At 36.1% G+C, this 144,179-nt stretch overlaps 1 protein-coding gene across 3 annotated transcripts; it reads right to left on the reverse strand.

The window, feature by feature from the left end:
* Nucleotides 1-18,184: 18,184 nt before the first annotated feature.
* LOC131068321 (kinesin-like protein KIN-UB) lies at nt 18,185-111,560 on the reverse strand. Of its 3 annotated transcripts, none has more exons than XM_058003492.2 (19): nt 110,529-111,521; nt 105,768-105,868; nt 105,528-105,650; nt 104,986-105,171; nt 87,832-88,053; nt 87,465-87,630; nt 86,484-86,633; nt 86,196-86,284; nt 83,364-83,576; nt 81,816-81,947; nt 54,705-54,839; nt 54,397-54,537; nt 54,131-54,269; nt 53,914-54,006; nt 38,405-38,530; nt 37,959-38,084; nt 19,056-19,199; nt 18,731-18,859; nt 18,185-18,604 (listed from the first exon to the last, which is right to left on the reverse strand). In XM_058003492.2, the coding sequence occupies exons 1-19, from the start codon at nt 110,758-110,760 to the stop codon at nt 18,444-18,446; spliced, it is 2,808 nt and encodes a 935-aa protein (XP_057859475.1). In that variant the 5' UTR covers nt 110,761-111,521; the 3' UTR covers nt 18,185-18,443. The 3 variants fall into 3 exon arrangements, with proteins under 3 accessions (XP_057859475.1, XP_057859476.1, XP_057859477.1); XM_058003493.2 differs by having other exon boundaries at nt 54,406-54,537; nt 110,529-111,517; XM_058003494.2 differs by lacking the exons at nt 18,185-18,604; nt 18,731-18,859; nt 19,056-19,199; nt 37,959-38,084; nt 38,405-38,530 and adding an exon at nt 40,207-40,364 and having other exon boundaries at nt 110,529-111,560.
* Between the last annotated feature and the right edge of the window lie 32,619 nt (nt 111,561-144,179).

Here is a 144,179-nt window from a genome sequence, read left to right on the forward strand (position 1 = left end):
ACTTTCCACAATCTTACCAGTCCTTTTGTTTAAACACAGGTATGCCTCTCTCTTTGTTGAGTAACCTAAGAATGTTCCCTCATCACTCTTGGGATCAAATTTTCCATTGTACTCATCCCTTTTGATATAGCACCTGCTTGCAAATACTTTGAAATAGAAAACATTAGGTGAGTATCCACTCCATAATTCATAGGGGGTCTTGTTTGTTCCTTTCTTTACCTGTATCTGGTTCAAAGTGTATACAGCAGTGCTTATTGTTTCTCTCCTGAAGATATGTGGGATGCCCTTCTATATCATTAGAGTCCTTGCACAATCAATAAGAGTTATGTTTCTTCTTTCAGCAACTCCATTCTGCTGAGGTGTTCTGGGTGCAGACATTTGTCTCATGATTCCATGTTCCTCGTAGTAGTTCATGAACTCTTGAGAGGTGAACTCTCCTCCTCTGTCTGATCTTAGGAACTTAAGATTCTTACCAGTTCCTCTTTCAACTCGAGCCTTAAACACCTTAAACATGTGAAAGGCTTCATATTTTTCCTCCAAGAATACAGCCCACATTATTCTTGAGAAGTCATCCACAAATAACATAAAATACCGGTCTCCATAGAAACTCTTGGTTCTCACGGGACCACACAGGTCTATGTGAACTAAGTCTAGCACACTTTCAGATGAGAAAGTTTTACTATTGAAACTGGACCTGATCAACTTTCCTAGTTGACACTCTTTGCACATAGCATTTTCAAGTTTTACTATGTCAGGCATACCTCTAACAGATTTTGCCTTACTGACTTTAGCTATGCTATCAAAGTTAACATGACACAATCTTTTGTGCCACAACCAGTTGTCTTCAACCTTAGTCACTAGAAAATTACCTATGGTGGTGTCTAGATGAAACAAATTGCCTTTTGATTGTTTACCGGTGGCAATCAGACTTCCAGTTTTGTCATTAATTTTACATACCCCTTCATTGAACTCTAACTGGTAACCCTTATTGTTAAGTTCTGCAACACTTAACAAACTATATTTTAATCCTCCTACCCAATAGACATCATCACAATTTGTCTTTTCATTCAAGGCTATAGACCCCTTACCTTTTACTGCACATGGGGCATCATATCCAAATCTCATTGTTCCTCCATTGCAATCCTCCATGCTGAGGAATTTGTTTCTGTCACCGGTCATGTGGTGAGTGCAGCCACTATCGATCACCCATTCTCCACATTGGTTTGTGCTAGAGATCAATGTCATTTCTCCTTCCTTTGTGTTTTCCTCCTTGACTACCACAAATGCAATACCATCTTCTTCAGATCTCTATGATTCCTCATCAGTGACTCCTTCTTCTGCAAGATAACATTCCTTCTTGCTCTTGTCCCTGTAACTTCTAAAATTATCTTTTTTGTCTCTATCATTGTCAAGGCATCTTGAAGCAATATGACCTATCTTATTACAGGAGAAGCACTTTAAGGGTAATTTACCTTTGTATTTACCTTTACCTCTTGGCAATCTTCTTGCCAATAGAGCTTCAATTTCATCTTTCTCTTGTTCCTCAGAGAGCAGATTGTCACTCTCATGGGAATGACCAGTTCTGGTAGTAGAACTACTACCGGTTTCTTTCCTTCTCCTTGTTGGTGCATGCATCATGGATGCTTTGAAAGCAGCATCAATTTTTGGTACACTATTGTCATAATTGCTCAACTCAAAAGCAGTCAACTTACTAATCATTGAGTCAAGAGTGACATTGACTGTCCCCAATAATCTGAGTTCTTGGATAGCAGAGACCCTTATGGCATATTGTGGTAGAAGAGTTCTTAGGATTTTTGCTAACCACATTATCCTCCTCGATCTTTCCTCCTACACTTTTAATGGAGTTTACTACATCCTTTATCCTCTTGCTATACAACTCTATATTTTCACTTTCCTGCATCCTCATCTCATCATATTTTCCTCTCAGGCTATCTACTTTGGCCTTTTGAACATGGGGATCTCCCTCATAGACTGTCTTCAGCTTGTTCCATATCTGAAAAGTTGTTTTCAAATCTTGTACCTTAGCAAATTCATTATCTGAAAGAGTGCTAACAATTAGATCCATAGCAGCAATATTATCTTGCCTTTCCTTTATATGGTTCGAAGTAAGAGTCCTTGAAGGTTCATTGTATTCTGTGATCACATGGTTCCAGTAGTGTGTACCTAGGGATCTTAGATAAAGTTTCATTCTTCCACACCATAAGGTGTAGTTCTCCTTAGAGAACTTAGGACCCTCCTTACGCATCATCTTGGATCTCTCCCTAAGCCAGTTAAGCTTCTTCTGATTCTAGGGACCTGATGCTCTGATACCAATTGTTAGTCCCAACCGGTGCTGAGAGGGGAGGGGTGAATCAACACTTAATCAAATTTTCACAATTTAACTTTTATCTTAAGTTTGCATTCATCTAAGATCCAACAATATACTTAATCACTGAAGAAGAAATATGCAAGCATGAAAAGTTGACAGTGACACCAAAGAGTTATCTCGTGGAAACTCAATAGGGTGAAAACCACGGTGTGAGTAGGAACTCACAAAATTTGTACTCTTCTGGAGTACGCCCAGTTAAGAGCCATCCCTGTTAGGAGATACAAAGACACTTCTTAGGTGCCACCTGGTTAAGGGATTTTGTTCAAGGGCGGTTAGTGCCTTTACCCTGTTAAAGGTAGCATGATTAGAGGACTTAGAACATCAGTTAAATGCCACCCGGTTAAGGGATTTTACTATAGGGACCTATTAAAGTCCACCCAGTTAAGGGATTTATGTTGCAGTTGTTAGATAGCAATAGATGGATGATCTGTTGAATTAGCTACTTGATAGCTTGATCAGATCTCAATGTGTATCACACTCAATACACACTGGTTGTGTCTTCTTTGCACAGCATCGGTTTCCTTCTTACACCTTCTGCTCTTTACTCTGTCGGTCACCTATCCTTTGGCACTGCATCAGTTCTCTGATCTTCGTCTCTACACTCTGTCGATTCTCTGATCTTCAACTCTGCACTCTGTTGGTTCTCTGATCTTCGGCTCTGCACTTTGCCAATTTGTTGTGTCTTGACTCAGCACTTAGTCGATCTGCCACATATACACTCTACTATGCTAACACCTCTTAGCACTTCCTTTTCCTCTTCTCTTCACCTTCGGATCACCTTCAACAAGTTCTCCTTGTTGCAAAATTCATGATCAAAAACTTCAGAATGAACTCAAGAACACTATATACATTTCCTGTCAACACTTGCAAGCATTCCCTCAATCAAAGCAATTATGGATTTCAGAAGATTTAAAATTCAAAAATCTCCTAGTCTTTCTTTGCGGGCCTTACAACAAATCTACCAAGTGTCCAACCAATTCTGTCTGCATATCTCCCAAAGATAGAAACTTCTAAGTCGTGTTCAGTCAAATAAGCGCAAACCAAAAAAATTGCATGTTAATGTGCATTACTACATGGTAATTGAAAGTTGACCTTATCCACATATGATTTGGCATAGACACATGCCTACCAACTCATCCTTTACCACCGCAACTCAGTAACCGATCACCATTCTGAGATTTATGGTGATCACATGTCTTCCTTTTGTCATACTGGTGTACCAGTATGCAATTACACTTCTACATTACCGGTTCATCCTTTGATTGTCGGTTTGTTGTGCTAGCACCAAATCTCTTCCCCTGTTTACCAGTGAGTTACCGGTTTGTTAGAGAAAACAAGTTTTCTTTCCTGAGTCACCTTTTGTGACTTCACCATTACCAAAGTGACTGATCTTCCTAAATGATAGACCGATTGACTTAATTTATCTTTCCTTGAGTTGAAGTAACCTTTGATCTTTCAATACCAATGTTGTTTACATTCACTTTTTCTTACTGAAAAGCAACACCACTCTACCTATACCACTTCACCGGTAAGTGTTGGACATCAATGACAAACCTTAGCACATATACCGGTTCTCTAGATTAACCAGTTTTGTCAATGCCAACAATCCAACAATAGGTGCTCATTTGATGACTTATACGTACCCATTCTATGTGTTGTTTATACTTTCTTATGATGACTTGAAGTTATTTTATGATGTACTAACCCTAATTCATGATGTGAGATCGATTATGATATGGCTTGATTGGTTGTGAGTGTCTTCTACTATCTTCGTGATAAGGGACGATGTCACATCACTCATTGCGAGCAGGATGTGCCATTGTGATTCTCTATTACTTGCCTGTATTATATATTGTATATGTTGTATCGTGGCTTTGTGGATGCAGGATTTGCAAGTACCAGACATCGACTCCACTTGTCTTCACAAGTCTGAGCATGTCTTATCCCAATGGCAAGTTGATCGGAGATGACATGAAAACCCATTCTACACTCTAGGTTTAAGTTGATCACCGTTGTCAGTCTTGTGTGAGTTGTCATTCAGTGTTGAGTCATCTCTTGGGTGTCTTTTGATGGTATGCTTGGAGTGTTATGTTATTGAGTGATTTAGTTATTAATTAATTAAATTATGTATATAATTTAATAATGTTAAATTAAATTTATATATATATATATATTTGGTAATAATAAAATAAATAAATGGTTCGTAACAATATTTAAAGTAATATTGGTAAATGATTTTATATCATTGGATATTTTATTATTTATTATTTATTGGCTTTTGGAATTATTATTATTGTAATTATTAATATAGCCTTTGGTTATTTATTTGTGGCTTAAATTTATTTATTGTAGCCCTTGGTTTATTATATTTATTTATTTGGCTTTACAGTTAATTGAGCCATGAGTATTATTTTATTGGTTGATTTACTATTTGCATTCTTGGGTTGATTAGATAAATATTATCCTACCTACCTTGTTATATGGTTGGTTGAGTTATTGGGTAAGTAAATTAAATAATTTTTTATTAATACTTACCTTGGATTTTGGAAAGGGTTGGTAAGAAATATTATTCAGCCTATTATTCTTATTGGCCAACATTATTGCATAGTTTGGGGTTGATTTCTATTTATTTGATTTCCTATGATTTTTCGGGGGTTGGCTTCTCGGATGCATTTTCTGGAGTTGGATTTTTGTTTCTTGTTGAAGTTGGATTGCTTGGGCTTGTTTGGATTTCAATCTTCTTCATCAATTTTTCATTCAACATTTACCAGGTTGGAGGATTCTTTCTCTTGCATTTTTAATTTGAAAAGATTGTTTGCATCGTCTCTGTTTTCAGGAGTTTTGGGGAAAATATTTTTTTTATATAGTTTTGTATAGTTGCATAATTTGATATATGAAATTATTATAAAGTTTAACTATAGTCTGGGGGAAAAATATAATGTATGTAATTATTTTCCTTGTCGTATTCGGCCGGCTGTGTTCTCTGTGATCTAGGATTTCCCTGGTTCCTGTGTGTTCTTTTTTGTATGGGAGTTGAGGATTTGGTGTTGTGGTAAATTTCCCTCATTGAGATTTGAGAGGTATGTGCCTTGTTTAGTTGTCTGGACATACTCGTGTCGAGCTTTGCCGGGACTATTTCTCAGAAACTTATATGTTTTCCTGTGTTTTATATATTTATATATTTCTACTTTTGAGCTTTAAAACCTTGCTATTTTACTTAATTTTGTATTTGTGTTCCTTGTCTTACGGTTTTCAAAGCCTTAAGTTGATTCTATGATATTATTTTGTTGTTGTAAGTTTATTATTTCAATCTGTGTTTCTGAGTAAATGAGCTAAATCTACATATACACTAATTTATTTGTTATATGTGATGTTTTAGTTATTAAATGTGCTATTGTGTCTCATTTGCACTGCAGAATAATGCATATGCACTAATACTTAGTATATGTGTTAAAAATTTGAGTGAATGCATTATTAGTCTGTGTATATGTGTTGCAAGATATAGTATATGTGCTGCAGAAACTTGTAAATGTGTTGCACAGTTATGTAAATGCGCAATTCTGGCTATTTTATGTGTTTTGGGTCATTTTTCTAGATTTTTGAGTTTTTGTCTGGGTTTTCTGATTTCTCAATTGTTTCGGGAGTCTATCCAGAGGTTGTGTTGTGCTCTTGAGTACTCTTGGATGTCCGAAGTAATGTTTGATGCGATATTTGATCTTTTGTGTTGAGTAACACCTTGCTATGTTAATGGTTCTTTTCTCTATGATGTTGTGTGATCTATGAGATCTATGTGGATTATTCTTGTGGCTCAATGTGTATTTATGATGTTTGATCTTGGATAGATGGATTGTATTTTGTGGGCCTTCTTGCTTGGTTGTTTATGTAGTTAAGACCTAGGTGCATGATTAGGGGGAGTGGGCTTCCATGAGTCTGTCGAGGTCGAGAGGAATGGACTACTAGGATTCTTGAGTAATAGATTTGAGGTCTAGACTGTTTGGATAGCTCATTGGAGTTTTTTCATTGTAATTGATAGGTGATAACATAATAATTAATATTAGATCAATTTGGTAGAGTAACTCATCTAAGCAAGATAAGAAATATGTTTTGTAATACCCATCTCATGGATCAGAGACCGAAGTGAGGTGGTAGATCTGGTAACCAAGTAAACCATACTACCTTGATTTCCTTAAAGGTTGAGATGGTTCTGCATGTATATCCTATGTGGTATCATGTGATGACACTATTTCCCTACATGTTAGTCCTAGTTCCGTATGTCTTGTTGTTGAGTTGCCTCTGGAGGTTTCTTGGTCGTTTGATATGTTTTCCTTGGTTGTGTTATAGTTGTTTCCTCTTTCGTTGATAGGTGTCAACTTAGATATAGAGTGTGTGTTGGATCTTGTGTAATCTCCTAGCACGGGGTGTGGTTCCTTTGGTTCCACATGGTCGGGTGGTTGGTGCCTTTCTTCCATTAGGATTTTCTTCAGTGGATGTTTTTCTTGGATGCCTTGCGTGGATGTGCATCTTTTATCTCTTCAGTTCGTGGATGGATATTTGAGAACTATGCTCATTGTTGTAAAAGACATTGTATTTATGTATCTAGTAGAAGTTATTAGGAGAAACAATGAAGTATCATGTGTATCTTCAAAATGATTAATAATGAGGACAATGGATATTGAACCTATGAATGTGTACCGGGTGCCATGCTTGTGATGATGTAATTAGTACATATTGTTATGATTTAATAATGTAGTAATTGGTAATAAAATGGTTATTTGATATTGAAAGAAATGAATGGTTGGGATTAGGAACATTTGGTATTGGTGCTTTAAAATGAACCTTACAAGATGGTAGAGTATTCATAAATGGATGTAATCATTCAAGGATTGTGTGAAGGAATTAATAAGAGTAAGTTAGATTGCATTCGGATTATGGAAGAAATATGTTATCATGTTTAGTAATAGATAAGTGTTTAGTTTAACTGATGACGTTGATATACTGTAGGCAAGATAGATGATTATTGATGTATTGTATTTTATTTCCGCTTGTGTATCATGATTTGTGTTTATGTCTATGATGGTTAATTGGTTGTCATGTTAATGGATGTTAAATGCAAATGCATATATATATATATATATATATATATATATATATATATATATATATATATATATATGTTGCATTAGTTTATGTTTTAAAAAAAAATTGTTATCTATTTTGCATGTTAATTAGAGTATTTCTCTACGGTATTTTGGTGGGCATTACATCTAGTATGAGAGCTCATGTTCATACATTGGGTACTCTGGTTTCACATGATCTCATTGTGCGTGTTAGAATTTTAGCATGGGGTAGCCCAGTGGTTTATCCCTGCTTATTGTTTCTTGCATTTGTTGCTCTAGATTTCTTAGCTTTTAGTTTCTTTGCGTCTTGATTAAACAAGATGCATGCTAGAGGTAGAGGTAGCAGTCGTGGTGGTCGCATGGTTACTCGAAGGAATCCTCGGCCCAAGGTTTCTAAAGAGCTACACCATAAGGAGAAGAAAAAACAACATGATCAGCAGGTGGAAGGAGTGCAAGTTGGTGATGCGATTCTGCAACTGATTAATGTGCTTCAGGGACTTATCGATCATTTGGGGAAGAGGCAGGAGGTGAATCAGCAAGAGAGATCTCCTCATTCCAGTCGTCAAGATAGAGATGTAGAGCAGGTTTGAGTGAGGGAATGTTCGCGTTCACCTCGGAGGAGAGTTGATGCAATACCTGATCAGGACGTAGTTGCAGCAGGTCATATGAGGGATCTTATAAGGAGGACTCGTCCTCCTACTTTTGATGGATTAGGTAGTGGTATGGAGGTAGAGACTTGGTTGTTGGACTTGGGTAGGTGTTTTTCTATGCACCTGTGTAGCAGTAACACCAAGGCAAGGTATGCGATTATGCATCTTCGTTATTTCGCGACAACATGGTGGCATACGAAGGAGCAAAAGTTGCATATGGACATTGCAACAGTTTCATGGGAGTTGTTTTTGGAGTGGTTTCGTGCTTGATTCCTTTCGGAGCATTGGAGACAGAGGAAGGTTGATGAGTTTCACGATTTGAGATAGCAGGATATGATAGTTGAGAATTTTGAGTGTAGGTTCTTTGAGCTCATGCAATATGTTGGGATAGTGGATGATGAGCCAATGCTAATTCGGCATTTTGTGAGAGGCCTCAGTGATTGTATCAATGGTAAGGTTCGAATGCACGAACCTAAGACTTTGGAGGTAGCTATAGAGAAGGCACATATAGAAAAGGAAAATCTTGCTTTATTTTCAGGTGGTGCGACATGTGGATAGACAGTTAGTGCTCCAATTTCGGGATCGGTTGTGAGAGGTGTGCAGACACGGGTATAAGGATTTGCTAGGAGTGATCCTCCATCGTCCAAGGGTGAACGTCATCAATAGAAGGAGATATCTCAGGGTCAGAATGCTTCCCATAGGCATAGATCACAGGCATATAAAGAGCGCAGCAGGAAGAGTGATATTGATTTTCATGCCAATCGGTCGATGCAGAGTTCTTAGCAGAACTCTAGTGGAGGTAGTTTTCAGCAGCCTAGTGCACCTTTAGTCATTTGTGGTTTTACCAGAGGGAGTTGTTTCACTTGTGGTCAGCAGGGACATTACACAAGATATTGTTCTCAGCAACCTACTCAGATGTCAGTTCAGAGGCCAGCAGCGTCAGAACCCACTGTTGGTGATGCAAGTAGATCTCATCTCATATTTGCCACAGCAGATGACCATCAAGATGTCCGTCAACGTTTGGCAGTTGAGGGTTCACGCCATGGCAGAACATCTTTCGATGGTGATCAAGCGCATCCTACATCAGAAGTTGATCCTCAGGGTTCATGTCATGGAGCAGGGAAGGGTCCAATGGCACTCGAATGAGGATTTTTCAGCATTACGGTAAATTGCAGTGCAGTTGAGAGATAGTTATTTCCCTACTTGTTGCAGGCTTCCAGGAGTAAGCCTGCGACAAGGGGGTGAGGATGTAGTGTCCCTCCCTGGTTTATCTTTTCATTTTGTGCTTTGATAGACTATCTTGTGATGCTTGGACTAGACTATTGTGGATTTACATGTGATTTAGATGCCTTATCATGGATTTTGGACATATTATATTATATTTAACATTACTATTTCATGTGGATGATGACGTTATGGATTGTTATATGGGTTATTATGATGGTAGGTGCTCATTTGATGACTTTTATGTACCCATTCTATGTGTTGTTTATACTTTCTTATGATGATTTAAGGATATTTTATGATGTACTAACTCTAATTCATGATGTGAGATCGATTATGATATTGCGTGATTGGTTGTGAGTGCCTTCTACTGTCTTGGTGATAAGGGATGATGTCGCATCACTCATTGCGAGTGGGATGTGCCATTGTAATTCTCTATCACTTGCCTATATTATATATTGTATATGTTGTATCGTGGCTATGTGGATGCAGGATTTGCAGATACCAGACATCGACTCCACCTAGGTTCATAGGTTTGAGCGTGTCTTATCCCAATGGCAAGTTGATCGAAGATGACATGAAAACCCATTCTACACTCTAGGTTTAAGTTGATTACCGTTGTCAGTCTTGTGTGAGTTGTCATTAAGTGTTGAGTGATCTCTTGGGTGCCTTTTGATGGTATACTTGGATTGTTATGTTATTGATTGATTTAGTTATTAGTTAATTAAATGATCTATATAGTTTAATAATGTTAAATTAAATTAATAGACTTATATAGTTTATAATATATATATAGTTGGTAATAATAAAATAAATAAATGGTTGGTAATAATATTTAGAGTAATATTGGTAAATGATTTTATATCATTGGATATTTATTATTTATTGGCTTTTGGAATTATTATTATTTTTATTATTAATATAGCCTTTGGTTATTTTTTTGTGGCTTAAATTTATTTATTGTAGCCCTTGGTTTATTATATTTATTTATTGGGCTTTATAGTTAATTGAGTCATGAGTATTAATTTATTGGTTGAATTAGTATTTACATTCTTGGGTTGATTAGATAAATATTATCCTACCTACCCTGTTATATGGTTGGTTGAGTTATTGGGTAAGTAAATTAAATATTATTTTATTAATACTTACCTTGGATTTTGGAAAGGGTTGGTAAGAAATATTATTCAATCTATTATTCTTATTGGCCGATATTATTGCATAGTTTGGGGTTGATTTCTATTTATTTGATTTCCTGTGATTTTTTGGGGGTTGGCTTCTCGAATGCATTTTCTGGAGTTGGTTTTTTGTTTCTTGTTGGAGTTGGATTGCTTGGGCTTGTTTGGATTTCAATCTTCTTCATCAATCTTCCATTCAGCATTTACCAGGTTGGAGGATTCTTTCTCTTGCATTTTTAATTTGAAAAGATTGTCTACGCCGTGTCTGTTTTCGAGAGTTTTGGCAAAAATATTTCTTCTATAAGTTTTGTATAGTTGCATCATTTGATTTATGAAATTATTATAAAGTTTTACTATAGTCTAGGGGGAAAATATAGTGTCCGCAATTGTTTTCCTTGCCGTATTCGGTCGGTTGTGTTCTCTATGATCTGGGTTTTCACTGGTTCCTCTGTGTTCTTTTTTGTATGGGAGTTGAGGATTTGGTGTTGTAGTAAATTTCCCTCATTGAGATTTGAGAGGTATGTGCCTTGTTTAGTTGTCTGGAAATACTCTTGTCGAGCATTGTCGAGAGTATTTCTCATAATCTTGTCTGTTTTCCTGTGTTTTATATAATTATATATGTCTACTTTTGAGCTTTAAAACCTGTTATTTTGCTTAGTTATGTATTTGTGTTCCTTGTCTTATGGTTTTCAAAGCCTGACGTTGATTCTATGATTTTATTTTGGCGTCATAAGTTTATTATTTCCATCTGTGTTTCTGAGTAAATGCGCTAAATCTACATATGTGCTAATTTATTTGTTATATGTGTTGTTTTAGTTATTAAATGCACTATTTTGTGTCTCATTTGCGTTGCAGAATAATGCATATGCGCTAGAACTTTAAGTGAATGCATTATTAGTCTATGTATATGTGTTGCAGGATATAGTATATACGCTGCAGAAACTTGTAAATGCGTTGCACAGTTATGTAAATGTGCAATTCTGGCTATTTTATGTGTTTTGGGTCATTTTTCTAGATTTTTAAGTTTTTGTCTGGGTATTCCGATTTCTTAGTTGTTTTAGGAGTTTGTCCAGAGGCTGTGTTGTGCTCTTGAGTACTCTTGGATGTCCGAAGTAATGTTTGATGCGATATTTGATCTTTTGTGTTGAGGAATACCTTTCTATGTTAATGGTTCTTTTCTATATGATGTTGTGTGATCTATGAGATCTATGTAGATTATTCTTTTGGCTCAATGTGCATTTATGATGTTTGATCTTGGATAGTCGGGTTGTATTTTGTGGGCCTTCTTGCTTGGTTGTTTATGTAGTTAAGGCCTAAGCGCATGATTAGGGGGAGTGGGCTTCCATGAGTCTGTTGAGGTCATGAGGAATGAACTGCTAGGATTCTTGAGTAATAGAGTCGGGGTCTAGACCGTTTGGATAGCGCATTGGATGTTTTCCATTGTAATTGATAAGTGATAACATAATAATTAATATTAATTAGATCGGTTGGGTAGATTAACTCATCTAAGCAATATAAGAAATATGTTTTGTAATACCCATCTCATGGATTTGAGACCAGAGTGAGGTGGTAGATCTGGTAACTGGGTAAATCATACTACCTTGATTTCCTCAAGAGTTGAGACGGTTCTGCGTGTATATCCAATGTGGTAGCATGTGATGACACTCTTTCCCTACATGTTTGTCACAGTTCCTTATGTCTTGTTGTTGAGTTGCCTCTGGAGGTTTCTTGGTCGTTTGATATGTTTTCCTTGGTTGTGTTAGAGTTGTTTCCTCTTTGGTTGATAGGTGTCATCTTAGATCTAGAGTGTGTGTGGGATCTTATGTCATCTCCTAGCACGGGGGGTGGTTCCTTTGGTTCCACATGGTCGGATGGTTGGTGCCTTTCTTACATTGGGATGTTCTTCAGTGGATGTTTTTCTTGGATGTCTTGCGTGCATGTGGATCTTTTATCTCTTCAGTTCATGGATGGATATTCATAGCAAATTATTGATCATGATTCATTAGACATGTATATGTAATTGTATTTGAGAACTATGCTCATTGTTTTAAAAGACATTGTAATTATGTATCTAGTAGAAGTTATTAGGAGAAACAATGAAGTATCATGTGTATCTTGAAAATGATTCATAATGAGGACAATGGATATTGAACCTATGGATGTAAATTGGGTGTCATGCTTGTGACGATGTAATTAGTACATATTGTTATGATTTACTAATGTAGTAATTGGTAATGAAATGGTTATAATGTGTTGAAAGAAATGAATGGTTGGGATTAGGAACATTTTGTATAGGTACTTTAAAACGAGCCTTACAGGATGGTTGAGTATTCATAAATGTATGTAATCATTCTAGGATTGTGTGAAGGAATTAATAAGAGTAAGTTAGATTGCATTTGGATTATGCAAGTAATATGTTATCATGTTTAGTTATAGATAAGTGTTTAGTTTAAGTGATGGCGTTGAAATACCCTAGGGAAGATAGATGATTATTGATGTATTGTATTTTATTTCTGCTTGTGTATCATGATTTGTGTTTATGTCTATGATGGTTAGTTTTTTTTCATGTTAATGGATGTTAAATGCATATGAGCAATTGAATATATATATTGCATTAGTTTATGTTTTAAAAAAAAATTGTTCTCTATTTTGCATGTTAGAGTATTTCTCTGGGGTATTTTGGTGGGCATTACAAATCAAGATAAAAGCCCCCACAAAATATGAGTGGTTTATACCCAATATGTTAGATAGTATGCACTATGCCTTCATGGGGAAACCTAAAACATTTATGGATTACCAAACCAGGGTCTTCTGCAAAATTTAGCCATGAAATGCCTTACTTCATATGAAATATGTTAGATTTTGAAATGAGAATGATGATTGATTTGACACACTTGGTTCCAACCTAGATCAATAAAGTAATAGAACTCATAGTCAAATTGAAAAAGTCATCATGTGTATTAATATTTATATGTGAATCATCACTTGTATCTCTATGAAGTTTGTTGATAAAGATTCTCTTTTGTTATGTCATCAACCCTACTGGCAAGGTCAATGAGAACTCTCTTAATGCTTTTCTCATTGAAACAAGTAGCTATGTGCAAATGGCCATCCTCTATACCAATCAGCAAATCATTACAAGAAAAATATATGGTAAGACTAGCAATGTCACACATCTAAGATAATTGGGGGCAAGAATCTACCATTTTTACCATATCACTTAATGAAGGAAGAGTTTCAAAATTAAAAGGAGGAGGATTGACCCCAATAAAGTTAGCAGAATGTGATGGAAAGTGGTTAGTGTAAATATGTAAGCTTTGATTCATCTTCACTACAACCTTATTCAAATTTTTAACTAGACCACAAGTCTAGATATAGCCCAAGTCAATATGGTCTTCTACCAAGTGGTGAAGATGCATGCATTGCTCAATGTTATGTCCAAGTACACGATGGAATTGGCAAAAAGATTTTGGGTCAAAGAAAGCTAAAAGAGGTTGGTTTATTGGAAGAGGTCAAATAATAGGTAGTGTTACTAAATTATTCTAAAGTGTTTTTTACATTACATTGCGTAAGGATTTAGATAATTTAGTGAACTACATGTAACACACACACTGAAGAGAATTTTGATGAAATTAAGCATGTGTACCATTAGTATCTAGCGATTTTCAAATGCAAAGTGTATTATTTTCATCTTTTTATGGTTTCTCCAAGGTTAATTTATTGGTGCAATTGGGTGTGTGTATTTCTTTGGAAGTTCCAGATTACATTTCCTTTGTGTTTTTAACAACTGCAACTATATTTGGCACTAATTAGAGGTGTTAATGTTTTTAAGGTTTTTAGTAAAGTTGACATATATAACCATGAATGAGATAGTGAATTGGAATGTGTTTACTATCTTTGAATTTTCACCCTTTTGAAATTTCCCAAAAAAAATCATTGTTGCAATAATATGTGTATGTGCTTCTTAACTATTTCTCTCTATTTTCACAATTTCTTTATGTTTGTGTTATCTTTAAACAACTAAGACTATTTGACAACTATCAAAGGTGTTGGATAGTATATTGAACATTTTTTTAGTAAATCTATAATAATTAGTGAGAGTAGAATGAGGAGTGTCTACTCTCTAGGTTTTCACTCGTTTAGGGTTTCTCCAAAGTAAATTATTTTTTTGTGATATGTGCATTTCTTTGCAAGCTATCTCTATTTTAAAACTTCATTTATGTTTTTGAACAATTAAAGCTATATTTGGCATCTATTAGAGCTGTTAATGTTTCGAAGGTTTTTAGTAAAGTTGGCATCTACAACAATGAATGAGATAGCGGAATGATTGGTCTTTACTCTTTAATAACACTCTTTAAATTATCATGAAAGTAGACAAATGAGAGCCAATGAACAATGTGGAAATGAATTAGGGTAGCCATTTAATACAACTCCAATGATGGCTAGTGAAACATTTTGTACTTCAAGTTGACACACAATTGCTAGTATGAAAGATTAAATTGGCCCCAAATTTGAATTTCCAAATTATAAGTTTAGTATTCATTTCCACAAATTGGGAAATTGACCTAGGTTCAATCCTACAAATTGTCGATCTAAACTTGGGCGAGGGAGTGGAAAATTACAGTTCAATACCAAATCCTAGGAATGAGTGCAAATGGAATAAAGCTCAAGTTATGACCTGGCTCTAAGCAAAAACCATGTTATGTGTACACCTATCATTGCAGAAGGAATAACCAAATCAAAGTGTCCAAAAATATGGGGAAAATGCAAAATATCTAATTAAATTAGACAAACTATTGAGATCATGACAACATTTTTCAACTCCATTGGGCAGTTGATACGATCTTATAAACATGTCTCAAATGATCAAAATAATTTCATTTTACTTTTCTTGATAATATAAATGAAAAATGTACTAGAATTACAAATTTTGAGAATCATCACATAAGGATTTCCATGGTGAAAGTGAGGTAGTTCTTCATTCTCTTTGGCAGTGCAAACTAAAGGCCATATATAAACTTAAAAATTATACCCATCATAAAAAGCTTTTATATTAAAAAAATATTGTATACAAAGAACTTGTCTACCTAATGACAATATACTACTTTCTTTTGGTGCATTATTTTTAGCCTGTCCCATAGGTTATTTTTAGCCTCATAGACATTAAAAAATTTCTTCTTTGTAATGTTCCCACCTTGAAATAAAATTTAATGCTAAATAATAATAATAAAAATGAAATTCAAATGAATAAAAATTAAAAATAAAATTAAAATTAAAATATAAAAGAATATAATTTAATTTAATTAAGTTAATGAATGGTCAAAAGACATGAAATGAAAAGTTGTGACTCCCTCAAACATAAGATATAAAAGGGAGAAGAGAACCTCATTTGAGAGGAGGGTAATTTTTGGAAATTAGAAATGCAGATCTGATTTAATAAGTAGTACATATCTTAATTGTGAAAGGTTGTGTCCCTTTCAAAGGATAGAAACAAAGAAGAATTGCACTCTTTTAAAAGGTGTTTCAAAAGGTGCTAATGGTGAAAGGGTGTGTCTCCTGTCAAAGGGCATACATGAAGAGGTGTTACCTCTCCCTCACATTAAGGAGTTTTAAGTTAAGGAATCAAAGCATCTAGGTGACAACACCGTCGACCAAATCATATCAAAATTGTTATCACACGCAATAACATCCTTGTTCTTGGTGGTATGCATGGTGATGTGCTTAATATGTATGCTTAATATATGAAGTCTGATAATGTTCTTATGCAGAATTTAGTCGTAGTATTAATATAGACTCCACGACATCTATATTCACACCCTTGGGAAAAAATTGTCTTGGACACAAGGCGTCACAATTTTCTCAAAAAAAACCCAATTTGGACCAACAGCAAGAAGAAATAAATGAACTGGTTGATGCCAATTATGAGGAATAGATTTACTAAGAAACATACTCCATGAGACCCCCGTGAGATGACAAGGGCAGCGATCTTGCATAAAAGATATTAATATCCTATTAATATGTTAACCAATTATAGATATGTTAACTAATGTATAATTGGTTTATCCATCGATTAGTGTGCCCAAATTGATGTATTAACCAATCACCAATTAAGTGCGATTTCACGAAGTGGCCAAGTGGTTATGAAAGGATGGGATGCAAAAGATATAGAGATGTCTTTTGAAAGGAGGCTTATCACTTTATGATCAAGTAGACATGACTCTTCACCAATGAAGGAGAAGATACTTATACAACAATCTTATCACTCCACGGTGGCATCGCATCAAACTTGATATTTCATAAGATATTAAACACTCAACAATTCGACTGAATATTGCAGTTTGGTATGAGTCTCCTCCGCATAACATTGTATCAATTTGCATATATGTCTACATACTAACGATTACAATGCACTGCTCTCATAATTGATTATATATTGCATCTGACTAATGATTTTTCTACAGTTTATTTATTATATGTAGAATGTCTAAATAATATTGGATCTTTCATATGTTCTGAATGTTCTGAGTCATAGTAAGAGAAGAGAGGGATCTCAAATGGGGGTAATGGTGTTAGTGTCACCCCTAAGCACCCCACCTCATATGTATGGTGGGGTCCACATGAGGCCAAAGGGGGGCAAAGGTGCTCTGCCTTTGGGCTTAAGAGGGTTAGACTTTGGGACCCCTATTGAATTAAATCCTTATCCTCTCTACCATGGTGATGGATGGAACCATGTGAGTGGGAGAAGGTAGCTTGATTGAGGGGGAATGGTTGTAAAGACACCCTATCAAGTTACCCATCCTAGCTTGCTATGATTGGGGTTCATTAGTTAGTTAAGTAACCTTGTAATCAATTAGTTATGATCTATATGATCTTGATCTCTACATATACAGTTGTTTGTCATTATAAATTGCCTAATGTTTCATCAGAATCAGTCACTCTTTACTTTATGAATCATCATAGTTAGTTGTTTGTAATTATTACACTTATATAATATGATTTGTAGGTTATTTTCTAACTTATTTGCAGGTTATACCCTTTAAGGAGATAAAGGTACTCCCCTTCTAACCCTCCCTTGTTGACTATGAATAGTAATCTGGGGAAAAAACTAGGGTAATTAACAAAAGGAGACTTTACATTCTTCTTATGCATGTTAATCAAAAATCACTGCATAGAGATTTCTTGCTTCGACCCTAATATGCAACGTGGCATAATTTCAGTTTACTTCAACAATTTAAATCTAGAGTCCTCCAAATCATTTTATGATGAATGACATACGAAAGACACTGGCAGACAACTAACAAATTCGGTCAATCATGTTGCGCATAACGAGGATTTTAGTCCGTATGATTATATTCATAGGATTTTAGTCCGTATGATTATATTCATCACTTTTAACAATAGATTCTATCGGTTATGACTGGTTAATGCAAACCATGCATGCTAATGATGTCAGTCATGTAAACAAATAATTGACTTAGGTCAATTCATGAGAGATTTAAAAGATCGAGCATGTGACGTTTTGTGGATTGCCTTGTGATCTAATAATCAAATCCAATACCTACACCATGTAACAAAGCATTTGATGTGTTTTTTTCTGTCTTGTTGGTATACTGAGCTGCTAAAAACAAGTTTGATAAAAACCAAAATACTTCCGAGCATTTTATTGATTTAGCAATAAACTTCCTTTCAGCATTACACCATTCTATCCTCAACCTGATCGAGAAATTATAGGCAAGGGCTCAACTGCTATTAAAAATGCACACCACTAACTCATGAACAAGCCCAACCCAATCAGAGAAATAATACAAAACGTCATATAAGGGTTTCCTCCACAAACCGAATATACACAGCCAATGACAAATGAAGGGCATGCTACGAAACAAATTCTTCAGCATGCCATATGCAATCGACGCAATTCGGTTTGGAAAATAGGGCTAGAAACAAGCGTTCTTTGGGCAAGATTACGAATGTCCTCTCTTGAGCAATCTCTCGAAATGCGAACAAGCTCTAATAATGCTCCTCCCGCAATTAGATCCTTAGCATTAACTTCTGCCACATTATTAGAGACTGACGTTTTAGGAAATGTAAAATGGTGCAAAATATGAAATCATGTATGTCATTAATCAGAATGAACACAAAAAACAATTCCAAAACATCTACATATCAGGTACTTGCCATGTTGTGCCAGGTGGCAGAGTGCAAGCTCAATATGACGTCTAATAGGTGAGGCTTCATTGTTTGCATTTTGTACAATCCAAGGTAGGGTCCCATCATCAATTAAAAGAGACCTTCCAGCTTTCATTCCTGTGCAGTCAAGTAGCACAATATTTTTCATGAATCTATTTATTTGATCTCGCACTTAAGGAACTGCTTATTTATAATTGAAAGGATTTACTTACTTACTTTATGGATCTCTAGTCCAATCTAGAAATGCAATTAAATATTCATCCATTTGATTTTGAGAATATTGTTCTGCTGAATTGTCAATGATATTACTCACCTTGTGTACATGCTCGAGACTCGCACTTTGCAAAGTTTGCAATGCCACGAGCAACTTGTGCAAGAACATCTGGATGACCACATCTGACCATCCCTAGTAATGCCCTTATTCCACCTTCATCTCTTAACTTTATTTGCAACTTATCTATGCAAGCAAATAATAAATAGTGGTCAGTACCATCGAAACCATGGATAAAACAATAAATAGACAAATTTCAGATAGCATTGTATCTTGATGTGACATTGAAGCAAGACCCGATATTGCAAGCAAATCAGGATGATGCACTACATCTGCACAACAGAGTCTAGAACACCTCAGTCCAGTATCATCATCTCAAACATTGGAATCATGATTTAATATGTAGCCTCATGGTGATATGTCAACTTACCAAACATTAAGTAAATGGAATGCAAACAATTGGACTCTGTAGAGAATGTTTGGGTAACAATCACTTTTAGAGGTTATTTTGAACAACCAGATAGGAATAAAAAATTTGAAGAGGAACCATAATTCAGGAAGACAACTTTACTGTTCATGAAATATCATAGATTCTACCAATTTGGACCTGTCAAAAGAAACTCCCTCCACAACAACTGTCCAAACTGGAATTCTAGATCTATCCTTCAAATTCTGGTATGAACCTATATTTAAACAGATCAGAAAGCTTAGATAGCTTTTGTTAATCTTGAAAACTATGCAGACAACCAGTAACAAAAAGTAAGAATATGTATAGATCTTCAACACCAGAAAAAACTGCCCCCATCAATTAGCCGTAACTTCCAGATCATACATGGTAGCAGGATATTGATTCTGTTTCAGTATATAAAAAATTTAGATTGATGGTTCCCGACAAACTGAAAAGCAGATCTATAGTCTAAGAATGGTGAGAAGAAGTGGTTAAAAATCATTCGCATAAAGAAATGATAAAGAACAAGGACAAGGTATTCAAAAAGAAACTCGACTCAGATCCTTGGCTAAGCTTTCAAATACATTTAGCCCATTTTGTCCCATCTTGGCAAATATAGGTCTGATTTCCATTTGCACTTCATTGGCACAAATAAGTCCACATAGTACAGAATCGCCATTTTCTGAACAAACATGTACCATGATGCTTTGAACAACTAAAGACATTCTGAAGGTCATTAAAAAACATCCAACAAATGTCTCCTAGTGTCACAAAATAGTGTAAAGATGTGAGGGGTGAAGTACTAAGCCATGTACTTAATCAAATTAAGTATTAATCAAAGTTTGCAGATACCATGTCACTTGAAAAAAGGTTACGTAAACTTAAATTGAGGTGATAAGGTGTCATGGTTTTAAATCGTGCCAAAATGATAACAAAGGTGATGACCATGTCTAAGGTTTTAAATTATATGATAAATTATTGTCACATAGGAAAGGACCTATGTAACTAGATTCAATAAGAACCCTAGATGAGCTAGTCTGGGTCAAATAGACAGGCTTGGGAACCTGGCCTGCACCCTAGGCAAATCCAGGGCAAACATACCAAGAACCCACAAGGTTCCAAATAATTTGCATCTGAAAAAAAAGTAACCCATCCTAAAAGTGCAGTTTTTTTGAAGAATTTGGAGCTTGGTTATAACTTGGTAAATATAAAAATTGGCATGCATCGTTAAGGTCATGCAGCCTTGAAAGCCTTAATTTGGACTTGGTGGCAGGGGAATAACCCAGCTCTAATCTTAAAAAGTTAAAAAAGTAAAAATTGCTTTAGGTTGTGCCAAATGAAAAAGATTTTGTTTCCAGAGTTTTTTTCTGATTAAATACCAAATGTTATCAGATTCGTGCAAAATGGTCTGGAAACGGGTTCGGGTGCAATCAAGGTCCAGGTACGGCCCAGGTTCGCCCAGGGTTTGCTTCGGGCGCTTGGCTGAACCCACAGCAAATCCAAGTGTCTGGACCAATCCCGAGGTGAACTCAGGCAGAACCCGGCGCCATGGGCACCCAAAAAAGGGTCTCACATTCCAAAAAAAATATTCAAAAACTAGACCACCCACCACCTCCCCCCAACCCTAATTTCACCCTACCTTTCCTTCATTTGCCATTTCACCTCATTTCTACATCACAAAACTTGCATTCTCACCATTTTTTTTCTCTAAGCTGGTTTTAAAGGTTGCTGCATTTTCTTTTTTGAAGGTTATGGAGGAGTAAGACGCACGCCAAAGGCTTAGGAATCATCAGAAAAGGAAGATTTAACATCAAAGGTGAGAAACTTTTTTTTTCAAGTTTTCAATAATTTTTTCAAAAAATTTCAAGTTTTTTTAATTTTTTAAGAAGTTTTGAATATTTTTACATACTTTTTAACAATAATAAGGGTTTATAATGCCAAATTTTTTCAATAATGTTTTCCATTTTAGGTTCATTATTCATACATAATAGCTGGAACTGGAAATTCTAATTCAGGTGCCTGGGGCCAAAGTGAAGAAAGTCCTTTTAAAATTGATGCAGCTTCACCACTTTGACATTATACAACAATGACTAAGCAAATGTCTGGTGGTGGGAGTTTTCTTTGGGAGTTTTATTGCAATATAGAGTATACAAGCTCATACTATCCAGTGAAATGCACCATCCCAGATAGAAATAAAAGCTTGTTAAGGGCCAAATGGCAAAGGGCTTTCACAAGATCTAATAATGGCTTATATTAATGAACAAGAGGAAGCTAACATGAAAAGCAACAAATCAAAGACTAATCATCCTCTTGCCAAGAAAGGATCAAAGAAGCCTCCTAGTGCCTTGACACGACGAGCTGGCCCACATTCTTTCATGCCAATGCCACCACCTCTTGAACCAAAAGAATGTTTTGGTTACACGAAAAGGAGGCCCATTGGACAGTGCCTTCAAAAATGAAATCAGAGAGGTTGCAAATCAGAGCATTGTTCATTGCATTTATTGCAATAAAACTCTTTGGGAGTTTCATTGCAATATAGAGTATACAAGCTCATCATACTATCCAGTGAAATGCACCATCCCAGATAGAAATAAAAGCTTGCTAAGGGCCAAATGGCAAAGGGCTTCCACAAGATCTAATAATGGCTTATATTAATGAACAAGAGGAAGCTAACATGAAAAGCAACAAATCAAAGACTAATCATCCTCTTGCCAAGAAAGGATCGAAGAAGCCTCCTAGTGCCTTGACACAACGAGCTGACCCACATTCTTTCATGCCAATGCCACCACCTCTTGAACCAAAAGAATGTTTTGGTTGCACGAAAAGGAGGCCCATTGGACAGTGCCTTCAAAAATGAAATCAGAGAGGTTGCAAATCAGAGCATTGTTCATTGCATTTACGGCAATGGGCTTCCTTTCAACATTGTTAGATCACCTTATTGGCTAGAGATGGTGAAAACTCTTTGCAGTACACCTCCTCATTATGTTAGTCCCGAGTATGAAAAGGTGTGAACCACCTTATTGGCAAAGGAGAAAGCTTCAGTAGAGACACCATTAAGAGTCATCACAGACACATGGCCAAAAACAAGTGTGTCCATTTCTAATGGATGGAAAGATTGCAAAAATAGACCATTGATCAATGTTATTGCAGTGTCCCCTAAAGGGGCAATGTTTTTCAAGGCGGTGGATTGTGAGGGGCAAGTAAAAGATGCGAGTTTCATTGCCAATATCCTCATAGAATCCATTGACATGTTGGGGCCTAAAAATGTTGTCCAAGTCATAATAGACAATGCTAAAAATTGTAGGTCAGTTGGGTCTATAGTGGAGGCTACATACAATCACATTTTTTGGACACCATGTGCAGTGCACTCAGTCAATTTAATCTTCCAAAAGATTGGGACACAAATTGACTAGGTCAAACAAGTTTACATGGGGGCCGAGGAGATTCAAATGTTTGTGACTAACAAATTGGAGTTGAAGGTAATTTAAATTTTATTTTTTAATTTTATAGTTTTTATTTTTTAATAGTTAATACATGACGTGTATTTTTTTATGCCATGTTAGGTTCCCGAAACACAATTTGCATCTCACACAATCATCTTAAGACGACTTGTGAAGGAGCAAGAGGCCTTGAGTGCTATGATCATAAACACCTTGTGAAGTGTATGGAGGTAGTCAAACACAAAAGGAGTCCAAAAAGTAAGAGCATGGATCCATGATGATGAGTGGTGGGATCGTTTGAATATGTTTTGAGTTTCACCAAGCCCATCATGAGCATGATTAGGTGTGTTGATACTGACTGCCCATGTTTGGGTGAAATTTTTAAAGGCATTGACTTGAACGTTTAAAAAATAAGAACAATAATAGAGGCCAAGGAACATGACTCAACCGAAACATTTTTCAAAATTGTGCAACAAATTGTTGTTGACCATTGGAACAAGATGACCACCCCCTTAGATCTCTTAGCATTTGTTTTATCGCAAAAGTATTATAGCAAAGAGGTACTTGCATTGCCAAGGAGGGTGGCACCATACAGAGATGCAAAGGTTGCTATTGGCTATAAGGTTGCATTTAGAAAGATATTTTCAGATGAAGTTCGGAATATTGTCTTGAGTGAGTTTGGCCAATTCATATCTTCAAAAATTCATGATCCTACCGCTCTTCATGCCAAATATAGGATGAGTGCTGATGAGTGGTAGGATGGTTTATTTTTTATTTTTATCCTTTTTCATTTGATGCTATCTTATCAAAATATTTTTATTTTATAAATTATGTTTTAAGATTTGATTCCTGAATTATAAAATTAAATACTAAATGTCCTATGCAAACTCAACAAGTTGTAAGTTCTTCTTCAGCTGAGCGGAATTGGAGTACATACTCCTTCATCCACTCAGTCAAGCACAATCGTTTGGGTTCAAACTAAAGCAGAGGATTTGGTCTACATACACTCCAACCTTCATTTATTGTCACATAAGAAACCTAAATACAATGAGGGTGTTACAAGGAATTGGGATCTAGCCCCTGAGTGTGCTGATTTAGATGCTACAGTTGCACAACTTACCCAAGTCTATATAGATGATCATGCGGCAGCTCTTGCACATGACACAAACGTAGCTAGTGGGAGTGGTAATGGATTGTGGTTCAAATGAAGTTGAACCAAATGTTAACCTTGGTGCTTCTGATGAAGATGAATATGGATATTAAATATGGATTTTAATTTTTAATTTTCATTGTGTAATGACATTTTGAGACTTGAATATTATCATTTTTGCAAATTATGAATATGATATTATGAGGTATTTAAAAAATTTATTTGTTGGCAATTATGGATTTATGTGTATCACTCTTCTTATAGTTATACAGTTATAGTTATATTTTATTCTTTTGATGTTTGACAATATATATATATATATATATATATATATATATATATATATATATATATATATATATATCAGAGATCGGAAAATCACCCAAGACTCGCCAAACTCGACGAGTTTGAGTACGATTTATGCCCCTCGAGTCTAGCGAGCTCGGACTCGGACTCGTTGGATTTGATGATGTTATTGTGTCTTTAGGGTGTATTCAATAAAGGGTGCATGAAACAAGTTTTAAATCTTTAAAAATCTCTAAATTTCTTGAATTTTTCACTTTCACGAGTCCAGCCGAATCTGACTCCGAGTCTCGAGTCCGAGCCGAGTCCAAGTCCTGATATATATATATATACCCGTACCCAAGGAAAAAAAATTGTAGTAGCACGTACACAAATCCGTATCTCGTAGTCCATGATCAGTTTGAGGCAATCACACACTCCCAATTTGCCGATGACACTATCATATTCGGTGAGGCTACCATCCGGGAAGCTTCGGGCATCAAGAACACCCTAGAAGAGTATACTTTGGCTTCGGGTCAAGTTATGAACAAAGGGAAATCCCAACTGTTCTTCTTCAACACCAACAGACAAACACAGGGTAGAATTGCACAACTCTTGGACGTAAGCATTGTGGAGCTTCCGATCAGGTACTTGGGGGTGCAGGCAATCACATATTTGGGAAGATGTTACCAAGTCTTGTCAAACTAAATCTGAGAATTGGAAAAACATATGACTGACTCAAGCTGGCAGAATTACCATGATTAAGTCAGTCCTATCAGCAATACCGATATATAGCATGTCATGTTTCAAAATGCCGTTTGCGGCTGGAAAAAGTCTGAACAACCTACTAGAGAAATTTGTGTGGGCTGGAGCCAAAGACATCAGGAAAATACCACTGATCAATTGGGACACTTTATGCCTTGTTACGGAAGATGGTGGTGCTGGTCTTAGAAAAATGGAAGTACAAAATTCTGCTCTTGGTGCGAAGCTAGCTTGGAAAATGTGTAAGGAACCTCAGAAATTGTGGTGCAGATTGTTCCAAAAGAAGTATCTGGATTCAGACGACGCGAACAGAATTCTCACGATGGCTAACTCGGAGAGGGGGTCGGCAACCTGGAACTTCTTCTGGGGTAGTAGACACATTATCACAGACCATATTTCATGGCAGATTGGTAATGGCAGCACTGCGCTGTTTTGGAGAGACTCCTAGGATGGGTTCCCTGCATTAGAGGATTCATTTGAAGATAAGGGATGGGTGGACATGGTGGAAAATTGTATAGGACAGCATGTGTGCAATTACATGGAAGGACAGGTAGATCAAAATGGCCTGAGGAAATGGAGGAAAATCGACACAAGGGATCCTTCATTGTGCGAAAAACTATGGAAAGCAATTAAAGATAGGTGCTGCGAAATCCGGAAGGTACAGCGCCAAACTCGGTTATGAAGTTCAGAGGCAAAGAGGATCCATCAACAGTTGGCCACATAAACTGTGTTGGAACTGCAAAGTGCTCCCAAAAGCGGGGGCTTTCCTGTGGATCGCACTGCATAACAGAATCCTAACTGGAGATAGACTCAAAAAATATAGGTATCTTAGGCCCTAACCGTTGTGTTATGTGTTGTGCAGAGGAAGAATCAGCAAATCGTCTACTTTGTTGGTGTCCAGTTGCAAAATATTGTTGGCATTGGTTCCTTGAAAGTATTAATTGGGTAACTGTTAAAAACAAAAGACTCTTCGAATTCATTCTTGCATGACCAAACAATCAGAAGACAAAATGGTGTGATATATGGTTAATTGGACCTTCCTTACTAGTATGGCATATATGGAAAGAAAGGAATAGGAGGATTTTCAAGGAGACATCATTATCACAGGGCATGTTGGTGGAAAAGATCAAAACTGCAATAGAAGAAGTAATGAATGCAAAGAAAATAATAGGCAGGACTAAGATATACACTAGTTGGGATGCACAAATGGAGAAGAGATGGGTCCTTAAAGAGCCACAAATATATGTGCCCCCATCAAAATGCCTTGATAGAAATACCATCAGATGGAAAACCCCTCCATGGAGTTGGACAAAATTGAACTTCGATGGTGCCAATAAGGGGAATCCGGGGGCATCAGGTATTGGAGCCATAATCCGGGATGATCAGGGCAATATCCTCCATGGGTTGTTTAGTGGCATTGGAGTTGCCACAAACAACGAAGTAGAGATTCGTGCACTGGAGGCAAGACTACGTCTCTATGTTAGGCAAGGAATTTCTAGAATCATAATTGAGGGTGACTCTCAGATTATAATAGACGGGATCACTCGGTCAAGTTTTCATAACTGGCAGCTCAACAAATGGGTTCCATTGATAAACAAGCATCTTAAGAAAATTGAGAGCTACGAGATTGGGCATGTCTACAGAGAGGGGAATCAGGTGGCTAATTACCTTGCGAACCTTGGTGTGGGAGAATATGATGACCCTATTTACTTTTGCCAAACATCTGCAACAGATGACATCAAAGAACACTGTCTGAAGGATTGCCAAAGATATCCTCGATAGGGGATCGGGTAGCATGTCTACGACCTTTTTGACCCTATCGGCTACCGGGGCATTGTGGTGGCACCAGGATAAACACGGGGGAAGTATGAGTCTGAGACTGCGAACTGGAAAATGTCCCTTTGATGGCAAGATCACATGGCCCCTGAACAATCCATCATGACGCCTAGAAGTTGCTACTACATCGATAATGGCACTTTGCAGAATGGATGATCCTAACAAGATTTGGGCAGGGTTCATTTGATTGACATCACAAAGCACAACCATATATGGCGAAGTCGCCTGACAAAAGCAAAATAGGAAAGTTCGAGTGTCGTTTCGGGAGCTTTGCAAAGACAAATTTGGGCAATGGCACACTTTGGAAGGGTCAGTTGTGTGAATTGTGATAACACACTGAATATGCAATTGAGAAACTGTTTTGCACTGAAGATTATGTGTATGACTCTGTTCGGGGGCTTGTGGGCATCACTCTAAATTTTGATAGACATTGGTGTGATGCTATGGTGTTGGAAGTCGTTCTCCTGCCTCTAGTGGATATCATCGACTCGGGGGAGCACGTGGTTGAGCTGCTTGCAAGGTTCATAAAACCATTTATTGCGGATAGTGTTGCAAACGACATTCTAAGCATGGAGGAAGGAGTCAAGGTGAGCATACTGAAAATTCATTTCCAGTTTGAAAACTACCTACCCTCTGAGTCGGGGGATGATGGTGATGAAGAAGGCAATGTGGATGGGGAAGATTGTGAGGACTCTGCAGAGGATGATGGATCTGTAGATAGTGAGACCATTCATGAGATGGCCCGTAGGGAAGTTTGGAAGGAAGAGCGCGAGAGATTGAAGACATTTTGAGAGGATGTGTGGGAGATATTTAGGTGTGTTGTATTCAATGGAAATATGGAACCTTTTCGAAGGGTAACTGAGTCTGATGACTGGTGGCTTCCGGAGAACTCCACCAGCAATGCAATCAGCATTGGTGAATTCGCTGCTGTGATCTATCAAGCCATTGGGGGGCATTTGTAATTTCAAGATAGGGTTGGATTAAGAATATTGGGTTTATTTGGATAGTGTGGGATGATAATTTTGGATATATATGTAGTTTTGGGTCTATGTGTATAGAAAATGCTGGTAATACATAGTTGAGTGGGTTTCTCTTGTATAAAACTATATGTAATTTTCATACTCATGCAATATAGGGAGCTACCCCCATTAATGGTAGTACTTATTTTAAAAAAATAAAAAAATAAAAAAATAAAACCGTATCTCGTACCTAAATCAGCAACTTAGATACCAAGTAATGAATTTGTGATGTCCCAACCTAAATGTTGTGGTAGTGCAGATTCTCGTTGGGCATGTACCCAAAGCTGGGACCCACCCATAATCAGGCAGCTACGTGTCCGTGAGAGGGTTGGCCTACACTGGCACTCTGGTGGGACAAAAACCCCACTCTTAATGACGTTGTGCACCATTCACCATCAATCTGAGCTTTTGGTGTAGCAGTTGTCTTGCTTGGTTCAAGAGCCAAGGTCTCAAGGTGGAGCCCTACAAAGCGTGGTGGGTTGTGATGTCCTGTTGTGACGTATTCACACATCGCCCCATTGCAAATGGGGACCCCTTCTTTTTGCTTTCTAGGTTAGTTTTCTTAGCTTAGTCTTTTAGGTTTGTGCTATTAATCTTTGCATTAAGGGGTTGCCAAAGAGCTTATTTGAATAGGATGCTCTCGTTAGGTTGAGATGAACCAATGGGTGGCCCAGGTCAGGGTCTCTTTGAAAGCCCTCTTTAGGTCTGGCCTTGGTCTAGTTTTGGGGTTAAGTCTTGATTAGGATGATGAAGTAAAGATCAAGTGCAATCATGAAGGAGAGAATGGAGGGAGTTAAGGATTTCTTCACTTAGTTTGATGAAGTCCTTTTACTTCTAGGCTTTGATTGGCATGGAACTGACCTATTTGCCCTTAGAAAATGCCTAATGATCAAGTCTAGACTTGAAAGTTTGACAAGATGAAGAGAAATTTGAGCTAGAAGACCAAATTCGCTCCTGACCCTTCCAAAGGTACAGGAGTGAATTCCTCCTAAACTCCCTTTGCCCTCCTAATTTGGATGAAATCCCACTCTAGAATAATTAATTGACAGAGATTGACAAAGATTGACATGAATTCACCCTTGGGGATGCCCTTGGACAAACTTTGACTTGGTAATTTGGATAGAAAGTCAAGAATTTGAACATTATTGCAAAATTTGCTCTTGACCCTTCCAAAGGGACAAGAGCGAATTTCCTTAGACTCTTCTCTTGCCCCTAGTTTGGATCATGAACCTTCTTCCCATGGTTTGAGTGTGAGAGAAAATGACCTATCCATGCCTTTGAAAGGTGAATTGATAGGAAGTTGAGCAAGGAAATGTGAAGAATTTGAGCTCTAAAGCCAAATTCGCTCAAGACCCTTCCAAAGGGTCAGGAGCGAATTTTCTTAGAACACCTATTTGCTCCTTGTTTGGGTCAAAATCTTTGTTACTATGGAATGATCAAGGGAGGATTGATGTGTACATGCCTTGAGAATGAATTGGAAACAAGATTGAATAATAAAGGTTAAGAATTTGAGCTAAAATGCTGAATTCGCTCCTGACCCTTCCAAAGGGACAGGAGGGTATTTCCTTAGATCTCCTCTCTTGGACCTAACTTAGATCAAAAATCTTGCTCATATGCCTTGATTGAAGGAAGATTGACCCATTTATACCTTGTGAGCGAATTCAGACAAGATTGGATGATGAAAATTGAGCCATGAAGCCAAATTCGCTCCTAACCCTTCCAAAGGTACAGGAGCGAATTTCCTTAGATTTCCCTCCTTGCACCTAGTTTGGACCATAAATCTTGCCCCCATGACATAAATGAAAGAATGTTAATGCTTTGAAAGTGAATTGAAGAAGTTAAATGCACTTGGAACATGAAGAAATTGAGAATTGCTTAAAGGTCAAATTCTCTCCTGACCCTTCCAAAGGGTCCAGAGCAAATTTTCTCAAAGGGTCATGTACCTTCCAAAGGTACTAAAGCGAAATCCTTGAGGAGACCTAATTATTCACCAAAGTCATTGAATGGTTGTCATTTTGAGCAATAGTGAGAGCAAATTGGCTTGAGTATGGAAAGAAAAGGATCAAAGTTCAAGTCTAAGACAAAGTTATGAGAAAAGAAGTGTGAATTGAGCCTAAAGGAGCAAATTCGCCCCTAGCCCTTCCAAAGGGTCTAGAGCGAACTTCTTCAAGAGACCTTGTACCTTGCTCAAACCTTTGAACCAACCCATTCCTAAGTATTTTGAAGGCAAATGACTTAATTTTGATGGGGAGAATGTTGAGAGATGAAATTCTATGAAGGAAGAATTAAGCAAAATGCCAAATTCGCTCCTGACCCTTCCAAAGGGTCCAGAGCGAATTTTCTTAGAGGGTCATGTACCTTCCAAAGGTACCCAAGCGAAATCTCTTCTAGGCCTTCCTGAGGGGCAAAATGATGATATCTTCATATGAAAGAATTGGAATCTAAGACAAATGATAAAAAGAAGGCAATAAGTGAATTTAGCTAGTAAAGAAGCTAATTCGCTCATGTACCTCTCAAACGGTCCAGACCGAAAACTTCATTATAGGTCATGTCCTTCCAAAGGGTCCAGAGCAAATTTTCATTATAGGTCTTGTCCTTCCAAAGCGTCCAGAGCGAATTTTCATTATAGGTCATGTCCTTCCAAAGGGTCCAGAGCGAATTTTCATTATAGGTCTTGTCCTTCCAAAGGGTCCAAAGCGAATTTTCATTATAGGTCCTGTCCTTCCAAAGGGTCCAGAGTGAAATTGATCCTAGTGCCTTCTTGTTGATGGTTTGAAGTGAGAAATACCATGTTAGGATGAATATTTCATATGTGCTTGACACCATCTTTTGTTTGTTTTGCAGATCTACAAGACCAAGTTGGAAGGAGATTAGGCAAGGACAAGGACGGCCTCTTCAAACCTCATCATCATTAGGGACACCTTAAATGCATGGAAGGGGACCCAAGGTGCTGCTAGGGTGAAAGGACTTCAAATGATCAACAATTACAAGCAATAGATAAAGATATTCTCAAGGACCTCATTCTATCACATGGAGAAATCACAAGATGTTAGAGGAGAAGGAGTGACTTGACCATGACTTCCTATCATCAAGATGTGAAATCAAGAGGAGGCCTCATCAAAAACAAGTGTCAAGGAAGGGTACTGTAATTTTATACCCTAGGTTTGTTAATCAGATTTATATCCTTTAATTATGCCCTAGATTTTAATCAGATTTGTAGCATTTTAATAAGTCATAATTCAGTAAAATCAGAAATGAAGGAAGTAGATCAGAGACAAACACAAATACCTTGGGAAAACCTCCAAGGAGGAAAAACCCAGCATTAAAGACCCTTAGGTCAGATTATATATTCTCTTGACAGCAAAAGTACAATACTTAGCTTCCTTTACAAATCTGAATCCTTCATGAATGACAGATCTGCACTTCTTCAAGTCTGCACCAAAATTGCCTTTGTCCTCTAGAACTAGATCGCATAAGTCTGGACAATTTTGCACCCTCAAGAGTAAGTTCGCACTTCTTCAGGCAAAGCTAATTCGCTGAAAAATGAATGAGTGATATTGACTTGCAAAGTGTCTTTTATTTATATGCATCTTTAACTTGATTATTGCAAGTCAGCCTCCTTTAAATTTTGGCGCCAATATTTGTTGTAGCGTGGGGTTCTAGGATAGGGCTGGGCTTAACCTTGGGGCACGTTACCCTTTAGGATAGGGCCTAGTCCTAAGTGGGTTTGGATGTTGCCTTAAGGCAATCCGAACCCATACATTATCCTAGTTACAAACAACAAGTACATCATTCATCAGGTACATCAGGGAAGAAGGAGGATCAACCAAGGCCAATGGAAGGGAACGTTGAAGAAGCAGATAGTTTCAGAAGAGTTAATCAAAGTTAGCTTCTCATCATCATCACATTGAATATCAAGAGATACAACATTCCTTGACCAGGCAAGTACCAAACAAGGTGGCATCCCAGTCACTATTCCTCCAATCAGAAGGGTCCACATCAGCATGTCCAGATTCGGTGAACCAGGCTCATGCATGAAGGCACAAACTCCGATGTATCTACCCATGTTTCCTATTGGTTCTCATGCATTCAATGTAATTTTATCATTGGTTAAAGGAGTTTGTTGTAACAAACCCTTATTAGGGTTTTCATCTTGTAATCCTAGCCATTGATTGTAATCAATCTGAGCCATTGAAATGTAAAGAGCTCTCTATATAAGGCTCTGGATCTTCATTTGTAAGGGTTAATAGTTGGTTAATAGTTAATAGTGAATAGTTTGTGAATAGGATAGAAGAATAGAAGCTTAGATAGTAATTAGAATAGAGTAGGAAGAGAAGGCAAGAAATTGTTGCCTTGGTTGTAAAGGACTCCATTTCATTGAAGACATCGTGAAATATGTTGTTTCTTTGCAATGTGCATGGTTTCTTGTTGGATCTTCAAGTTTGATGGTAGATAATTAGATTGAATGGAGAAAATTGTTGAATGCACTCGTGTGGAATCCACCTAGTCCATACCACTAGCCTCTTACTGATTGTAAGGGCGCCCTGCATAGTCAACTGGCATTGAATGAGCTTAATCTCAAATTGTTATGCGTCTATTGTTCATGCATTAACTTGAATGGTGATCAGTGTCTGATGGTGTAACGATTTGAACATATTCAAAGCATCCCTTAGAAGATTGCACCGAGCTGGTGTCAGATTGTTCTAGTTGATGGTGAAACCTAGCCCAGTAGGACTCCACCTAGTCGTTCATCCATCTTCTTACATTCTAGGTCTTAGAGTGGACTTTTTGAACCCTTTACCTTTTGCTATTTCTCTATTATCTTGGTGAGTAGATAGGACTTGAGTTCCAACAAATCAAGCATTCAGGCATACAAACATAAGTCCCCTTGTGATTTCAGCATAATCACATCACACCAACAGAGCTTATCCACACGTAGAGACCCTACATATAAGAACCTTGGAGTTATTTTGATTGATCCTTAGGCAAATCTTCAGCATTCGGATAACTTTGTTCAAGAGAGGATAAGATACTTAAGGTACTTTATTCTGTGTTCCCATGTGCGTGAAAAAGACATCAAAATGTCCCAACCTAAATGTTGCGGTGGTGTGGATTCCCGCTGGACGTGTACCTAGGGCTGGGACCCACCCACAATTGGGCAGCCACATGTCCATAAGTGTGTTGGCGCTAGCACTCTGGTGGGACGAAAACCCCACTCTTAACGCCGGTGGACGCCATTCACCATCAGTCAAAGCTTTTGGTATAGAGGTTGCCTTGCTCTGAAATATACCAGCTAATAAAGCATGACAATAAACAGATTTCTACAATATTCTCAGGTATAAGAAAATAGATTTTTGCAAACTTAGATCAATCTTCAGATTAATATAAAGACTCAGAAACTTAACGCTCAGAAGTACCATAATCACTCAATTGATTCACATAATTACTTTGGCACACACACACACAGTCCGAGTGGGTCTTATTCTTGTAAATATTAGTGAAAACAAAACCAAACTAAGAATCACATATGAAAAATATGAAGCAGATTGATACTGTTCTTATCAACTCCAGGTGTCGTGTCTCTTGTTCTTTATAGATAGCACAAGGTAGCTTTTAGGTTCAGACCACTCCTAAAAACCTTCTTCTGAAACCTAATGTCTGGTCCTCTACCATTAATATTATTCATACAGCAAAGGATTCCGCTCCTGTAGGTTTGCTGCCATCTAGACGCACAGCAAATCTAGACTCAGGTTGTATTGCCTGTGCCTGGACAATCTTCTGGCTTTCCCAAATGAATGCAAACCAGACCAAGGATCGGATCGCACCAGTGTAGTGAGCTGAGCTGATTGCAACTAAATAGAGGCTGGCAAGGATTTCATCCCACCAGACCAAGGATACTCAGGGCTGCATCTGAATATCTGACTGCATTTGTTTAACACATGAAACAAGAAAATCTTCCGTATCCTTCCTTGCCACAGCTCATGCATGTACACAATTCCTTCTAAAGTTGGCCCTAAGACTGACAGCCCTAAAGTCAGTTTCAAGAAGAAACCAAAAAGCTAAGTTGGCCTATGTAACTGATTTAAGAAAATTATTTAATAGTTACCTTTATTAATAATTTTATTTATTTATTTAATACTTTAATTAATTATTTAGAAAACAAACACTAGCAAAAAAGAGCCGACCCTCCTAATCGAAGACATCACAGAATTCCATTTGTACTGTCTGTTTGCCAAGTTAGTCCTCATTTGAAGTAATGCTATTATAATATAAAATATAACCATAGTCGAAAAACTCAGGCACATACTCCCAAGACAATCTGGTATGACAAGTATTCACCTATTACTCATAAGTCTCTCACAAAAACTCACCATGTAAAAAAAAATCAGTCTGCCATCAAAAAACACTCAAATTTGTCATTTTTGCATCATTTTCTTCAAGCTTCCGACATATTTGAGCATTGACCATTTGTTCGTAGGCAATATTGTGTGATTCAGAGTGAGCATGGATCAAGTTTAGCAAACTTATCAGCCACATTTGATAATTATATAACACTTAGTCTGTTTTGTATTTCTTTTCTTTTTCTGGCTTCATTCAGCTGTAGGATATACATTTTGTATTTTACTTATGGTTTTTCTTGCAGCTGCCAAACTTTTTGTTCAAAACTTTCTGTTTTTCCTATTTTTATAGGGTTTTACTTCCTAATCCCAAAAGAAAAACAGCATCCACAAGAAACAGAAGTGATGGCAAGCATAAGGAGTAAGGACCCTACTTTGGAAACATGGTACAACAGGTACAGAGTCAGGAATGGTGATATGTAACTATAAGGGTCTGTGTATGAGAGGAGGCATCAATCGCCTCAAGTTTCACCTTGTCATAGATCAGTGGCCAAGATTCTGGAATATATAATCCAGCAGAAGAACAGATTGAGAAATAAGTTAAAGCTCTCCTTTCATCTTGTGAGCAGAAAAGATGGAGAAAAGTGGCACACTGAAGCATTGGCAACTGTCATGAGTTCTACAGGGCCAGTGGGAAATTAGGGGGCTCTCCATCCATTGGGCCACAAATGCCGGGATCTCAAACTAAAGCAGTCACGATTCAAGTTTTTTCATTCCACAAACAATTCCAATTTGCCACTTTCATTGGAAGGCACTGTGTGGAATCAACACAGTTTGTGGTACTACAACATACCTTTTAAGTTTACAAAACACCTTTATAGGTAGGGATTTATCACTGCACTGACTCTAGCAAGAAAGGGGTTCAAAGCACTGGTCCCTCGTGAGTTGAGTGGGCCATTGTTGGAGGATGCCATCACAAACACAAATTTTAGCTCAAAAACAAAATGAGGTTTAGAAAATAAAGTGTTGCACTATTTTATCTAATAGGTGGATGTATGGCAAAAACCACACACAAATCAACTTCTTTGTGACAAATTTTATTTTGAAGTCAAATGAGACCTCCTCTGAAGTGAAAAATGCCAAGACCTCATGCAGCATGTTGGATGAGTTGGTGTCAGAGGCAGGCATGGAGAATGTTGTGAAATCTGTGATAACCAATGCAACTGCATATTCAGCAGTTGGATCTCTTCTGTTTCCCATTGCATTGAGCTTCACCTTGAAGATATAGGCAAATATGGATGGGTCAAAACCATGGTAGATGATGCAACGAACAGTTTGAAATACATACACTACCACATAAGTCCTAAATTTTATGAGAAGACACACCAATGTAAAGGAGCTTGTGCAATCAGGAGTCACATGGTTTGTCACCAATTTCACTACACTGCAGAGTATTGCAACTTTTCTGCCTGTGAGTGCTAGATGGTTGGAGAATCTTTATTCAAATCAGGCCCAAGGAGAGAGATCGCAAATACCATTTTTTATGATTTGTTTTCCCAATACATCGATCAGATCATCAAGGTCAATTTAGATTTTAGATTTTTTAATTGCATAATTTGCAAAAAAAAAATATTTTCTAATTTGCCAATTTTTTTATATACTCTCTTGATACAGTGTCAAAGCCATTGGTTAGAGTTCTACCATTGGTGGATGGAAGACAAAAATCCCATAGATTTTCTATACAAAGCTATGGACAAGACCAAATAAACCATCCAACATTTTTAAGGGTCAAACAAATATAAATATGAACCCATTTGGCACATTATTAATTGGAGGTGGAATACATCAACACATTTCCACTGCTGGCTACAATTTGAACCCAGTTTTTTTCTACACCAAATCATTGAAGACAAGTTTATAACCTTAACACATGTATGAGGTTGTTTTATTTGCTTCTATGTAACAAAAGAGAATGACCCTACAAACAAGTTTAAAAAACATATGTTAACTAAAAATCAAGTTTAATGTTTACTATTAATGTATCTTTAAGTTTACAAAGTTATAAATGTTGTCCTTGCAAACATATGGTGCAACGACAACTAATCTTGAAACCTTTGGCATCTGCACTCTTTCCGAGCCCTGCAGCACTTTTGGGAGTGAACACCATTGGACCACATTTGAAGCCATTCACATGAAGAAGCACAATAGTTTGACCCAAAAACACATAAATGGCCTTCTCTATGCAATACAACCTTTATCTCCATGCAAAGAAAATGAAGGGCAGCAGACATGAGGCAATTGACCTCAATGACATCAATCTGTATTCAAATTGGATTCCCGAGGATGCGGAGCCCATGTTTACTGATATTGCTGATTTGGAGAGGGAGGCAGAAAATGCAGAGGTAAAAGCCAAGGCATCAATAGGGCTTCACCAGATGCACATAATATGCTTGAGGCTACTATTGAGGATGATGTTGTTCTTCAACAGGAAGAATTACCATCCAATTTAAGGGCACACATACAGCTACCTAGAAGTTTCAGTCACAGAAGAAATCTGCAGATTAAGAATATGAATTTAAAATTTTTTCTATATAACATAACACTATGAGTGTATTGAACTTGTTTTTTGATCTATAAAAGAAGGAAAACTACAAAAAGTTCTTTAAATTCAATTTTATGCATGTTTGTTATAGAATAATCTATGAATTTATATGTTTTTAAATGTTTAAAAAATTTGCGCAGTCCCAAATCCAAATCAAATTTTGAGCCTACAGATTTTTTGCCTAGTCCAAGTTTTTAAACTATGATATAAACCATTTTGATTTATCTTTTAACATTTATGATTTGACAATTGACGTTGCAATATAAATTATCAGGTGTGCTCTCAATTCTATATTTGATTTTGCACATTTCATACAAATTATGGTTTATATACATTTATATCAAGTAAAGCTGTACCAAACATGAAAAGCACGTGATGTATGGATTAGATGCAATCCTTCCAAAAAAAGAACAAGTTGTCATTTAGGTTGGAGATAAGAAACAAATTCAGTTACGTGGTAGTTATCCCATCTATTCTAAGATACTCTAATATTAAATGATTGTGAAAGCAATCATTTAATATTTCAACCCATCTATTCTAAGATACTCTATTAAATGATTGCTTTCACAATCATGTTGTGACTATAACTGGTTTTACTTTTTTAGTAGAGCTTCATGTCACTCAGGTTGATGATAAGGTCACTGAAAAAGAACGGTGTCTTCTTCAAAGGTTCACACAGACTGTGAACGATCCAGCTGTAGGACAGGTGCAAATTTAAAATTATACATCCTGATATCATTTTGTTTCCTTTGATCACCAACCTACCCAATCTTTGGCTTGTCATGGGAGAGGTCACTGGGTTTCCTGTAACATTTCATATTATCACTTTTTTTTATTACCGCAAGTTGCTTTCTCACTTTCTGATTAAAGGGGAACACATCCAAAAATAAAAAATTATACAAAAAAATTAACCCCTGTTCTGACTTGATTCTTATAGCCTTTTGTCATACTTATCGTACATTGTACATTGAGTCAATTCTGAATAAAGATTCGTAAGAAATAGAAATCCCAGATAACAAAATACAAAGTTAAGAATATATTGAAAAGAAATAAGAAGCATATAAATACCATTGCCACACAAATTTGCAATTGCCCCCGCTACCATGCGAAGAGTTTGAGGATCTTCTGCCTCATCTGCTGTCCTTGATAACAGCCCAATACCACCTTGGGCCATTATAAGCTCCTGGTTGGTCTCTGCAAGATGGAGGGCTTAAATTAACTCAATGCAAGATCAACGAAATGAAAGAACTCATTTTAAAATTATTTGCTAAGGTGGCCCATTATAAGCTCTTGGTTGGTCTCTGCAAGATAGATGGCTCAAATTAACTAAAAGGAATATTGAGTAAATGAAAGAACTCATTTTGAAATTATTTGCTTAAAGCCATCATCTAACTAGAAGAAATGTATGACATCTGACAACCCAAATAACAACCACTCCTAAAAATCAAATCTCATTTTAAATTTCACTTCCAATTTATTATCTCATTAAAAGTTCCAAGGTCCTATGAGCATACCATTCATGGCAAGATTTGCAATGGCACCAGCAGCTACCCTTCGGATAGTCTCATCCTCTGAGCTTCTCAAAAGCATCAGCAAGGAATGAAGCCCACCTGCCTCAACAATCTTCTCCTGGTTTGCTTCTGTCAAAATAAAGAAGAATGTTATTTAAGAATTAACAATGCCATAATTTGTTGGAGATGCTATAGTATTATGCAAAATTTCTGGATTTCATTACCAATGTATGTGAGCAGATAATTTTGAATAAAATAACAACACATACCTCAATAATAAATAAGTTAAGCAGATGGAATCAAATAAGTATCCAATTGTCCCTAGATGTTTAGACAGATGCCACATGTTATAAATTATGCAACTGAAAAAACTCGAAGAAGAAATGCATCTGAAGAATAAGGTTACAGGAGAAAACAATTTTTGGATTCTTGTGCAGACTGGAATGCCAGGCCTAGGTTATGGCAGACACACATGAGACCCGTTGTTCCCAAGGTCCTTCCTTCAATCAATTTGTTGTGGGTTTTCTGGTAGCTTTGGCCACAAAAGCAGCACAATCCCCTCAAGGAAGTGAACATTTGTTTACCACAGAGCACACAAAAACCAAGGGTGTTTTTAAGTAGCTCAGAAAAAAAGGTTAAGGACATAATGTATAATTGAAATAATGCCCTTATCTGCAAATTCATAGGTATAAGGATCACCCTCAAATTACTAGATGAATGGATACAAAAAACCTGTACCTTGGAGGGGTGGATGAATATGACCCTAGCAACCAATGGATACTTTGTGGCGGTTTTTAACAATGTTACAAATTGTGCTAGGACTTTTGAGGAAGGTCCCTATTTTTATAAACAAGCAGGGCATTTTTATGAAGCCATGGTATCTTCACTTCATCCCAGTGGAAGTGCTACCGTCTAAAGCCTCTATCTGGATTCAACTCTTTGCTCTGCCTTCAATCCTTTTTGAAAAGATGAATTCCCAAACTACTCTAACTTATGCTCAGATTTACATAAAAAATAGATTTGAGCAAGCCTTTGCCAGAAGCATTAGATATTCGAGTGGGAATTATATCTAAAACCTAAATTTGGATTATGAAGCAATAACATTCAGATATGGCAAATGCCACAGATAGACACCTCTTCTAAGATTGCCCTTAGTTACAGAAAGACATTGCTACTCATGCTATGAATCAAGAGGAAAGTAAAAATAACTGTCAAAATCTACAAAGTAATACTGGACAAGCAAAAATGAATGATTTCTCTTCAGTTTTCAGAAAAGGAATTGCAGAAAAGGAAAATATCAACAAAATCACATCTATAGAGGAACTAGAAACCCCATAAGGAATAAGAAAAGATTTAATATTCATGGAGAAATTCCAGCCAAGCCCTTTGCCCAAGTCAATGATGATCGAGATCTGTTTGCAGATGGAGAAATCAAATAAGAAGTCCAAAGTGGAGAGGCAAGGTCAAAAGAAGAGAAAAACAATGCATATCCAGAGAAACAGCAGCAGAAAGAAGGAATTCAATTAAAAAAATTGGTCACGCCATCCTTTGTTGCCCATCATGAATTCTTTGAGACAGGTAGACACCTTTCTTTAGCTAAGAATCCCCTTTTGAACCATCTATATTCAAAACAATTGAACTGCAAGAGATTATTTTGCTTATGATAGAATTGAAATTTTGATAAAGTCCCAGAAACTCTATATAGCCATGTTGCAAAAGTTCCCATGGTTGATACAAATTCTGAACTAAACCTTTTTCCAAGTGAATATAAGGCTACCAAAAACAAAGAAATGAAGAAAAAAGAACAATCAGCTTTGATTTTAGATATTGAAATAACTCAAAACAAAAATAAGATAGGAAGAAGGTAATAAAGTTGGTTGTAGCACTGACCAAGAGAAAGTTGACACTATGGGAGAGCATCTTATAGGATCCGGTCTTGTAAAGCCACTTGACTCAGTACTCTCTGCCCAACAAGTCCAGACAGAATGTAATCAAAAGATTGATCAGAGAATTTAAACATGTGATGCTTTTACTTCAGGAAACAAAGATGTCTAAAGAAGCAGTAGAAAAAATTGGTAATAGTTTTGGCAAGCTTTGGGGAACCGTAGAAATCTCAGCTCATGATCTGTCAAAAGATCTCCTATGTTTATGGGATTCAAAACAATTCTCTTCAATATACTTTTTTGGTTGTAATTGGGGTCTCTTGATAGAAGGAAGAATATCCATGACAAGTAATATGAAAATTTTGATCACTAATTGTTACGCTCCCCAGGAATTGAGAAGGTTAAGCTCTAGGATGACTTGAAGGTTCATAGATGCTTCCTCTCCAGCTATCATCTTGATTATTGGGAGAGACTTTATGGTTGTTTTTCCTGTGCAGAAAATAAGGGGAGGGACTTTGTTTCCTGTCCGTGCTACCTTTCTTCCTGAACACAATATTAGCCATTTTCAATTAATAAACTCCTGAACAGTGGGATTTGTAGGAGGCAGACAGACTACTCTGAGGCTGAGGCTGAGGATGAGCTAGAGCCTGAGCCATAGACTTGTTTTTGTTTAAAGTTACATATATGTTTGGGAACATTTGATGTCATAAATTTTATATACATTTGACAACATTTATAACTCTATATATCTATGTTTTCTATTTCCTTCAGCTACAATTTAAATTTCTACGCAGGCAATGGATGTATGTGATCAAATTAGCTTCTATTTGATGATGTTATAGTGTCTTTAAGCTTTATTCAATAATGGGTGCATGAAACAAGTTTTAAATCGTTAAAAATATCTAAATTTCAAGGGTTTTTTAATTTTGCCAAGTTATAGCCGAGTCACGAGGGGAGTTGGCCTTGCCGAGTCCGAGTCTGGGAACTTTGCTTTATCCATATTTTCATATGAACATTTAAAATTTTCCTATATATTTTAAATTTTCCTTATATTTTATATAGCCATCCCCTTTGTTGTCCCCTAGCTGCCCCCAAAATTGGCAACAAAAATCACCATATTGGAAATCCGTCCCCCCATCCCCTGTCGTCCCCGTCTTGAAAACTCGGGGTAACGTAGGGTTTAGGAGAAGTGGAATGTCAAAATATCTAAAAGGAGGATTAGATATTGGAAATTTCAGAATCTTGTCGAGGGGCTTGAGCTTAATTGGTCAAAGCTTTGAATTATCAATGTGGAAACCCAAGACATCTAATGTGGAGTTCTAAGTTCCACTTCTTAGTCTTCCATCGTTGGCTTCTAATGTGGAGGTGGTTTCTAAATGAGCGGATTTCTAAGTTTTGGCTCTTGGTATTCCATAGGTGGTTTTTTATATGGTTTATTGAAAGGAGCTAATATTAGTCTTCTAATTGTGCTTGCAAGAGCATGTATTAGCAATCCTCTTTTGAATTTGTCAATTAGTATGGAAAAAAAGACTTGTAATTTCTGCCCATTTAAGATTTGCCCAGAATTATATTCAAGGCATTCTAAAAGCAGTAGCTTTCTCCAAAGATCTGTGTTGTCCAAAAATCGAAGATGTGATGAACATTCCATATCTTCAACCATTTTGAAGCCAGTGAACACTATAATTCTTGAGATAACTAAAAAGTTGATCCAAAACTTCTGCTAGAAAAAGGAAGAGGTAAGAAGGGAGGGGATCCCCTTGTCTCAAACTCCTCTCTGCATGAAAGAGGGCAGAAGGAGAATCATTTATGAGAACAAAAGAGGAGGGAGAAGTACAACAGGTCATAACCCATCGTATCTGACTATCAAATCAAAAGGCACGTAAGATGTATTCTAGGAAATTCCAACTTATCCTGTCGTTAGCATTGGACGGATCAAGTTTGACAAGCATAGATTTTTTCTTTTAGCTTACGGAGAGTGGATGGCCTTGTGGATGTTTATGACTCCATGCAGGATTTGACACTCTTGAGCAAATCCTCCTTGCTTATGGAGATGATTGAGGGCAGATGACATTTTCAAAGATGACATACATTGCAGTTGCATGGTTTGGTGTACCTTCCTTCCACCGTAACCAAAACTAATCTTCTAGTCTTTCCTCTTTCAATCACATGAGATAGAACTTGAAGGGATTATTTCAAGGCCTGAAGCCTCTTTTCATATACAAAGCAGTGGGCCATGATATGAATCTTCATTATCCAAGATAGAAGAGGAGGGCCTGCAATGGTGAGAGTGCTAGGAATCTTCTATCAGAAACCTGTCCAAATGTTAAATGATATAAGCATCTCTGCTTGTGAGTGAGGTGCCACAATGATCAACATCAGTTGTGCCTGTGTCGGATCGTGCTCTATCCTCCTCCTCTGCCATAGCCACAGCCTCAGCCTCTCTGTCTGACATGTCGCAGCGCGAGTCCTGGAGCTCGAACTCGACGAGTTTTACCTTAACTCACCCGAGTCAGGCGAGTTATGAGCAAAACTCGCCGAGTCTGAGTCACGAGTTGTCAAAACTTGCCGAGCTTGGCTCAACTCACCAACTCGGCAAACTCGCCTGACTCGCGGTGAGTTTTGATACTTTGGGATAAAGCATGCATATATACATTATATTCATATGAAAACATGGATATAGCGAGCATATGAAAATATTATAGAACCTTAAGTTTTAGCACATACAACATTCGTGTTCAAAATTCATTGTCAATACTGAATATGCATATGATATTAAGAAAATAACATACAAAATGCCCAAGGCTACACTGCTGCCATATAGTTTCATTTTAAATTATGAAAAGAAAATACAAAAATAAAGTACACTAGTGCCCCTAATCTGCATCTCCTAACACTACATCAAAATCAGAGTCCTCCTCTGAGTCTCTACCACTATCATGGTCCATGTCCACCTCATCCAACAAAATCCCAACCAATCCCCCTAGTGTCTCCTCCACATCATTCAAAGCCACATCTTTAGAATCAACATCCCACTGTGGATTCAACCTCTTTTCCTTCTATCGTGCTGCTGCTCCTCTTTCAATGGCTTCTTGCTTCAAACCCTCTTGGTGCTCCACTTCTTTCCTCTCATACAAAAGATCAAATGAGTCAAAATCTTTTACCTAATGACTTTTAGGGCAACCTAGGAGGTAGGGACCCACAAACAATTAAAAAATGTCTTTTTTGCAAGTTAGATGCCTTTTTTAAGTCTCCCTAACATCAGGGATGTCAGGCCATACCCAAGACAGTTGGGGAACGTCCCAAATATCCCCGACTGTCCCCAAGATGGCCAGACACCCCCAACATCAAGGGACAACGTTTCTGAAAAAGCAGATGTCGTTTCCGATTTCAAGCAAAAAAGGGGGCGTCACGGGGACGTACCTTGGCCGTCCCCACATCCCTAATATGGGGTTGGGGTTTTCAAGACCATGGACATGTCCCCGGATTCGTAGCCAAAACCTCATAGTAAGAAAGATTGGAGAGATTTCCTTAACTCAATGAATTTGCATATTAACCATTGGACAACATAAGTGCATATTAACCCTGGCTGGTAGAAAGGTACTTATCAAGGCTATTTTATAAACTCTTCAAGTTTAGAGATTGATGGCCTTCGCTGCCCTTAAAGGAATCCTTCAAGACATAATCAAACAATGAGAAAATTTCTTTGGGATGGAAATTCAAAAAAGAGGGAATGGCATTTAGTTAAATAGGAAGTGGGAACCAACTCACAAACCAAAATACAGGAGGCCTGAATATGAGAAATTATTTCCTTGACAATGGGGCTTTAGCTGCTAAAATGTATTGGAGATAGTGTATTCAAGAGAACTAATTATGGCAGAAATATTTGAAAATCAAATATCTGAACTTAATAGACCATTTCTCATCCCCAAGCTAGCTTTGGAAGAAAAAGGCTCTCAAATTTGGGAAAGCATTAAGTTAAGAAGGGGTCTTATAATAAGCTGCTGTGTTTTGGATTGTTAGTTCTTGTAACTAAGCTTTGTTTATGGATGATTCTTGGGATCAGAACAGTCCTCTGAGTGGAATTTCCATGTCTTTATGATTTAAATTTTGAAAGTGCGTGAATATAGGTTAGTTGGATTCATGTTTCTGATTATCAGTGCAGTGATAGCCAGGAAGATCTTCAGCTTTGACATTGGTAACCTTCCGAGAAATGTCAAGGACAAAAATTTCTTGCTCATATCTATGTTCCACATGGTTTCGGGGACGGGGATGGCAAGGGACAGCGGGACGTGTTTCTAGTATGGGGGTACTTTTGGGTCATTTTCGAGGGGACTGCAGGAGACAGCTATTTAAAAATAGGGGTATTTTTAAAAAGAAATTTCAAATGTGCATATCATAACAATGATAAAGCATTCATCACAGAGATTAATACATAGCATTAGACTTAAATTGAGGTTTCAGATGAGAATCGACAAACATTTTACATAAAATTAAATGCTTTCATTCATCATTGTCAATAAACATATGTCATAAACAGGTAAGGTATGGGAAAAAAACGTCTCCATTTCGTCCCCGATATGAGTACAGGGGTACCAAGGCAGGGGACATGTCCCCATGGAACATAGGTTCATATACCTAGGTTGAAACAAATTCTTTCCGCTTGAAGAGAAGGCAGGGGACATGTCCGCATGGAACATAGGTTCATATACCTAGGTTGAAACAAATTCTTTCCGCTTGAAGGGTCCCTCTAGACAAACAACCTTATTACTTTGAATGGGATTTGATAGGCTCTGGAAACTACTCTATGAAAGTATGATACAAGTCTCTGGGGGGAACCCAGACAACAAAAATTTTGAACAGGTTGTGACACCCAAAATGTTGGCCAAAGGTCAATTCTTTAATGTGGTTAGCTACTCTAGATAAATACCTTAATAAGGTTAACACTAGGAAGCATGGTTATGAAGGACCAAGTCGATGTGCAAATGAGGAAGACAGAAACACTTCCTTATTACCTGCCCCTTTATCAGGCTTCTTTACAACTCATGGCATGATATGATGAGTGCATCATAACAGCTACATTTAAGTGTTAAAAGAATTTTTTAACAATCAACAATTGTCATCAAATCTAAAGGGCTTTAAACTAGTGCAAGAGATTAGTTCGAGTGTAATTTGGTAGAATGTGTGGCTTGAACAAAATCATCAAATCTTCAATGGAACAGGTAGGGCATATAAGCCAAGTATGGAGTCAAATATTAGCTAGTTTGAAAGAAAACTATAAAATTTGGCTCTGAAATATAAATGTTGGTTCTTGGTAGGAACTCAAAGTCTTCAACAGACTTGGTATCTGTGCTGACACAGCTTCCCTCTTACTGGAAAATAATGCTGGTCCACTTATTGTCAAGTTTGGTAATCAAGAGAACAATTAAATTTAGTGAGAGGCGCCTCCTCTAGAGCATGTAAATAAACATTGATGGTGCTTATTGGTGAAACCCTGGTATTGCTCGTATGGGAGGTGTCAATCAAGATCATAAGCATTGGTAGTTGGGAAAATGCTTGAAAGACATAAAAATCCTCAATTGTTTTAACATGGTGAAGTGGAGCAACACAAGGAGGGAAGGAAATTAGGTTGCTGACTTCTTGGCTGAAGCTGCTTCTAACAGGGAAGAAATCAATTTGGAAATGGGAGAACGAGCCAATTCTTCCCGATTAGGACTCGGAAAATGAGTTCCCAACTCTTCTTGGTGAAGACCTCAAAGAAATCAGATCAAATGTGGCCCTTTTAATCCTTCAACACAAGTGCAAGAAGATGGCTGCAGAGGACCAGGGTTTAATGTATGAATGCTGAAGGGTACAAATTCACACAAGAAAATGTTTCTCTTCAGGAGCAGCAATCCCTATGGTATCCCTGAGCTTGATCCTGTAGCAGTAGGCTGCACTCCAGTAGTGAATCAAAGCCTCACTCCAATTCGGAATCAAAAATATTGTGCCCATGTTAGAGACGTTGAGTGCTTGCTCAACTTGGAATTTAGGACATGAATAATGTGTTAATAATTACTAAGTGGGAGATGTTGAAACCTGATTGAAACCTTTTATAAATAAAGAAGCAAAACATAAAAATCAGTGTAACTGAGTAGGGAAAATTGTCTGTACTTGCTAGGATTAAGGTGTACAGACAATTTTCCAAGGGTTGTGGTTGTGAGGAATGAAGAGGCTTCATTGAGCATCTTTATTGGTGGTTTTGGAGCTCTTGCCATTCTATAAATTCAGCCTTTTGGGTGTAGAACTAAGAGAACAGTTGAATGTAGATTTCTCTACAGGAACAAAGGACAGGTGGGAAGCATAAGGAGGTTGTTCACATATGCATAGGTGCTGGCTATGATAGAGGCAGATAGGAGAAAGGAAGTGATTATATTGTAATCATATTTAATGTTGATAATGCAAGCTTGGCCACTCTTCTTGGTGGAGCTTTTTCCTGCAAGGATTTCTCCATGTAAATCATGTGTTATGAGTTGATCTTATGTTGCTGATTTATGCCTTATTGTTGCCATCTTTTGCTGATGTTAATCATTATTTATTGCTATTATAAGTTCACATAAGAAAGGTTTATTAAACATGACATACAGGCTGATTTTTGAAATCATTAAGAAGAAGGATCTAATCTTGGTTTTCCACATTAAAGCAACTTAATTTTCAGATTTGCATAAGAGTTTCAGATTTTCATGTTGTAGCTATCCAAGCCTTGTATCTCATCCTTTGATTAATTTATTGGATAGAGAATGATCTTCACAATCTTTGGTATTTAACTTGTTTATTTCTCAACAGTACTAAATGGGAAAGAGATACAGGAAGCTTTTGCTTAAAGAATCTGCAAGGAACTATGTATGCTTCTTTTGATTATCACTTCAGGGGTTTGCTTGGGTTTTCTACTTTGCTTTGTTCTTGTGATATGTTACACATGTTGAATCCCCGTATCCTACTAAATCATGTTAAGTCTTTTGGATTTACTGTGCCATGATTCTCTCAAGACCGATTGGGCACACTTTTGTAATATGATTTTTTTCCATTAATATCATTTTATCTTTTTGCTACAAAAAATGTTCAGGTAGATACACTCTTCTAATTTTTTAGGTTCAGAATATCCTTTAAATCTAAGCCCAAGTTTTCTTCAGCCAATGTGGCAACTCTGTGTCTTGTAAAATAATGGGCAGAGTGCTCCTTGACAAAACATAGTTAATGTTATAATTTCTAATGTATAAATTGTCAATGAAATCAGAAATACAGAATTAAAAACAATCCATGTAGCAAGCTTACTCATCTGTGGTGATGCATGTTAAACATTTCAATTTTTAATTGAGGAAGAACGAAAACATAGAAGTAACAAAAAAACCCTCTCAGGTGCTTTAAATGGCCGGGAGGAAAGCACTCCACCATGTTGCTTGGGATGTTTACACTCTTCCAAGGGATTAACATGGGTTGAAGATTCCAAACATAAGAGCACAAGAAACAGATCTTGCAGGGAAGTGGATTGTATGGGCAGTGAAAGGTGATGCCCGTTAGAAGATTCTTATCTAAAATAGAATCCTCAATGCACACCATAGTCATAAAATCAAAGGACCCTTTCAAATGTGTGACATAATTGGCAATGCCAGGGCTTTTACAATTGCCGGATCAACAACACTTAAGAGAATATGGGCTGCCTGGAAGATCCTCTTGGGTTTTCTCCATTGGCAGTTTGAGGACCCATGGGATGCTTCGGATTTAGCTGCACATCATATTTGGACCTTCAACTCACAACATGGAAATCCACTTTTCAAGGACCATGTAATATGATTCCTGAGCACTGTCTTTTTAAAATGCATTTACAAAGTGTGGGCCCATATTGAAGAGATTGGAAGTGGAACACAAAAAAAATCCTCAACTATAAATCAAAGGATTTATATCATCAAGTTCACCACTGCAATTCCATTGCCCTCCAATTCAACAAACAATGGCAGGTCCAAGACCCTGAAGTGAGATGGCAATGATGTTGTCAAGTTATTTGAGAAACAATAACATCCTTCAAACATAAGGCGATGGGATGGCTAGTAATACGCTAGGTTTTGGCTATCAAAGCAGGGTTGGGCAAGACTGGATTTATAGATATATTTTGCACTGTATGTGGCAAAGAAGAAACAGTTGACCATATCTTCTGAAAACATCCAATGCTTTTGGAGATGGCTGCAAGATGAATACGATTTCCTTTTTATTTCTCCTCTCTCTTGGAAAAGGCCTCTTTTAGGGGATTCCGATTTATGGATGGTTCAAGAGAGCTGCAAGGGTTTATTGTGTTGATGTTTGTAGCTAGGTCGGATCCCTTCTAGGGCCGACCTAGTACTCTTGGCAATTAAGTAGCCTGTCCGCCTTAGACTTATTATTGATTCAATTTGCCTTTGTGTAAGTCTGGCCCTAATTGGGTGTCATATGTAACTTGGCATTAAGAAAGACCTATATGTAACTTCTAATTAAGAGAGACCTATATGTAACTTGTAATTGTATTGGACAAGGCCTATATGAATGTAACATGTAATCTATAGGTCTGATCCTATTCTTGGCACCAAAACAATAAAGCCGACCTAGATAAATTGGGAGGCTATGTCACATATATATACAAAGCATCATTCATGCTTATTACACATTCATTTCACACAGTGATCTCCTTCAGTAACAATCAGAGAATACATTCATTCAGCAGTAATCAGCGAATCATCTTCTATGCTCAGCGAACTGCTTTCTGGAAACAGCGAACTCCACCTTGAGGACTGCGAAACTTATTCAAAGGACAGCAAACTAGATACAAAGGGCAGCGAACCTTCTTGAGGCAGCGAATTGATCTACAAATGGTGTCTTGAATCGGCATTCAAGTGTACTGCAGATAAGTCATTTCATTACTGCGTATGCCCTAGTTTGAGTACTCCATACTACTGTTCACATTCTGCAGTTCTGATAACTTCAAGTGTTGAAACACATTTGTAAAGACTCATACTGATTTGTCATAATAAGATTTGAGATTATAGCTGGGTTTTTCACCTCCACGTGGGAGGTTTTCCTAGGGTATTCCGGTGTTCTTTATGTGCATTGATTTTTACGTTTTCTGATTTTGCTATCTATATATTACAGTCTGATCCTAAAACTAACATGGTATCAGAGCTAAGGTTGATTCAATTGTGATCAAACTTTGTGATGGCAGTGCTCCTACTTCACGCCATTTCCAACACTGAAGATGGTGACCAGTTTAAAAGTTGAAGATAGACTTGACGGAGCTTTGAACTTCACCTCGTGGAAGGTTAGAGTCCTTATTGCACTTGAAGAGAATGATCTACTTCAGTTTGTAGAAGGAAAAGATCAGCCTGAACCTGAACATCAAGAAGAGAAACTCCAATTCAAGAAGAATGTTGTCAAAGCCAAGAAGATCCTTATTGACTCCGTAAAAGATCATCTTGTTCCCATCATCTCCAAGATGTCTTCAACCAGAGATATGTTCAAGACATTGGAAGGGATGTATAAAATCAACAACACAAGTAAAACACTTGCATTGAGACAGCAACTTCACCAAGTCAAGATGGTAAAGAGAGAATCAGTCATATCCTTCTTCATGAAGATTGCAGAATTGAGAGATCAGCTTAGCACCATTGTAGATGAAGTTGTGGACAAGGATTTTGTCATGCTAGTGTGAATGGCCTTCCTCACTCTTGGGAGCCATTTATCCAAGGCATAAGTGGGAGATCCAAACTTCCCAAATTTGATGCCTTCATGCTGATTGCATTCAAGAAGAGTCAAGGTTGATTTCAAGAGGAATTGAGCATAATCATTATGATGTGGAAAATCAAGTCCTTGCTACACATACTTCTATGGAAAGAGGCAAAAGAAGAAAGAGGAATAGAAACAGAAGTCCAGATCTTGTTCCGATAAAGGACTTATCTCACATTCAATGTTTTAGGTGTGACAAGTATGGCCACATTGCTCAAGAGTGCAAATCTAGGTCTACTCCTCTAGCTTCTTCTGCGAAAGTTGACATAGGGACACCTCAGGAGGAGCCAAGCTCAAATGTCAACTCAGAAGGGTTCTTGTTCTAAAAGGAGGAAATGTCATTTTTTCAACTTCAAAGGGAACCTGACATTTCAACTTCAGAGGGAGCCTGACATTTTCAGCTTCAGAGGGAGTCTGACATTCCAGCTTCAGAGGGAGCCACGTCATCATGAAGATTTGGTTAATGCATTTTTCTCTGCGATGGAGAAATTTGAGGTGAAAGCCCTTGTTAATGAGTTCTTCTATGTGAGGGAGAAGTTTGAAGTGCAGTCCCTTGTTAATGCATTCTTCTCTGCGAGAGAAGTTTGAGGTGAAAGCCCTTGTTCCACCCTTTGCGAGTAGACATGGTGGCACCACCCTCTGCGAGTAGGCATGGTGGTAATGCACTCTTCTCTAGGAGAAGTTTGAGGTGCAAGCCCTCTTCCACCCTCTGCGAGTAGGCATGGTGGATGTCATAGCACTTGTGTTTGTTCACCCTCTGGGAGTAGCTATGGTGAACATCATTTAGTTTCCATCCATGGGAGTAGCCATGATGGACCCACCCTTTGGGAGTAGCCATGGTGGTTGTGTTCGTTTGTAATTCCATTCATGGGAGTAGCCATGATGGACCCACCCTCTCGGAGTAGCCATGGTGGTGGTGTTCATTGCCTCTTTCATGGGAGTAGCCATGTATCTCAGATCTTGAGAAGGTCTCCTCCCTAGCTAAGAGGGAGTGTTGATGTTTGTAGCTAGGTCGGATCCCTTCTAGGGCCCACCTAGTACTCTTGGCAATTAAGTGGCATGTCGGCCTTGGGCTTATTATTGATTCAATTTGCCTTTGTGTAAGTCTGGCCCTAATTGGGCATCATATGTAACTTGTCATTAAGCAAGACCTATATGTAACTTGTAATTAAGAGAGACCTATATGTAACTTGTAATTAAGAAAGACTTATGTGTAACTTGATATTGTATTGGACAAGACCTATATGAATGTAACTTGTAATCTATAGGTTTGATCCTATTCTTGGCGCCAAAACAATAAAGCTGACCTAGGTAAATTGGGAGGCTATGTCATATATATACAAAGCATCATTCATGCTTATTACACATTCATTCCACACAGTGATCTCCTTCAGCAACAATCAGAGAATGCATTCATTCGGCAGTAATCAGTGAATCCATCCAGTCATCAACAAATACATTCTTATCAGCAGCGAATCATCTTCTATGCTCAGCGAAATGCTTTCTGAAAACAGCAAACTCCACCTTGAGGACAGCGAACCTTATTCAGAGGACAACGAACTAGATACAAAGGGCAGCGAACCATCTTGAGACAGCGAATTGATCTACAAATGGTGTCTTGAATCAGCATTCAAGTGTACTGCAGATAAGTCATTCCATTACTATGTATGCCCTAGTTTGAGTACTCCATACTAATGTTCACATTCTGCAGTTCTGATTGCTTCAAGTGTTGACGCAGATTTGTAAAGACTCATATTGATTTGTCATAATAAGATTTGAGATTATAGCTGGGTTTTTCACCTCCAAGTGGGAGGTTTTCCCAGGGTATTCTGGTGTTCTTTATGTGCATTGATTTTTTGGTTTTCTGATTTCGCTATCTATATATTACAGTCTGATCCTAAAACTAACATATGGCACACAATTCAGTTGGCAGCAATCAGTTTTTCTTGGAGTTGAGATACCATGCTATCTTTCAAAAGGATACCTCTCTACTTAGTATGGGGAAGTTGAGGCTTTTTAGACAAGAGTTGTGTAATGTTCCCTTTGTAGGCGACAAGAGATGAGCAGAGGGTTGAGCACCCGAGGGACCATGGAGCCGAGCAGGAGCCTCTCGGACGGTTTCTGGCACTTTGAGCGAAGTTCCTATTTTTTAGGGCGAGTTCCTATTTTTTAGGAGGAACTGCCAGTCAGCTTGCAGGGGTTCAGTCATCAGCAGCAATCATGGCACTTCAGACGAAATTCCAATCTGAACCCTGGATCTCATTTTATTAATAAATAAGGAAATATTAAAATTAATATTTCCTAAGTTTGGATTTAATAAAATAACAATAAAGTGATATTATAATCTTTATGGGGAAATAAGTTAAAATAATTCATTGGCGCTCTTACCTAGGTGTTTTAACAAATATTATTATAATAATGAGGAGGGCAAATTAAAATAATGATGGAGGCCCCTTGTGGTTCGTTTTTCATAAGGAGGCATAAATAAAAAGTGAATTTGACAATCATTTTGGCATGGAATTGTTTATTTTTGAAAGAATATTATCTTCTACAAGTCTGCAACGAGATTGGCAGAGTTCTGGAATGGAATTGGGGACGAAAAACCTCCATTTCTTGGTGATAGGACGAAATCCCTTGCACCAATCAGCAATTTGTTCAACAAAGGAAGCTCTTATCAAGTTCTTAGAACCAAATTCAAGAATTGGAGTAATACAACATCATTAGGGTCTAATTTTCATATCTGAGCAAGGATAAGAGACATTTCATTGAAAATTGTGCCATTTTGGAGCTAGCCGTACAGTTTCCAACTAGCCGTACCATTTCAGCTTGCCTGGGTTTTCAATAAAAATAAAATAAAAGGTTTGCAACTGGTCTTTTTGTACAAAAATTATTATCAGCAGATCTGAGCAGTTTAGAGGACATTTCCAGCAAAATAAGAGCTAAATATTGCTGGCAGTACCATCTGCAGCAGAGCCATATCATCCTTCCATGGCCTGTGAGGTCAAATAAATAATTTAGAGGGTTTTAGTAGCACAATTTGTTCCAGAATTCATTGTTGATGAATAACTTCAGCGAATCCAAGGGTTATTTAGGAGAATTGGAGCATGTGTGGTTTACATGAGCATTTCATTGAGAAAAATTGTCAGAATTTGGCAATCTAGCCTGGTGACCTTGAAGGATTTGCATTGTACATTCATAATTTGTTTTTGGTAATTATTATTAAGGCAAATAAAACTCATTGGTGCCATTGGTGGCAATAGAAAGCTTTTGTATTGGCCACACCAATTCAAGCAATAAAATCACTCCTACCAGACTAGCACTGGATTCCTGCTATGTCAGTTTGGCCTTGAATGTTAGAATTTGTTCATTCTTTGAATTCATTATTTGCTGCAATTAAATCAGAGTTCTGAGATTTGGCTTCAATCAATTATTAGTTTGTATCTTGCATTTCTATATCTCTTTGCATCACTCATTGAAGAAGCAAAAAGCTTAAAAACTTCAAAACTTTACCAAAAAACCAAAAATTATATCGCTGGTCACAGATTCAGTTTGAGAAAAAACAATCAGATTCGAGCCAAGTCTTAGTTGGCATCTTACAAGCTGGCTATGATTGTACAAGCTATGTTGGAGTGGTTTTGAAGAGATGGACACTGTTTGCCCATTGGGGCGCAGACTCGAGTGTTTTCTTTCCTTGTCTATATAGGGAGAGAATCCTCTTGTTAAGCATTATACTCAAATTATGTAATTTTTTGTTCCTTGGAAGTTTTATATGAAGCACCTTTTTCAAAAATAAAACAAAAAAAAAGTGACAAGAAAACTAGATTGACTATGATATCAACATACCTTCAGCTGCTAAGTTTGCAACAACCTTCACAGCATGTACTCGAACATCAACATCATCTGACTCAAGAAGAGACAAAATCTTTTGCAAACCAACTGTCAAGAAAAGAAAAAGGAATTTAAATGAACCGCCAAATCTAGCCAAAAATTGGAAAAAGGTTCTACATATATGCAAACTTATAAACTGGAAATACATAATCTAAAACATAAGCAATAGCACCTTGTTCGAAAAGCTTAGCAATTGTAGCTTTCTGTCCATTTGCTGAATCTCTTACTTGATGTGTCTTAAGAGTGTTAATGGGAGTATCTGACCCAGTTGATATCCTTCCAGAACTTCCTCTGTCAAGAACCCTTCTTGTCTGATTGACAAATAAATGAAAATACATGCATTTCAGAAAATGTGTAAAGTTCCAGTAGTAAATAATTTAATATCCAATGCTTCATTAGGATATGTACACTCCAAACATATAAAAATTGTTCACTGACATTGAATACCTCATCAGCTTCCATGCTTAATTGTAATAACTGATGTTTCAAACTCTTTATTTCATCTTCCAGTTTACTCCTCTGCTTGACTTCATCTTCTAACCTCTTGCCAATCTTTAGAATCTCACCATTTTCCACCATCTATCCATGCATACCCAACAGTGCAGAAGAAAAATATGCTACGATATAAATTCACACATATATTTAAATCAACTCTTTTAAAACTTAACAAGAATGATAGTCCATCACTATATTAAACTTCATACTTATGCAAATAGGCAAGACCAAAAAGCTGAATGTCACCACACCTCTGAACTCCAATTTGGAATGCTTTGTTGCTTCAAAGTTTTGAGCTCTTCTTCAGCACGTTCCCTCATTTGGATTTCTTTTTGCAGTAGCCATTTTACTTGTGCAAGTTCTTCACCAGCTGCATTGACTGAGCCCTAAGGAAGCAGAACCAGCAAAACAATTGTGAACTTCTCAAAATTTGCAAAATTCAGATTAGTGCCCAAAATGCACAATACATGAAAAGTGGATTTCTAAAGCTGTCAAAAACCCAACATTGATCGTAATATTACATTAGAGACTAGTACATAAAATTTTGAGAATGCTTGCTAAGAGGTTCAAATCAAATTGCGATAATTATCAAGTTTCTATAAATTATTAAATTCAAAAAGGCAGACAGGTGAGAGCTTCAAAATGCTCATGTATGTAACCAAATTCCTAATCCTGATATGGCTTAAAAAATTTAAGAAGTTTGCAACAGGAAAAGAAATCCATGGAACACTGATAAATTGACCAAACAGACTGATGGTATCTGCTAATGCCAAAGAAACAACAGATATGCTGATGAGAAAATTTCTGAACAACTCATGAGTTACCCGCAGAATAACTTGGCCCCAAGTTTTTGTGAAAACTGAAAACTTTGCCTGCAATTCATGGATAACTCACATGTGACTTGGCAAAAACTCACAACTTTTGTCACAAAAACTCAACAGCATTTGCATAATATCATCCAGCTTGAAAAAGTTTACATTTTTCAATGTTTTCAACTGTTTTTAGCAGTGGTGGCGGAAGAGTTTGCAGGCATTTGAGTGCTTATTTCAGCTCTTATTCAGCTCCTAGTATTGGCATTTTCAATAAGATGCTATGGTTTTATGCTAAGTCACAGGATACGGCGATTTTCATGGATGAGGTTCGAATTTAATCGAATTTCAAACTTCTATAAAAAAAATCGAATTTCCTCTATAAAGCACTGCTATCCGCCTCTAAACACAACTCGGCTGGTCGTGGGTATTCTTTGTATATGCTTTGTATCTATTGGATCATGGGTGTCTGCAACTGCTGGGTCGCCCTAGGATTTTCTCCAACAAGTGTTGCTATTCTGAAAATTTATTAGAAGTATACATATATTTAAAAATAAACAAAATTATAGAAGGCGAATTTTATCCGAATTTTTCCCTTGTCGAATTTCATCCGAATTTCATGGCTGTCGAATTCAAATTCGAATTCAAACCTTGTGACTTAGGTTTTAGGTTTCGTCTTTGTTTTACTTTTTAACTGTTAGGGTTTTTAGTAATTAGTTTTATATGTTTTTTTTCCAAGGCACTGCTAGGGTTAACTTTTGTTTGATTTTTTCTGTTTTCCTAATTTTTCTAGGATTAATTTCCTTTTTTTCCTAAAGGAAATGGTATTTACAAGCAAAACAGGTGGCAGCAAACCTAGGGACACTGCTTGGAAACATGCAACAGCAGGTACAACGTATGGCCAAGTAATCTACAACTATTGTGGTACAGATATAAGATAAGACATAAATCTCCTCAAATATCGCCTTGCATCAATCTGTTGCCAAGATGTAAAGCCATGTACACCAACAGTTCAGGACATCATGGATGAGGCAAAATCTTGGCTTGCATTTTATGATTAAAAAAAGCAAGAAAAAGAGGACAACAAAGGCATTGGCAAGTATTAGTTCTAAAGAGTCAAAGGGAGATATATGGGCCTCAACTTCTTCCATTGGGCCACAGATATATAGGGATTAGGCAATGTGAGCAATCACAGTTCCAATAGTTTTACTTCTTGTAACACTCCTAGTTTGCAACCTTCGTTGGCATGTGTCAAATTTGGTACTACAACAGCATTCCATTTAATGTTGCAATGGGTCCTTATTGGGAGCACTCAGTCACTACATTGATGACCGTGACTAGTAAAGGGTTCAAAGCACCAAGCCATTATAAGTTGAGCTGATCATTATTGTAGGACGTGATCAATAGTATAAACCGACTAGTTGATGAACAAAAAATGAATTGTAAAAAGAAGGGCCATAACATTTTATCCAGCGAATGGATGAATGGTAGGAACAAGGAACCAAACCTTAATCAACTTCCTTGTGACTTCAAAAGGATAGTTAGTGTCTTGAAAACAGTTGATGCATCCAATAAAGTAATAAAAATCTGATACCTTGTTCAACTTGTTGTATGAGGTGGGAATGGAGAATGATGTCCAAATGGTGATGAGCAATGCAGCCATGTATGTGTTAATTGAAAAAAAAGCTAGAGAGACACCCTTCTTTGTTTTGGAACCCTTGTGCAGCCCACTACATTAACCTTCTCCTTGAGGATATCAAGAAACTTAGTTGGGTGAAAAACATGGTTGAAGATGCAAAGAATGTCACAAAACACATCTACAACCACATATTGGTCCTAACTCCTGAATCTCACCTTGAAGACAAGAAACCCATGCATTCAAGAGTTGCTCAATTTATGACAAAGTTCATCACCTCAGATCATATCGCAGACACAATGCCCAACCTTAAGCACATAGTTGTGGGCAAAAAGTGGTCGCAAAGTCCTTATTGCAAGAAGATTGAAGCAAAGAGGGTCATGAAGACCATCTTTGAGATAAATTTGCCAAGAATGTGGAGGAGATTCTCAAGGTATGTTTTTGATTAAAAAAATTGCTTTTCTTTTTTAATTATGATGCTACAATTTGCTGATTTTGTATATTTCCAATTTTATAATTCACTAATTTTTTTTTAATTTCTGATTTCATTTTTATACAATTGTTTTAGGTGTCAAAACCATTGGTTAGAGTTCTATGGTTGGATTGTTGACAATGTGGAGCCTTGATAACTTAGTATGATATAACAGATTTTGCAACGAAGGCAACAGAATGGCAAGTCAAAGTGACAACATATGAGGAGGGAGAAAATGAGCCATTCGTCAGGGGTTCATCACATTCACAACATGCTCCTATTGAGGATAATAATGTTACTCAACAGTATCATCCAATTTGAGGACACCTACACGGCGGTAGCCTTTTATGAGCTTTAGTTGTAGAAGAAACTTATAGATTTTGAAAATTGAAACTATCCACATTCACATCAAGCTCCTATTGAGGATGATATTGTTTTTCAATGGAAGTTGCAGCAAGACCATCTAGTTCAAGGACACCAACATAGTTGCATCCTTTCTTGAGCTTTAAGTAAAAGAAATTTATAGATTATGAACATTGAAAATATCCAGCGTTATCGAGATACGCGTCTCCGGACCCCTGGGATGAGTCCCCAAGACCAGGACGCATCTCTTGTTCCCAAAACATCTTTGGAGTCAACAGGATGTACACGGTTTGGGAGAACAACATCTCCCGACGACTCATGAAGTCTCTAGTGAAACAACTTAAGTCTTCGGCCAAAAAAACGGTAAATGGTAGGAAAAAACAAAAAACACGACATCATTGCTGCAAATAGGTGAAAATGCAAGCACAAAAACGATACAAACAAAAACGCAAGCACAAAAACGATGCAAATAAAAATGCAGGCACAAAAGGGTGACGCAACCAAACAAAAACATGAACACATAGAGCCCAATGGTGGGCAAACATCAAACTATTACAACTTCCCGAAGAGTGGCTATTTAGGTTTCACCATCATTGTCATTTGAAGCAAAACATAGCCTACGCAATGGGCATGAATTTGGGAGTACGGTCAAACATTAAACTAAGTTCTAATGGATGTTTAACTTACCTTCAAAGTATATTCATCGAGCTCTCATTACATTGTGTAGGCTACGTTTTCCTTCAAATGACAATGTTTAACTTGTTTTCAATATTCTATGTTATGATATTTTTTGAAAATTACTAGATTGTATAAAAACAAATTGTCGTCTCCAAGTACCCCTCTCTCCTATGTAATGCCCCCTATTTGTGAATGCCTTAATTTAGCCCTAAATCACGAACAAGAGTAGGGTTACAGATATCTTTCACCTGATTGAGACCCTACAAACAAGTTAGAAACCATTTATAACCATAATCCATAAAATAGATCTCTTAGTTAGGAATCGTCAAAAAAATATAAATTTAAATTTTAAACACAAGATATCTTAAATCTATTTGAGAAAGCTCAACCATGGGAGAGCTAGGATAAGGTGACTCGATTGGGTGCCCACGAGCTTCTCTAGCCTAGGCCCAAGAGGATATACCATCCCTCTTGGCCCCATGTGGCCCATGCCATCCATATGGGGTGGTGTACCTAGTGAGGTGTCCTATAACTGTTCCACTTCATCTTGCCATCCATCTCCCACTTCCTATGATTGGACTTCTTAGTGTATTAACCCACCATGATAGAGGGTTGAGGTGTATTCACAATAAGGTGCCCCAGAAGTCCATCCCTTCTAAGCCACAAAGGCAGTACCCCTTGTACCCCCTTGGCCTCATCGCTGTTTCACCTCCTTGTAATCCATCATTGGCCCTATCACGGCTGATTTTAATAAACAATTAAAGCTGGAAGAACATTCACAAATAACATGCATGTTGCCTAGCAGAGCACCCAACTTTGCAGTGTTAATAAACTCAATAAACATGACTTAAAAAGAGGGCTTTTAGCATTTAGTGTGGTGAAGTTGCAATTTTTCATAATTGTCAACAAAGTCTTTCCATGTGTTGAATGATCACAATATTATAATGATTTTTAACTAAGTTACTGGTTCGGGTTCGGATTCAGGTACGGATTCGCGGATTCGGCAAAAAAAAAAAACTTGGGTACAGGTACGGGTTCGTCCCTATATATATATATATATATATATATATATATATTATATATATGTTCAATATATACAATCCATACAAAAATAAAATATACAATATGACTTTCCATACATAAATCATAAATCATAAATCCATAATTGCCAATGCCAATAAATATTCATATATCGCAAATGTAATCAATAAACTAATAACTAAAGTCTAATATCATATTCATAATTTGCAAAAAAGATAATATTCAAGTTTCAAGTCTTTTTTTAAAAGTCATAAAGGGGAGAATTAGAGTTTTATTATTAAAAAACTATTTTAAAAAGTCTTTTTTTATTGTTTTTTATTGTTTTTTTGACCCGTGGGCCTTGTTTTTGGGAACCCACGGGCCTGGGTTCACTCGGGTCCTCCTGGGTTCCCCACTCGGGTCCTTCCCAGGTGGTCGGGTTCCCTATGGGTTCTGCGACGCAAGACCCACAGGGAACCCGGCCACCTGGGAAGGACCCGGGAGGAACCCAGGGAGAACTCGGGGAGAACCAAGACCGGGCAAGAACCAGGACCCGGACCCAAGCCAAAAGGGGAAGAACTGTTATCATAGATTTTTGATGCTTTTGGTATATGGATTCATTAAAATGTAACTTGAAATAATTTTAGAAGTTTGATAATGCATTGTCTGTGGTATGTTTTTATAAAATATGATTATAAATGTGATTAAATTGTGCTTTTTGATTATTTTGGTAATTTCATTTGTTTGAATGTAACCTAATTAATTAATTATTATAGAAAAAATTAACATATTGAAAGCACTATAAATAAAATTTAGAAAGCACGTGATATTTTTTTTATATTTTTCAATTTCAATTTTAATATAGTTATATAATGATTATCATATGAATATTTGAAATTTTTCTATATTTTAAAATTTTCCCTATTTTTCTAATTGGCATCCCCTATTGTCCCCTAAAGACGGCCTCTCATCCACTGTCATCCGAAAAACCCGATGTAACATAAGCTTTTTAATGTTCAGAAAATTTATGAAGTAATTGCCAAGTTTTTCCCCTAGTTTTTGTTGAGTCGATGTTTTTGAAAACATTTGGATCAATAAAGTTATTGCCAAGTCTGATTCTTTCAACTATACTTTATAGAGCCATGTCCATGGTATATCCTATCTTATCTAATTGCAACCTTTATAAAACTTAAAAGAATCTAGCTTGAAGCCAATACAAAACTCACGTGTAACAAATTATGTATTTGCTATACACTAAATTAAAAAATTATATTTATGTCCACAAAAAATTGAAGTCAATCTATGGGACTCAAACAATATAACCGATTTTAATTAAGGATGAGCTACTTTGCTCACCTATAGGTCCCTCATCCCCAATATTTGTGTTTTCTCTATTTCTTCTTGGCTGCTCCCACTCGTTGATCATGACACAATGTCCTTCATCCTTCTTGCCAATTCTCACTCATTGCCCACAGCACATCTTCTATTACTAGGCATCCTACAATCCACTTTATTGATGATTGTACCCTTGATCATTCAACCTACTCTCCCTTCTTTTAACCAATTTCTACTGCCTCCATCTTCCCATAATTGACTCCAAATATGACTTCCTTTGTCTAGCCCTTTGGATGCTGCCCTTGAAATCTTGTCCCCACACTTTACATCTTCCCTGACTTCCCCACCCCTATGCGTCCTACCCTACAAACCAATGGTTCAATGACGAATGCAAATCTCTCCATCAAAGGCTCTAGTTTTCACTATCTCTTGACCCTCCATATATAGAGGCTATCATTCTCTTCTCCATCACAAGAAGAGATAGATTCTTGCTTCTTAGTAACTTGTCCTCCTTGCTGATCTTCACCACTTCCCCAAACACTTTTGCTAAACTCTTATTCCAAGGAAATTTATAGGTATAGCCTCTGACGTTAAGCCAACCACGTGGGTCTCCTATGCTTTCTCTCTTTACAATGTACCCAACCAGCCTATCGTTGTGGTCTTTATTTCACCAGCTACTTATACTATTATCATACGTCAAGTCAAGAGGACTACAATGAAGTTATGAACCAGCAAGGCAAATGATTGTGAAGGCCTTCAAGCTGAATTCATCAAATATGGTGTAGATTCCCTAGCCTCTTGATGATGTTATTTATTTAGGCTTTCCTCAATCTTGGTCTCAACAAATAATTCATCCTATTCATAAGTTTGAGGATCTCTCTAATATTGGGAACTATAAGACTATCAGGATTGGACATAAATTTTCCAAACCTTATGTCACAATGTAGAATATGCAATTTCTTGAGTACTTGGAAAATGGTAATTTTTGTGCTCGTATACAAACCAATTTCATGACAAATTGTTAGACCATTGACACCTTTACACATTGGGCTATTATTGAGGAAGCTCACCACTAATCTTTCCTAGTCTTTTGTTGTTTCATAGACTTCAAGAAGGCCTTTGAATCAATATTGAGACACCTACTTTTCAAATGGATGCATGATATTGGAATTTCTTGTTCTCTCAATACCATTATTTGAGGCTTTGTGAGACAATTATTGGGTAATTTTGTATCTTTCAAAGTCTCTTTGACTTTATGAGTACCACTATTAGGTCTAAACAAGAGTGTCCTCTCTTCCCAACCCCCTTCAACAACTACATTGATGAGTTGGAAGTATTTCTTTGATAACACACACTCAAATGATGGTTGCATTTTACACGAGGTGATTATTGCCATTCTTCTTTTAGTCTTTGTTATCTTCACCGGCTTGTGGTTAACCTTTGTAAAACTAAGGTCATGACTTCAATATCTCCAAATGTCTTCTTTTCAGATTCCAATTCTTTATTGGGGGCAGCCTTGGAGATCACTTACACTTACACATACTTGCAGCTCCAATTTGCTACTCCCCCCAAAATGAAACTTGTCTCACATTCACATCTTCGTAAGGGATATGCCTCTCTCTTGCTTTGGAACACTAGTGTTTCCAAATCCACTTCCAAGATATCCCCTCAAAGATACATATTTTGATACATCATCAAGCCCATAGTTTTGTACAACTCAAAAGTTTGGGGCCCATGTTTGGAGGGTCTAGAGTCTCATGTCATAGTGTCTTATCAAGTGCAAGAGGATTGTTCCCTAAAGCATTGTCAAGGCAAAGTTTTCTACCCAACTAGTGCATCATGAGACTATCTTTTCGCTTACTTTCCACATACAAAAATTCAAATCCACGAATGACTCTAACTTAGGTCATAATATCCATATTTAGCTCTTCACTCCTTGAAGAGGATTGCCTCAATGGATCCAATTCGATGCCACAAGTGTTGGCACTTGGAGGCTCGACCACTCCTTTCTATCGACATCTCTGTTGACAAACTACCTCATTTCATGTACTCCTTGGATGCTCCTCCTCGATTACTTCCTTCAAAAGATATCACCAAAGATGTTAGAAGAGACATTTACAAACAATACATCCAGGTCACTTGGACCTCCCCTCGTGTGCCACTCAACCTAAAGCTTGCTTTTTATGCTAAGCATTTCCTTCCAGTCAAAGATGGTATACTTTGCCACCCTCACTATCTCCAATTTCACTGGTCACATGACTTGAGGTTCCCTCTTGTCCAAATAAGGATTTGATCCTATTAGCTACAGGTTGAGACAAATCATCATATTTCTCACCCACAAATTCAAATCCTTGGGCGACTCTACTCTAGTCACAATATCCATATTTAGCTCTTCACTCCTCAAAGAGGATTGCCTCATTGGATCCAATCCGATGTCATAAGTGTTGGCACTTGGAGGCTAGATTACTCTTTTCTATTGGCATCTCTATTGACAAAATACTTCCTTTCATGTATATTCCTTTGATGCTCCTCCTCAACTCCTTCCATATAAGGAAAACATCACCAAAGATGCTAGAAGGTACATTTACAAACAATAAATCCATGTCACTTGGACCTCACCTCTTGTGCCACTAAACCTAAAGCTTGCTTTTTATGCTAAGCATTTCCTTCAAGTCAAAGATGGTATACTTTGCCACCTTCACTAACTCCAATTTCACTAATCACATAGCTTGAGGTTCCCTCTTGTCCAAACGAGGATTTGATCCCATTAGCTACAAGTTCAAACAAATCATCAAATTTCTAACCCTACCCAAATCTATTGTCTTCACTCCCTCTAGGAGTTTGGGACTAAAGAGCATGTCATCTTTAGATGCCCCATTTACTATGAGATCTATGGGAGATATTACTACCTCTGTAGGGACTCAAGCAATAATATCTCTACTTTCTTTACATATTCAAACCAACAGAATTTGACTCTTTAGCTTCAAGAGGCCAACGCCCTTCGACACAAAGACTTTCAACTTCTCGATATTCTAGAGCCCCTAAGTTGATCATCTCCTTTCAACACATCCAAAAGACTAGTAGCCATAAATGACCTTTGGATAACATGATGCACAAGGCATGTACATGAAAATATCTAAATTACCATCCTCCTTTGAAGATTGAATCTTGAAGAGTACAAGTCGATATAATAGAACTTTGACCAAGGGACATGCAAAAACTTGGAAACCCATATTTGCAATTAGTGATGCTCTAACTACTAAAAACCCGATTAGTGATGCTCTAATTGTGAAAACCCACTATCATGAAGGTTAAAAAACAAAGATGCATATTTATTTCTTAAAAGCTTTGCTTCTTTTAATTTTGTTAAGATGTTTTCTTAAATTATTTTTATTCTAAAAGACAAAAGTTTAAAACATTAATTTTTATATATTATTTTAATAGCCATCTCCAAAATCTAGAAAAACAATTCACCATACCCAAATCTGGAAATTCTTTTGCTATCACCAAAATCCTAAATGCTTTTGGCATTCACAAAATCTGAAAAACAAAATTGAAACACTTTAGACAATGGAAACATTACAAGATTGAATGAATCCTAGCAAAGGCATACCACCAGATATATTGTGAACAATCATATATTGTCTTGCATTTGAGGAAAAATCATTTTTCCTAAATAAAGCAATGCAAAAAAAAGCAAACAACATGCCTTGCCACAGAAATCAACTACATTTTATTCTCAGATGTCAAATCCAATGATCAAGTCAAAACACAATTTGTTACATTCCTCTTTTCAACAATGATTTTATATTTAACAATGCAATTATGTGTGGTTAATTGTTGATATTTTATTACTTCCATATGTGGATGAGTAATCTTAAAATAAATTGGTAAATGGACATGAAGGATTATTATTGGCAATGTTTATTTTATATATAATAATGCTTAATGAGAAGATAAGATTAGTCTAACCATTTACATGTAACCAAGTGGATGCAGGACAAGCAACGCCCTCAAAAGGGAGGGAGAGTATCATCAAGGTCACACTTTGGAAGAGATCAAACTTGCCATCAAGCCTTGATTGAGTCTTAATATAAGTTGTTAGAAGTTGGTCCTCACCTTGGCTATTTGGGTGGTCGTCTCGTCTTGTCAATTAGTAGGCGGTCTGTAATGTCCCCTACTTGATTAACATAACTAATCTAGTTCAATATACTTATGACTTAAACTAAATTGATTAGGAGACAAACCTGTTTTAACATGAATCAAATTTGTGCTATCCATAGTTCAATTAATTTATTATTAATAAGTGAATTGTTTACCAACCATATTAGATAATTAAGTTTATCTTCCATAACTCTTAATGCAAGTACCAACCCTTGTTACTACTTGAGCTTTAAGGAAGGAGGATATGTATGTTACCAAAGCGCTTAGAGACCAACTACAATAGGTTCCCTCAAAGTTTACAAATCCAAGCCCTAACCTATCTTGGGTCTATACCCTCAAGGCTTATCGGTCACTGATCCCCACCCTATCTTGGGACTTAACCTATTGCTTGGATTTAGACTGCCCCTCTTTGGAACATTTCATTCCCATCTTCTTAAATACTGACAGTAACAGCTATTAGAATATTTAATTATATTTTAGTCACCTAAATTTAGCTCCTTGTTTAATGGTCATTTAGCTTTTTAGTTTTAGCTTGTTAATTGTAAACTATTGCTTCTTTATTAAAGACGCATAGTTAGCTTTTATTTAATTTTCTTTTAAGCTTTATTTAGCATTTAGCTTTTTAGTCTTTTACTTTAACGATTAGTTCTTGTAACCTCTATATATCGTTCAATTAATTCATCCAATTATTTTTCATAGTATCAGAGCATGAAAATTTGTAAATTTCGGAATTTCTTTTAATGGAAATTTTTTGAAAGTTTTTGTTCTTGGGGCAAATTTTAGTTTTTTTTTTAAGGTTAATTCCTTTGGAAAAAATTACAGGTTTCATACCAAGACTTTGAGCTAGGGTTTCTGGCTCCATTCGCATTTTTTTTTCCTTATCTGTAAAAATCGCTATTTTATTTTTTCGCGTTTTTTACTGATCTCTGTAGATTTTCAAATCACGATGAAATCAGGATTTTCGCGGGTCTATTCATGTTTGTTGTTGAGGAAGATTTTTTTTGACGCCGTGACTTTTTGGACGTGATTTTTGCGCTCTTATTTTGCAACCTGCAAATTGTTTTCGCAACGGGATTTTTCGTTCGCGATTTTCGTGTGTTTGCCTCCTGTTTTTGCAACCGATGGTTTTTTTTTGTGTGTGCAGACCTGTGGGGATTTACGTGATTTTCGTGTTCGTTTTGCAGCCTTTTGGTGCTCTTTGTGCAGAATTCGTGGGAAAAAAAAGTGACGCGACCTGGCATACTTTCTAATTCTGTGGCTAGGGTTTTCACGTGATGGTGTGCCTCTAAAATTTCATGTCTACTGTTTTGGCCTTCTGGGTTTTCCAAAATCCTGAGTCCCAGTACAATTTTTTTTAATTGATTTTTTTTTATCCATATTTTTTTTCTGCCAAATTATTATTATCTCTGATCATTTTTTTCAAGAAAATTTGCAGTTTTAAATTTGTAGAGGATTTTTTATTTCCGAGTTTTCCAGCAAACTTTGAAATTCACGCCTTGGGATTCGTGCCTCGAATTCCACTCCAGGGTTTCAATTTTTTATGCAGCTGCTTCTATTCCGATTTTTTAATCAAATTCTTTTGTCTCTTGCTTTCACTCGGTTGACCTCGTTCAACCTCGATTTACAAAAGTTCAACGGCCGCAACTACAAAACCTGGAAACAACGCATGTTGACGATTTTTTAGTATCGTTGCCTTGATCATATTGTTTTGGGCAAGGAATCTCGTCCTACAACAGCAGGTGATGATCAAGACAAACATGATGTGAAGAATCGAAAAGATTGTCATGCTAATCAACTCTCAGTCACATATGATCAACTCCCTCAAGTGCCTTCAAGTCAAACAGCTAAGGAGATCTGGAATCTCTTAAAGGATCTTCATGAAATATCTGACAAGAGTTGAGCTTTCCTTCTGAAGAATATGTTGTTTTCTATCATGATGGATGAGAAATCATCTATCCATGCACATCTTACGAAGATAAAGGACATATGTGACCAGTTGGAAGCTATAGAGTGAACCATGGTGGAAGAGGATATGGTAGTGATCACGCTGAAAAGCCTTCCCAGATCCTACAAGAACTTCATTGATACACTCAATATCTCCTCTACTAGTGTTGATCTGAAGTTTCCTGATCTTTGCAACAAGCTTCTACAGCAGGATCGATGGAAGCAGTAGTTTGGAAGCAAAGCTAGTTCGTCCACTAAACAAGCTTTCACAGCCTCAGCTTCGCATAAGTACAAGAGCAAAGCTCCATCCTTCCAGCAAAAAAGACAAGGTCAAGGTTAACCTCAACAGTCTTCCAAGAAGAAGAGCTTACAGTGTTCTTACTGTCATATATATGGCCATTTGGTGAAAGATTGCAAGAAATTGATAGCATCCCAACAATCCAAACAGGGAGGGTCCAAGCAGAAAGCCAATTCTGCAACGCATTCTAATCAGAAGGAATTTGCCTTCTATGCGTTCATGGCTCAAACCTCATTTGATGATGTTCAATCATCAACCTAATACATTGACTCTAGAGCCTCTCGGCATTTCACACATCGTCGAGATTGGTTTACAGAGTACATGCCTTTCACTGATTTAGTGATCTTTGGAGGAGATGAAGAGTATACTATTGTCGACAAGGGCAACGTTCAAATTTCATCTGGTGGGAGGGATTTCATATTCCTCAATGTATACTTTGTACCTGGTATAAAGCTCAATCTACTATCAGTCAGTCAAATTATGCAACATTCACCACAACTAGATGTCGTCTTCATGTTGCACAAGTGCAGCATTGTTGACAGGGAGACTCACACTACAGTTGCAGTTGGCATTGAGGATCAAGGTCTTTATAGACTTGTTGATTCTACTAGTTCTCAGGGGCTCGCCATGGCACCTAGGAGTACTTCCATCAGCACTCTTTGGCATCAACGATATGGACACTTGAATGTCCACTATATCTCTCAGTTGGTTTGAGAGGATCTAGTCGTAGATTTACCTGAGATTCAAACTCAAAATCATGGAGTTTGCGGCGCATGTCGGGGCTGGAAAGCAGCATAGACTCCGTTTACAGATGGAGACGCTTGGAGAACATCCAAGGTCTTCCAGCTCGTTCATGCGGATATTAGTCACTAGATGCAAGTATTTTCTATTATTTGTTGATGATTTCAGCAGACGCATGTGGGTTTATTTTCTTAAGCAGAAATCAGAGGTGTTCACCATGTTTCAGAAGTTTAAGGCCTTAGTGGAGAAAGAATCTAGCTGTCAGATAGTCACTCTTCGGTCCGACAATGGAGGGGAATTTTGTTCTACAGAGTTCACCAACATTTGTGCATCACATGGCATTAAGCATCAGCTTACCACACCTTACACCCCTCAGCAGAACGGTGTTGTTGAGCGCAGGAACCGTACAGTCACTGAGATGGCTCGATATATGTTGGAGTATAGAAATGCTCCAAAACACTTTTGGGCGGAAGCGGTCTTCACTGCAGTCTACCTTCTTGTAACGTCTATATATACGTTTGTATATCATTCAATTAATTCATCCAATTTTTTTTAAAAGCAAGAATGAAATTGCATATACATATTCCTCTTATTGACTATTACCTTAGGAGTTCTCCCTAAATATCAGTCTGAGATTATTATTTTACTGTTCAAGACATTGTATATATATATATAAATAATTTAAATTATATTATCAATTATTAATGTATTTTCTTTTGTATAAATTATTAATACTACCAAAAATAATATTAATTGTTAGTATAATTGTGGCTGTAAAGGCAGACAGATCTGACAAGCATCAGATCTGGTCTGCCACTATATATTAAATATGATTGTCTACCTTATTGCAGTCTATATTAATATTACTATTAAATTCTGCATAAACATTATCAGGCTTCATGTATCAAGCATACGTATTAAGCACATCCCAATACATACCACCAAGAACAAGGATGTTACTGCCTGTAACTTAATAAAGTTCTGATTTCATATGATCCATGGTGATCAATCCTTACCAATAAAAATTGCTGACTGCCTTCCCATCTTAGTTTGATCGAACTGCTTTTCCCTTAAGCATTCGATCCCTTTTAACTTCCTTCCCATTTCCCCCTCTTCACATATCATGGAGGCTATTTATTTACCTCCGTTGGTGGTAGAAAGCCACCCTTCAGTGGCAGTGATTCCTTTGAAAGGCCGCTGCCTTTCCTTTTTCCTTAATTGGCGGCAGTCCACTCATAACATAACAATAATGATTCAATAATAATGCTATTAATAATTGATAATAATTATTTTTATTATAAAATTATTAATTAAATAACTACTGTTAATAGTGTATTTATATTCTTAATTTATTATTTTACTTATTTCTGATTTCATTGGTATGTTAAGGAATATAATAATCAATTTATTATTAAGTAGTTCATTCAAATCTTAAATTTGAATGAAAAAATAATTCATAATTAAATAATTAATACATAAGCATATTTAGCTACAGATTATTACTATTTGACAATATGGGGACATCACAGTCCTCCCCACTCAAGATTGCTTGTGCTCAAGCAATTGACAATTTTCTCAAACTGAGTCATCTACCAATAAAATCACAAGTATACATATGAATATATGAAGACACAGAGCATACACGAGGTATACACATGAATGCATGAAGACACAGAGCATACATGAAGTATACACACAATACACGTAAGGGAATGAGTCATGAAACTATAATACATGTCATAAACATGAATGAAGCATGATGCATAAATGTATGTAAGACATGAAGCATCTATGTAGGGTACAAAGTAATGCACACAAGGCATGAAGCAGTACATACAGAGGTGCAAAGCATACATATAAAATACATATGGAGTAAATATGTGGAAAACACTTTATGCAGGAATCCAATACATCAAGTATGAATCAGACGCATGAATATCTAAGACACGAGTCATACACATAGGGTGTAAAGAACGAAGTATACAAATGGAAGCACATAAGGCAAGAAGCATTTACGTAAAACATGGAGTATGCACGTAAGGCATGAATATGTAAAGCATGAAGTGTACACATGAAATATACACATGAATTTACCTAAGGCATGAAGCATACACATAGTATAAAGTATACATAAGAGGCATGAAGTAACACACATAAATACCAGAAGACTTGAAGTGTACACATAAGACATGAAATAACGGACACATGTAAGGCAAGAAGCAAACCATGAGTATACGCAAGGCATGAAGTGAAGCACATAAGGCATGAAGCAGCTACGTAAAGCATGCATCATACATATGAATAGACAAAGGCATGAATCATGAAGTATACAAAGGAATACATGTACTGCATGAATCATGCACATAAGTACACTTAAGACCAAGGCATACATGAGAAAAATGCACATGAGGAAAACACGTTAGGCAGAAATCCAACATGTCAATTATGAAGCATGAATAAACAAATACGCATTAAGTATGCACATGAATATGCATAAAGCATGAGTCATCCGCATATCATACATGTAAACAATGAAGTAGCACATACACTTAAAGTACAAGCATATATGACAAATGCACTTATGGAGTGGATATACTGAAGACAAATCAATCATGAAGCATATATGAGAATATACATAGCACATGGAGTATACACATAAATTCACTTAATCTATGAAGCATATACGTGAATAAACATATTGATAAATCTTCTTATTGACTAGAATGTATTCTTTGTTTTAGCCTTACCCTACAAGATGGCAGGATCAAGGATTTGATACCATTTGTAATGTCCCCTACCTGATTTACATAATTTATCTAGTTCAATATACTTATGACTTAAACTAAATTGATTAGGAGACAAATCCGTTTTAACATGAATCAAATCTGTGCTATCCATAGTTCAATTAATTTGTTATTAATAAGTGAATTGTTCATCAACCATATTAGATAATTAAGTTTGTCTTCCATAACTCTTAATGCAAGTACCAACCCTTGTTACTACTTCAGCTTTAAGCAAGGAGGATATGTATGTTACCAAAGCGCTTAGAGACCAACTACAGTAGGTTCCCTCAAAGTTTACAGATCCCAGCCCTTACCTATCTTGGGTCTATACCCTCAAGTCTTATGGGTCGCTGATCCCCACCCTATCTTGGGACTTAACCTATAGCTTGGATTTAGACTGCTCCTCTTTGGAACATCTCATTCCCATCTTCTTAAATACTGACAGTAACAGCAAGAATGAAATTGCATTAAATATTCCTCTTATTGACTATTACCCTAAGAGTCCTCCCTAAATATCAGTCTGAGATTATTATTTTACTGTTCAAGACATTGTATATATATATATATATAACTAATTTAAATTATATTATCAATTATTAATGTATTTGCTTTTTGTATAAATTATTAATGCTACCAAAAATATTATTAATTGTTAGAATAATTGTGGCTGTAAAGGCAGACAGATCTGGCATGCATCAGATCTGGTCTGCCACTATATATTAAATATGATTGTCTTACTTATTGCAGTCTATATTAATATTACTATTAAATTCTGCATAAACATTATCAGGCTTCATGTATCAAGCATACGTATTAAGCACATCCCAATACATACCATCAAGAACAAGGATGTTACTGCCTGTAACTTAATAAAGTTCTGATTTCATATGATCCATGGTGATCAATCCTTACCAATAAAAATCGCTGACTGCCTTCCCAGTCTTAGTTTGACCGAACTGCTTTTCCCTTAAGCATTCGATCCCTTTTAACTTCCTTCCCATTTCCCCCTCCACATATCATGGAGGCTATTTATTTACCTCCGTTGGTGGTGGAAAGCCACCCTTCGGTGGCAGCGATTCCTTTGAAAGGTCGCTGCCTTTCCTTTTTCCTTAATCGGTGGCAGTCCACTCATAACATAACAATAATGATTCAATAATAATGCTATTAATAATTGATAATAATTATTCTTATTATAAAATTATTAATTAAATAATTACTATTAATAGTGTATTTATACTCTTAATTTATTATTTTATTTATTTCTGATTTCATTGGTATGTTAAGGAATATAATAATCAATTTATTATTAAGTAGTTCATTCAAATCTTAAATTTGAATGAGCAAATAATTCATAATTAAAAAATTAGTACATAAGCATATTTAGATACAGATTATTACTATTTGACAATATGGGGGCATCACACGGTCAGTCTTATCCTTTTATCGTCTTTTGAGTTATATGAGTGTTGTTTTTTCTAAGATTAATAATTTTAATAAAGTATATAATTTGGATAGCCATATATATATATACATATATATATATATATATATATATATATATATATATATATATATAATATGGTTATCCAAATTTATATACTTCATTAAAATTTATATATATATATCCAGACATGAGTGTATATAGCATGCATAAATACTTATATGTATAGGTACATCCAAATTATTATGAAATGATGTACATATATAAACACATAGATACATATAAATGTAAGTATGAGATATAACTCATACGTGGATATATATTTACATATATAAATTCATTATGTTTTATCGACGAAACCCGGGGACACGTCCCCTACCTGAAAACCCTCGTCCCAATCCCCAAATTGTCAGAATTTTGAGGGGACGTCCCCGAAACGGGGGGACGGCTGGGGACGGATTGGGGACGGCTAGATGTCCCCCACATCTAGAGCTAGGGAAAAATATTTTTTTTAAAAGTCGTATTTTCAATTTTTTTTAAATTTTTCTAACATGGGCCCTCTATATTGAAAAAATTTTAAAAACGACTATCAATTTTTTTATTATTGAATTTGAATAGTTATGAAATCAAAATACAACTATCTATATTTTATTATTTTTCTAACATGGGCCCTCTATCAAAAATTAAAAGGCAACATTAAATTTATTAATTCATATCAAATATTTATAATTTTAAATTAATTCATATTATAAATTTTAAAATTTATAAATAGAAAATAAATTAAATAAAAAAATATTAAATAATAAATATTATACTTGCTTTTTAGTATTTACTTAGTACTATTTTGATTTCCATATCGCAATTGACAATGAAACAATATGGCAGCAGTGTGGCCTTTGGGCATTTTGTATGTTATTTCTTTAATATCTATTATGATATGCATATTGACAATGTGAATGAATTGAAATTCTGAATTATGAGTGCATATTGAGTATTGAGTCTATTGATAATGTTGTATGTTCGATGTTTGCATTCTAAAATGTTTTCATAGTATCATACACATGCTATATCCATGTTTTCATATGAATATAATGTATAGATGCATGCTTTATCCATGTTTTCATATGAACATTTAGAATTTTCCTATATATTTTAAATTTTCCCTATATTTATATAGCTGTCCCCTTTGCCGTTCCCCCCCCCCGGTCCCCAAATTTGGCAAAAAAAATTGTCGTCCCGGAAACTTGGGGTAACATAGTGTTTTATGCATTAAGGGAAATTTGTAATCGTCTAGTAAGTCAAAGCCTTGCTTATTAAAATATTGAGAAGTGGGGCGGAGACGTTACTCTCTCCCCACCACCACTCAGAACTTCCTTGCTTGAAACCGTCGAACAAGATGGCAGACATTTTTGCATCATCGGTTTTCTTTTGTTCACTTGGCATTCATTAAAGAGAAGGCATTTTCGATGACAGGAGGTTTAATCTTCCATTCTCTCAATCACGCATGATGGCTCCTTTTCCTTAAGCGAAATTCATCTACCAACTATTGCTATCATTCATATTCATACCATCCTTGAGCACGGTATCTGGTGCAGGAGCACCCAGTTGAGTCAAAACTTCATTTTTGGGTATTTCATGCTTATATGTTTGTAAAGTCTTGTTGTAGGTTGTTTTTGTTGTTTTAGGTTGTTTTGAGTCATTTGTAGTGGTTTTGATCTCATTTTGGGTTTGAGAGATCAAATCTTGCATTTCAAGCCTTGAGTTGACAATTTTTGGCAAAAATGTGGAGAAGTGCCAAAAAGGTCTCCTAATGGTTTCAAGAGCATTGAAACATGTTTGTTTAGTGTTTTTAAGCATGTCTAAATGGTTTAGGCAAGTTGCTAAGGCTAGGATGGTAAAAATGCCTTTGTGAGCAAGAAAAGTTGTCTTTTTGCTCAAGAAAGTTGTCAAAAAGGTCATTTTCTTGAAAAATGTAATTTAAAAAGTCTCTTGTCCGTACATGGGCGTGGAAACCAACTTGAGCAACTATATAAGGCCTCTCCTTACCTTGGGAAAGGTTGGTGATTGTACTTACAAGTGGAACTCAATAGAAATCAAGTGTTTTTTTGGCTTTTATGACTGTTTTTCTTCCTTTTTGAGGGGCAGTCCCTACTGTAGCTGTACAATCCGTACTGTACCTTCTTGGAAGTTGTAATATGGATGTAACCAAGCTTCCCATGTAATTATTTCATCATTTTCTCTTTTGCAAAGTGTTTTTACAAAAATAATTGGAAACTAGGTACCTGCTGCCCTGCCAAGGGTTTGGAGTTGTAAAATGTGTCAACTTGGTTGATCCAGGTCTGGGATCCCTCCAATGGATTCTTCCAAGTTGATCCATGTGTATATATTGTACATTCCTTTATTTTTGTGCCAGAAAAATGGTTTGAAGATGCAAATGAGTGATTACTAGGCAAGTGTTTGTCATTTGGCTAGTAACTTGACTAAACTCATAGTTTGCACTCAAAAACGATTTGAGCGAGCAAATGGATGTGTCAAGGGCCTGGAGATTTGGCCAAGGATGTTGAGGATCCTCTTAGATGGCTATTTAACTTGTTCTTATTTCAATCTTGTTCCTTTTGCAACCAAACAGTGAGTTCACTGTTTTCTGATTTTGTAAATGGCAAAATGCCCAAGGAATGCTTGTTGAAGCATAATCCAAGCCTTGCATCTTAAAGGCTATGTAATAGATGAATAGTGATATGATTGAAGACTTCTTCGAGGTGTTTTTCTTCTTTCCAAACACTTCTTTCTTGCAGGCCTCAAGGGTAGATGTAATTGACTGGTAAAAGTCAGAAATAAAGACAGCGACAGTGGCTTTTTGTTGTTTTCCCACTTGCTTGCCAAGTGTTTGGCAATATGATTGCAGGGAAATGTTTGCAGATGGTTCCTAGCATGGTGGCAGAGGTCCCAAGCCTTTGAAGAGGTGTGGAAGGAGCAGTTGGAAGTGTTTTCCAAGTTGCAAGCTCAAAACCCTATGAAACCCTCCTTTTATGCCATAAAAGGTGGACAGTCTGAAAACCACTCTAACAGTGAACTAAACCTCAAAAATCTTTGAGCATTCAACCTTACAACATCATCCCAAACTTGTTTTGTGGTCAAAATGGCCATCGTTGACCAATGGGAGCAAAAAAGGGCCAATTAGGCCTCCACGGGCTAGAAGCCCTGCTGCATAACACACAAAATTGGCAGTTTTTGCAAAATTGTATGAACTCGGTTCGGAAATGAGTCTTGGGCTTGTAAAACAGTATGGAATCATTCCAAGAATGTCCTCCAAGTGCTCCTTAGGTCTCCTAAACAGCGAGCAGCCATTTTGGGGTAGTTGAACCTTATTAGTGAGTTTGAGCAAATTGTGGGTTATAGGCCTAAACTAGAAGTTGAGCATTCCATGAAGAGTTTCACTTTGCTGCCCCTACATTTCCATGTGGAAGTCTCCTAGTACACATTGGAACTGAAAGTTGAAGACCCCAAGAACCAAGCACAAGTAGTTGAAGATGGGGAGAACAAGCACTTTGAGTAGTTCTGGAGCATGGGAGTAAGCCATCACCATAAAGGGAGTTTGCTAGGCAAGTAGACCATGGAATCCTTGGCATTTCAATAACCAGACAGGTTGAGTAAAACATACACATCAGATCCTACAAGGTTTTGGCCAATACATTGATCCTTTTGGAGCAAGTTAGCCTTGTGAGCACTTACCTGCCAAGCTCCCTATCAGCATCATTAGCTTTTTCAGCATTCAGTATTAAGGGAAACTCTGTTGGAACATCGTGGAAGCTCGTTCAAGTGTGGCGATAGATTATCCATCAAGTGGAAACATCCTTTAACAGCATCACCACAGCTCAGGCATGTTTTTTCCTTTCTGTTTAAGATGGATACCATAGTATTGATATTGTTCCAGCATTATTATTTATTATGATTTGAATATTTGAATATGTATGTGCATGAATAGCACATTGTTGAGAGATAAATCTGTCTATTATAAAGAGGATCTGAGAGCAGAATGAAGAACTACCTATATACCCAGATCATGGTATAACAGTGCGATGTATTCGAAGTCTCTTTGTTAATAAACTTAATCAAGAAAGAATACGTAAACGGCTAGGCGGATCATCTCTGTTGTAGTATTATCAATATGTATTGTTCAGTTATAAGCCACAGTGGATCATTAGTAAAACATTGAAATTGGGTAATTGATCAACCTCTAAATCAGGTCGTAGGACGAATGAAGGATCTCATCATTAAGTTGGTGCAGGTCATAAAGTATAAATATGAAGTTGTATAAGCTAAATGTATTTGAACTGTTCTTCTGTTTATAAGAAACTCAGTGGGAAATCGATTCTCTGTTCGCCTCCCACTTAATTATTCTGAAGGGTGGCCCCATGCTGCTCAACTCTAGAACTATTTGCCCCCTACTATTCGAGAACCTTTGTAGACAGTTGCGGCAGTAGGAGTCAGATTTACAACAGATGTTGAACGTTAATCTAATTTTACCCAAATCTAAAAATAGGTAATTAAGTTTTATGGGTGTACCTTTGTATACTGTTTTCCTGAAACAAAATTAGAGAACACATACCAATGAATTAAATAATACTTATAAAACTGAAACATATACCAATGAATTAAATGATATCAATTCTGCTGTATTAACTTAGAATTATATTTGTTAGATATAAACAGATTATTATATTTCTTAGCTGAAATCATATTATTATATTTAAATAAAATCAGTTTCTAAGTTAGTTACCAATCAATTTCCTTAGTACACTAGGGCAGGCTAGTTGGATAGGGTGTCCAAGAAATCCCACCTCCTAGGCTCAAGAGCAGATTCCATATCCCTCTTGGCTCCATATGGCAGGTGTTAAGGATCCATAATGGAGTGGCGTACCCACTGAGGTGCTCTATCGTCGTTCCCCCTCATCCAGCCACCTCCTCTCTTAAACCCAAGAGCAGATGCTTCATCCCCCTTGGCTCCATATGGCACGGATTAGGCATCCATCATGGAGTGGCTACCTAAGAGAGGGTCCCATATTAAACAGTAATATGCAGTTGATTTGATTAATTAAACGATCTCATATAGATTGTAAGTTCCATTGTAGAGTTACATCAGTTTGCTGTTAATATCATCATCATATTTATCACTACCTTATTTATCAATGAAAGCTTAGATTATTGTATTAAATCAGATTTTGTGATAGTCTTCAGATTACACTTATTTATCGGATTTATGATAAACCAAATTCAATTCATTATATTATATTATCCCATTTTATGTTAGCAGCATTATAGAGTTCATCTTCATCACATTCGTATCCCTCATTATGTCATTATATTTGATTGTATTCATTTAGTATTAAATTTTATTTGTCGATCATTTATCAGATGATCGATTGCATTATTAAACCCAATTCACTGTGGATGATCATTTACCAGATAATCGTTTAAATTATCAGATTGTAGTGATTGTGTCATTGTGTATATATATTTCTAGGTAAGACTAGGATAACACAGAATTCGTACCTTTGCTGAGTGTGGTCTGCTGGAGCAGCTCCTTTTTCGACCCTTCCTCTCTTTTTCCTTCCCGGCAGTTTCTATTTATATTCCTTGCTGGCAGATACGTTTTTCCTCTTTTCGTGATTCTTCTTCCTATCCGTTCCCATAGGGGAGGGGAGGTATTTATTCTACCCCCCAACGTTGTAGAAAGCTATGATAGCTGGGTAGCACTCCTTCCATGAAGCGTCGCCACCTTTCCTTAGCGGGACCCTCCCATGAATCAATGTGGACGCTTTATCAGTCAATCCATCCCTTAGGAAGGGTTATTGGGTTTGTTAAGAAAATCGGCTAATAAATATAGCAATTGCTTTAATACAATGGCATTGTTCGGTAATGTTAAGGTATAACATATAATATTGTTAATATAATAACATTATAAAATGTAAATTAATGTTTATTGTAAAAATGATGTAATAACACTATTCAATATGTTAATTGATAACAGGGCATCATTTTTATATCAATGTAGTATAATACAATCTCAATATAATCTTAACACATTATATGGCAAAAATTGTATTGATTGTTTCTACTATAAATGGGGGAACATGACAATGTCAATCATCAAGAAACCAAGGGGCATTTATTGTCAATAATACAATGGTCAGTTGTACCTATTGTTGAGAAATCTGTGTGTGATATTGAACTCCAGTGTGTACAAGTTGAATAAGGGTGGTGAAGTCTAACAGTACTTTGTTGCGCATGTTAAATGAAACCAAATACGACCGTCAGTTCACAAGAACCAAATACACCTACTAGTCAGATGGTCATACTAGTTAGGAGTTACCTATAGTGTGTGACCAACTAGATTCATGTAGGTTCTAAACACCAGGCTCAAATGGTAAGATGGCAAGTAGTCTAGTCCTTAGTCTGCACCATTGAAAAGGGTAGGGCCATTTCCAATTGGAAGATGTGCGGGAGACTGCCACGTCTATGGTTGGGTGGAAAAGCCCTTGATGATGCTCTCCCTCTTCTAGCCTATGCTGAGGCTTGATACAAAAGAATTATGATGGAAAACTTATTGATTGTAATCTCTGAACTTTTATCTTATCTTTTAAAAAAGGGAAGTTACTATATTGAATTAAATGGCAAAAAGTAGTTTGTTCCATAGTAGCAAAAATCATTTCAGGAAAAATCATCAAATCAAAAGTATAAGATTTTTTGACAAAATTATGAAAAGATAGGCAAAAAATCGGATTTAATAAAAACATAAAATATTGTAGAAGAAGAGACAAAAACTATTTTTTATAAAAACTTAAGGGCATTTCCATAGCATAGAGATATAAAGAGCACAAATAAAATAGAGTTTAACCCATGAATTGTAGAAAATAATATTTTGTTGTTTATATTCATATTGCTGATTACATGGGCAAATATTCAGTTAAGTTTTTAAGAGGGCAGTCACCAAATACACCAAATAGTTGTCTAAGTCTGAGATCAAATATTAGCTAAGTCTATGAAGTAACTGAGATCAAAAGTTAAGAGACAAATAGTAAAAGTGGAAGCCATTTTGAAATGATCCAAGAATTTCATTGTGATTGATGCAAGGAGTTTTGTAGTGTTAATTCAATATTTTACAAAGCTTATCAAATCATATTCCACAATTGCAATGCTTTATATCATAGCAACAAAAATCATTTGGGGACAAAATCGGCAAACCAAAAGTATAAGATTTTTTGAAAAAAGGGTATAAATTTGGATTTTAAAAAATCATAAAAAATTGTAGAAAGATAGACACAAACTACATTTTTTAAAACCTTGAGGGCATTTACACAGCATAGAGATATAGAGAGTAAATAATATAGAGTTTAAGTTACCGATTCGGATATGGGTACGGATATGAATACGGGTACGGATTCGGCAAAAAAAAATTCCTTGGGTATAGTACGGGTACGTCCGTACATGTGTGTGTGTGTGTTCAAACATCAAAATTATAAAATATAATTATATAATTTACAAACTATCACTACCATTATTGATTATTACAATGATACAATCCATAGTTTTATTACTTGTTGTGTACTATGGATACGTGTATTTGGATGCATACCTCATTTTTTTGGTCTTTTATGACCCGTGGGCCCCGTTTTTGGGAACCCACGGGCCTTGGTTCTCCCTGGGTTCCACCCGGGTCCTGCCCAGGTGGCTGGGTTCTCTGTGGGTCCTGCAAACCAAGCTCGAACCAGGACCGGGCAAGAACCAGTATCTTGGAATTTAATCAATGAATTGTAGAAAATAGATTTTTGTTGTTTATATTCATATTGCTGATTACATAGGCAAATATTCATTTAGTTTTTTAAAAGGGCAGTCACCAAATACACCAAATAGTTGTCTAAGTCTGAGATCAAAGATTAGCTAAGTCTATGAAGTAGCTGAGATCAAAATTTATCACACAGAGATCCAACTATTGTTAGGAATTTAGTAATAGTGGATGCCATTTTGAAGTGATCCAAGACTTTCATTGTGATTGAGATGAGTTTCCTAGGGGTAGTTCAATATTTGAGAAAGCTTATCAAATCATATTCCATAGTTGCGATGCTTTATATTCCCATATGGCAATTGGTAAGTCTTTTATATAGGGTAAAATTCAACAAAAGGCATTTGTTTAGCTGAAGTAAAAGATTAGCAAGCTACTGGTTTTGGCAATACCTAGCTTGCAACTACTATTTTAGGTAGAGACAAATTTTAATGATTGTGTGTTGGAGGCTCTTTTATTACAACTATGTAAGCTTGTTTGTTGTCATTCAGATTTTTTTCATGGAGCAATTTGGATATATTGTTCACATAATGAATTGTATGTCTTCATTTAAGCAAAAATTAACTATATCGATTATAAATTAAAAATCATATATCTATATCTATTTATATTATATATGTCTTTGGATGTTTAGTGTTGCGGTAGAAACACTCCATTGGTGAGGCAGCCACCAAGGTTCAAACCCCTCCTGGGCCATTGAGCTCACAGGCTTTCTGCCTTTGTTGGGTCGTTGAGCTCGTGGGTTTGAACAAGTGAAGTGTGAGGAATGATGAACTCCCTGAAAATGGACAAAATAACCAACTTTTTCGACGAATTGTATGTCTTCATTTGAGCAAAAATTAACTATATCGATTATAAATTAAAAATCATATATCTATATCTATATATATTATATATGTCTTTGGATGTTTAGTGTTGCAGTAGAAACACTCCATTGGTGAGGCAGCCACCAAGGATCAAACCCCTACAGGGCCATTGAGCTCGCAGGCTTTCTGACTTTGTCGGGTCGTTGGGCTCGTGGGTTTGAGCTCATGGGTTTGAACAAGTGAAGTGTGGGGAATGATGAACTCCCCGAAAATGGACAAAATAACCAACTTTTTCGACGTTGATTCCACATTGACTCTGATTCTGTCTTGGATCAACCCTATTTCTAAGCAATTCAGTAATTTTGCCAGTTTTTCTAGGGTTTTGCAAGTTTTTACCATAATTTTTTTCACTTTTTTTGCCATTTTGGGGGGTTTTAAATATGATTTTAACGTGAATTTAATGCAAAAAATCATTGAAAATTGGGTCAACGATTTTTTTGTGAATCGGGATTTTTTCAGGGAATAAATCAGCTGGCTCCAGGATTCAGGATTAATCAGGTATAATCGTGATTTTTTGCAGACTATTGCTTCTATGGTTTGTTCCTTTAAACTATTCAATTAAAGTTTAACTACTTTTTAGTTGAATTATTAGATTCTAAACTTGATGGAAGCAATTAGTCAATTAATTAGTTGATTTTCATTTTCAGCTGAAGCAGTTAAGTTTATTTGAAAGCTCTAATTTTAAACAGTTTAGCAGTTAAGTTAGATTTGTGTTTGTTACACAATGCACCCCTTCTTAAACCTATGCTCCTTCACTTCAAAATTAGTTCCTCTGGTTGTCACTCAACTCCAATTTTCAACTAACCAATAGAGAATTGACAGGCAGATTTGACCAATCAGCCTCAGCTGATTTGCCAAGTTCACACGTCAAATTATGGAAACCTATTAATCAGAAATGTCAGCACAATGCAAACTTTCAATATACAGTTCAAGCCAAAGGAAAAACAGGAAGAAAGCTTTATTGCTAACCTCTCTCCCACAATCTTCTTTTCTAGATTCATTTTCCATCCATTGTTGTTGTTGCTGCTGTTGTTGATCTTCAAGCTTTCGCAGCATCTCCATGTACTCTTTCTGATACCTTAACTTTTCTGCAGCCATACTCTGCAGCCATAAATAAAGCAAGATACAAATTTTATCAAAGAGGCTTCAGCAAATACCAGTCTGATGCTTAAACATTTTAACTGATCATAATCTATACACCATTTTACTAAAATATATAGAGAGAGAGAGAGACAGAGAAGGGATAGCATAACTACCAAAGAATCCTTGCTCATATTTACAAACTAAATAAAAATAGCCAAAGTATCTGTAAAAATAACATTGCAAGATGCAACCAACATTATGATAGATTGCATGCGTCAATGCAACACTAAACTCTTTGAAAATTGGAGTGTCCTTTCAATTACATCGCTAAATGGCTAACTATAACGCAAGTTAACACATTATTTAAAAGAGTCACCAGTTTATCAGTTTCCTTTGTGAGCTAAATAATGCCTTGGAATTTATTATGTTTATGAAAATCTTTTATTTTAATCTATAAACTAAAATGGGACATGATATTAGACATAAATGCATTAAAAAAACTATGACAGGTGAAAATAGCGTTATCAATATGATATACAGTCAAGTAAACAGGATATTAATGTGTTGATATGATGGAATGAGTACTATCCATGTCATCCACATTGTCTAGTCTTTTCTGGTGTCTTTGATATATTTAAACATTTCCCATAAAACTAAATGTTGATTGAGAGGACTGTAAGCACAACAGAAAGTCTGCAGCGGTTGTAGAGAATCTGTTATACACTTTGGATATATGTTAATTAATATATATTATAGAAAATATAATAGGATTGAATGACAGAATAGAGATGATAGGTGGTATATGCACGTCAGGGGACGTGCTATAGGGTAATTAAGAGAGATAATTAGGTATATAATAACCGTCATGTCAGAGTAATAACACCATCTGAAAAATGCTTAAAAAAATTCCAATTTGGGAAAGAAGCATGAAAAAATATAGAATTCAAACAAGCATGCAGGAAGACCAGATTTATATCTGACTCATTACAAACTACTCCCAACCTTCCTTGATATGAAACTGAGATTATTAACACAACAATTTCAAATATGATGTTATTGCCTATATAAATCCTAACTTAAACAAACGCACTGTTCAAATTGGAAAGATCAAAATTAATGTTGTATATGGATCTAAACTAAAAACATGGAATTGAAGGCATATCTGATTCAAGTGTCAAAATTTTAGGTTCTAATCTCAAAATCCTTTTGAAAATAACTTAAGAAGGGATAGAGAACATGACACCAGAAAAAATATGTTGAATAAAATACAAAGTATCAATATCCCAACACAGATGAGCCCAAGGCCGCAAATATCCCAAAGATGAATATACCAGACAATCCATAAGGCTTGATTTTCTTTACCAAATTTATTTAAATGAGCATTTTGATTGAAAAATTACACCCAAGGAAGGGCACAAAATGTAGAAAAGATACCTCCACAGCACTTGCAAGTTTGTTTTCTGCCTCTATAGCACGATGCTCTGCTTCGATTACCTCTATCTGCCGCCTTTCTTCAGAATCCAGCAACGCCTTAGCCTGCCTTTCGTTTTCAGCAATCAAAGTCTCAACCTGTACCTCTAACCTTCTGCAAAGGCTTTTGTAATCAAACTCTTCTTTAAGCTTCATCACATTCTCCACTTTCATAGCCTGTAACATTAGAACTAAAATATAACTAATTGACTAATGTATGTACCTGCTAAAAGCTATTCCAATTAACCTGTCTAATAAACCTTAAACAGTTCAGTGTTAAGATGAGGAGAAGACAGAATATATCCAACATGAATGCCCATGTTTTGTGCTCTTTATAGTTATAGATCCTATCTGACTAATTGCAGTTAGTGCTATTTAGCCAAAAGACTTGCCTCAAATTATAGCTTTGCGACCCAAAAAATTGTTAACTTGCATTGAATACAAACTTGCAACAGAAAGTAGATGGCTTAACATAAGCTGTCTGAACTATTAAGTTTACTATACTTTTACTGATAATTTGCTTCACTTTTTTTTTAATTCAATTTCAGTTCAAGGACAAAGTTATTGTTCAGATCATAATCTGACAGGTCGGGTTCCCAACTACAAAAATGTACCGAATTCCCAATATTGAAAGTTATGATGGTAAACCTATAGCCTAAGAACTCTTGAACTCTTGGAGATCCACATTCAAGGCTTCTCTCTTTGCATCATCATCAAGTTATGGACCTCTTTGACCTCTTAATCAGATTTGCAACTTTTGGGCCACACATTCTGCTTCCAAAGTACAAATGTTGTATATGGTTTAAATGACACAAAAATAAAAGTATCCAAATAATCTTGAATGTGGAAGATCCAACTAATATAAAATTGTCTTCCTTTTCTATCTCTTTTCTTAAGTCTTCTATGACTAGATTCTTTTCAGGAGCACTTATTTAATTTGGGGAAACCAATTTTCCACATCTTTTTAACTACTGGTCAGCTAAACATTTTTCTGCCCATAGCCCATATTTTGGGTCATTTAGGTACTTTTTGTGGCTCCCAAACTTTATAAAACCCCAGTTGGACAAAAGACCTCATATTTTCATTTCTGCTCATGGTTTCTGAAATGAACAGAGCATTTCATTTGAAACACCAACAGCCCCCAGCTCAGCTACAGTTCATATATTTTAAATTTTCTTATTTAAGGTCATTTTCAGCCTCTAAATCCAAAAGAACCCAAAACAGGACATCATGACAATTTGAACACATCTTTAAAACCACTGAAAATTTCTGAAAACAGTCTACACAAAATCCAGTGAGGATCTCTATTTTGCATTGTTCCTGATTTAGCCATTTGGCCCCTTAAAATATTTGCTAAAGCTTCTCTGTATTTCTATAACCCCCAAAAAAACTGGCAATGCACTAAATCTATATATTTCAACCCTTTTCTGTATATCTTAAGCGATAATTTATCAGAAGAACAAACTTACACTATATGCAAAAGCATTATTAGTAATGTAACTTGTTTTGCCCACATTTTGCAACGTCATCACCCAGTAGAACCTGTGGGGACCACTTGCCATGCTATCACCTCCATTGCTCAAGTAAGACAATCTTTCATGTGCAGTTTTGAACAGTAATTTGGTGGCAAAAGTACACCAAGTTCATTCATACTAGCTGAAAAGCTCTCAAAAACCCCATATCATAAGTGCGTTCAGTTTGTTTCAATTCTGTAATTTTCTTGTTTTTCCAATTGGAACTCACTAATTGCATGTGCTGCATTACCATACTTTTAGTCATATTTCATTTTTTTCAATTGGAACTCACTAATTGCATGTACTACATCACCATACTTTTAGTCATATTTAAGCACCTATTCATTGTGGAGAGGTTATCATGTCTACTCAATACTCAAAATGAAAAAAAAAAGGGTTTACAAATTGTCCAATTAAATCTTCAACCTTCTTGAAAGCATCTTTATTCCACAACACATGCAGAAAGGCATCTAGCCTAGGCCTCTAGTAGGCATCTCTTTTGCTGTTCTGAAGCCAAGATGCCAGAACTTTTATAAAGAGAGCTGCTTTTGAACAAACAATGGACCACCTTGAAAGAACTTTTCTCTATCGGTGGCATTCGCAAAACACTGACCAAAGCTCATATTCCCCTGCTTTTCCAATTCTTCACTGATTCATACAGATTATCTAGGGATGACTGGTTCCCAAGGAATCTACAAATTAACCCTCAAGTATAATATTGATATGCAATCTCACAATTTCTCTGGTCCAAATCTACAATTGCACTCTCCTCCATTGCATCCTGGCAGACGCCTTAGACCTTCTGATCTGCAACATTCCTTTTGCCATTTTGCCACCCCCAAAAGTTGTTGCCACAATATTTTCTGAAGAAAGGTTTCCTGCAATAAGAATATTCCAAATGGAAGAACAGACTTGGGAATGAAGCCTCGCTGTGCCATTCAATATCTTAAAATACAACCAAAAATGATTCAACAAAATTTCAGGTCTGGATCCAAAGCTTTTTGGATTCATGTCAAGACCTCAGACATATATTTGCAACCCTTACAAAGAAAAAACTTCATGTAAACTTCCTCCCAGAACCTTATTACTTGAAAAGTTGTATCAAATGCAAAACATACACTTCTTCTGTCTTCACATCTCTGACTATCCTACGAGGTAGAATGGGTCATGTTCATGGAATTAACTTACTCGTGCAAAACATACATGATAAAGCTAAAATCTGAAGAACATTTCAGGTAGCCAACAAATAATTCATGGAGCCAACACCTTCAAGAAAACCCACCCTTTGCCCAAACATAATTGTACTTGCAGTTTCCCCTCGATGGCGTGGCGAAGGTCCAATTGTCACAACCAGTGAAGTCCTTGCACTTCCTGAAACAGAAAGCAACAGAGACAAAAGAAAATGGATAAGTAAATCAAAGGGAATTGCAATAAATAAGCAATCAATAAACTGTAAAAAAGCCCTAAATGCAGTTCTACCGGAAATTTATTAGCCTCGCAGCATTTAAGCAAAAGGTTTAAATTTAGCAATAGGAATGTGAAATATGATTACAACAGAAGGGCAACCTACCACCAAATGAATCGCGAAGTAATCTTGTCAGTTTAGAATCTCTAATAGGCACATGTGAACTGTTCTGGGCAAGAGCATTAATGCATTTTCCAAGAGCACTTAATGAAAGATTGATTGATTTTGCTTCCTCTAACTGGTGTCCTTCACTTCCTGGATCAAACGAACAACACCAATGTTCCGATTATTAGCCAAAGGACAATGCAAAGACGAATTAACTGAGGCTTCTTGACTAACAGATTGAATTAAAAAGCTTAGGATTCAGGGTTCCAACATGGATATCTGCATGGTCAAAAAATCAATATGTTCAATGAATACAATTAAAAACATTGTTTGGACACTTCAGATGGGTGAGATGCTTTCCTAAAATCAATATCAGGATAGGAGTCTGTTGACATTGAAAGCCCATTAGAATGTCCAGAGTGGCAATTCAGAGTGTAAACAACAATCTATTTTCTAAATTTAAACAACTACAGGAGGATCTTGTTGCTGACAATATAACAGTTTAGAATAAAATTAAAACTTCCAAAAACTTACATTGAATACAATGCTGAAAATTTCAAAATCAGATAGAAGTCCAAAATGCCAATTCTAGGGATGCTTTAGCACAACTTAACAACATATACTCCAGAGTCCAGACAATATACTCAAATTCATGACCTCATTTTCATTCAACTTAGCCACGTTACTAAAATACTCCAACTGCTTAGATTTAAATAAAGAGCCAACAAGAATTGCCAAAACAGATGAAATGTGAAAAATAAATAGTGATACATTTGTAAATTCAAACAAGCTATAATGGTGATACCGGTATATTGGTGGTATCTAAAATTTCCAAAAATTAGTGTACCATCTATTGCCCTTAATATCTCCATACATAAATCTACTGATAGAACTTTGGCAAAGTAGCTAACTCACGTAGAAATGAAATTGTGTGGTTACTATATAGGAAAAACAAATCTGCAAGCCAAATTTTCAGCATACCTGATTTGTCTATCCGTTCTGAACCTGCCAAATCAACTAGAACCAGCTTGCTCCTCCTAACAATTGGTGCACGCAGGCCCTTGAGAAGATGAGCACCATTTCCATTCTCATTCAAATTATAGGACTCTTTATCAGGTTTTCCACGCACTGCTCTTCTAACATTTACCTGAGATAGACAAATCAATAAATTAAATAATAAAGAACATGGACTTTTACATTTGACATAATAAACCATATATCTGGATTCTGAATTACTTTTGTTTGGAACACTCTAAACAAAAATACTACCACCAGATACACAAATATTTTTGGGGACAAACAGATAGAAATCTCTTGGAAATTTGTACCAATATTCAACTATACTCACCATCAAAATTGCATGACTCCGAGAAGATTCAGTATTTAACTTAGTATTTGCTGCAAACCGATGTGCTTCCCCTGTCTGCAGCAATTCCAAAAAACTCTGCTGATCTCTAATTTCAACAACAGTAGCTCCAGGCAAAGCTACATCACCCAACTTTGGATCTTCCACAATGGGAATATTGTCATTGGCAGGATCCAAGAGATCTTGAACGGTTTCCATATAAAGCTGCCATTGAAACAAATGCAATCACATCATCAATTGAATCCTTTCTTAACAAACCTGGCACGAACTTAAAACACTCAGTCCTACAGATAAGCATTCACATTTCCAGCATTCAGGTGAATATTAGATCCACAAAACACTAACCATTTGGGCAAACTTCCAATTGAGATATTTAAGACTAGTTCCACCGATAAGAATTGTCCACAGAGCATTACAGAAGGAAACTATGACATTTTTACAATGCAACAAAAAAGGCAGTTCCTAGTCTAGCAACCATCAGATTGGAGGGAGAACCTGCTCCTTTTGCAGAAAAAGAATTTACAGTACATCTTTCTTAGAATTCTCGGAACTTATACAGCATTAATAAGCACTGATTTCTGCAGATCTAGCCCAGCTCAAAGGTCCAAATCAGATGCAGACAAATTATTTGAAGAGATATATGAGAAACCCATATAATTAAAAGCTTTCCACAAGAAAGTATGAAGCCCTCTCGAGATCTGAGGATTCATGGTTTCCTGTCTCTTAGTAGGCAATATTTAATATTATTGATTGACTATGTTACTGAACTGGCCAAAAAACTAGATGTACCTGGGCAAGTCCAGCTTGGTCAAGGCAATTCCTGGACGACAGGCAACAAGTTTTATGATTTTGTTTAGATTTCGGCCATATAACATGCCCTAAACCTTAAACATCTGAGGATTCATGGTTTCCTGACTCTAAATAGGCTATTTTTAATATTATTCATTAACTATGGTACTGAACTGGCCAAAAAACCAGATGTACCTGGGCAATTCCAGCTTGGTCAAGGCAATTCCTGGGCAATGGATGACAATTTTCATGATTTTCTTTGACTTTTGGCCATATAACATGCCCTACACTGTAAACAATGGTCATTTTCACTTGCATTTTGTTTAATCAGTTAGGAGACAGCAAACAAGATACATTATTTGTGAAGAGTCACAGCCAAGTATAGGCATTGCTGCTTCAACCCATCATTTTCTGTGTACAGACATCAGATGGGGATGGCATTTGTATGCCACTCTTAGCAAATATTCATGACCGATTTCTTCCTCAAGAAATGGAAAACATCACCCATATCAAGTAACAAAGTGGAATTCACAGCCTTGCTGACCACTCAGGTAACATTTTAGTTTACAGTTGCCATAGCAGAGCATACTCGAATTCTATTTCATCATATTCATCCCCTTGATACAATAGATTGGAACACTAAAACTCTTTTAAAACAGCAGAGGAGGAGATCAGGATCGCTTCTGCATACTCTTAAAGTTTATTTTGATTTTGCTGCTTCTGCATTTCAATCTTGCTGCCAGGTATAATATTTCATTCTTACTGCTTCTGCATTTCTTGAATTTTTAATAAGCCTATATTTCAAGTAGAATTCAAAATAAAGAATGCATATGCATAACGTCCAAACTTTATAATTAACTAATTAAATGATTTACGGTTTAAATTTTATATGATTAAATGATTTAGCCTTTTAGAATATATCTCTGTAACCTGAAGACACATCTTGGAGACTTTTCATGCTACCTGAGACCTCATTTTTGGCTGGAGACTTCACTTTCATGTTTCCTACCGCCTCCCCATCTCCTGCCAAGTTTCTGGCCGTCTCTCACACATCTTCCCTCACCAAAGGCACATGAAAAGGTCAAAAACGCTGTTTTCCATCATTCGGCAGCCATGGTGGATGAAGCGGTTGAATCAGATGGCCTTAATGAATTACCCCTAGCTCTAGTACCATCAGAGAAAAGTGAGTTTGAGAGTGATGATTATGTGGAGATCATCATAGATGAGAAGCTTGATATGGATGATCAAAACGTTGAAGATTACATGATAGATTTCTGATTTTTGTTTTATGTTTGTGTATCAACATCAACTATCAATATTTTTGAATTTCAATATGTAATGATAATCTAACATAAAATATGTAGTGTGAGTTTTGAACTCTTTGACACAATGAGATTTGACATTTTGATTTGCGTATTTAAATTTTGAAGTTAATGTTAAACTTTACCCTTGGTCTTGTTTTCAAAGTCCTATGTCATGGTATTTTTTGTAAATTATTAAATTATATTAAAGAAAAAATTTGGCATCTCCAACCATCCCCGTGTCCTATTTTTGAAAATTAGCCATACCAGTACCAGTCTCCAAAGTCTCCAAGTACCCCCGTCTCCTGGTGACCTTGGGATATATATTGTTTTGTTTTTTAGTTTCAACTTTTAGTTTTCCTTTGTTTGGATTCTAGAATGTGTTGTTCAATGTTTGTTTTCCGAACTTGTTGCCTTAAAGATTATAATGGCAAACAGTTTTAGCTCCCTTGGCCAACTCAGCTTCAAGATCAATTCAAGTTCACCTTTGTAGAGGCATGCAAAAATGATAGAAAGGATCCTAGGTGGTAGGACATATGTTTGGATAGCGTGGTCAAAAGTATACAAGCTCATTCTATCAAGTGAAATCCCTTTTGTGTGACATTCGTAACATGGGAATCAAAGCTTGTCCAATAAAAAAAGTGTACCTATGCCAACTCATAAAATAGCATAATATATTAGACACCAGAAGGAACTAGATACAACAGTTGTCCTTAAAACAAGGCATCCTTTGAGGAGAGGAAGAGGGTTACAAAGGGGTCCCCAACTCCCCATCTCATAGCAGCATCACAAATGTTGGGCAAAAAAAAGAGTCTGCTAATGTGAAGAGACAAAAGAGGCCATTAGAAAGGTCATTTCAAAATTATGCTAGAGAGATTGCTGATCAAACTATTGTAAGATGCCCCTATGTAAATGGTTTGTTCTTTAATATTGTTCAGTCACTATATTAGCAAGATATGTTGAGAAAAGTATAAATGGCACTCCAAAAGGTACATGGACACAAGATATGGGGAGATGCACAACACCCCATTGGCAAAGGTAATAAATATAAAAAATTCCATCATCTCCTATAAACATTCATGAAATAAACAAAGGTGTTCATCATTTAAAATAAATGGAAGGATGCCAAAAATCAGCTATTAATAATGTGATTATAGTGTATCATTAAAGAGCAATGTTTTTGAAAGTGATGGATTGTGAGGTACAAGTGAAGGATGCCAATTTACTGTTAAAATATTTATACAATGTATTTAGCAAATGGATTCTCAAAATGTTGTCCAAGTCATAATAAAAAACATAAAAAATTGCAAAGGATCTCATATGTTGGTAGAGACATGGTTTTCATACATATTTTGGACACATTGTGCTATCCACTCACTTAACCTCATGCTGCAAAAGTTGCACAAGAAAATAGATTGGATCAAACAAATCTATGCTAAGGAGGAAAAGATCCAAATGTTCATCACAAACCACCACATGTTACAAGTCATTTTTAAATAACCCTTGCAATTAGAGCTATCAAAGGCAATTGAACCAATACATTTTTTAGATTTTATGTTTCACTTTAGTAATAAGAAATTAAAATTTAAGTATGTTTTCTTCTTTATTTTTAATTTTTTTTTTTTTTGGAATAGGTTGTACATACCCAATTTGCATCCAACACAACTATCTTGAGATTATTTGTGAAGGTGCAAAAGGCACTTTTTAGCATGGTCTTCAGCCAAATTTAGTCCATATGAAGGCAATCCAATAGTGAGGGGGCAACAAATGTAAAACAAATGATCCTAGATGACTCTTGGTGGGATTGCATAGAATATGCTTCCTCTTTCACAAAGACCATCGGTATTATGATGCACTTTGTTGACATGGATAAGACGTTTTTGGGAGAGGTATACAATAGCATTATCTTAATGATTGGAAATATGAAGTCCGTTGTAAATGAAAAAGAGCAAGATCCTTAAAAAACTTTTTTCAAAGAAGTCCAAACAGTTTGTATTTAGCGATGAAAAAATGACCGACACACTACACCATCTTAGCTTTTTGCACCGACTCTAAAATAAACCAACCAAGAAATATTTCCGTAAATCTCATCTGAAAATTATCTAAACAGATTTGCTTGGAGAACTAAACAAGATTTATTTATCCATGCTAAATTCGGAGACTTAAATATTTCAGAATCCAAATATGCCATTTTGATTGCTTAGTCTAACTACATGGTCTTAAATAGCAGATTCAAATATCAATTGCAAGGGAGACATGATTATTCTCATAACACATTCAAAAAACATTCAAACCTCAGATGAACCTGCCAAAGAGCTCCTTAAATAAGCACGGACTTCACACTGAGTGAATATTTGACTGGAATGTCGACTGGCATGTGCCTTGGGGTGTCGTCTATAGCCTCAAATGCAAATAGTTATTTGACACACTCAATCTGAGTTCTAGAGTGTGCTGGATTGATCCTTTCCAGTATTATGTCTATCAAGCGAATGCTACTAACACCTTTGTCCTGGCAAATAGACAATACGCAAAGCTTGAATAACTACTATCTCTCTTAATCACCAACTTACTCTACTTTACTATGTTGCTAGACAATAATAAAGTAGAATTGAATTTTCCCGCCTCAGAAATTGCCCTCAATCTGTTCTAGGCTCATGTGCTTTGGCATTCACACCCAACTACAGGTTCAGTGAAAACTACAAGGGCCCGAACTAAAGATCATGCGATCCATTTCCCTTTCACAGATCCAAATACTCCATGAATCACCTTTGTAATCGTCCTATATAATAATGTGACTTCCAAGAAGGACCAGATCGCTTGATGCAATAATGCCTAACTATGCAAAAATTAAACAAAAAGTGCTAAATGATGATGCTAGTAGGGGCTATGTGTTAGGACCCGGAGGCAATTGAGAGGGGGGGGTGAATCAGTTGTCTAATAATTTCATCCCAAATATAACTTAATCAAACTTGATATTAATACCGGTAAACCAAACTTAATGCCGGTAAATAGATTAACAGTTAATATCAATACCTGTGAAACTTAATGCATGAAACAGAAAGAGAAACAACATCCACAACACATAACACAGAGATTTGTACGTGGAAACCCTGTAAGGGGAAAAACAACGGTGGGAAACCTTACCCACAATCATATGATACTACTGCAGATAGTATGTGTATACAAATGGGGTTTGCACATGCAAAAAGGCCAACCGCCTAGAGCTCACTGCTCAATCACAAAATAGGAGTCACACTAACTACAATTGGATGATTAAATCCAATGATAATGTATTGCTCAAAGTAGCATCTCCAATGCTGGATTCAGTACCGGCTAAGCTCTGATTATCTCCTTCTCTATGGTCTACTCATATGAACTTCAATATTCGCACATACCATGTTACAATACCATAACCATATACCTTCTACTTATTTTTTCACTTCTTCCTTACATTATCTCACAAATGAGATCTTACATATATACCAAAACCTAAGACCAAATGTGTAGGTCGGCTCACTAAGAATATTACAATAAAATCAATTACAAGCAAGTCAAGATGCGATGCATCATGTCGGCTCAACAATAATACCAATTGATTAAACCATCTCTATAACGTGCCGTGCTGATCTAGAATTACATAACGCATGCCGGTCCATAACCTAGACCAATTTGCCGGTAACAGCAAATATGTCAACCCGATTAGACCAATAACCAAATCATCAAAACCAAGTGTCCAGACCATGTCTTCGACATAACAAGTGATCTCCAGATGATAACAAGTCATCCTCAGTGCCGGTGAACAATATAACCTGTCGGTGAACCAAATACCGATGACTGTGCATTAGTCACTGAACTTGCCGGTGAACATAACCAAAGATCTCCAGAAGGATAAGTGTTGATAAGTGTTGACATCAATGACAAAACCAATGCAACATATCCATAATACCAACACTATGTCCTACCAGTATTAGATACTCAGGGCTATGTCTGAATATCCACTGCATTCATGTAATGCAAGACAATGATAAAATCCTTTCATGCCTAAGCCATGACTCAAACCTATTTAAATAGCAAATTTTGTAAGGTCGGCCTGAAGAGCAACTAACCCAGGGGTGGTTAAGGTAAGTCAACCCAAGAACACTATTAAAATTTATTTAATTAATTCATCATAGTCATCCCCTTCCAATTATTTAATGATTTTATTTACTAATTTATTTATTTATTTAAATTATTGGTGCTGGCCAACCCAATCACCAATCGGGGACATTATAGTTCTCCTATTCCAAATTGCTTGTCCCCAACCAATTTGCACTCGTATACCAAATCAACTGCCTTCTACACCTATATGCCCCAAGATAAAATACCAGGATCCCATATCGTCCTCAAATTCATTGTTCCACCACTCCATTGTGCTACTCTGAGAGAAACATCTCCCCTCCAAACTCCATCAATGATCTTATCACTTTTGGAACAAGGGGATATGAACGTATCTTGGCCCACCTCTATGTAATTGATGTGTAGAATCATGGAGGCTTCTAAAAAAACCTACAACTCCTCTTTATTGTGTCCGATCTTGAACAACCCAATCTCCACATCACAACTAATAGTATTGCATGGACCAATCATTCTCCTATACTACAAATCATCATTATAAAATGCAATTATGTCCATACCTAAAGTTTGGGTTGGTGTTGCCTAAACATTACTATGTTTTGTCATTGAGTAGACATCTTGTTTGACATCTCAAGATTCAAATATTTCTTTCTACTCTACTATCATCACTTCTTTATTGTCATCCTCTTGTGTTTCTAAATTCTTCACCATCTCAGGTTCAACCTTTGCTGCTTTTGACTGCTTTTCCTCCTCATGAGTAGTGGATTGAGACATGGTCTCTTGCAACAGAGCACAATAGTCTTCTGTTGTCCCCATCAAATTCACAAAAAGAGGAAAAGATATTTTCTCTTGCATATCTTCAATCTTTTTTATAAGACCATTGTATATCTCATAACAAGAAATTACATGATGATCTATTATAACAGGGTCTTTCTCGCTCTTGATTTGCCATTTCTTATGTGAACTCTTCCTTATTAGTTCTTCTTATTTTGAAAAGGAATCACCTCGCTTCAATCTTTCCAACTGATGCATGTATTTTTCATACCTTTAAACAATTTCTGCAACCTGAGATTTATGATAATTACCATTGTTGTCTCTTCTCCGCCCTCACCAAAAAGATTCATTCAGAGATTACTCTGAAGGGGTGCCATGATCATTTTCTTCTTCAATTTGGTGATTCACAGGCTGGCAGGATTCCAGCTCTGATACCACCGAAATAAACCAACCCAAAAATTATTTTGCAAATCTAATATGAAAATTATCAACAGAGATTTGTTTGGAGAACTAAACAAGATTTGTTTATCCACGCTAAATTCAGAAACTTGTTATTTCAAAATCCAAATATGCCATTTTTATTTCATTGTCTAATTACATGGGCTTAAATAGCATATTCAAATATCAATTACAAGGGAAACGTGATTATTCTCATAATGAATTCAGATAACATTCAAATCTCATATGAACCTACCAGAGAGCTCCTTAGATAAGCACGGACTTCACCCTGAGTGAATGTTTGACTGGAATGTCAACTAGTATATGCCTTGGGGTGTTGCCTATAGCTTCAGATGCAAATAGTTCTCTGCCACACTCAATCTAAGTTCTAGAGTGTGTTGGATTGATCCTTTCCAGTATTGTGTCTAACTAGTGAATGCTGTTAACACCTTCGACCTAGCAAATAGACAATACACAGCTTGAATAACCTGTCTCTCTTAATTGCCAACTTAGTCTACTTTACTATGTCGCTAGACAACAGTAAAGTAGGATGCAATTTTGTTGCCTCAAAAAGTGTCCCCGATCCATTCCAGGCTCATGTGCTTTGGCATTCGCAACCAGCTACAGGTTCGGCAGGAACTACAAGGGCTTGAACTGAAGATAATGTGATCCCTGTCACAAATCCAGATACTCCTTGAATCGACTTTGTAATCTTCCTATATAATAATGTGATTCTAGGAAGGACCAAATCACTTGATGCAAAAATGCCTAACAGTGCAAAGATTAAACCAAAAGTGCTAAATGATGATGCTGGCAGGGGCTATGTCCTACCATTAATAGATACTCAGGATTACGTCTCAATATATCCACTAAATTCGTGTAATGAAAGACAATGATAAATTCCTTTCATGCCTAAGCCATGGTTCGAACCCATATAAATAGCAAATTTTGTAAGGACAGCCTTAAGAGCAACCGACCCAGGGGTGGTTGAGGTAAGTTGGCCCAAGAACACAGCTAAAATTTATTTAATAATTTCATCATAGTTAGCCCCTTCCAATTATTTAATGATTTTATTTACTAATTTATACATTTATTTAAATTACTGGTGTTAGTCGACCCAGTCACCAATCGAGGACATTACAGACTCCTAAATATTACAGTGATAAAATCCATTCTATGCCAACAAGGATGCCACCATATAATGAAAGTCAATGAAGAGTATAGGCAAGCACTTACTAAAATCTTCCCCAATTCTATGGAGGATGTGGTTACAAGTGAGTTTGTTGATTTTGTAAACTCCACTTGTCGAAGTGTTTCCATTCTCCCTAATACATATAGGAAGGATGCTCACTCTTGGTGGTACCTCAATGGCCATAAAATGCCACACCTCTAGACTCTCTGCAATCAAAATTTTATAGGAAGTTTCTTAATTTTAATTGCAAACTCTCTAATTTGAATTTTTTTCAGTTTTCAAATTATTTTCAACTTTTACTCTCAACTTGCCTCAATAGGTTACTAGTTCCTATTCGTCTAAACAAAATTGGAGTACATATACCATCCACTCAATGAAGCACAACCAATTGGCATCAAGTAAGGTTGAGGAGCTAGAATATTGCATTCCAATTCATGCCTTCTTACACACAAACATAATGAGTACAAGGAAGGGGCAATAAAGTTGTGGGATGTAGACTGTCATGCCCTTGGTCACAGCAGTTTTAGAAACCCTCATCACAGCAACCTTAAACCCTAGTCGCAGAAGTTTAAACCCAGTTGCAGACTTATGTAAATAAGCATGAGTGATTAAATAATAGAGGCCGGCCCAGGATTAGTTAATAAATAAATTTGCACTTAATTCTGATAGGCCAACTTGCCTAGGTGGAGCGCCAACTTTAGAAATTGTTAAAAACTAATTAATTAAACCTACTTAGTCGACCTGTTTAGAACGGTTGCAACCTTTGATAAAGAGGTGTATTCAAAAGGTATAAATAGGAGGTGTTGTGGATCATTCAAGCATCCATCCATGGCACAATATTCCTATTTCCAAGAGCGAATTTACATCAGACAGAGAATCAGGGATCAGATTAATTAATCTGAGAAAGACAGAGTAGATATTTAAATCATCAATCAAAAACATATGAGCAGATCTTGGGAGGAGAATATAATATGCTTAGAGGATAAAGGCAGATGTAAGAAAGTTCTGCAAGCAGATCAATACTAACTTATAAACAGACTTAAGGCATAAGCATGAATAAGGATAGGGCATCAATAAACAGCAGATATTCTCATATGCAGCGATCAGACCTGATCTGAGCAGTGACTCATTAATCTTTTGTGGGCAAAATATAAGGTAATCCAGAAAAGCGACATTACAAGTTGTAGCAGAGCACTCTTCCTGCCAGCCTGAGGGAACAAAGAGCAGATTATAATCATACCATTGCAAGTAAGAATCATTGTTGATTAAATGAGAAATGCCAAACATAAAGTGATTAAAAAGGCATACGGTGCAGCACTTATCTCAAATAAGATTAAAAGACAAATCCGTTTGTTCTGCAAGTGATGTGTTTCACTAAGAAGATGTATTATGGTTGACCTTCCAAAAAGAGCAATTACTAAAAGTGATATAAACTGTTTTGTTTGAAGTGGCTTATTCTCCAAGTGGTGCAATTTGCAAAGAAATGTGACTCCTCATTTGTGAAAGGACATATATAGAGGTCAAATGATGAAAGAGAAGGGTGTGTATTGTGCGTGAAGAAGACAATCAAGTATAAAATATATACGCCAGATTAAGAGAGAATATTATATGAAGATCTAAGGTTAAGTATATGAAGAGTTGTAAAAAGACTTTTAAGAAGAAATTGTGGATACTTTATGACAGTCCTATGATCAAATTATAGAAGACTATACAGCAGATTTGTGAAAGATTTTATAGCAGATATGTGGAAAAGATTTATTGGAAATTGTGGAGCAATAATTACCCCAAGGGATGGAACTGGTCATAGTTGGACGTTCCTGCCACTTGTGGAGTAATGATTACCCCAAGGGATGGGATTGGTCATAGTTGGACACTCTTGCCGCTTGTGGAAAAATATTACCCCAAGGGATGGAACTGGTCATAGTTGGTTGTTCCTGCCGCTTGTGGAATGATGATTACCCCAAGGGATGGAACTAGTCACAGTTGGACGTTCCTGTCACTTGTGAAATAATGATTATCCCAAGGGATAGAAGTGGTCATAGTTGGACATTCCTGCTGCTTGTGGAATAATGATTGCCCCAAGGGATGGAACCGGTCATAGTTGAACGTTCTTGCCACTTGTGGAATAATGATTACCCCAAGGGATGGGGCTGGTCATAGTTGGACATCCCTACCGCTTGTGGAATAATGATTACCCAAGGGATAGAACTGGTCATAGTCGGACGTTCTTGCCGCTTGTGGAATAATGATTACTCCAAGGGTTGGAATTGGTCATAGTTGGACAATCCCGTCGCTTGTGGAATAGTGATTATCCCAAGGGATGGAACTAGTCATAGTTGGACATTCTTGCTGCTTGTGGGATAAAAGGCGAGTCGCTAAGGCTGGATGATTGCACGCTCTTGAGTTTAATGCGGGACTAGCTTCAAGGGGGACCTATCATATTTCCTTCCCCAAACCCTAATACGTTTGGATACTAGGGTAAATCTATGGATACATTCTAGTCAAGGAGAAGGGATCTAGCAATACATATAGTTACGTGTATGCTTCGTGTCTGCATATATTCACGTGTATGCTTCATGTCTACATATAATCATGTGTATACTTCATGTTTTTATGTGTATGCTCCGTGTTTGGCATGTCTATTCCGTGAATATCTATGACTACTGTAAATGCATTCCTATCATAATGAAGATTTCTATATTTGGTTGATCTAGAATATAAGAATAACAAGAGTGAACCAAATAAGACATGAATTTATTTAGGAAAGAGCATTGCATTTAAGGTCATGGACATGTGTCATGCTTCTAATCCTCTTCTCAATATATGGGAATTTCACCCTTGCTTTGCCTCGAAGAGATATCCATAGGACCGACCAAAATAGTCCTTACGATTACAATTGATGAGAGAAAACTTGTCTTAAATTAAACCCTCCAGTTCCCAACTGTTGGTTATACTCACATCCTAATTAAAAGCAAAAACATATATGTCTTAGATCAATTTGAAACTTGTAATAATATTGAAGTAGCACAAAGGAAGATGGGTTATTCATCAAACGTTTTTCTATTGAAGTCATCTTGAACCACTCTTTCTATGATCAAACCAATTGCTTGAGGACAAGCAATTTTGGAAAGGGCGGACTGTCATGCCCCCTGGTCGCAGCAGTTTTAGAAACCCAATCACAGCATCTTAAACCCTATTCGCAAACTTATGTAAATAAACATTAGTGATTAAATAATAGAGGCCAACCCAGGGTTAAGGTAAATAAGATTTGGAATGATCAATTATAAGAGAGGGGGTGGGGAATGATTAAATAATAGCCCTTGCTTAATTAATAAATAAATTTGCACTTAATTCTGATAGGCCAACCTGCCTAGGTGGTGCGCCACCTTTGGAAATAATAAAAACTAATTAAATAAACCTACTTAGCCGACCTGTTTAGAAAGGTTGCAACCTTTGATGAAGAGGTGTATTTAAAAGGTATAAATAGGAGGTGTTGTGGATCATTCAAGCATCCATTCATAGCAAAATATTCCTGCTTCCAAGAGCAGATTTACATCAGACAGAGAATCGGTGATCAGATTAATTAATCTGAGAAAGGCAGAATAGATATTTAAAATCATCAATCAAAAATATATGAGAAGATCTTGGGAGGAGAATGGAATATCCTTGGAGGATAAAGGCAGATGTAAGGAAGTTCTGCAAGCATATCAATACTAACTTATAAACAGACTTAAGGCATAAGCATAATAAGGATAGGGCATCGATAAACAGGATATTCTCATATGCAGCGATGGGACCTGATCTGAGCAGTGACTCATTAATAATAAATATTTTGTGGGCAAAAATATAAGGTAATCCAGAAAAGGGGCATTCCATAAACCCAAAGCAAGCTGACTTGGATGTTTCCACTGCCACACGAACTTCACTTTTTGAGGCAAATAATTGGCAGTGGCGTTACCTGTGATTCTTCTTGTCTACCAACATCATCTAACGTCAATGATGATGATGATGATGTTGATTCTGATGAAGACCCATATAACACTGACAGATTGTATTATTTTATTGAACAATGAATATCTATCATGACATTCAAGATTGGCAATTTGATATTGAACCAATTACTATACTATATTTCAAATGTGTAATATTTATGGTAGATTTGTTTAGCATATGCATGATAGGTGCTATTCTGAACTTAATTCCTAGTTTCAGGCTGCAAAAATGCATTATTTATGATTTTTGTGTTTTTTGTACGAACATACCCAATGCCCAAAAAATAATTCTCATATCAGTATACCATACCCACATACCCATACATGTCCCCAATTCCAATTTAACAAAATAGCTTATTAAGTATTTTATAGCATCTAATTTCAAACAACAATTAGAATGCATGAACCTTGATCAATAGACCAAGGTGGTGCAAAAAATCTACTTGGCTACCACAAATTAGAATATAATCAAAGTGCATCAGAAAAATATATCCGGGGAAAGATTGTATTTTATGTATACTTGCAAAAGGTATGTCTAGTGCTGACAGCAATTGACCATATCTCAACAAACAAATTGGCAATTCTCAATTGCAGAGAAACAACTAGGAGGGGCAGACATATTCCACAAAAACAGCTTTGGCATTTTTACAATCTACAAACAAAATTTTCTTGTTCAGGATAAAGTAGAAAAATAATAGAACTTGTAAGGCAGTTATTACAATGGAAGACAATAACAGAGGTATTTGGATGCAGTTTGCTAATGAGAATGTGAAGTAATAACAACAGAGATATTTAAATGCAGTTTGCTAATGAGAATGTAAAATAAAACAAATCATACAAATCCAAGAAATTTATTCACTGAAGCACAAAAATCTTGGACGGATAAATTATTGCAGTAATGTAATGGTAAATTAAATTAAAGAAGCAGAGCAAATACAGGATGTTCAGTATCATCACATTTGGAGAAATGCATTCTTTCTAATACATGACATACCTAAACATTGTATTTGCCACTGTAATAGGCATCCCAAATAAAATCAGGTTACCATATACAATCATAGTTTAAAAGCTCGGGCTCAGCAATTACTTGACTGACCCAAAAAAATAAAAACTTGGGACTTGGAAAAAAAAACTCAATGTAAAACTCGGCAATAACTCAACACAAAATTATCAAACATTAAAATATACATTAATTTTTATAAATATGCAATAAAAACATGCATATTACTTAATTTATAAACCATATTGATATCACTGATCCTTCATATATAGATCAAAATAAAATTCAACACACTTTATAGACCAAAAAATGAGTTCAAAGTTTCAATACATACAAACTTCCAATTTCAATATCAACAAGAATTACAAATCATAAATTTCTTCTATGACTAAAGCTCAGAAAAGTCTGATGCCATTCTATGAGTGTCATGATAATACAGATTTATCATTTATCTGAAACCAAATCATACCTAGCATTTTCACTCTTGAAATTTTTAAGTTGCCTAGAATTTTTAAGGAGCAGCATTCATTATGATTTTTAATGGGAACTTGGAAGCACAAATCCATTGAGTTCAAATCATTAGCATTTGTATGCTAGTTTGATTTTAATATGTATTCAATTTATGTAGAACATAGAAATGCAATTAAGCTAATTAGCTTCAAACTCCTGCCTTAATGGTAAAAGAAATTTCGGGAAAATAAAGCCAAAGAGTGTTGGAACAAATGCTAACTACCTACACACAAACTACACCTCGGATATGGATCATGATTCACACATGTTTCACTGGCGTATTCACCCCTAATTTCTATATTGAATTTAAAATTTGGAAGTTAAAATTTGTATTTTGTAAATGATATGATAATATTGAATGTTTGGAGTGTTCCTGTCTTACTCTTATCAACAATTGACAGTTGACTAAATCCAGAGTATTTATTGAAGTCTGAACCAAGTGACCCTAAACCTACGGGCCATGGTAACACCAAATAGTCAAAGTCCTAAAATCACAAATTGAAACCCTTGCAACATCTCAAAAATGTTAAGTTTAAATACCAAATGAAATTGTGTCCACAATATATCACTTTTATTTGGCCAAGTCAAACACTAAGTCATGAGTCGGGCAATTTTTACATTGTTTTGGCAGGTACTCATGACCAAGTTTTGGTGCAAGTTAATCAGCATCATTTTTTAATCACAAGCCCTCCGAGTAATGGCAAAGTTTTTAAACTACACATACAACAATAAAACAAAGTGAAGATCATAGCTATGGTCAAATTTGTGATAGAAGAAAATTAGAAGTATACATAGTGAAATATAATACAGTGGTTGGATATTATATGTTAGAATAAATTGTAACAGAGGACAAAAATTATTTTTGTTGAAATACAGATCACCAAAATTCAAAGTCAAAGTGTGGCAAAGAAATATCATTAAGACAATTTTGAAATTAGATCAAAGACACAAACAAGAAGAAACACCAATCAGCAGTTTCAGTTTCAATAAAAAAACTAGCAGTGTTCAAAAAGTAGGGTCCAAAAGAGAAAGCATCAATTAGCAGCGTCAAAAGAAGGAAAGAAAAAATGCTTATAAAACTACCATAGGAACTTACAAAATCATTAAAACAAGAACCTGAAGGAGAAACAATACGGTTCTACTTAATTTTCACAATTTCAGGGGACTATTTGTATCAAAACGAAGAGTGGTGTTCCCAAGGACAAGATGTTATGTTGAAATGATAATTAAGCATGTTAAACAGATCTACCCAATATGGTAAAAGGCACCAAGTTAAAAGACAAGACACTGTATAATGAACCAGAACCAAGGAAACAAAGGCAGACAAAGTGATTTCAATTCCTATCAAAAGGAAGTTAAGCATTTGCAAAATAAAAAGAAAAAACAGGTGATATTATTACAAGCATTTAATAATCAAAAGTCAACATAGGGCCAAATATTCTTTTGAAGTCAAGTTCAGCCCAATATATTCGTTAGTGTAGCTGGAATTGGTTTGATTAGAGCATGTGCCTGATTAGCATAGAATAGTTTATTAAGATTGCCTTTGCTATTTAGTTCAGAGTATTGGAAATTGGAATGACTTTTGGTAAGGATAGCAGTCAAGAAAATATGGATGGCAGGATGAAGTAAAAATGTGAGATTGACGAGCAATTATGTATCCAGTCCCTTATGTGCATTTTTTTAACTAAATGAGGTGGGGTGGATGGCAGGGCATGAAGAGGGAGAGCATGAGAATGAGAAAGAGCTGTGCGAGTATTGTTGGAAAGCCTTTAATAATGCTTCCTCAATTCTTACCCTGAGATAAGGACTATGCAGATGTGAAGGCTAGAATAGGAATCGACACCCAGAATTGGATGCTTAGATTGTTGGTTCCATACACATTAGCAATGCAGATTGAATCGGGAATTGGTAAATGAATTTCACCCTCAGTCACCCTACTTTCTAGATGCTTCTGCTATTGCTTAAAGAAATGACAAGGGAAAGAAAAGAGTTTTGAGCTATGAATTGAGCAGTATTATGGATATATCTGCTGGAAGGAATGATGGATGTGAAATTCCTGTTGGAATGAGTTCAGCCCTTGAGCACCAAGCTTCTAATTCAAATTGGAAGGTGATGAAAAAAAAAATTCTTAAAAGAAAATGGGCAACCCAATGCTTTTATGGTAAGGTAAATCCCCGCAATGAACCCATATACTTGTGTAGACCCACTCCCTTCTATCTCAAAGATAAATCAACAAGTAGGCTCATGATAATATGTAATTTATATTTTGATCCCATTGAGCTTATACTATCTATGTCATGATTTTCACTCAATTTTTTTGTGGGTCTAGAGTCTTTGGCCCTAAGTACAATAGCCCTAAAATAAAAATTCAACAAAAAACTAAAGTTGGTAGAAAACATCAGGCAACTATATAGAATAAAACATTTTTAATCATTGACTATGGTTGAATCACAACTCAAATTCTTCATTTAACAAGGCAGAGCAATGTACATTTGAATAAAATGTCTAATCACAGCAGAGGATTGTAGAGTTTTGGAAATGAAAAAGAAAAAGCATCACCAATTATATTAGGGAATATGAGCCTATATTCATATCATTCCTTTTTAACAACAAAATCTTACTAGATTTGATATATGCCTTCTTTCCAAGATGACTCACAGCTCATGTAGCTATTCAATAGCTGCTTTGTCATTCAATATTTATGTTTTATCATGTATTTATGTTTCTAATGTTTCTTTATCATGCATCCAACAGACATCTTTTGTCCCAAATTGTTTTACTGGGGATTGGTTATTAATCTCTTCTATCTGCAAAGTCATTGTAAGCATGAGACAACTTTGACTTTTATTATGTTCTTCAGGGTTGAAAGGCAAAACCAGATGTGAAAACTCCACAGGAAAAAATACAAGTAGCCTCCAAAACATTGCTACAAGAGAGAAAATACTATCAGTGTTGCTTCCCAACCCTGATTAGTACAACTGTACAAATTCAAATGAACTTCTGAAAAATAGTGTTGTATAAATATACCTGCAGATATGAAACTGTTATGGAATCATGTTCAGGTGAAACATCTGCCAAAATGTCCTCCATGGCCCGCACCATAATTCCCCGTTCTGCAGTATCTTCCTCACCAAGTTGACCAAGTGTGAACGTTTTTCCTGTACCTGTTTGGCCATATGCCATCACAGTTCCATTGTACCCTTCCAACACACTCTGCACCAAATGATTTAAAAACTCAACTTACGTCAGTTAAAGAATATAGAAACTTAACAAATCAACATGGCATGCAAAGCTATACCACTCACAATATTTCCAAAATCTCAAAGAAAATTATCAATTTATTATTGTGTATACAATCAATATAAAGATATCAAAAACTTCACAATTAAAGAACTTAGAAGAGACTTTGAGGAAGCAATTTATGAGTAAAGTGACAAAATAGATTATTCAGTAGTATGCCAAGTTTTCTAGATCACAAGCAAATCATGCAGGAAATGCAAATGTGACAAAAATAAACAGTAAATCCAGGATTTCCTAATTGATGAGAAATTGTCCTAAAATTCAAATACCTCAACAACAGGCTTTGCCACAACTTCATAAACACGCTTCTGAGTATGTATTTCTGTAAGAACTTCATCAAACTGATATGTTTCAGAATCCCAGTTGTTCTTTCGCAACTTTAATCGTTTAAGCTGAACAGTAAAATTTATAAATAAGATACAAATTATAAATGATAGATGGCTTGCAACAGAATTTGGATATAAAGAGCTGCTCAGAAAATTTGTATAAATACATCAATGTGAGCAAACCTCCGGTTGAAGTTCCACACAGTCTGCAAAGTCTGCATCCGCAACTTCCTCCTCTGCATTTCTAGGTCGTAATCTTACTGCTACCCTTACTCTTCCAGGCACTGTTATCAAATAGATAATCAATGAATATAAAAGGTTTATGTTTGTCAATGCAAATCAAAAGTCACAAACTCAAAATTCATTCACATGTCATCAAAACACCCAAAGGAACATAAATAAGACATAATGAATCCACAAATATCTAGAATAACATAGTAAATTCCAAAATGAGCGTTTAAGAGATAGAACAATGAATTTCACATTATGAGGAATGGCCAAGATGAACAGAAGCTTTTACATTTACTGAGTATGTAATTCAAAAAAGATTCAATTTTCCCAATTATTTTACTTTTATATTATAATATCATGCTTTCAGACCAACTTTAAAGAGTTCAACTCCAAATGAGGCATTCTTTGATGGCATGAAAAGTTGAAAACCAGAGGAAGTCTAAGTTAGCAGTACACTTTTGGTGGTTTGCCAATTTTTTTCTACCCGAATTTGGTACAGCTGGATTCAGCCATAAAATATATATATAATATTTAAAATATTAAAAAAATATCCATAGTTTGCTTTAGCATGGCTTAGCACAACTGGAATGAAGGTTTTTTGTGTTGTCAGAAACTAAGTAGTTAGTAGTCACTTTTAGGGTTAGATTAGGTTATAGATCAGAGTTCACTTTTTTACTTTTCCAGTTTTCTTTTTGTTCCAGCAGAGCTAGGTTCGCACAGGGTACATCCCCAGACCTATATCAGATCTAAATGCATCTGACACATTCAGGGAATACCCATAGGCCCAGGGATGTACTCTGAGTGAACACTATCTGAATACAGCCCAGGATAAGTACCTTGAACAAATCTGGTCCAGGTACATCCTGGGTACAATATAAGTCAGCCCCAGATGCATCTGACATATCCAGGGCATACCCATAGGCCCAGGGATGTACTCTGAGTGAACACTAGCTGAACCAGCCCAGGATCAGTACCTTGAACAAACCTGGTCCGGGTACATTCTGGGTGCCCCAATAACCCAGTAACAAAGAGGAAAGTGCTACACATAAGAAACTGGTCCCACTAACATAGGATGATATGTGATAAACAAACCTTTGGGCTATATTTGGCAGTCAGTTGAGATGACAATTAAAAACAGAGATAAACATATCAGTAGCTATCTTGTAAATTTTAAAACATAGTCCCTTCCATAAAAAAATACAGGCCATGCCAACAGAAATGCATCTCTGCAGAGTACAAAGGGACATTTTACATTTTCCACAATTACAAAAACTACAATATCTCTGTACAAATTATATTGAAATTTTAAAAGTGGTAAAATCACAGTAAAAAATTGTAAAATATAAGTTATCATCTTCTTTTAAAAAACTGAAAGACCACAGGCTTTAGTCAAATGTAGTTTGACTCAGATCTGCTTGCAGAACTAAACCTCCAACAAAATTATATAGCAAATTCTTGAATTTACTAAAATTGCCATGACAACTTGAACAGTTTATTAATAAGTTGATTAAATAGGTCGGTTTCATTTATATCAACGACATTGATTAGCAGAAGATGGATGCAACTGTCAGAGATGCCAACCAAGTGATGATGGAGGTTTTCTGTTCTATCTCTGGTTCCTTGGATATATGGCTAGGCATAAAATTTGGTAGCTTTCAGTTCTGTTATGTATTTGTGTCTGTTAGCTGTTAATAATTATAACCTGTTAGCTCTTTCTAGGAATTCTACAAGTCTGTTTTTGTCTTAAATCAGCTCTTAAAGGTGAATTTTATCAGTCAGAAGCTAAATTTGAGTAACGGATAAATATGTTCTGTTACATTTTGGAGACCATGGATTGTCGTTAGGTTGGAGGCTCAATCCATTATGCTATGAATAGTTGTTTCAGAGGCATATTTGAGCTTTTTCTAGTCTAACCCATAGCCTTTTGGAAGTCAAGACTCAAAGCTTTCTGTATAGGAACCCTGGAACAGATATCTTTCTATATTTGGTTTCTATCTCTGAAACAATGGACAGGAAACTACAATAGAAAACCCCATTTTATATTGAAATACCAATAAAAAATACTATACGGATTCCAATATACAGTAACCTAAATAAAAAACAATGGTTCTTATTTTCATAAGAAGTAGGCAGTGGCCCTTAAAATAGTTGATTCGATTAAAATCTGGTGGCTATGGATCAAATAGATTGTTGCAAATTGTAGACTCTGAATGACTATATGATAATGAGAGCAGAATAGTCAGATCACTTCTAAGTTCTAACTGGACTAATCAAGACAAGAGAGACAAGCCTGAGTATTCCAAATGGTTTGATTTGAAAGCAACAACATGATATCCATAATGCCCTGATAGTTCTCTGCTGTAGCCAACTACATGATTTGCTGATGGATCTCCTAAACACCATGATAAAACCACAGTGCAGACATTCCCAGATAAGACCATCTGTAGCATAGGCATGCCATCTTAGCATCCTTATTCCATAGTTGACCTGCTAGCTGCTGGTTAAAATAATTATTTCATGGAACTTCATCAACTACTATACTCAGTTCAATTCCATTTGAAAGTGACCAACTATAAATTAACATAAGCCAAAATGTCACTGACATATTTAAGTTTTATATAAAAATATGATGCCATATGCCAAAGGCATCTAGAGGACTCATTTGTGTATGCCAAAAATCAGCCGCAAACATGAGATTTCCAATTATAACCAGAGTGTCACCCAATGGTTGTCTTGAAACCAGAAACATGATACTCCAAAATGTTTTTGGACCTCCCGTGCATAAATTGTGGCATGGAATGATATTTCCAATTACAGCTAGAGTATCACCTAATAGTTCTGTCTTGCAACCAAAAACATGATACTCCAAAAATTTTTAGGAGCTCTAAGCATAAATTGTGTTATGGAATGTTATTTCCAATTATAGCAAGCGCATCACCTAATGGTTCTGTTTTGCACACAGAAACATGATACTTCAAAATGTTTTGGTAGCTCTCATGCATAAATTGTGTTATGGAATGACATTTCTAATTATAGCTAGAATATCATCTGAGTTCCGTCTTGCATCCAGGAACATGACACTCCAAAATGATTTGGGAGCTGTCATGCATATATTTAGTCTTGGAGAATGACATTTCTAATTACAGCAAGAGTATCACTAATAGTTCTGTCTTGCAACCAGAAACATGATAATCCAAAATGTTTTGGAAACTCTCAAGCATAAAATTTGTGTTATGGAACTCTTAACCTGTACGAAATGGACCACAATACAGCTAATCCGGGCAACCATCAGTAGTTCACTTTTCAAAAAGCCATTGGCCTTAGTGGCATGCATCTTCATGGCACATTCGATTCTACAGTTAGCTACTAGTTAAAACATTTATTTCATTGGATTTCATCTAACAGGTCATACTGAAAGTGTACAATCCTAAATTTCACAGAATCAAGAATGTCAAAAATATATTTCAATTTTATTTATAAATTTTTTGTTGACTGATATACGATCTTCAGAGGCATGCTAAGCACTACTGCATTAAACAAAAAGACAAAATTAGAATGTCATTAGCGTTTACATAATGTATGGACAAAATTATTAATTTACAGAAAAACATATAAATAGACTCAGATTACCATAATATAAAAACTGAGGCTTGTCCCAGTTGAGATGCTAGCTATTTGTCAGAATAAATAAGTGAATTTCATTATCTGATGTTTTCTGGTTAGTTCAATGGAATAGGACCAATTCTAAAATTAATATAGGCAAAAATGCCAAAGGCACAATTCAATTTCATTAAAAAATTTCAAATAAGGTGCTGCAAAAGATGGGCCACAGAGCTATCCCTCGCAATACATTTGGTTAAGACCAAATTTGAGTGTCAGCAGCATTTGCACATTGTCTAATCCAAGCTATCGGTTCACAGAACAACGCATTATAATAATGGCTAAAGATAACTGTATTGCAGTCAATATTGAATAGTGTGCCTTCAGATGCAGATAATTTAGTTATCTCCAAAACTCTGCACACAGTTTCTTTCAAAAGATGTTCTGTGCTCAATCATTATTGAAAACCATTAAAGTCTCTGATTAAAGCAATTATCTTCATACATTACACATAAAAAACGTCCAGGAGCATCTAAAATAGCACACGACAAGAAATGAGATTTCATAAGTGTTAACATCCACTATACCAAATTGCTCTGTAGGACTTATCAAGTGAAATTATTCCTTGCCAAGATTGTTTCTAATTTCTATGGATGTGTAATTTTAAAATAAGTAATTCTCCTGAGTTGTTTGATTGTCTTGGTTTAAGATCCATCTATTGTGTTATTTTTTACCACGAATATCAAGTATAAGTGTGCTTAACATGGTGGACATTTTAAAAGTAAATGTGGAAATATGTTTTATCCTCCATTATCTCTTATTAAAGACAGGTAAAGTATTGCAATGTTTTATTTTATTTCGTTTAATAATCAAGATTTTCTTTTGCTAAGAACGAAAGACACTCATGAGAGAATCCATCCTGCTTATCTTCTATTCAATTTAAGTAACAATAACTTGAAGCATTGTCTCGTTTCAAGATTCCATGTGCTTGACTACTTATATAAAGCTATTTATGACTCCAAATGCATGTTGTGGATTTCACAAAAAATGTGCACATTTCAAAAGGAAATGCATTTCCTTCTCTTATTCATTCTTTATTAGCAAATTGCATACCTCCTCCACAGTCATCTTTGCCGTTACGAGGCGATCCACCACCGCTGCGCCTGCCGGTGGATGGCGACAGAGAGGGCGAAGGCGACGACGACTTGACGCGCTGGCCTACCGCCGCAGAAACAGCATTCGACTTAACCGTCGAATTCACGGACAACGACCTGTCCGCCCTCAACGGCACTTTAGGCCCCGCGTTCGAACCCCCGTTGTTCCTGTAACTTCCTGTAAACGCCATGATGCTTCTACAACATCATTTTTTTCACCGCACCCGATCCTACATTATGATTCCGCTCCCCATTCATAACTAACATCATCCATTGTCAAAACGAGGGGCCGAAGAAAACAAAAATGCAACATTCCATATATCGAAAGAAAAACCAAACCCTAAGCAAAGCAAAGCATCCCAGCCTAGGGCTGCGAATCCCACAATTAGACTCAAAAACGAACTTTCTTTAGCGCTTCAACAAACATGATCATTCAGAAATCAATCTTCCAGTGGAAGCACCTGCACTGCAACAGGAGCAACAAAACAGGGATTTCATCACTTATTTACGTGTTATTTCCGTTGAGAACATCGAAATGCTTAGCCTGCGTGTGTGGTGAAAGTTCCTGAGCAATCTTCACAAGTTTTCCAAACTAAAACGACAAGGAGATCAGCAACATCCAGCCAGAGACAAAAAACAGGCACAACTAAGCTTCCCTTAGGCAAACCAAAAAATTTAACCATATTCAAAATATAATCATTATTTTATACCCCTGTTCTCTATGCCTTCCATGCTCCACACATAACACATGCCATGTGCACCATATTCTATGTGCATGTATGGATACATGATTTGCTAGCAGATTAGCCGGTGATCGCATGGTAATGTGACCGACGGGGAAGAATGAACCTTTTTTCTGTCATTGTGCATGGGTCCCCAACGATCCGGCAAACTGGCAGTAATATTACGAAACAATAAAATATTCCTCAGTCAAAAGCTGGTCCAGGACTTAAGTCCAAATTATCTGTTTGCTTTTTTATGCCATACTGTTCAGCTTATCCTCTTCAGAAGGGATTCAAAATAATTTGTTATTTCTGTCCTTCGATTTTATTCCATCAATCAATTGGTCGCGTGTGAAAACCTCAGTTGGGTTTCCAAAATCATGACTACTTTTAGGGCAGTGTACCTTCTTAATATAATAAGTGGGCTTTTGTAAAGTGAACATGAAATGATTGAAAGGGAAGTCCAAATTATACATTTGAGTAGTATTCTATTAGTAATTATGCCTTGATATGGGATGACATTTCTTCCTTGATTTGGGGTGGATCATTATTAAACTTAAAGTAAAATAGAATTAAGGGCTTTTAATATTATGAAGTTTAAAATAGTGAAAAAGAAAAAGGGGAAGTATTTAAACAAGATTAAGGATAAGTGGAGGAGTTTGAATTTGGTGGAGGAGACTTGGTATGTTTTATAGGACAAAGCAAAGTTGATATAGTTTTGTATAGAAGGGTAGAAGAATATGGTTATTAAAGTGATAAGATCTAGTTTTTGCAATTTAAAGTGAGTAATTTAGAATCGGTCTTGTCATAGAATCAATCATGATATTACATGTTTTTCACTTTGATGTTATTGTTTTAGTACATAGTATGTCTTACATTTGTCATTGAAAGGAGGAATAAAGAATAAATCACCTCTAGAGATCTTGATATACTCTTTCTATATGAGACTAGTGGTTTGAATTACGCGCTCCTTGGCATGTCACACATTTTATAATATTCTATAGATTCCTTAAACCAATCCAGAATGGTGCTAATGTTGTAGAACTGCAATAAGCATTACTATTGTCTAATGAGCTTGAGAAAACATTATATTTGTGTCAAAAATAGTATTGGAATTTGAGATTTGTCTTTAATGTCTACATCATGATTCCAAATTGTTTGAGAGATCATGATTCCAAATTGTTTGAGAGAAGATGTAAATGTTAGGAAAATCAACCAGGATGATCAATTCATTCCTACATAACACCATGAGAGAAAAGCATGCATTCAAGTATACAGAATAACGATATGCAAAGATCAAACACATCACAAGACAACACAAGATTTACCATGGAAAAACCCTCATAGAGTGAAAAATCCAAGCTCTAAAAGCATCCATGCTCAGTGTATTATTCAGCAATAAAATATTACAATACATTTGTAGGGCCTCCATGAAAACTTGATAAACATCAATCCTCTCAAATGCATCCTCCATGTGTCCAAGCATAAATCCACACATCCCATGCCATGCTTCACATGTGTACTCCTCGAAAGAGGATGATACAATGACAACCAAGCCAAAACCCCAACAAACCAACCTTAAATCACTAAACATGTGCTTGCTTTTATAGGCTCAAGCTCACACAAATACAACCAAATGTTAAGGTAAAACCATATGCCTCAAAACCATGAGTTTACAAAATCATTGACCCCACATTGTTTTTGGGTGCCAAGATTCTAAAATATTAAATATTTTTGCAACATACAACCTATATAAAATATCTAACCCAATATTATAAATTTGCAAGTAGCCCCATAAAAATATTGAATGAATGTATGAAGGGATTTTTATGACATCCACAAGACCTCACGGTCTAAGGGACCAAGATGCAAATTAATCCGTTTTCAAGTTTCTTACCATGTCAATTCTTCTATTACTGGATTTTTAGTTAAAAAACTCGTTGTTTTGTGAATCCTTGTATGTTCAAAAAGTTCATTCAAATTGTTTGCCTTTGATTCATTATCAAATTGATTGCGAATATCTTCATATGTTGCACACTCCTTAGCGAAATGACATTCTAATTCTACTGCCTTCTTGTTGCAAAAAATGCATATCCTCTCTCCCTAGTCTTCTTTGGGTACCATCCACCTACTAGTTTCGCATTGCAAATGATGAGATCCAATCCTTAACTATGCAATTAAAATTTTGGCCTTAACTTTGATCGCAAATCCAAATAAACTTTTTCATCATGCTCCCAAGTAGGGTTAAATACTTTAATATAGTGTGCTTTTTTTTTCTGCCTAGTTGTTTTGTCCACATGGCATTCTTGAATTTTTCTAGCACCCACCTTTTTATCTCCTCTTTAGTGCTAAGAGATTCATGCATATTTATGTCCCACTTGTTCATCCATTTGCCATTCTATTTCTTCCAAGTCTTTTTCCTACGACTTAGCTCCTCTCCAACAATCATTTTGGGCCAACGTTGTTTATCCATGTTTTCAACTTTTTTTAAATAACATAACAGTCGAATGACCACTAAGGCCTCAATTGGAAACATACCTGTAGACGTTCAAAGTTAATTAAATTAAATATTTAATTAATTTTATCCTTTCTACATAATTAGTTCATTTAATTATGTTAGTTCTTATTCTTCTCAGTATTAATTAAATTTAATCATGTCACTATAGTGCAAATAATTGATTTATTCAATTATTTCCTACTCTTCCAAGGTTATTTAATTATTTATTTCTTCTGGAAACCCCTTAGTTAATTAATCTAAATCAATTAACTAAATCAAGTGATTCCTACAAATCACTCTCTCTAAACTCTCATTAGCCTAATTAATTCTTCTAGAATCTCTCAAAATCATGCTTAACATTATTCTTCAATTTTAAATCCCCCCACTCATTCTCTCTCATCTTGTCAAATCTTCCTATAAATCCCACTTGCCCTCTAATCTCCTATTGTCTCACCTAATTACCCTCTTAATCATTTGCTAGTGGCTAATCCCCATAATTAGCCACCAAGTCAACTTATGGCCATTTATGGCTAAGTCCACTTGTCCCCTCCTCACCTTCCACCTTAAATGCACCTAATTGGGTCATTTCAAGGATTTCAAAAATCTCATTCTCTCATGTCTTTCAACTTCCCAAGGAATTTTAAATTCCTTTTCTTGTCTCATCCTCCCGTGCACCCAATATTTTAGGAATTTTTAATTATCTCTTCATCTCCAAAGGAACTTTTAATTCCTTTTTATCTTCCCTGTGTACTTGGGGATCTCTTCCCCATGTACATTGTGGAGTGTGGAGGTAAGAAATGTCTTTATGGCGAATATCTTGGTCTCCACACTTGTAACCTCACGTCCTCTCAATCCATGTGCTCTCCTTTCCTTCAATCTCCACCCTTGATTCATCTTCAATCTCAACCGTCCATTCATCCCCCCTCAAATCTATAAATTGGGGTCTCCTCCCCTTCATTTTTCATCTCCAAGCCAAGTAATCTCATGCTGCCATTTTAGCTTCAGCAATCCATCAAGAGCATCCCCATTATAGCCAAATACCCATTTAGAATCCATATCCATCACTCAAGCATTCAACACTCCATCCCTTTTATCCTTGTTGTGCATCTTGGAGAGCAATCCACATCCCATCTTTGAGCCAATCCAACCAAGTGGAGTATTTGGGCGCATTCCACTTCATCAAAGGCTCAATCTGAGGAACAAGAGAAAGTTGTGAAGGTATAATGGTATTTTATCTTGTTTTTAATGTTATTTGAATGTTATTATGGATTAAACTAACCATTTTCCCTCACACTGATTTTCCCTTGGTTCAATACTAATGTTATTTAATGTGGTTAAACACATCACCTAGGATCCACCAAAATAAAAATGATTTTACATAATCAAATTAAATTAACGTTGTGCAAGGTTTGCAACACCTAATCCTACCAGTAATTGCCAACATCAGATAACAAACACTTATATAAATTTGACCTAAGAAAAATAGAAGATAGTTCCTTTATCACGAAGAAGAAGAGGGGGAAACAAGGTTCTATGTGAATAAGACAAGGAATTTGGGAAGGGGGCCTATTATCTAAGGAGGGTATAATACATGTGAGTATTAGACATTAAAGGATCCTCTTGTTGATAAAAGAGCTATTACATGTGACTTTTATTACTAGTCTTAGATAAAAAGTACTCCTTACATCAAGACATAAAAATTAGAAAAGTACGCCTTACAATAAGATATATACATGGCAATAAAATCATGTGGTGGTACTCTAAGAGATAAAGGTGCATAGCTTGGACTTTTGTACTTCTTTTTACACCACTTTGTCCATATATCCTTAATAAATGGTCGTAGTCTTTAATTTGACTTTGTATCGTACACAAACCAACTCTTATCATAAATATCATTATTAAATAACCATTGCATACCATCCTAACCTTCAACAATCACCATTTATGCTTTTTCCCCGCCTAGAACAATGTCATGTAGTGCAACTTAATCCTTAGACTAGATCTCATCGCATGATCTTGTATGCCTATTTTAAATGTCAAATCTATTGCCCCAAGGTCGACTCGTCTAAAATATAGTCATTAGCTTGTCCCCATGTATCAAGAACTCAAATTGAGCCATATATACATAACCATCTCCTAGGTCATTAGTAATATTAAGTAGATAATGAGAGAAGGTCTAATTTAATTGAAATAGATCATTCAATATTTAATCTTACGACAATCTTAGTTGTAATTGAATTAAAAAATAAAATAAAAAAATACTTTTTCGACATATTTTATAAATATTCATAGTTTGCAAGTGGCTTGATTGGTACAAAGACAAGTCTTTATTGATCTTATATCAAGCTCGATTTTGTCATTAAATGCATCCCATTCTTAACAACAAATACAAAACCTGGGTTGGTTGGGTGTGGGGGAGTGGTTAGAGATGATAACTGTAGGTCCCTTGCAGTGATGACTCTCCCCTTGGGATGTCAGACGAACCATCTTGCTAAAGTTGTTGTTGCCTACCATGGTTTAAGAATTGCTAAACTTCTTAATTGCAAGATGGTGTAGTTATAAGGGGACTCGAATAAAAGTATACAATTCTTTAAAGTCATCTAAAAACCTTCATGGACTATTGATAATTGGGTTAATAAATCAATAGATATTTTAAAATCTTCTAAAAAGGTCTATATCTCTCATGCCTTCTATAAGGCAAATAGAATGGTGATCCCTTTACCAATGAGGGAGTTCATGTGAATAAGATGGTGATTTGGTACCTTCGAGATCGTGTGCTAGAGGATGCTAATTCCTTGATGAGATATAATAGGACTCATTCATGGAGTGCCTAGTTCTCCATTCTTCAATGGTGTGGTTGTCATTTTTCAAGTGTAATGTGCATCACCTTCCTTATCCTTATAATTGTAATCAAGTCTAATGAAAGGGAAAACACCATTCTTATCATACTTCAATCTCCAAAAGACTCTAGTAGTTAATTTCTCCTGGTCAACAATAGGAGTAGGTCTTGTCTCTTGAGATGTAGGACAAGGGTTGTTAGAAGAACATGAATTGCCATCTATGATTTTAATAGTTTCATTATCAACTAATTCTTGCATACTTAAATTTGAAAATCTGAACAACTATTAGCATGATGGTCATGAGTTTGATGATATGAACAAAAAAGCTTTTGAGGAAGACACACCTTTAGATGGATGATAGGTTCTATGTCTTGCAATATACTCCTTGAAGTTTTGAATTCTATGGCTCAAATCATCCATAGGTGAATGATGAGAATGTCCTAAAACTTAGATACTAGTTTGTGTAGGAGGGTTTATAGAGACTTTAATTGTTCAAAATTTCCAATTCCTTGTCCTCTAAAACCTTGTTTTGATATTATGTTATAGCCACTCCTATAATAATGTTTTAATTGAGAAGAATAAGTTGTAATGTAATGAATTTATTTAAAAAATTTAGTGTAAATGTATCTAGAAGGGACAAAGGGAGAAGTATATGAAGAAGGAATATCCGTTGTAGGAAGATTCTCTTTTCTAGCATCACACGTATCCTCTTTGATAGGTTGGGAAGGAAGGTCCTTATCATCTAAGGCCTTATCTTTACTTAATGTTATGTGGGGAGATATATAATGAATGAAATGCATATCATTCATCTTGTCTACAAATGTTTTGATGGTTAAGATAAGCTTTAGGAGAACAAGGGGAGTCTAGAGAGATTCAAACACCAATATTTTGACCTTTCTCCCCTTGTGCTAGGGTATGCGTATGAGAAGAAGATGGTGCCATGTTGCTCTTCAATGTTTTCTCTCCATTAGATAGATCATTGATAGGAGTACTAGCTCTTTCTTCATTCACATTAGATACCCTAAAAGAGGTATAGGTATTAGGTTTTTCATTAGCATCTCTAGGATTGTGATCTACAAAAGGTTTTATGTGATCTACATATGTAATGCATTTTCCTAAAAATATCACCATGAAACAACATGCATCATGGATAAAAGCTTTGAGATTTAATTGATTAATAGGGAGCATTTTGGAGATTCTAAAAATGCAATATGCCAAAGTGCTATGAATGAAAAGAAGCAAAGTGAAGTGAAAGAAACCATTATCCAACACATGGTTATGATAAATATAAGTGAAAATAAATGTAATCATATGTGAAACGACAAATAAATAAAATCTATTAAGTGCCATTATGAATGTCTAAAATCAGATCTGAAAATAAAAATTATAAATTATGCAACCCACAAATCAGATTAACCAAAATAAATTTGGCTTTTTATGAATTTAACCTCTAAATTTATGTAATTTGATTAAAAATATAATCTATGAGTGAAAATTTGAAAATTGAAATGCCCACAAATCAAATCTAAGAACATAAATCAGAAATAGTAGTGTAAAGAGTTAGGTTCACCAAAATGTAATGGTGAAAATTAGGGTTTCACCAATTAAGGTAAGAAAACCACTAATTTTTCTTAACTAACCATTACATTGAAAAAGGGATGGACCTTAAAGATCTAGGCTTAATCCCTCTAGGGAAAAAGCTCTGAAATACAAATTAGGTTCCACATTGAATTGTGAAAATGTTGAAATTAGGGTAAATGGGTGAATATTGAAGAGATCAAGCATGACTAGTGAACTACAATCATCGTACAAAGACACCAACCTATATCTAAGCAGAATATGATTATTCAAATCTATTCCTAGAAGTTTAGCCTAATTTTTCAGGACCATGTTGCTAGTTGGTCCTCCGGATTTCCCATCGTTAGAAGGTGACCCTGATCCTCTCTGCAAATATTGTTGATCCTCTCGAACATAACTTCGTACCTGTGTCCTACACAAAAAGAAGGGGGAAATTATTGAGAATAGGGGTTTTCCTAAGTCAAACCCTAGTTTAGGAATTAACCTTGAATGAAATAATGTAAATACTGGAAAGATATACCCCAAATTTGCAATTATTGATGATGATGCTTTGTTCTTTGAATGTTATCACATATGTTGTATGAAATGGCACAAACATGACAAAACCCTAATCACACATACATGCTTCCTTGGGAATGTTGTGATTTTTCTCCCTAATGGTTGAATGATGAATATGTAGCCTTGAAGATCTCTGAAAAATGCTTGATAATGAATGCTTCATAGATGCAATAATTTTAGGATATGTGAACTTATGATGCTTAGATGAAATTAGGTTGATAAAATATCTTTATATAGGGGTACCTAGGTAAAATACCAATCAAGACGACCTCCAATGGTTATGTGGAGCCACGAGTATCAATGCTCACTAAGAAAATACAACACTTGCCCCAATTTAAATTTGGGCCCCATTGAGAGGGAGGTCATTCTGCATATAGGACCAAGGTAAGGCTTAGGAGGGAGGGGTACCTCACCATGAGACCCACCAATGGGTGTCATGGCCTCAAAGCTAGAGAACAGGCACAAAATGGACCTAGATAGGTGATGAGGATAGGACACGCTAAAGTAGGGGCACAAACATGAGGTGTAAATTCGTCTGGTGATAATTTGCGATGGTATATCAAGTTAGTTTCCATTATTGCATGGATTTGGGTGAATGTAAGGATATTTTCTAGACATTATTTTTGTTGCCCTTTTCATGCTTTTTGGGTGTTCTTTGCATTGCTCGTGCTTGCCTTGGTTTCGGTTCACCAGGCTTAGACTATGAGTTTTAGTGACTATTTGAAGATGGGCAAAAAAAGAAAGAGGATGGAACCCATTAACTATGAGGAGTTAAAAAAAATGCCACTACATGGAGAATTCTGAAGTGGGGAGGTGTTACCCCCTACCTCAAGAGGCTCCATGGTTTTGACCCAAAAATTATAGGTAAATTTGCTAAAGGGCGGAAAGGCAAGAGGATATCTTTCTTTGGGTGGATAGTTGACATTGATGAGCAATTCATTTCTCAAGTCATTAGTTTGTCTACTAAAGGGGCCAAGGTGTCTAGGGACAAAAAATTCTCAGAGATGACCATCAAGAAATTCCCCAAGGAGTAGAAGAAGAAGAAGAAGAAGAAGAAGAACCTGGTAAAAGCGTCGAAGAGCAGCTATGAAATTGGAAAAATCAAGTGTCTATGGCGAGTTGTTCTTAAGGTACTCATGTTGTATTTTTCCGTGGATGGTCATTTCACTAGGGTTTTTGGTCATCATTTTGTGCTACTAAACGATTTTAGGCATAATGCGAAAATCTCTTTTCCATTCTATTTACTCTCCTCTATTAATAATAGTTTCAAGGTGTGTTGGTGAAAATATTAGGGTTTCCACAATTAGATATATGAAAACCACTAATATTTTACTTGGGTACCATCACATTATGGAAAGATAGGAATTAAATAGATCTAAAACCTAATGGGTCTATATTCTGAGCTGATTCCAAGGGTGTTGAATGTGCCCTCTTCTTTCCCTTGAGTTGAATTGAATTATTGAAGATGCTTAAATTAGGGTAAATGGGTTGAAATTGGTGTAAAAATGCGCAAACAGTGAGCTATATTCGTTAGATCAAGCCACGAACCAGAATCTAAAGATTATAAGGGGATTCAGACCTATTCCCAGAAGGAGCTCCTGATTTGTTGGGACTGGTGTGGCGATCTCTCTGGTCCTCCAAACTTTTCGCATTCCAATGGGGGAATGATTTTTCACTGAAATAAAGTTTATCTTGAAGAGCACAACCCTGTATCTACTTCCTACACATAGAAAGAAGGGGAAATAGGTTGAAAATAGGGGTTTGCCTAAATCAAACCTCGGTATAGGAATTAACCTTGAATGATATATTATAAATATTGAAATAAATAATGGAAAGGTATACCTCAAATCTACAATGACTGATAATGATGCTTTACTTCTTGAATGTAATCATATATGTTGTATGTGGATGTGGGAAAAGCGGGTCGATAGAACTCAATATGTGGAAAAATGGAGTCTGAGGAGCCTTGCTCACACACCCACAGGACTTCTTGGTGCAAGCTATGGAGTCATGAAGTATGGCTCAGTTTCCCAAGGATGGTTCCATGGTTCTCTATCTTGCACGATCCCTCAAACCAATGTTTTTGCTCTCAGATCACTGAGCAAAATCGTTTAGGGATGACAAATGCAAGAATGAGAGATGCTTTTATTGAATTTAAGATGATATGCATCCTAAGTTATGCATGATGCTACAAATGAAATAAACTAGCTATAAGATGACAAGGTTAGTAAACAAGACTATCCTAGCATACTATATTAGTTTATGATTTAAGCTAAATGATAAGGAACGTACTTTAAATTTGCATATTTAGATTAATTCCTATTTAAAAGAGAGGCTAAATGATGAGCATATATGAAATATGAAAGCTTGAATGGATTTGAGTATAAGTGTGATGCTAAAGACTTGGATCTCTCAAAATGGAAGAATGAGAGCTCTATTTATAGCAAAAATAGGGCAATGGATGGTCAGGATTGAAAGAGTTAATCAAGGGCTAAGTTTGAAAGTTGTCAATCCATGTTTACAATTGGCACCAATGAAATGGTGACAATTGTCAACATAAGGTTGGTTGAGAGGAGATGTAAGAAGCATTAAATGCTTGAGAAGACCTCATGGTTACCCTAGGGGTTAAGGGTTAAGGTTAAGTTAGGGTTATCCATTGGATAAAGCTTTTACCCAAAGGATAAACTCTTGTGCAAAGGTTAAAGAGATAACTATGGTCAAAGCAATAAATGCTTGATGACACCCTTGGGTTACATGGAGGTTGAGTTTAGGGAAATTCTTTAACCATGCTAAAGGGTTGAGTTAACCATTAATGGTTATGAAGACTTTGGGGACAAATTTGTAAGAGTCCTTCCAAATTTGGGGGTTAGCTTGTTGAATGGATAAAGGCTTTAATGCTTTTAGAAGACTTTACTCCAATTTTGAGAAGTGACCTCCTCAAATTTAGGGAAAGGGGATAATGAATGGGTTTGGGGTTAATTGATTAGGATTAGATGGATTCTAGAAGAGGTTAGAAAGAGGGTTAGGATGCAAGTGGGAGGGTTAGGATGCAAGTGGGAGGTGTAGGATTTTGCAAGTGGGTGAGGTAAAATAGAATTTATTAAAATAAATTGCTTTATTTCAATTTGGTTGCAATTAAATAAATTAGATTTATTTAATTTAGGATAACTATTTTAATTAAATTTGAATTTAATTAAAAAGTGGACAGGGGCTTTAATTGAATAAAATGAATTTATCCTATTAAATGGTATAGTGAATTTAATTGAGTAATTTACTTAATTAAATAGAGGAATGTGGATTATTTAATTAAACTAGATTTAATTAAATAGAGGAATGAACATAAAATATTCATTTAGGAATATGGTCATTTTTATACGTCTACAGTATGAAATGGCATGAACATGAAAAAAACATAATCACACACACATGCTTGCATATGAATGTTGTAACTTTCTCCACAATGATTGAATGAAGAATATGCAGCCTTGAAGATCTCTGGAAATGCTTGATGATGAACACTTCAATGCTTGAATGCTTTAGGTTTAATTCTTGGAGTCTTCGGATTGAAATGAATTTATTAATGTTTTTATATATGAGGATCTAGATCAATTCACCAATTAGGTCGACCTCCAATGGTCTTATTGAGCCACTGACTTCATTTCCCACCAGAGAGATGGGTCTTACCCCCTCCTTAAAAATTGAGCCTCAAAGAGGGGGACCAGGCACTGGTGGTGCCATGTACCTCCTTAATTAGGGACCAAAATCAAGGCTCGAGGAGGAGGACACACCTTCAGAGAGTCATTTGGTAGGTGTTTGAAGAATAAAAGTTTGAGTTAAGGGACTGAACAAACTCAGATAGGAGATGAGGGGGAGATGTGCTAAAGTAGGGGCACAAACATGAGGTGTAAATTGGCTCGGTGACAATTTACGATGCTACATTTAGCCCCCACTTTAACGGGAGTATGAATCTATGCAAATACTCATGATAAAGTAGACAAAAGAGATATGGAGGAGAGGAGAAAAGAAATATAATCACAAGGAGTATAAGACGTTGCTAATTTTGGGGAACTAAGCCCCCAATCTTAGGATCTTAACTCACTCAAATGCATGCAAGGGCACACAAGACAAAAACAAAAACAAAAAGGCAAACAAAAGGCAAACAAAGACAAAGGCAAAAAGATACACAATACAAAAGCTAAAGACCAAAAAAAGACCTCAAGTCAGCTAGTCGAAGAGACCTCGATATCAAAATGTCTCAACAACTAATATCATTCTTGAAACACCAGAAAAGAAAAAGGCAAATGAAGACAAAGGAAAAAAGACACACAACACAAAAGCTAAAGACCAAAAACAAAACCTCAAGTTAGCTAGCTGAAGAGACCTCAATATCAAAAAGTCTCAACAACTAATATCATTCTTGAAACACCATCCATGAACCACAAGAACACAAGTGAAAACATAAAAGAGCAAAGCACACACCATCCATGAACCATCAATAACAAAGCTATGAGCTCATGAGAAGAAGAAAAGAGAGGGCATGGATACACACTAGATGTGTTTTTTCTATGCGACCCATGAGAAGAATGAAAGAGGACATGGATACACATTCTAGATGTGTTTTTCTAGGTGGATCCATGTTGGGGAGGAGAGTAGGAATAGTCTAACTATGTTTTGCTAGTTCCACTCATCCTAGTGCATGTGTGCAAGTGATGTCTGGTTTCAAGTATATAGCACACCATATAAGAGTTTGTTTCCTTTGGTTTTGAGCGTGCTTCAACTTGTTTAAGACATATAATGCAAATGCAAGTGCTAAGGGGAAAATGTGTAAATGTCAAGGGGCAAATGTATGGTTTTAGGAACATATCATTTAAGGGTTTATTTTCTCTGGTTTCAAGAATGTGTAACCCCATTTAAGACAGATACATGCCTGGTTTCAAGGACATGCCATGTAAGAGTTTGTTTTCTCAGGTTTCAGTAATGTGCACCTCGTCTAAGACATATATCAAATGTTGTGTCTAGTTTTGGGCACGAAGCATCTCGTATAAGAGTTTGTTTTCTCTGGTTTCGAGAATGAACACCCTATTTAAGATATGCAAAAATATGGTACAAAGAGGGTGATATGCCCCCCCCCCCCCCCCCCGCTCTTTAAGATGTCAATATAGTCCTATGTTGATGTCTTAAGGAATCTAGAAACAAGGATACTCGCCTTCAACACCAAAGAGATATCCTTTAGGCAATAATGTCATAAATCCAAGCTATAGAGGGAATACTCTTATATGTAAGGATAAGATATTTGATTAAGAGATATCTTGCAACAAGTGTGAAGGGGATCCTTAGAGGAGAAGAGATATTTTCTCAAAAGACATTTACCTCCAAAAGGAGTTTCTTTAGAAAACATAGCATCTTCTACCAAAAGAAGGGAAGAAGAACAAGAATGCATACCTTCTCCCTATTGCTAGGTGAAAAGGGATTCTTGATGAAGGATGACACATTTTTGACCCAATGTGAAGGGTAAGTTTATAATCCTAGGATATACATTTCCAAGTGAAGAAGAGGTTGTAGACAAGGACTTACAGATCTTGCATAAGAGAGAATCCTTGAGAAAAAAACTACTTCACACAAGAAATGACATTAAATCACAAGCAAATGCCCTTCAACAAAGGAAAAGTAGATCCTTAGATAAGAGATAAAGAAAAAGAAATCATTGCCCCCAAAGTGTAAGGACAATGAAAAGAATTACACAACTCCTAAGGACAGATTAAACATAAGAAAAATGCACAATGTACTCACATGAATAGATATGCAATGTAAGAAATGACTTTAAGATATGTGAAATACAACTGCAAAGAAAAGGTAATCTTCAAAGGGAAAGAGGAAAAAATAGAAAGAAAAGATCACATATTCCACTAAATAGAGAGTTTCATCATAAAAGACATACCACTCTATGCAAGAAAGGATATGAAAACGTGAAAAACGCAACTCCTAAAGGGAATAGTGATACTTTAAAGAAAAGGATAAGGTTCTTGCCCCCCAAGTGTAGAGGCGAGAATGAACCATGTTGTTGCCCCAAGATGTTTAAAATTGAAAAAAAATCACCTCTTATGACAAAGATCTCTTAGTTAAGTTAAATACTTGTGTCATAGGGTGAGGAAAAACACAAAGGGTGAGAAGAGTGCTAAGGCACTACTTTCTCACCCAGAAAGAGAGAAATATTAGTTGAAAGATTTATTTGAGACTTATCAGATTATTCTTAAATAAATTGCTTAAATTCTTTACATTTTCCGAGAGAATGACAATAGATACAATGAAAAATAAAATGCTCATAACCTTCTTTATGCTTTTTGCTGAACTTTACAAAAGGAAAAATAACATTCTTGTCATACTTTAATTTCCAAAATATTATAGTTGCTAAGCTTTCTTGATCATCAATAGGAATAGGCTTTTGTCTCTTGTAATCTAGATTTAGTTTTGTTAGAAGAAGAATGATTGTCATCTATGATTTTAACTATGCCTCTATCAATGAGTCCTTGCATTCCATCTTGAAAAATAGGTCAATCATTGGTATATGATCACGAGTTTGATGATATGAGCAAAAAGGAGCTTTTGAAGAAGAAGCACTTTTAGTTGAACGATAAGTTTGTTGTCTTACAAAATGATCTTTGAAGTCTTGAATCCTAAGGAGATCATCCATAGGAGAATTATGATAATCTTCTAGGCCTTTTGTGCTAGTTTGTGTAGGAGGGTTTATAGGGACTCTAATTCCTTGTTCAAATTTTCCAAGTCCTCGTCCTTTAAAACCTTGTTTTGGTATTATGTTAAAGCCACTCCTATAAGAATATTTTAATTGAAAAGGCAGAGGAACATTATAATAAATTTCTTTAAAATATGTAGTATAAGCATGTTTAGAAGGAACAAAGGGACAAGTAGACAAAGGAATGTGTCGTGGAGGAGGATTTTCCTTTCTATCATCATGCATATCCTTTTTAGTAGATTGGGAAGGAGTATCCTTATCATCGAAGGCCTCATCTTTAATTAATTTTATGTTGGGAGATAGGTCATGAATAAAATACATAACATCATCTTCTCTACAAATGTTTTGATGACTAAGATAGGCTCTACAAGAATAAGGAGGATCTAGAGAGATAGAAACACCAATATTTTGATATTGCCTCCCTTGAGCTAGGGTATGCGTGTGATAAGAAGATGGTGCCATGTTTATCTTCAATGATTTCTCTCCACTAGAGAGCTAGGATAGGAGTATTTAGCTTGTTCTTCATTTACTTTAGATACCCTAGGAGAGGTACAAGTATTAGGTTTTCCATTAACATCTCTAGGATTAAGATCTACAAAAGCTTTAATGCGATCTATATATGCAATGCATTTTCACAAAAATATCACAATAAAACAACATGCGCTATAAATGAAATCTTTGAGATCTAATTGATCGAAAGAAAGACATTTGGAAATTCTAAAAATGCAATATGCCAAAGTGTTATGGATGAAAAGAAGCAATGTGAAGTGAAAGAAACCATTATCCAACACATGATTATGATAAATATAAGTGAAAAGGAAAGTAATCATACGTGAAATAGAAAATAAATAAAATTAATTAAGTTCCATTATTAATTTTTTTAAATCAAATCTGAAAATTAAGATGAATTATGCAATCCCTAAATCCAATTAACCAAAATAAATTAGGGTTTTTATGAATTTAATCTCTAAATTTATGTAATTTGATTAAAATGAGATTTATGAATTTGAATTTGAATTTTGAAATGTTTCTAAATCAGATCTGAAACAATAAATCCAAATTAGATAACCCGCAAGTTCAATTATAGAATTAAAAATTAGGTTTTTTGTGAAATTAACCTCTAAATTTTTTAAATTCAATAAAAAAATTAAACTTGCAAATGTAAATTTGAATTTTAAATTGCATAAACACATATATCTGAGAACATAAATCATAACTAAGGGTGTAAGGGGTCAAGTTCACCAAAATGTGGTGGTAAAAATATTAGGGTTTCCACAATTAGATATATGAAAATAACTAATATTATACTTGGGGACCATCACATCAGGGAAAGATAGGAATTAGACAAATCTAAAATCTAATGGTTCTAGATTCTGGTTTGATTCCAGGGGTGTTGAATGTGCCTTCTTCTTTCCCTTGAGTTGAATTAAATTATTGAAGATGTTAAAATTAGGGTAAATGGGTTGAAAATGATGTAAAAATGCACAAACAATGAGCTACAGTTGTCGGATTGAGCCACGAACCTGCTTCCCTAGGGATCTCAATCCCACTTCTCCTCTCCTCAATCTTGAATGGGATAACCCTAATGATGTGCTAGCTATATCTCGTAATGTTGCGATTGACAACTTTAGAATGAACAAGTGGATCTTTCATGAAATTAAGGACATCAACCTTAAGCTCCATTCGATCAACAACAAATAGGACATAAGCACTAAAAAATGACTACGAAAGAAGAATTCAAAATCTAGAGAATAAGTTTAAAACAATTAATGATAATCTCATGTCTCTTGTAACCTTTGGTCATAGAGTGGTCAATAACTCTGTTGATAGCTTCAATACCCTAGTACAAAAATTGGAAAAAAACTTAGCAAAAAGGGGTTGTGGTGGATGTTGAAGCCTTCGATAAGATGAAGGGGTAGGAGGAGGATAAAGGATTGTGCAATTGTACTGAAGCCAATATGAAGAGATCTGCAGAACAACCCTCCCAAGACTTCCAAGAACTGAAAAAAATTGCCTTCAGTATGTCTCAAAATTGGAAGCTAAAGTCGTCGAGGCTCTTAAAAAATTGAACTAGGTTGCTCTGGTTTTTTGTTGTTTTGTGTTTTTTGTTTGATATTTTGTTAATGGCTTGTTGTTTGTTTACTGGTTTTTATCTCTTTGGCAGATTAATGTAAAAAGGATTTTGGGTCCCTTCAAAACCTAATTGAACCTTAACAAAAAATAAATACAAAAGACACAAATGAACATACTATACAAGGTTTGTTGAACACACCATAGGACTAAGAGGGGGGGGGGGGAATTGAATCAGTCTAAACTTCAAAATACTCTACTTTTGATCTTGTAAACTTCGAACCACAATTAACTTATTATTGCAATTATGAAATATGAAAGCACAAAACACAAATTAACATATGAACACCAAATTTATATGGGAAACCTTAGACAATAAAAACCATGGTGAGAATCACACTCACAATATAAATACAATGTTTTAGACTCAAGGCTAAGGAGCTCACTACACTTGATTGGACTTGCAAGACTAAGGCACACAACCTTATGGCAAGATACAAGGGACTATACAAGCTACCAAAAGGAACACACTATCTTCCAACAGGTATAGAGAATAAACAAATTAAAATAAACAAGATCTCCTAATCATGAAATTATCCTTGAACCACTGTGTCAAGCGACCAATATCATGGCAAACATATTTGACATCAATTACTGTCTCAAAAATCTATCACACTGAAGGTATCATCATCAAAGCTCTTCACAACCTGACTTTCACACTTCTATTATGCTAAATCTACTTGCACATCATTCACATCCACTTCACATTAATTCACACACATTCCATACAATAACTCATACAATTTCACAGCTATATATACGAGATTATTCATTAAAACCCTTAACTAGGTCAACTATAGATATAATATAAAATATTACATAAATTAGGCCACCCAAACTAATATCACAAAATGTGGTCCACTCGAGGAGATAAAGGGGATCCAAACACATCACAACACATTCTTCTAAGTCAATTCCAATAAACTACACACACTAACACATCCTCCAAAATTGGCATCAAACGAAATATGTATATAAACAATAAAGCATATTAACTAGTCAATCCAAAACATTCTACAATGCAAAATACATAATGCAAATATACACACACCATGATGAGACCCATATGAACATCCGAGCTCAATATCTAATGCATATCTAGACTAAAAGTGTGTTATACAAATAAGATAAACCAACTAGGTTGATCAAAAGCCAACACAAATGAGCTTGTCAAACACAGAGCAACATAACTTCACTTGCCAATTAAACTAGCACTAGAAATTTGAGTTGGAACACTACATGAACCAAATGGACATATCCTCCAAGTCAAAACTATTGAATCCACCTATCCAAGAGTTGCCAAGCATTCTCCAAATCAAATCTGACAAGAAATCAAATCTGACAAACAACCCCATTATCAAAACCAACAATAACCAACTCTACCATCTGAGCAACAAAGGACTTGAAAACTTGATAGTGCAATATACACAAATCATAAACATTATGTCTAGAATTGCAAGCCATAATCTTCATAAATTCGAAGATCCGTTGGGACATTATATACTCTTTCTAGTATATAAATATTGTTTTCTGCATATTGAAACTTCCACTACACCAACCTTCCAAAATCACCTCATACTTACTCAACATCACCACCAAGCCACACAACAACATCTAAACACTCACTTCCAAAACACCTACAACACACAATGACATTAATGACAACACCAGATAGGTTGACATGAATGACAACACAACTTAACATAACTCAAGTTTTCAACAAGGTTGCATTGATAATAAAAGAGACGAACCCAATACAATTAGACCACATAACATACCTAGTCCAAGACCTACACAATTTGAACTTATTGAAGTTTAGGTTGCATGGTGTGGCCTAGATTAGGACCAAATCATGCAATGTGATCCCATCCTCGTCAAGAAGCTTGAATTAACTTGGTTGCATTATCGTAGTCTTTATTTTACATCTAGATCCTAAATTTTGATCTTAAATTACATCACAATAATTGGTCAATGATATGGTCAAAATCAACATCACACCAAAACCAATAAGTGCATAATTATCTCTTAATTATTTGATACTCAATTCTTATTTCATAGGTACATGATTTGATTTATTTATAGTTAACAATAGGCCTTGTATCACATAATATGGGAAAGCATTTTATTTTTTTCACAAATACATGAATGTGTCCAAAAAGTATGAGATAATGTATAGATTGTCGATCAACTATTTTTCCTTGAATTTGAAATATCTTCTAATAAATATTAATTTAAATTATCTTTTATATAATATTGTTGGGTGAATATTTTGTCACTAGCGTACCAATGACAAAATATATGATTCACACACAACTATGTTGAGAAATTAATCTCTCCTCTCATCAAGGGGAGGTTCCCTTTGAAATTTCTTCTCTAATTAATAAGAAATTAAAATCTGTGGGTTAGTTTTGGGCATATAACTCTCTTTTTTCAGAGTCCATGTATTCTCCCTCCACTTTGTTACAATTTCCCTATCACTTTGATACTTAAGGAAATGAACGAATTAATTTGACAAACTATATCGAAATTTTATAAGCAAGAAGCACAAAATCTTTCTTGAATATAACACTAACTAAAACTAATTATCACAATGGTAAGGAATTCAACCTACAGCTTAAAGTATTCAAGCATAATTCTTTAATCCTTAAAACTACAAGCAACAGTAGCAATACAAAGCCTACTACTAATCACTTAACAATAGAAAATTTCCCAAATATTCAAGGAGCACAAAGTCTACTTTCACAATTCAAGAGCTCTTTTACCCACTTTACAATACCTCCGATATTAAGAAATTCAAGAATATATATAGGTCATGAATGTAAGAACATCAACTCATATAGACAATTTTTGACACAACACAAAGTTTGGGATCAAATAAAATTGCTTTCTTTATTTGCTTGATCAAATCTTCACAACAAAAGCTCAAAGTCTTAGTTGAGGCAAAAATTCGACAGAGTTTTGCTTAGCATAATTCAAGATAAAATATACAAATGAGGGTCCTCCTTATATATAAGAAGAGTGGAGAAAAATATGGGTACAGTTAACTAATTCAACTACACAGTCCCACTTGACTACAACTACAACATAAAGAAATTATACAGCTGCGATAAAACTTGCAGCATCTAACAATGCAACTACATGAAAAGAAAATGTCAAAAGGGGACACTTTATTCACCTTTTTCCTCCTCATTTGATTTGTGGAATTCTTTGAACTTAGTCAGGATGGCCTCCATCTCTGCTTGTTTCAGCATTGGGGTAGAATCTGTGATTACACGAACATGGGAAATTGCATATTTTGCCTTCACATATTTCTTTTCTCCATCTTTTAACATGGATGCAAGGACTTCAAAACTGACTTGGATCTCCAGTAACTTGTCGAATGCACTTAGTGAGAAATCTTGTCCCATGTAGTGATCTATTAAGAAAAGAAACTCCTGCGTGATGGCATCACTGGTAACGAGATTTTGATTGTCATCATATAGATAACAAGAAAGGTCAGCAATTTTGGCAGAAAAGAGATCAATCTCATCATCACCTTCCTTCCTTTCCTAATCTAGCTCCGCAATCATCAATCTTATTGTGTCTTTTTTGTGAGACAATAGTGACAAGATTTGGATATATTTTTCTCTTGTGGGAATCACTTTATTTGCAATGAGGACATCTATTTTGAAGTCCTCCATTTTGTTCCAAAGGGTTGTACTCTTCTCAATATTTTCAATTTCTTGAGATAATGAGGTCTTGATACTTTGCATGTGACTTTGGATCACTTCAAAATCAGTCAATAACCCAATTGTTGAACTTAGAAGATGAGGCCCTTCTGATTTCAACCGTGCAATCCATTCATCCACCACTCAAACTTTGGTTCCCACCTATTCAACTTTCTTAAGAGCTTATGTGTCCATTGAGGAACCTATGGGCTCAATCTCCTAGGAAGATTGTGTAACTTTAAGAAGGACATTGGTCAATTGCTCGTACTTCTATTTTAATTCATTCTTGTCATCCTTCTCTTGATCAAATCTCTGTAAGAAAGAATTAAAAGTCATTTGAGAATCGAGCTTAACACTCTCATGTGTCTCTACTCCTAGCTCTATAGTTTGCATGGTATAGTCTTCAGGCTGTATATTATCTTTACTCTTATCTGACGACGGTACCATGACCTCAACATATTTCCTATTAGTAGCCGGATCTACTAACACCTGAGAGACACTCTTCGGCTTCTTTGTTCCTTTGGGCTTTGGAGGAACCAAATGCTCAAAATCAAACTCATCAGGTGAAATTACCTATTTCTTCCTCTTGGGTGCTACTACCTCCATCCAAGGTGGTAATTTTGGATTGGTGGGTGGAGTAGTAATTGCTTACTGATCATCACTTGGTATTTCAGGAGCAAAATGGCTTGAACTTGCAGCGGTTGCAGATGTTGTTATTGATATCAATGCTGAAGTATCCAATGATATGCCTGTTGATGTAGTAACAGTTGTTGATGTTGACCCTTCTTCAGTTATAGCCATAGAGGGGAGAGTGGAAGGTGTAGTAGAAATAATTTTAGTACTAACCAGAGGTGGAATTTTTGTTATGACCGCCATAGTGGAAATAACTTCAGTGCTTACCAAAGATGGAATTTCTGTTATGACCACCGTAGAAGGTAAAGTCATCATTTGTGTTCTGCAAACACTTGCTCCATAACTTTAGGAAAATCCAACATTGAAGATTCAATGGTGGTTGAAGGAATATCATCCAAACTGGAAAAAATGGATAATGCGAAAAAATTGTTGAGCAGTTTCTGACTATGACATGTCCAAATTTAACTCTTCATCCTCAAATCCCTCATCCTCTTGATTCGAGTTAGTTTCAATGGAATGAATAATAACCTATGGATGTGTAGGTACCTATGAAGTGGCAGGGACATTGATTTCACCATGATGCGCTGGCTCTTCATCCTGTGCTTCCTCTTGATGAGGAATTTCACCTTCTTCCAGCTTATTTTCTTTCTCAGTTTCTATAGTAGGTTGTTGTTATGATTCCTTTGTGACTATCTCAAGTGCTGCTGAAGACAATTCACCTTTCTTGGACCCTTTAATTGTGAACTTGATTTTGGGTCCTTTCCCCTTAGATTGCATTATAGGAGTCGAGGATGATACTTGTGGATCTGCTCTGCCCTTGGTTCTTGTTTCAGTTGTAGTTGTTTTACCAACCGGGCCATCACTATTATCATCATCTCCAGAACTAGCAGGAAGTTGTTTCATTCTAAGATTCTTTTTCAATAACCATGCATTAGTATTTTTCAAAATGGGAGAGATTCTCTGAGTGATAGACTTACTCTCCTTTTTCGACCATTGCACTGAAGGAAGTGGAGAGTCGACAATCTTCTTTTCATAATAGACTGGGTCTATTATGTCATCAGTGTCTTCCATGGTCATTGGGATTTTTGCCAAATCTAGATTTTCAATCTGCTCTAGGGTAAGACGACTGAAATCCATTCTTCTTATGTCTTCATCATCTTGGCAATCTGCCCACACATCCTCGAATCTAAAAACATGGGTGTAGTTTCTCTTGAGATTATTCTTCATGTGCCATGAAAATCAAAATTATTTTGTGCCTTGAATCTTCTCTTATTATTCCATTGTATCTCTTCCTCCATGTTCTTCACTTTGGGGTTAGTTAAAACTGAGTACCTGCCAATAGATTCTGGGAATTTCAATCCGGTCTTATGTGCTTATGATTGCTTTTCATGCACATAGATCAGTTGCCGACACAACTCCATGAGGATGATCTTATTCAGAAGGATACCTTGGTAAAATGAAGGGTTCACTTGAGAAACATCCGATCTGGATGTAAGTGAATGTTGGAAACTGAAGAAAAATGCATCCAAAATGAGACACCTTGTTATATGCAACCTTTGATAATCTTTTCTTCCATAGGCTTTTATCAAACATGCACTTCCACACAACAAAGAAGGCATCATTAACTCTTCTAAAATGACTACCTTGATTCTTGATCATGAGTTGATCATAGTATTCCTAGACAGGTACTAACCTCCTGTCACCTTTGGTAGATAAACCTAGATATTGTTTCATAGAAGCAGCTGCATATACTAGTTAAGAAGCCATATATAATTTCAATGTCACTTTGACTTCCTTCAACTGTGCACATAGTGCATCACTGATATGTTCACCCCAATCAATCCTTGCAGCCCCTTTCCTGATTATATTCATGTAATAGCACATCCAGGTTTGGAAATAATGAGTCTTTTAAACCCTTCACACGTGCCAATATGGTGACCATATCATTGTACTCCTCATTGAAGTCACTTCTATGGAAGTATTTAGGCCATCATGAGGTGGTAGAATTCCTAGTTGCAAAGAGGTACACTGTATTAATTACTTTCTTGCATTTGACCTCATTTTTCTCATAGTACTCCTGATCACTTTATTGAGAAATGTCGGCCACTTCCTCGACTGAAGTACCTTTAAAAACACTGTTGAAGAAAACACTATCCAAAGTCATGCCCACATTTTGATCAACATCCTTAACCTGTCTTGTATTTAGATCAAAGTGATCTGCCACTGCAAGCACAAAATCCAGATCATGAGCTACAACTAGGAAGGAAGCATATTTATGCAACTCAGATTTGATCAAGTTTGTTAGGCGGGTGGGAGCTTTCTCAACTCAATCAATAAATTCCTGCATACTAACATGACCAATTTTTGTATCTTTGATCTTCTTGATGTTTGAATCTACTAAACTCTTTGGGTACAAATTCAAGTATTTATCATTATTTTACTTCATCTTTATCATTGATGATTTACCCCGTGAAGATTCCAACTGACTCGAAGAAGGCTCTGATTTGTCGTGAGGGGGTCTTGACATTTGCAAATTACTGCATTCAACAGTAAGGATTATCTTCTTCGATAGTTATCATTGTAGACACTTAAAATTGTCTAGTCTAATTAAATAAATATTTTATTTATTTAATTACTTTAGCCCAATTCTTCTATTAATTAAATAAATCTTTATTCATTTAATTAATTCATTTAGCCTCTTCTAGCCTTATTTCTCATTTAAATAAATTTATTTATTTATTTAAATTCCCCTCTTCCTAAATTAAATAAATATTTTATTTATTTAATTGATCCCACTTCCTCTATTAATTAAATAAATCTTTATTTATTTAATTATTTCATTAACCTTTTCTACCCATGACACATGTCATTCATCTCTTAATTCCTACACTACCTACCCTCTCATTATTTTCTTATTTCCTCTACCTACCCTCTAATCATAGCCGACCATTTATCTTTTACACCTCTCAATCTTATCCCTCCATTTCATATAGTGTCTTCTATATAAGGAGATGTTTCCTTCATTATCAACGCTGATCAGTTGACTTCTCGACTATATTACACTTTCGAACTTGCATATGCGATCAAGCCTACTTGCAACCACATTTCCGTTCTTTGTTGAGCTCTTGTGCACACATAAAATCTGAGAGCAAATATATCAAGCAAGATCAATGGAGATAGGAAGAATGAAGATCCAAACCCTATTGGACATGTGATGGTATAATCTTTGTGATTTCATTTGATTTGCATTGTCTTAGGTAATCTTCATATGTTATGGTGGATCTTTGTTGTTGTTAGGCTAGGGTTTTGTGGTTGAATTCATTTAGTCTTTCAATATTGTTTTATCCATTTTCACCGTATACATTTTGGCACGCCTGGTGGGACCCTTGTCCCTTTTACATTTAACATCTTTTGTTGTAGATTTTGTGCTTTTGAAGTTGCAGATATGAAATTTCCAACATTTCGACATTTTTGTGTCTGTGCACTTTCGGATTGCGTTTTTGATTTTCTACCGCGTTTGTGACTTTTGGAATCGCGTATGCATCTTTGACATTATTTTATTTTTGTAGATTACAGGGTCGTGTCTGTGTTCCCTAATCGCATCTACGAGGCATCCAGACACATCTATGTTCGTGAGCCGCGTCTGTGTTCAGGAGCCATGTTTGTGTCATATCTAGGCGAGTTTGCATATTTTTATAGCGTTTGTGTTACTAATAACTACGTCTGTGTTCAATTTTTGCATTTCGGTTTCTTTGATTTAGTTTTTTGTTATTCGGGTTTTAGATATGGTTTATTTTGAGCTAACATCTTCAAAACTAGCTAACAAAATTGGTGCAGCTTGTCTTGAAAGCAAAATCATTTTGTCGAAGGCCCCTATTTTACAAAGTCTTTTGGATCTAAAAATTTACCTAACTTGTGTGCTTGCAGGAAGGGGTGATCATTTGAAACAATCCAAACTACTAACAAATCTTTGTTGCAGGATCTTGGCAAGGGTTTTTGATCTTTATTGTATGCCTTGTTTTCATAGACTAGCAAACACTTCAATTGGTGCACTAAAATTGAACCAGTGTCTTTTGTGTCTTGGGCAATAGGCTCTTTTTGTTTAATCTCTAGAGGGCCTATCTCCCCATGTGATCATTAGGACTACTAGTGAGGAGAGAACGACCCAAGTGGTAGCGAGGAAAACCCACCTATTCTGAACCACTATAAACAATTGTATTCATGGTGAAAACTATGGATAACGTGTGCTGATTAGTTCATACCGACACTATGTCTCCCCATAAACCCATTTGATCAAATTTATTTGATCAGCTGTAGGGCGTAACCCCTACCTGCTGGGAGCCTTTTGTATTTACAGAGCTGATAGTGCCGCGTGTATGGCCACACGAGCGGATGCCCTTACTAGCACCTTTTTGTTTTAGAAGCCAAAATCCTTCTAGTTGTTGGGTCAGGAGGTCGGACCTCTAGAGCGACCCACACACATACGGTTCTTAGTAGAGATACAAAGTTCACCGCGAGGAGTTTTCATGGGGACTGATGCTTGGCTGCCCCGAGAAGTGAGTGTTGAGGGTGGAGCCAGTGGGGTCAAGCATCTAAGTATCCACTATGAATAGCGTAGCCTCGGGGGAAACCCCATGTGGGATCAACAACTATTGTCCTGGTCAGCCATAAGAATTGTGCTTGTCTTATTTTGAATTATCAAACATTCAAGACCAAACATCAAAACATTGTGTCTTTTATGTCTTCAAGTGTATGCAAAACAATTTTACATCAAACAACACACTTTTCTTTGAGTCATTTTAAGTCCAAACACTTGCAAACATGAGTTTTCATCAACACTATGTCCTCTTGTCACGAAAAATAGTCAAACATTCAGATTTGGTCACAACAAGTAACTTCACATATTGGAAAAATTGCACAAAGTTTTCAGAAACACATCTGTGTCTGACAGAACCGCGTCTGTGTCGTCTAACCGCGTCTGTGAAGGGCAGAAACGCGTCTTTGTTCTCTTGAGCAACATTGCATTTACAAAATCTCAGAAACGTGTCTGTGTCTGACAGAACCACGTCTGTGTCATTTAAGCGCGTCTGTGAAGTATACAGGCACGTCTGCATTCAAAATTGAAAACTTTTACAATCTAGCAAACAAGAACAGTCAGTTTCAGACTTATTGAGCTTCCTAGGTTATCTCTCTAGGTTTTCATCTAGAATTCAGCCTATTTTTGGGTCTCACAAAGTCCATCATTACTTTACACCTTGCATTACATTCACATTTGTCTAAACTCGAGTCAAAAGATCACTTGCTTGTCCTCATCTTACTTTGTCAACACACTACATACAATAACATTTTGCTAAGTGGTCCCCCATCAAGGTCTATCACCTTTGGGTCTCATTTGGTCTTACTTAGAGTCAAGGTCAACTTACCTCATCAAGAGAAACTATCATTTCTTTGGAAGCCACACCTACTCTACTGCATACATACTTGGTCTTACACTTTGGACATTGCAAGTACACCTTAGATTCATTTATATTCCATCCAACTCTTGGTCTTCCATACCTTTCCATTTTCATCTAGTCTCACACATCTTGGTCAATACCTAGTTCATGGTTGAAACCCGTTCACAAAAATCTAGGAGAGAAGCTAAAGAGGCTCAAGAGTCCGCAAACATGAGTTCTTATGAGTATGACAATGATATCTTCTTCAATTTTGATCATATCGCATTACCTGACATGGATGCCTATAGAAACATTCCAAATGTTGAGAACATGGACACTACAAACAACAATGATACACACAATGACAACATGGACAACATTTTCGTACATTCAGGAGAAGTGGAAGACTCCATTATGGGTCAATCGATTGGTTGAGGAAATAATGAGGAGAGACAGACAATACTTCTTACAAGTGATGGCACAAAGTGGAGCCAAGATCCCTCATGATTTTGACATGTCTCAAATAATGGAAAATTGACCTTTGCAACAACCTCACCTCAACATGGATCAAAGGAGGCCTAATAGTGGAGGCAATAGATGACCACATATGGTGCCTGAATCACCATCATTTTTGTTTCAAAAACCAGAAGTCCCACATACACATGGTCAAGCATATGATACTCACCTTCGTAGACCATCATGGAAGTCTTATGTAGAAAAATATACTCAATCACATGCTAATGCTAAAGACCTACCACCAAAGCAATTAGATATCCAAAGGCATGCTCAAAATTTGGACACAAGGAAACCCCGTGTCAAATTTGGGGGCAACACACTAGAACAAACTCATGACATGCCTATAGAGTATGGTATACATGGACAAAGCAGATATTCCATTCGTCACCATGACTCTATACCAAGTGGTCCTTATATGCAGCATCATTATAGACCTCCTCCATATGAACATGTGTATGATCAATACCATCCATATATGCAACATGCTCCTCCTCCACCCGATGCTTCAGGCATGGGGTATGGTCCAAGAAGTCGATCTCCACCTAAGAACAATTTGGAACAACAAATCAAGGACTTACAAAAGAAAATGGAGGACACAAATACACCGAAGCCAACTTACATAATGAGAGACATATGTCCATATCCATTTGACAAAAGCATTCCAATGGCTCATTTTCCTACACACTTCGTGACACCTAAGTTTGATAAGTACAGAGGAAAAGGGGATCATAAGGCACATATAAGACAATTTTTCACAGCTTGCATTGAGGTAGCAGCAGAAGAGACATATTTGATGAGATTATATGGAATGGTTCTCCCAACTCCCACCTAGAATTAAGTCATGGGGTGACTTAGCAGAGGCATTTATCCAACATTTTTCATACAACATAGAGAAAAATATATCAGTTACTACTTTGTGCAACACCAAGCAAAAGGATGGAGAATCTTTTTCATCATTTTTACAAAGATGGAGGAATCTAGCCAGTAGATGCTCTTGTAAAATTCCACAAAAACAAATGGTAGAGATGTTCACTCAAAATGTTAACAAAGACATTGGTTGTGACCTAAGAAAAGCTTATTTGTCCACCTTCAAAGACGTCATTGAGAAAGGCTTAGCAACAGAGAAGGTCCTAATTGAACAAGGAGTCATTAAGATATTCAAAGAAAACAAAGAGGACTTTAAAGGAAAAGACAAGCCAAGATTTTGGAACAAAAACAAGAACACAGTTAATGATGGTGTTATTGATGCCAATACAGTGCAACCTAAAATCATTTTTTTGAGATCAAGCTCTACAAACAATTAGGTGAATACTCAAACAACTTCAAAGTCACGAAGGAAGTACACCCCATTGGGAGAACCACTAGAATCAGTTTTCAAAAAGCTAGTGGCAAACAAAATAATAACAATTCCAAATTTGCCTCCATATGAGCCAAAGGTTAAACCAAATTGGTGGAATGATGATGAATATTGTGAATTTCATAAAAGAAAGGGACATAAGACAGGAAATTGCCATCGGCTGAAGAACATCTTACAAGATCTTATTGATAGAGGTGACATTGAGATTGAAGGACACTCATCCAATCAAGAACATGAGATGTTTAAGGAACCATTCCCAAAACATGAAAAGGGAAAAGATAAAGCCACAAATGATCAAACCAACTATACCAGAGCATCTTATAACTATGATTCAACTATCAATCACATTTTGATGGACAATTATGTCTCTACCATTATCATCAAGGACAAAACGTTTGAGAATTCTACCCAAAGACCCAAGATCATCCTGAAAGGAATTGGATCCTCTTCCGAACCTACCTCTGAATGTAATGTTACAACTCATCGAGGTAAATTCACTTTGCAAGGTGCTCTAGCTAAAAACACTTCTTCCTCATCAACCAAACCTGAGTATGACCTTGTAGAACAGTTAGGGAAGACACTCACACTCATCTCCATCCTTGAGCTCTTACGCATATCCCCTGCATATAAAGCCATTCTTGACAAAATCTTGAGAGACACTTATGCTCCTACTGATCTGAACATGGACCAGTTTCAAGCCATGGGGGGATACCTTTCCATTCCACATTCCCTTACATTCACAGAAGCTGATGACGCCTCCGTAAGTCAGCCATATAATGCACCTTTACACATTGAAGCCTTCCTACACAAACATCGAATAAAATGAGTCCTGATAGATGGAGGAGCAGGTCTAAACATTTGCACATTGAGCACTATTAAACAATTGGGATATTCAGATAAAGTTGTGAATTCTACAAACAAAATTACCATCAAGGCATATGATGATGAAGAGCATTCATCCAAAGGCACAGTCACCTTTCCTCTCAGAGTTAGGCTAGTTACAAAGGATGTGGTTTGTCAAGTCCTAGACCTAGATCTCACATACAATATATTACTAGGACGTCCTTGGATTCATGAAATGAGGGCAGTCCCATCTACATATCACCAATGCATTAAGTTTCCTCACAATGGAGGTGAAATAACAGTTAATGGTGATCCTAATCCATTCATATATTGCAATAACTTGAGACCAAAAACTGAGAGGATCATTCCAAGTAATAGGGAAGTTGTCCCTTCTTCTACATACATTGATCCCAAATCATTAAACCTTTGACATCAAAACAAGGTGAGCTTAAAGGGAAATATCAGGACAAGGGCATAGGTGAATACACTTTGAATCAAACCATGTGCTTACAACAAGTTATGAGTTCACCAAAAGAGTATGGACGACCACATCCCTCTAAATGGATATCCATCATTACACTCAAATGGGATCCTACTATCTTCCAAAAGTGGGGTGAAGTGGAAGAAGAAGACTTATACAAAATGCTTTACAAAGACCCTGAAAACGATACACAAGATCACATCAACATACCATGTGAAAATAATGGCAAAGGGTTCAAGATCCTACAAAAATTTGGGTATGATGGAAAAAGTCCTCTTGGCTTAAGAAAGGAAGGCATCATTGAACTTTGCAACCAGAATTAACATTCAAAAAGGAACGCTCGAAAGGACTTGGTTTCATGTCTCCCAAGGTAAATAGTCGAAAGACAGGAGAAGCATTACAAATCAAAGCTACCAGAAATCAATAAGAGAATCGCTATTCCACGGACTCCAATGAATGGGAATGGGATTCAGACAAATCCTCCAGTGACTATGAACTCACCAAGACATTCAGAGAACCAGGTGAACCCACAGAAGAAGAGGAATTTTATAGAAAATTCAAAGTTGGTCAAGAAACAACCCCTGAGGATCCCACACAGTCCTTGCCTCTAGGTTCTAGGTTGAAATAACGAAGAATGAGAACACCTATCCCAGAATGCGCTACTAGTGATGACAATTTGGATTCATTCACGATCAAGACAGATGAGGAGAGTGCCAACGATGACCTTGATAACTACCTCGACATACCTAAATATAATTGCATCTTCACCCTTAGCCCCGCTAACTTCGAAGACATCAAAGGCCTTCCCCTTGTTCACCACCAACTTATTGACTGGGACCATGAAGGACCTGCACAGTTCGTCACATTCCAAAATGATGAAGCCTTTATTGACTATCTAGGCATACGATATGATCTTCCCCCTAGGGACCATAAGGGAGGATACACTATAGAACTCAACATCGTGGCATATTTTGGTGAGAGTGTTGAGCCTTCCAGTCGCAAAAATATAAAAATAAAAACAAATCAAGGGTCTTATGGTGAAAACCACGTTGTGGCATTGTCTGACCCCACAAAAGTAAAAAGAAAGGACGTATCTGAGGGCAAAAATATCTCTGAGGCACTCGAAGATGGAGGGCTCGATATTCTCCCGGCATCATATGAAGAAAAATCATTTATGTTAGTGGAGGAAACCATCAAAACAAACATTGGTACAAAAGAAATTACTCATAACATATTCCTGGCTCAATCCCTGACAGAGACAGAAAGATCAAAGTTCATAATTTTTTTCACGAAGCGACAAATCAATTTTGCATGGTCATACGCTAATATGCCTGGATTGGATCTGGATTTGGTTATGCATCATTTGACAGTTAAACTGGGGGCAAAACCAGTGAAACAGAAATTAAGAAAGATGCATCCATAAGTGGCATTATTAGTCAAAGCAGAGCTTGAAAAATTATTGGATGTCAGATTCATACGCCCAATTGATTATCCTGAATGGATCTCCAACTTAGTGCCTGTCAGTAAACCAGATCGTAGCATCAGAATATGTACAGATTTCAGAGACATCAACAAAGCTTGTCCTAAGGATGACTTTCCATTACCAAATATTGACTTGATTGTAGATCTCACAACAGGTCATGCAATGTTATCTTTGATGGATGGATTCTCTGGTTATAATCAAATAAAAATCGCATCCGAGGATCAGCACAAAACAACATTCACTTGTCCTTGGGGAACTTTCTGCTGGAATGTGTCACGAACCCTATTTTTCCATAATTATTTAATTAGGAAAATAATGTTTATTTTTCAAACGAATTGGAAATGAAATAAAATTGGAATTGTCAATAAAATAAGATAGGATATCGAATATACTGAAATGATTTATATACAATTGAATGATCAGTAATAATTTTTTTGTAAATTGGGATCGTCATTGCTAATGAACGATTGAGTGCAAAGTGAATGTAGGAACAGGTGAAAAATGATGAAGGCGAGAACATGGTTCAGGTAGAGTTGTCTTAGCTCTTGTATTTCATTAGGATAGATGGAATCTTTCACACACCACATTAGGATTTATATTTTCATCTTTAAAGATGGATGATTTAAATGACCTTATTGAGTGTTTGTTCAAATTGAAATGATGAATTTGGAATGAGTAGTAGATTGATTTAAATAATTACACATGTGCATTGATTGCATGATGTGAGTGTTGTTTGAATTAAATATAAGTTACATGATTGACTGTGAAATAATATGCTTTATTGTTAAAAGAGATGAAATGTGTAAAGGATTCAAAAACAAATATTGACCCTAGGTTTTTATGTTCTTCTTGTTCAGATATGTATAATGTATGGAAAAGCGTACTAATAAGTTTACTTTTGTAAATTGGGCAATATTATAAAATATATATGTATATGAAATCGATTCAATCATATACATGTATATCTATATAGTTATAAATATCCAATTATCGTGAAATATGATTACTTCATGAATTTTGTTAATATCTACGTAATCATTTGAGATTAAAATAAATATATATACGCATTATATATATGTGTATGAATTCTAATAAGGAGTCAATCATGTTCTTATAAATACATGTGTAATTATTGTATATATAAACAAATTTATGAAATTTAGTTATTTAATGAAAATCCAAAATACATATTTATATATATATTTAATTATAGGAAACGGTTATTAAAGAAATTGTTAACAAGTTTAATGTTTAATATATATATTAATGAAAAGTCATTAATTATATAAATATAAATAAATTAAAAACTAAAAATTAGAATTAATAAAGTGGCGGGTTGAAGTTTAAAAAAATACAGGAATTAAACAATAAAGAGGGTGGTCGATAGTAATATCGACCACCCCCCTTAATTAAAGGGAGGGGTCGGTATTACCACCGACCACCCCTTTCCCTTTCAATAAAACATACTCCACGTCGAATGCAGTTGTAGGCGGGTTTAAAGGTAAGCTATTTAAATTAAGGAAGGCGTAGTTTAGGGAAGTAGACAACACCATCGACTACCACTCCTCCTCCATTAAATATGCTAACAAATCACGTTGCAGCCACATACCTGATATGGTGGCAGGGATTTAATACCAGTCATAGTTAAACCTAAGTTACAACTTTGGTTTCTCATGGACCACGTCAACCAACCCATGTACGTGGTAGGCATTCAAAACTTTTGGTCTTGGAAAACAATACGTGCAAATTTGAATTTAGTTAACTTTGCATGTTATGTAATATTAGTCGACTTGGCATACCCCCCACGAACCACGGTGAAATGGCAGAGAATCTGATTAAACCAGTAGATTGGCATCCCACGACTGCAGTGAACAACAGTTCAATGGTTGATAAACTAGGAGACGTGGCCTTGAAGGCATTTAACCCCGCGAGGTAGATGGATCTGCAGATTAACGTGTTCTTGCTGTTAATTAAAACACTAGCTAAGTCAGAGAAGTTGTTAGATGTGGAACTTAGGAAAGAAGATCTGTAAAATATTTAGAGCCATAGATGCAAGTTTGTCGACATGCATGTAACCAT

Source organism: Cryptomeria japonica, chromosome 11 (genome assembly GCF_030272615.1).
Source record: "Cryptomeria japonica chromosome 11, Sugi_1.0, whole genome shotgun sequence".
In the NCBI taxonomy this organism is placed as follows: Eukaryota; Viridiplantae; Streptophyta; class Pinopsida; order Cupressales; family Cupressaceae; genus Cryptomeria; species Cryptomeria japonica.

What these genes read in the sequence shown, in the direction of transcription:
- LOC131068321 (XM_058003492.2), bottom strand. Translation starts at nt 110,760, where the DNA reads ATGGCGTTTACAGGAAGTTACAGGAACAACGGGGGTTCGAACGCGGGG. An exon ending in GTGTGGAACTTCAACCGGAG is followed by an intron (nt 105,651 to 105,767) that starts GTTTGCTCACAT and finishes TTTACTGTTCAG; the next exon opens with CTTAAACGATTAAAGTTGCG. An exon ending in TAACAGTTTCATATCTGCAG is followed by an intron (nt 88,054 to 104,985) that starts GTATATTTATAC and finishes TTTCAATGGCAG; the next exon opens with CTTTATATGGAAACCGTTCA.